General features: G+C 45.7%; 9 protein-coding genes, 1 long non-coding RNA gene, 1 other non-coding gene and 2 pseudogenes across 33 annotated transcripts; 4 read left to right on the top strand and 9 right to left on the bottom strand.

Moving 5' to 3' along the window:
* Nucleotides 1-3742: 3742 nt before the first annotated feature.
* On the bottom strand, nt 3743-6832 carry CNPY2 (canopy FGF signaling regulator 2). The gene is made up of 6 exons (XM_037133269.2): nt 6504-6832; nt 5836-5948; nt 5585-5700; nt 4517-4720; nt 4261-4357; nt 3743-3900 (listed from the first exon to the last, which is right to left on the bottom strand). Exons 2-6 carry the CDS (start codon nt 5921-5923, stop codon nt 3857-3859), a joined length of 549 nt encoding a protein of 182 aa, XP_036989164.1. The 5' UTR covers nt 5924-5948; nt 6504-6832; the 3' UTR covers nt 3743-3856.
* Nucleotides 6833-7458: 626 nt separating this feature from the next.
* Nucleotides 7459-23119, bottom strand: PAN2 (poly(A) specific ribonuclease subunit PAN2). Of its 11 annotated transcripts, none has more exons than XM_037133234.2 (26): nt 22961-23119; nt 21924-22311; nt 18592-18761; nt 18366-18486; nt 18132-18209; nt 17491-17758; nt 16727-17069; nt 16438-16534; nt 14530-14649; nt 14221-14340; nt 13821-13949; nt 13495-13694; nt 13238-13386; nt 13002-13108; nt 12469-12567; nt 12016-12089; nt 11775-11922; nt 11326-11478; nt 11142-11201; nt 10852-10942; nt 9720-9877; nt 9480-9623; nt 9173-9352; nt 8952-9045; nt 8481-8678; nt 7459-8133 (listed from the first exon to the last, which is right to left on the bottom strand). In XM_037133234.2, exons 2-26 carry the CDS (start codon nt 22203-22205, stop codon nt 8099-8101), a joined length of 3618 nt encoding a protein of 1205 aa, XP_036989129.2. In that variant the 5' UTR covers nt 22206-22311; nt 22961-23119; the 3' UTR covers nt 7459-8098. The 11 variants fall into 11 exon arrangements, with proteins under 11 accessions (XP_036989129.2, XP_053517870.1, XP_053517872.1 ...); XM_053661895.1 differs by having other exon boundaries at nt 22944-23119; XM_053661897.1 differs by having other exon boundaries at nt 22246-22311; nt 22961-23118.
* On the bottom strand, nt 19100-19222 carry LOC119040336 (small Cajal body-specific RNA 24). Its single transcript, XR_005080833.2, has one exon. It is a non-coding gene; the product is annotated as a small Cajal body-specific RNA 24 (non-coding RNA).
* On the top strand, nt 22569-28281 carry IL23A (interleukin 23 subunit alpha). The gene is made up of 5 exons (XM_037133241.2): nt 22569-22623; nt 26200-26766; nt 26976-27086; nt 27592-27738; nt 27846-28281. The coding sequence occupies exons 2-5, from the start codon at nt 26593-26595 to the stop codon at nt 28005-28007; spliced, it is 594 nt and encodes a 197-aa protein (XP_036989136.2). The 5' UTR covers nt 22569-22623; nt 26200-26592; the 3' UTR covers nt 28008-28281.
* Nucleotides 28282-29563: 1282 nt separating this feature from the next.
* Nucleotides 29564-43683, bottom strand: STAT2 (signal transducer and activator of transcription 2). Its single transcript, XM_037133224.2, has 24 exons — nt 43451-43683; nt 41545-41688; nt 41229-41382; nt 40832-40927; nt 40567-40656; nt 40400-40475; nt 39886-39971; nt 39563-39723; nt 36466-36624; nt 36267-36359; nt 35981-36040; nt 35516-35536; nt 35193-35286; nt 34995-35042; nt 34831-34914; nt 34568-34666; nt 34327-34462; nt 34171-34223; nt 33958-34052; nt 33229-33365; nt 32885-33067; nt 32620-32677; nt 31332-31636; nt 29564-31057 (listed from the first exon to the last, which is right to left on the bottom strand). Exons 2-24 carry the CDS (start codon nt 41673-41675, stop codon nt 30915-30917), a joined length of 2562 nt encoding a protein of 853 aa, XP_036989119.2. The 5' UTR covers nt 41676-41688; nt 43451-43683; the 3' UTR covers nt 29564-30914.
* Nucleotides 43684-44059: 376 nt separating this feature from the next.
* Nucleotides 44060-47303, bottom strand: APOF (apolipoprotein F). Of its 2 annotated transcripts, none has more exons than XM_037133259.2 (2): nt 47199-47303; nt 44060-45250 (listed from the first exon to the last, which is right to left on the bottom strand). In XM_037133259.2, the coding sequence occupies exon 2, from the start codon at nt 45231-45233 to the stop codon at nt 44355-44357; it is 879 nt and encodes a 292-aa protein (XP_036989154.2). In that variant the 5' UTR covers nt 45234-45250; nt 47199-47303; the 3' UTR covers nt 44060-44354. The 2 variants fall into 2 exon arrangements, with proteins under 2 accessions (XP_036989154.2, XP_036989153.2); XM_037133258.2 differs by having other exon boundaries at nt 44064-45250; nt 47122-47296.
* Nucleotides 47304-47939: 636 nt separating this feature from the next.
* On the top strand, nt 47940-49132 carry LOC119040329 (centromere protein L-like; annotated as a pseudogene).
* Nucleotides 49133-52215: 3083 nt separating this feature from the next.
* LOC119040305 (keratin, type I cytoskeletal 18-like) lies at nt 52216-53479 on the bottom strand (annotated as a pseudogene).
* Nucleotides 53480-53671: 192 nt separating this feature from the next.
* On the bottom strand, nt 53672-89460 carry TIMELESS (timeless circadian regulator). Of its 5 annotated transcripts, XM_053662002.1 has the most exons (30): nt 75190-75283; nt 74817-74985; nt 74202-74368; nt 73902-74055; nt 73664-73778; nt 73507-73569; nt 72107-72208; nt 71791-71946; nt 71424-71557; nt 71112-71199; nt 70646-70822; nt 70065-70282; nt 69526-69629; nt 67140-67309; nt 65200-65325; nt 64947-65098; nt 60733-60830; nt 60530-60650; nt 60227-60428; nt 59832-59977; nt 59161-59246; nt 58959-59073; nt 58787-58869; nt 58433-58575; nt 58045-58225; nt 57890-57958; nt 57654-57772; nt 56579-56786; nt 56332-56445; nt 53672-56193 (listed from the first exon to the last, which is right to left on the bottom strand). In XM_053662002.1, exons 3-30 carry the CDS (start codon nt 74296-74298, stop codon nt 56120-56122), a joined length of 3615 nt encoding a protein of 1204 aa, XP_053517977.1. In that variant the 5' UTR covers nt 74299-74368; nt 74817-74985; nt 75190-75283; the 3' UTR covers nt 53672-56119. The 5 variants fall into 5 exon arrangements, with proteins under 5 accessions (XP_053517977.1, XP_036989148.2, XP_053517976.1 ...); XM_037133253.2 differs by lacking the exons at nt 74817-74985; nt 75190-75283 and adding an exon at nt 89178-89460; XM_053662001.1 differs by lacking the exon at nt 74817-74985 and having other exon boundaries at nt 75190-75290.
* On the top strand, nt 57115-59838 carry LOC119040321 (uncharacterized). The gene is made up of 4 exons (XR_005080828.2): nt 57115-57294; nt 57744-57797; nt 58475-58685; nt 59730-59838. It is a non-coding gene; the product is annotated as an uncharacterized LOC119040321 (long non-coding RNA).
* Nucleotides 89461-89536: 76 nt separating the features above from the next.
* On the bottom strand, nt 89537-94400 carry MIP (major intrinsic protein of lens fiber). 2 transcript variants are annotated; one of them, XM_037133257.2, is made up of 5 exons: nt 93978-94400; nt 93324-93488; nt 92827-92907; nt 90945-91152; nt 89537-89670 (listed from the first exon to the last, which is right to left on the bottom strand). In XM_037133257.2, the coding sequence occupies exons 1-4, from the start codon at nt 94335-94337 to the stop codon at nt 90967-90969; spliced, it is 792 nt and encodes a 263-aa protein (XP_036989152.1). In that variant the 5' UTR covers nt 94338-94400; the 3' UTR covers nt 89537-89670; nt 90945-90966. The 2 variants fall into 2 exon arrangements, with proteins under 2 accessions (XP_036989152.1, XP_053517979.1); XM_053662004.1 differs by lacking the exon at nt 89537-89670 and having other exon boundaries at nt 90797-91152.
* A 10009-nt stretch (nt 94401-104409) lies between these two features.
* SPRYD4 (SPRY domain containing 4) lies at nt 104410-106356 on the top strand. Of its 2 annotated transcripts, XM_053661915.1 has the most exons (3): nt 104410-104528; nt 104879-105243; nt 106166-106356. In XM_053661915.1, exons 1-3 carry the CDS (start codon nt 104444-104446, stop codon nt 106301-106303), a joined length of 588 nt encoding a protein of 195 aa, XP_053517890.1. In that variant the 5' UTR covers nt 104410-104443; the 3' UTR covers nt 106304-106356. The 2 variants fall into 2 exon arrangements, with proteins under 2 accessions (XP_053517890.1, XP_036989127.2); XM_037133232.2 differs by having other exon boundaries at nt 104411-104528; nt 104879-106356.
* An 88-nt stretch (nt 106357-106444) lies between these two features.
* GLS2 (glutaminase 2) lies at nt 106445-120886 on the bottom strand. Of its 6 annotated transcripts, none has more exons than XM_037133230.2 (19): nt 120403-120507; nt 116991-117105; nt 115672-115771; nt 115116-115237; nt 114205-114334; nt 113329-113408; nt 113084-113247; nt 112808-112866; nt 111486-111518; nt 111140-111198; nt 110597-110663; nt 110394-110444; nt 110020-110196; nt 109019-109150; nt 108392-108484; nt 108161-108222; nt 107580-107656; nt 107218-107281; nt 106445-107099 (listed from the first exon to the last, which is right to left on the bottom strand). In XM_037133230.2, the coding sequence occupies exons 3-19, from the start codon at nt 115750-115752 to the stop codon at nt 106943-106945; spliced, it is 1608 nt and encodes a 535-aa protein (XP_036989125.1). In that variant the 5' UTR covers nt 115753-115771; nt 116991-117105; nt 120403-120507; the 3' UTR covers nt 106445-106942. The 6 variants fall into 6 exon arrangements, with proteins under 6 accessions (XP_036989125.1, XP_036989126.1, XP_036989120.2 ...); XM_037133231.2 differs by having other exon boundaries at nt 120421-120495; XM_037133225.2 differs by lacking the exon at nt 116991-117105 and having other exon boundaries at nt 120421-120885.
* Between the last annotated feature and the right edge of the window lie 16515 nt (nt 120887-137401).

Below are 137401 nucleotides of genomic sequence, written 5' to 3' on the forward strand. Positions count from 1 at the left end.
CACCAGGCAGGACCTGGATGTACTTTTCAAAGAAAAGTAGTACTACTTCACAGCCACTGGGGGACTGTGTGGAGACTCCACTACCACTGCCGAGTGGGATTTAGCAGAAAGACCACTAGTCAGTCTAGGGATAAGAAGATCACTACTAGGGTTGAAGCTGGCTTCCTGCTGACTAGCAAGTCACAACCTCTCTAAGCTTAGTTTCTTCATCTGTAAACTGGGAGTAACATCCATTTCTTAAGAGTTGTAAAGTTAATTCAGAACACAACTTTGAACTGCATGAATCCACTTACATGTGGATTTTTTTCAACTAACTATACAGTCGGCTCTTAATATCCCCAGGTTTCACATCCATAGTCTCAACCAACCACAGATCAAACACAGTATTTTTCATCTGCATTTGGGAACTGTAGACACAGAGGACCAAGTGTACGTACTGCTTGATGCCATTTTATCTGAGACTTGAACATCTGCATATTTTGTTGTTCAAGGGGGTCCAGCAATCAGTCCCCCAAGAACACCAAGAGACAACTGTAGTTAAATTTTTAGGGAGTCCAAAGTTGTACATAGATTTTTAACCATGTAGGGATTGGTGCCCCTGACCCCCACATTGTTCAAGGGTCAACTGTAATAGTTCGCTTTTCCTTGCTGTTTATCCCAGTTCTCCATTTAATATGTTTTAGAGGGGGTGAGAAAGAAAGAGAGGGAGAGAAACATCAACAGTTGCTACATCGACTGGTTGCCTCTCACTCGCCCCCAGCTGGGGACTTGGCCCACAACCCCAGCATGAGCCCTTACCAGGAATCCAACTGGCAAACTTTCCATCCACAGGCTGGCATTCAGTCCACTGAGCCACACCGGCCAGGGCCCAGTTCTCTATTTAAGGGAACCTTGTCCCTGTTGATATTTATTTTTAAAGGACTACATTTTCACATAATAAAGTTTCCTAGTCACTCCTGGATCTCACTTAACAGAGGTTTGGGGAATGTTTTAAGTTTCATCATTTTAGTCATAGATTCATTTAGAAGGTATCTAAATCTTCAAGTGTAACCAGATATGTAAGGTTGAGTAAATGCCTTGCTACAGGGGTCCCCAATCCCATGCCACTGACCAGTATCAGTTAGTGGCGTGTTAGAAACCCCAGATGGCACAGCAGGAGGTGAGCTGCAGGCGGGAGGACAAGGGAAGCTTCATCTGTACTTACAGTCTCTCTCCATAGCTCCCCATTGCTCTCATTACGGCTTGAGTTATACCTCCCATCAGATCAGCTGCAGCATTAGACTCTCATAGGAGCCAGAGCCCTACTGTGAACTACGCATGCGAGGGATCTAGGCTGCACACTCCTTATGAGAAGGGAATCTACTGTCTGATGATCTGAGGTGGAGCTGAGGCAGTGATGCTAGTGCTGCGGAGCAGCTGCAAATATAGATTATCATTAGCAGAGAGGTTTGGCTGCACAGAGGCCATAATAAACCAATTACTTACTTGCAGACTCATATATCAAAACTATCAGATCCTGGCTAGTGTGGCTCAGTGGATTGAGTGCCGGCCTGTGAACCAAAGGATCACTGGTTTGATTCCCAGTCAGGGCACATGCCTCGGTTGTGGGCCAGGTCCCCAATAGGAAGTATGTGAGAAGCAGCCACACAATGATGCTTCTCTTTCTCCTTCCCTTCCCCTCTCTCTAAAAATAAATAATTTTTTTTAAAAAGGGACTTTATCAGCAAATGGCAAGTGACAATTAAGCCGCATCTAGTCACAGACTATAAAGGTCCCCTGTCCCCCTGCAGAAAAATTGTCTTCCATGAGATCAGTCCCTGGTGCCAAAAAGGTCAGAGACCACTGCTCTATCAAATACTGGACTAGAATAATCTGTTATGGTGAGCCTCCAGAAGGGTTTATTATTTTTGTTAGAAGACTTCATTTCTTTCTTTTCAGAGAGAGTGGAAGGAGGAAGAGAGGGAGAGAAAAATCAGTGTGTGGTTGCCTCTCACACTGCCCTGGCTGGGAATCGAACCTGGTGACCCTTTCGTTTGCAGGCCAGTACTCAATCCACTGAGCCACACTAGCCAGGGCTAGAAGGGTTCAGATAAATCCATGGATCCTTGTGGTAACCTGTGATATGAATCAAAGATATGCAAAGTATACCTTCCTAACCTTCTGAGGACCAAGTCAAAGATGATAACATCCGCCCTTCCCTATGCAGAGCACATTTCTCTGTACCAAGGGCAAAGACTTGGGCTGGAGAGTTCTGAACAGTTGTACTTTGACAAACTAGTGAGGTGCATCACAAGTAATTTGTTACTGGTTAACATTAAATTCATTTTATTTATTCAAACTTGTGAATAACTTACTTGGTAAATTAAAAGTTTCAAATTCCCTATATGTGAGTACTTCTGATAAGCTTTCTGATGGAAGACTTAAGACACCAACAGGCAACGGGCAGAACCCTGGGTCTACTCACAGGGGTATGAAGCATGCGCACATTATTCACGGGCACCGCAGAGGACCAACGGCTCAGTAACAGCTGCTCTGGGAACTGACTTGATAGGATTTAGTGGTTCATATGAATGATGAGAGGAGAGGAAATTAACACTGGACCTTGAGCTTAGTTGTCAACTATTACCAGGGTACTTGCTCTGAGTTCTGTATTAGACTTCACAGGGATTTGTGGTATAAGAAGCTCTGTTAAACACATTCATTCTGTGTGCGAGATAATAAGAGGAAAAAGGACTTAAAACAGAAGGTAGTTCACAGCTCGATCAGATTAAGTCTTGGAACTATTCATTTATAGATACAATTTTGCCACTAAATACATAACTTCAGGACCTGTGGTTTCTCTGGGCCTCACTTTCTTCATATGTAAAATGGACAGAGGTGAACTAGATGACCTCCAAGGTCCCTTTGGATCTCAAGGGTGGAATTTTAAGTCTTTAAAATGTTTCTTCAGCTGTTCTCTCCCTGAGGCGTTCCTGGGACAGAAATGTTCCATTCCAAACCCTAAGACAGCCACACTTCAGAGTAAAGGCATTTACCACACTCCTCAGAGAAGCCATCCTTTGTTTTCATCCTTATGCCACAGTGCAGAATCTCTACGTACAGAAAGCGAGAGCAGACTTACAGCCTAGATTGACAATAGCCAGTGATGAAGATGAAAAGGGTATACTTTAGTGTTGCTGTTGGCATCAAATCTTAAAAACTTAGGCCATCAAATAAGGCCTTTCATTAAACAACATTCCTTACCTAATTTCTCCCTATCTGAAAAAGCCCTCACTTCTCAGCTGAGTTGCTCACATCCATCTCCCCTTTCCTGTTTGATCCTGCTGATCCCTCCATCTGGAAGGGCGGGGGGGGGGGGGGAGAATAACGCATGTCCATTATTTCCTTCAAGACCAAGCTCTGTCGTACTTTGTTTCCTCAGTATGAATACATGCAATTTTTAGATTCCTATACTACCATACTTCCATTCTCTTACTAATTCATAGAGGGCCATCTCCTCTCCACCATTACATTTTTAAACACACTGTTTTGAGTAGGCACTGAATAAATGTGCATCTAGTTTTGTCAGTGCAGCGGGAAACTCAGATGGCAAAAAAAACGGAAGCTTCAGCCTCCTCCTCCCTCTCTGCACTACCATTCCCAAAGCTCTTCCTTCCATTCCTTTTCCTTTCCCGTCTGGAATCCCCTGCCTTCCAACCTAATCTAAGGGCCAGTTCTGAGCATGAAAAGACAACACAGTTCGTACTTTTGGTTTCTTTTTTTTTTTCAGTTCATTTCAGTAAAAACAGAATATAAAAGGCATCGCCACCTTTTCCCCTCCTGGGGGTGATCCCTCAGTCCTGGCCGCTCCAGTGCCTCACAGCTCATCGTGCGATATGTGCAGGGCATGGTCACACAGATCTGCAAACAGCATGTAATAGTTGGAGGGAAACCGCCATTCTTATATTGATATATGCCACTACCAGGAAAACACCTGAAAGGCAAACTGATATACATAACAACCACCATTTTTTAGAGCATATGCTTTTAAATGACAAAACATTCCCATTTTCCTCTCACCTGTTCCTCAGATGAGGGAGCCACACATTCTGGAAGCTGACAGGAAGAGAATGGATAGGAACAAGTCCCTAAGCCACAGGTAACAGAGGACAACTCTTGAGCCCACATCAGGGGACTGAAGGAGTGGGGGGGGGGGGTGCTAAGGAATGTGCCAGATTCCACAGAGTTATGAGCACAGAGGGTAGAGTGGGAGCAGCTTACCTGTTCTCTTACTACAAAGTTTGTCTTTAACATTGTCAGCCTCTCGGGAAAAGAATTCAATGAGTTCATCCTCGTATTCCTCCACAATGCTCTCACACTGCCAACCCAAGAGAGAAGCGAGTGAGAGAAGGCAGCAAGAAGAGGCTTCTTGCTTCTGACTCCAGAGAGAACAAGGATATTAACCCAAGTTTCCACTTGGTTCTCCAATAACCACCCCCTAATTTCTAAGACCCAGCTACCCATCCCCGTAGCTCACCACAAATTTGAGGGTGCCACTGATGTCTGAATCAATTCGGATGCCCTGTAGATCGAGTTTACTCGGTTCTCCATTTCGGCTCACTACACGTATGTAATTCTTGCGGTGGGTGGAAGGGTCGATCTGTTCTCCGTACTCCTTCATCCGGTCACATACTTCCTCTAGCAGCTCTGTGAGGTGGGCCTCTGAGCGAGCATAAGGCACCTAGAAATGTCCTCAGCCTTGGGTTACACTCTTCTACCTCTGTTCATCAGTAATTTACATCCTTGCTTTCCCTTCCAAATCTAGCTCAATCAACCTATTCTAAAAAGCCTGCCCTATTTAAAAACAGTATGGTTTATTTGTGTAATCCCAAAGTGCTTTCAAATACCATATATGGCCTTTTTTTCCCACCTCATTATACATCCCTAAGAAATAAAACAGATGGTGTTATTAGGTCCAAATTATAAACAAGAGACTTCTTTGATTAACCCTAGTGAACTATGTGTTCTTTTTCTTGAGCTCTCTTAATTTTTATGGATGTAACAATTATTATTTTTTAATTAAAATGAGACTAAAACCTTCCTTCAAGAGGAGGGCACTGGAAAGGGAGTGTAAACTTTGAGGATAACAACTACTAAATCATTTCACAAGCATTAGAACATTTACATTTCTTTATTTATTGTTCACTAAGTGCAGCTTTGTTATATGTGTTATGTTTTCAACTAAAATAAATTTCCCAAATACAAGGATGAGAACTTCTATTTGTTTTTTGAACGAGTTTGTGTGAATATTGCCATAGTGAAAACGTGAGTCACGTGGATTAAGAATGTGGAGGAAAAGGCCATCAGGGTTCCCATCTGCTGACAACTTCTACAGCAGAAACAAAGTATCAAGGTTTGGAGCCAGGAAGCCAGCGCGTAGGGTTTGAGTCTCCAGCCTCTTCCAAATGAGACAGCCCTATCTTTTAGACATCTCTCTGGGTCAATGTTTTCTTCAGTTCTATTAAACCAAGCTCCTTCTTAATTAGCTGAGTCCTTATTCAAAGTCAGAGTGAACTACTTTACTTGATGTAACAGTAGCAGTTACCTCCACCACTGACTGGCTGCCATCTGGATTGATTCGGAAAGAGCCCATCTGAATGGTCTTCTTGGGATCCACCTGGGCAATTTCCCACTCCAGTTCATCCACCAGAGCCCTGCAAGCTAGTGCAAGGGGAGAGAAGGTGGGGGACGAGGGGAGAATCAACCCAGGGATTTCCATTCATTCTTACCCAGGCTGTCCTCCCAAGGTTCTGCATTTCCCACCCTCCTTCCTCCCGCTTTTCTTTGTGTCTTTACCTCCACAATGTAGATCCTGGCTCCTTCGAGCCCAAGCAGTTCCCAGCAGGGCCCCCAGAAGCAGGGCCAGCCAACCCCAGCCTTTCATCTTTAATGTAATGGGGTTGCTCCACCTGGGTTAGGATTGGAATAAAGCATAAGTATGAGGAGCCGGCTCCATTCCCCCACCCATCCCTCCTCCCAAGGCCTACAAAGGCCTCAGTGGGATTCTGGTTCTACTTTCCAGGAAATGGCCGGGATGCAAAGGGGTTCCTCTGTTTCGGTGCTTGAGGACCTGGATTCCCCCAGGCAGTAGGTTAGAGCGCGAGGTCAGGACTTGGGGCTCAGCCCCAGACACTACCGGTCGACAGGTGAGGCCCTAGATATTGGTACTTCAGCGTCCACCAAAGGGCTCACGGGGCTATGTGGCAGCTAGGGAACGGAAGTCGGCGATTAAGCGCGGACAAGAGGCAGAGAGGAGCTGTCGGCTAGGTGGCAGCAAGGGGGCTGGCCCGCGAGGAGCGCACTCAGCAACTAGGGTCTATTTGGTCCCAACACCAAAGACTACTGAATCCCCACCTCCAGCCTATAAACTGTTTCCCCTGCAGACCAGCCCCCTTTTAAGGACCCCGCCATTGCCTTCACTCCAGTCTGTCCCAGACCCTAAGCGCCAATTGCAGCTGTCCCACCTCTGCTCCCAGGGCCGCCGCGGTGGCCCAGGCACTGGAAGTCGATCGGTCTCTCCCTTAGCTCCAGACCCTAGCGCCTGGCTGCGGGCGAGAAGGGCCGTCCGGCTTCTCCACGGCTCTCCGGCGCTTTTCAGGCACGGGGTGTCCCGGCGACCGCCTGAACGGCTTCAGGCGCCCTAAGAGTGTGCCTAAGCAGGGCTCCGATTCACTGCGGTTCAAGCCCCTCTCCAGAGACTGACTCTAAACCCGGCCATCTACTCTCGCGCGAACAGGCTGCTTAGGAATGACACCAGGCAACAAGGACCCCGTTGGATCGCAGAAGGACCCAGATTTGCGTGGCGAACAGCTCCACGTAACCACTAGGGGTCAGCCGAAGAGTAGGAGTGGCCTGAAGCAAGGACAGATCCTGGAGTGGTGTGTGGAGGCGGTCAGGTGTATGCATGTGTGTTATTCAACGTGGGCTAGGATCTTCAAAAACAAAGGTGCGCTAGTAGCCAAAAAGCTGTAGTTTCAACACAGGAAACTACTTTTTCCTGAACTGCTTTTTCAGTCAGGAAACTACCTCTCCCGGGAAGCAACGCAGCACCGACCAGAGCCTTCGTTTGTAGGTATAGGTTTTAAGATGTTCTGGGACCTGTCAGAACATCTGTCTGTGGGTCTGTCAGCTTCCCCACTCCCCTTCTACAGTTAAGGAGTAAACCCTACTGTGCGTCTTAAAGGAATCCCACGTGATGGTACTAGACAGCCATGGCAAAGACCTAACATTGTCCGTACAGACATTATACTCCTTCAATATCCGTACCTTTGGAATTCACGCTTTACCTTCATTTCTAGGTAAGAATTTAGAAGCCTTAGGCTTTCCCAGTTGTTAATAGAAAGCCAACACAAAAAAGGAAAGACCAAAGTCAGAAAACCCCACACTCTCAGGTACCCAAGGAGATAGATGACAATCCAATAATATTTTTGTTTTTATTTTATAAAACATGCAGTTTAAAACAAAACTTTTTATAAAAATCAAGAAAACAACACTTGGAACAGGAGAGTGGAGTGGATGGAAGACAGATGCTTCTCAGCTGTCAGCAGGAGTGAAGCCAGCAGCCAAGCTTGGTCTTGGACCCAAAGGCCCTTTTGGCAATGATGGTGTTGGCAACACCGGTGTGCTAGGGCCACCAGTCCTCTACCTGTTGCCTTCCTGGCAGGCCTCAAGCAGTCAGAGACTTGAGCTGTGTCTTGAACTACTGTTGTACCCGATCGCTGTTCAGTACTTCAGTCCTGAGCCAACTAGGACAAGTTTTGGTTCTAGGATCTTCTTCATGTGGATATTAACCACCCAGAATATTTATTAAGAATTTCTTTACATCTGGGTCAAATCTAGACCTTGTTTCTGTCCCACTGTTTTTGCAAAGGATGAAAAAGGAATCTGGCTGCTAGACCCTTTGCAAATTTCTGCTGCATTCCGGTCCTATTAATAGCACCATCTGTAAACCCTGAGCAGGTTCAATTCTGGAAGTAGAGCCAACTTAGGAAGCCATCTCCCAGTTCTGGGACCACAGAACACCAAAGGGAGAGACAGCAGTTTGCTGGGAAGGGGGAGGTCAGAGCGCCAGTACTGAGGGAAAAACAGCTGCATCTGTCAGAGACAAAACCAAGAACATTGAATCTTACAGTGAGTGGAGAAAAAGCACCTAGGATTCTTCTTAGGAAGGAAAAATACAACAAAAAGAGGGCATGGGCCTGCCCCAAACACTTTAGAATTGGGCAAGAGGAGGTTAGGACCAATGCAGAGTTTCAGTAAAATCTGTTTCACTGATTGTTGGGGAGGATTAAATGCTTTGTAAACTTTTAAGTGCTTTGCAAGTTTAAGGTAGAGTTAGTACCGTTAACATTACCATCATCATCATTATGGTGGGTATCATCTTCACATATGCAGTTAAAACCCACCCAGTCCAGTTTCCCTTGTTCCATCCCAGGCCTTACTTTTGGGACTTGTCTGGCCCTCAGGCTCAGGCACCTTCCAGTCCAACTTTCGGCCCTTCTCGTAAAGACCCTTGAGCACTTTGTGGAAGGACTCAGGCTCAGTGCCATTTTTGCTTAGCTCCAGATACTTTCGGTAGAGCTGAAGGGCTGTGCGAGCATCCTCAATACTGTCATGGGTCTCCCCTTGAATCTTCAGGTCTGTGGAAGTAGAGGTGGAATAGTTTGGGACCTCGCAAAGGAGGTAAGAACATGTCGCCCACTCCAACTCCCAATAAATAAGAAAGAACCTGACTGCCCTTAAAGGAAGAAGCCAAACACCATCCCTGGTGCACGGGAGGGATACTGAAGCCAATTAAATCCATTAATAAATTCACCACTAACTCAGGATCCTCCCTATTCTCCTTGGCCCCTCCAAAACTTTTTCCTGCTCTTAACGAATATCACAAGGGCTGTCAAGGCAGAGCAACTCACCCAGAAAATACCAAGCAAGGAATCGCAGGGAAATCATTCGTTTCCGGGGCATGTGAAACAGATACACAGTGTCAAGGACTTGGTCCTTGGGCACCTGGAGGAATAAAAGAATGGGAGATTGAAGGTAGGGGATCCATAATTTCCCATTCACCAGAAGCATAATGTACATACCCTAAGGGGCCCACACTCAGAGAAGACTCTTAAAAAAGCCCTGCACAAACCATGAGGTTGATGACCCGGAAGTCCTTCTGCAGACCATGACCCACAAACTTGACTCCAATGTCTATGAGAAAACGAAGCTTTAAGTATGTAGACTTGAGAGTTGTGAGGTGCTTAGAGGAAATCTTAGCATCGAGATCTCCTGGTTTTATCCCTGAGTATTGAGTCAAGTAATCCACCACCTAGGGATAGAGAAGGCAAGTTTTCCAGGAAGCAAGGTACAGTCTCCCCCCACCACTCTTCCCTGGGTTCTAGAGTACTCCACATAAGCACTGGATCTGTCTCATTTGCACTTTCATATCCTAATACCTGCTCCTGGGTAGAGATGTAGTCATCAATGAAGGGGATACCCTCATTGGGCCCCTGGCCCCGAACACAGGTAATCCTAGCGACGGACATCTGGCTTGGTTTGATGGTCGACTTGGTGCCATCACTGCGCAACTCTGCTTCCTCCTACACGGAAGAGTTAATAAGGAAATTAGAGAAGCTTATGACTCCAAATGTCCCCAGAGTTCTGTTCCGATGCTCTACACTTTTGGTCTTGCTTACCTCATTAAGGGTGACAAACTCAGCATCCAGGCCCACCAGGTCCCCAACCTGTGGCATCTCATTCAGCATCAGTGGAATGAAGGTAGTATGTGTTTTCCGCTGCTTCCGTGCCAGCGAGGCTTCAGCCATCAGGACACTTGCCTCAATAGGGTTCTTGACTGGAAGGGAGAATCCAGAAGACACACTGTTGGGGACAGGGAAGTGACCAAGGGAGGGAAGCCCAGGGAAGCTCACCAGAGACTGGGGTCCACAATGTGACCCTCAATAGTTAAAGCATGTAAGTAAAAAGATCATGCTTGATGAACAGAGCAGGTAGGTGGAATAGGTAAATAAAATAATTATCAAGAAATGTGGTAAGGAAAAAAACCTCTTCACTTTGGATTTTAGCTTAGAAAATCCACAAAAATGAAGTTACAGAGAAACTATGGTTTAAAGGCACCAAAAAGGGACTTAATGAGGAGTTCATCTCTGAAAGAAGAGATCTTTACTTGGGGATAAGAATAATTAGACTCAAAATCCTAACTGAGCCGCTTCGATCAGACTTTTCCCCACTTCTTTTTCACTATACCCTCAGGATCTTTGGCTTCTAAATTTAAGGTCTTATGAGCAGGAATCTGTGTAGTATCCCTAGAAATATTAACACTGGTTATACATTCTAATATTTATGGTTTTTTATTGATTTTAATCCTCACCTGAGGATATGGTTATTGATTTTGGAGCTAAAGGGAAAGAGAAAAACATCAGTTGCCTGCCATATGTGCCCTGACTGAACCCACAACCTTTTGGTATACGGAATGATACTTCAACCAACTGAGCCACCAGCCAGGGCCTAATCTTTTTGTTTTTTAAAGCATGCGCCCATTTTTTAAAATTATTTTTTTAGAGGGAGGAGGGAAAGAGAGAGAGGAAAATCAATTTGTTGTTCCAATGATTTCTGCATTCGTTGGTTGCTTCTTGCATGTGTCCTGACCAGAGACTGAACCCACAACCTCGGTGTATCAGGATGATGGTGTAACCAACTGAACTACCGATCCAGGACATAGATCCTAATCTTAACAAGCTACTTCCGAGGTCTCTTCCTGAAGACCAATCTAAACTGCCCACACCTTGGGTCTATTCTTGTACCACTTACTGTTCAGGTTGTATTTGGAATTGAGATTCCTTTTGATGTAATAAAGGATAGCAGGCACTTTCCAATTCATGTCAAACTGCACAGCTTCATGCTATAAAAGAAGAAGCACTTAATGGGCAACATATAGGACCCTTCTTCCTTTTTCCCAAGTCAGACAAATGATAAGACTCAGATGCTAATACTTTTTATTCTTGAGAACCTATCCCTCCCTCCTGAATTTGTCTGGCATTCTGTAGGAAAATAAGGATGAGGATGCTGGGGAAGGCAGGAATCAATGTGTTACAACTAACCTTATCAATAGGTTCAATAAGAAAGTCATTGAAGAGGTACCACTGCTGGTGCGTAACACCCTATGGAGATACAGAGGAAGACTGATGCCAGTGATGGCTGGACCACTTGGGCTCAGACTGAAGATAAGGACAGATCCGGGATTCTATTCTGGCCCCCACCTGGAGGAGCTCCGCCCTGTATTACCTCACTCACCTCCTTGCGTTGGTGGTAGGTCTCTCCAACTCTGATGTGAGCCACCAGGCTGCCCCCTGTGCGCGAGTCCAGGATGTGCACCACAGTAGCCATCAGGTCATACACATAGACACCACGTTCCTCCTCTGCCCTGGCTGGGCCCCACTGTGAGGGGGGTACCCAGGCTGCTAAGCTAAGTTTAAGGATAGGGAAGGAAGGGGAGTGGGGATAGAGGACAGGGAGTTTGGGGTATGGAATGGGGCACCAGGGTGGGTTATCTCCATCCTAGCCCATCAATGACTCCCAACGGTAAAGTTAGTGACTCTGGAAAAGCCCACTACAGGTAAACATTCGGCCTTATTCCCTTTATTTTCCCTACACTAAGTTCCGTTTCCCCCTACCTGCTTCTGCCCTATCCCTCTCTCCCTTATAGACCCTCCTCTTCCCAATTTTCCAACAACCTGCATATCATCCCCATCAGTCCAATTGCAAACATCCAGTCCTTTGTTCTTGGTCATCTTCATGCGAATGGAGAACGGAAGCCAGACATTCTTCAATTCCTCAATGGAAGAACACATCAGCATGCCCTCTGGGCTCCCTAGTTCCTTCCTGTCAGAACAGGAGAGTTGGAAATATGTTCTGAGATCTAACCAGCCACTAGAGGTAGTTCAATACTTTGATCACTCCTAAGATAGTACCTACCAATCAGCCAAAGCAAATTCCTTGTTCTTGGATATTTCCCCACCGTATTTCTTTATTGCCATCTTGAAGGCAAACTAAACACAAAGAAGAAATGATGGTTCCTCAGGAATAGTAATCACATATGAAGGTCAACCAAGAGAGGGAGAAAACAAAAAAGTATTCTTAAAAAAAAAAAAAAAAAGAGCCCTGGCTGGTGTGGCTCAGTAGATTGAGCGCTGGCCTACAAACCAAAGGGTCTGTTCAATTACCAGTTCAATTACCAGTTGAACAACCCAGGCACATGCCTGGGTTGTGGGCCAGGTCCCCAGTTGGGGGCGAGGGTGAGACAACCACACACTTGATGCTTCTCTCCCTCTTTCTCCCTCCCTTCCCCTCTCTAAAAAATAAATAAATAAAATCTTAAAAAAAAAAGAAAGAAAGAAAAACTTCTAAGACCCTTTTTCAAGCCCTTACCTCAGCCTGCATCCTCCAGAAATCAGCTTCTTTGGAGCTGTTCACTTCACAATTGATGACAAGAATATCTGGCAGGTGGCGGATGTTGCGTGTCTGAATCTGAGAGGATAAAACAAACAAGGAGTGGAAATTGCCCTGGCTGGTGTGGCTCACTGGATTGAGTGCCAGCCTGTGAACAGAAAGGTAAACAGTTCGATTCCCAGTCAGGGCACATGCCTGGGTTGTGGGCCAGGTCCCCAGTTGGGGGCGTGCGAGAGACAACCAATCAATGTATCTCTCTCACATCAATGTTTCTCTTCCTCTCTTTCTCTCTCCCTTCCCCTCTCTAAAAACAAACAAGGAATGGAAGGGAGCCTACAGGGAAAGAAACTTGGACAGGAGTAGTGAAACCTGCATCTGCACCCTCAAACTGGGGTTCTCCTCACTCCCTACAGATCCCTGCATGGCAGTGCTCACCCTGCCAGCCCCAGATGAGACCATGACTTGAGTCCCCAGCATGGCAGGATTCTAGTCCAATGCAACAGCCCACTCACCGTGGGCTGGTACTTTTCGCAGTTGTCACACCACGCCTGTGTATTCTGCTCCAGGCAGATGCTTCGCTTTAGTACCTGGGCAAAGTCATAGTTCTTCCCAGTTTTATCTGTGGGGAAACTAGATACTTCACTCCAAGTTCTCCCTTCTATTCACTGTTAGTGTTAGCCCCCCAACACCCTCTCCTTGATGTTACGGGACACTGGGGAAGCCTTCCCAACCCAGCTGCAGGGTATACCACTGTTGCTACCCTCAGGGTAGGAGAGCGTGAAGAGCAGGGTAGATGAGGCTCGCACGGTCTCACTGCCACAGCGGCAGAGGCTGCAGTTCTCCATCTCACAGCTGAACAGCTGCCCAATGACAGAGTCCCCCGATGAGCAAAAGCTGCTAAGAGTGGGGGGGGGTGATATATGCGCAGTGAGGGAGTTATGAGACCCTGTAAGTCATAGAGGGGCCTGTCGTGGCAGCTTTAACTATTCTTGTCCCAATCCATACCTGCCTCCAGCGCCTCGATAAGCCTGGGGTACTTCCAGCTCCTGCATATCCTGATGCAGCTGAGTGAGAATGAAGCGATTCCACCGCTGGATGAGCCTGGCCAGATTGCCCTTGCCCGAAGCCTCATCCGAGTCAGCCAGGATCAGACCAAGGGCTGAGGCCTCAGGAATGGTGCGGAACGCCCGAAGAAAATTACTGCCCTGGAATCCAGGAAGTGTATTGGGGGAAAGAGGTTATTTCTCTTTAGTGGCCACTTGCACAGAAATATCTCTGCCTACTATCCACCTGCCTTCCTCTTTTATTGTCCTAGGTCTCCAGGCACTGACCTGACAAGGGTCACCTCGGGAGAGGTCCAACATGTGGAAGAGGAAGCCCAGCTCACATGCCAGGCAGAACTCTTTCTGGCAAAGGTGGTTCTGGATTAGGCAGCGAACAGGCTCCAGGAAATACAGTACCTGGAAGGAAGAGCAGGAAGAATGACAAGGTCACTGCTACAAGAAGGAAGAGGGATTAGAAGACCGAGTGAGCTAGCAGAGTCTAAAAGAGAAGTCCACTGAAGAAGCAGAGCTCACACAGGAGACATGAAGGCTGTGGGACAAAAAAGAATGGTGGACGGGCCATGGCAAAGTGGGCCTGGCTGGGGAAACGTGGAGAAGAGCAGGAGCTGGGGGGCACCGAGAAGAAAGGCAGCAGGCACGTTCAAGTCACGGGAGGACCCACCCTTACCTGGATCATGCAGTTACAGTAGGCATTGGGGATGTGGGGCTCTAATCCAGCAAAGAGGGTCTTATTGTAGTGTTTGAAGTCGAAGTCCTCCAGCCCTAGCTTGGAGTATTTGATGGTTACCTGAGGTAGAAACAGTCTAAGCAAGATAAAGAAATCCTCAAAGTCCCCTAGCCATAACCTCTTCCAAACCTCCCTCCTGGGTCAGGTAGGGTAGGTGAAAGCTTCCTGAATGAGTCCTTTAGTCTTTTCTTATATGACCCCACCCCCCGGGAACTTTTCTCTACATCCTTCCTTGGTATTCCCCAGTACCTTGCGGTATTTCTTAGAGACCATGTGGCGATGTGGCTCTTCTTCCCGCCCTACTGGTGACTCAGTGACCTGGCTGAAGCTGTCAAATTCACTGTCTGACTCCTTGAGTCGGTAAGGAATCTAAAATTTGTAAAAAAAAGGTACCTTGGTTGGATGTCTTAATCATCTTTGTTCCCCCAACACTGAACAAGTCACCAAGTCCTCAGCCTAGTTTCACCAGGTTTTCACCATTCACTTTAGTCCCACTGCATCAACCGGCCTCATCACAGCTGGACGACTGTGACGGCCTCCACACTGGGCTCCCCACATCCACTCCGTCCAGCACGCAGCCACCCAACCAAAACTCACAGAGGGCGCCTTCCAGTGCATCCCTTCTTCCACTATACACTGGCTTTCAAGGCCTCACAAACAGGCCCTCTCCCACCTCAGTCTCTCACTGCTTCCCAGTGGACCAGCCACTCCAGCCAGATTGGTTGGTATAGTCATTGTCCCCACTAGGTGCCCATTTTGCAGTTATACCTCTTGAGACCTTTACAAACATTTATCTCTCCTCTTTAACATATGCTGCTGTTATTGCCTACTTACTCATCTCTCACCTCTCTGGCGTATGGTATCTACCTCTTTCAGTATGCACACCCTGAGCACTCTGGCCCAGAATAAAATTTTCCCTCCAAACAGCTCTGGTGACGAATGCTTACCACATTCCTCTAGCCCTTAACAACACAACATAAATAATTTCTGTTATGAATAGATACTATTTTCACCAACTGAATACTCAGCTTCTTAAGACCAAGGACCCTATCTTTTACATCTCTGAATCCTCCCTAACACCTAACATAGTATCTTCAATTTAACAAGCTTCAAAAAACCTTTACTGGGCCCACTGCCACGGTGGCTGTGTACGTAGCCCAGCTGCTGCACCTGGTTTTCTGTCACAGCAGTTGCAGTGGTCGCCTCACTATGGGAGGGCTGCTGCCTCCAGCACGGTGACTGATGGACCCACACGTGGAGATTCAGGCCCCCTCTGACTTCCAACCATGACCGCCACCACCAACCACCACCTCTTGAGCACCTCTCCGTGCTGGGTGCTGTTCTGGACATTGGGGAGGGATTCAAATAGAGGCACAGTCCTTTCCCTCAAGAAACTTGTCATTTAATTTGGGAACTTAAACCCATTAAAATGAGATGGCATAAGAACAACAAGCATTATTTCACTAGAATGAGTACTAGGGAAAAAGTTCATGCATCTGTCCATGTCAAATCCACCAATGACTTTGCTCATGAAATGATCAGAGACAGAGATGACAACAGAACCATTGATATTCCCTTAAAAAACAGACACCAGCCCTAGCTGGTGGGGCTCAGTGGACTGAGCACTGGCCTGTGAACCGAAAGGTCACCAGTTTGATTCCTGGTAGGGGCGCATGCCTGGGTTGCAGGCCAGGTCTCCAACTGGGGACCTGCAAAAGGCAACCGATACTTCTCTCCCTCTCTTTCTCTCTCCCTTCCCCCTTCTCTGAAAATAAACAAATAATGTATTTTTTTAAAAAGATACTAGGAGAGGAGTTGTCAATAGCCAGCACACAGACTGCTCATTCAAGCTGGATGAAGCTCTCCGTTATGCCTCCCAAGACCTGGTTTACGAACAGTCACAAAGGATGTGGTTTCTCAGGCCCTTGATGGCTATAGTGGTAATTAGTTAATTAACTACTTTTCTTAAGAACCTATGGAACCCCCCATGGAGGAAGAGATATTGTATTGTATTGTATTACACAGTAAATAAAATATAACCTCAAAAAAAAAATGTACTGACTAAAAACAAAAGCTACTGAGAACCAGCAAAGGAAAAAGGAGAAATGTCAGTGGGCTAGGCAGGGGGAGGGTTGGCCCTCTCCCCTCTGAACAGACCTGATTACGTAGCCTGGTGCGTGGGTTGGGTGCGTAGCCGATGAAGCCCACCTTCTTCATAGTGCGCAGAATCTCTGCATCCACAGGGGGTGCTCGCCTACAATGTAGTATAGTTCTAAAGCTTGAAGGTTGTAGTGTCTGCCTATCTAATCCCCAACTCCCAAGGGGCCAGATAAAAAGAAAATACTGAAGGTAGACAAAAATCAGAAAAGAAGTAGAGTAATAACAGAGAATCCCAGTATCTCAGCCCTTTTCCTGCCCGCCTTTTGGCCCAGATGTGAGGTACAACCTGGGAGCTGGAGCAGAGTTGGCAGCAGGCCAATCAGAGAGAAGCGTGTCCGTGGTGAGTGGGACAGGGATGAGGGAAAGAGGCAGCAGATCCTGGCTCCAGTCCAGAGGAGGCAGTGAGTCCACAAGACAGGGCAAAGCAAACTCAGTCTCCCGGGAGTAGGGGTTGAAGGAAGGCTCAGGGGAATCAGTCCAGAGGTGCACACAGCCCTCGGAATCTCCAAAGGCCAGGGCCTGCTTGCTGGCTGACACATCAAACGTCATTAACAGAGGCCCCACAGGATTCACATGAAAGATGTCTGCTGGGTTGGCCAAGCCTGTGGGTTCACAAAACTGGCACTGCCCTAGGAGGGAGGAGGAAACCCACTGAGCGAGCCCTGGAAGGTGAAGGGAGCCATTCTTTTATGCCCTTCCTATCCTCTTCCCCGTTATCAAGGCAAGATGGGCCCCAAATCCATGCCTAGAGCTACAGAGAATACCATCTGATGCCTTCCCATAAACCACAGGGAAGTATGCTATGCAGCAAAGGGAATTTCTCAAGTTGTTTTGCCTGTTCCACCTTTTATCTTTTTCTGTGTTCTTTACACCAAGGGAGACAACAAAAGCTTTCATCTCTGACCAAACCCAAGCAAGACCCAGAGACCCCACTGAAAGGTTACTTTTTTCTCCAACAAAGAGGTTCCTGGAAGTATACTCCCTCTGGCACCCAGTTCCCCTTTGCTCATCAACCTCTCTTACACAGACCATCTCATACCCGATTCATACCTGACTGGGAGATGATAGCCAGACGAGAAGTGTACGTAGGAATGAAACGCAAGAAGGCAGGATCCACGTGGACTTGAAGTGGTGTGATGGCACGCATCATGCGCAGATCATACACCTTGAGGAAACGGTCACAGGCAAGGCCGGTGAGGCGGCTGGAGAAGCCACAAGTGGCCAGCAGGTTGCCATGCACGTCAAAGTCCGACAGACTCCCCGAGAAAGCATCGAACTCGTGCTCCACCTTAAAAGTACGAAGGTCTCGAAGGGAAATCTGAAGAAGAGATAAGCTGGTTATCTGCCAAAGCTGTTATCAGGAAGAATACCGGCCACCTCCCTAATACTGTGAGACCCCCACTAAGCCTCTAGATAGGGGCAATTAAAGCACACAGAAGGCAAAAAGAGAAGCTAAGAGCTGAAAGGGATCCCAAGGAGAAAGGTTACCCTTTTGCCCCCGGGGTACCTACTTACAACAGAAAACATGAGGCTGAAAGATTAATTTTACAGTATAACAAGGCTGGATGGGGACTCAGCTGGCCACTCTCTCCCCTCCAGCTACAGGCATAGCATTGAAGGCAAGGCTGGACCTAGCCACCCATCTGGTGAAATGGGGCCCGGTGCTGGGAGGAAAAATGGCACTCAGCCACCTTGCCAGATGTGTGGCCACAGAAGAAGAAGCGGTTTGTCTGTCTCATGATGGTGACTCCAGGTGTCTCAACTGCATACTGGGGAAGGAAGAAGGAAAAAGCAGTGAGAACAAACCAAAAGAACAGAAAGGTCACACACACACATTTTAGGCATGTCCCCAGCTCAGGTGTTACCCACTGTCCCGCCACAGTAACTCAGACCCTGCTTGGGTCTCTCCTGCCCCAGGCTTATACCTTCTGCGTCTCCTGGACAGTGTTAAGGTCGATCTCCAGTATGTGGTTCTGCAGCCCACCAACCAGCAGTGTGCTGCTATCAGTCAGCAGAAGGCTGTGCATATCTTCGCTCTCATCCAGCCTGGGGGAGAGGAAAGGCTAAGGGGTCAGTGTCTCTAAAGTTCCCAGTGCCATAGTCTTCCCCTTCTATGAGGGACTTTCAGTCCAGAGCTGAGAAGTTACTTACAGATAATCAAATATAATGAGGCCCCCACGGGCCATGTACTTGAGGTTGTTCTTGGTGAGAAAAAGGACACCATTCTCCAGGCTCTGGATCTGCCGAATGTCATCACTGCCATTGACCTGAAAGGATGAGTAGCGCTCCAAGGTTGGGCCGAAAAATGAAGTGGCATGACCCTGGAGCAGACAAAAAAGATGAGACACCCTGAGTAGAAGGGCAGGGCCACCCCAGATAGAATTCAGGAACAAGCCTTTGCTCAGCTTGTTTCCATTCTTGCTTCCTGGCCTTTCTGGCTTGCAGCAATCAAGACGTAAGTCTACACACCAACCTTGGTGATAAACAGGCTGAAAATACCATCTTATGTTTAATGCTTTACAAAGGACTTCTGTAAACTGCTATCATCCTCGCAACAACCCTGCTGAGTGGGTAGTGGCTCAGTTGGTTAGAACGCTGTTCCGAAGGTCAGCCACATGGGGTCTGACCCTCCACTGGCCGCCTGGGTTTCTTTCTTTCTTAATGTCAGTAGTGGGACGATCCCTTTTTACTTGCAAAAGGTGAACAGAAGGCTACTGTGTTTCTCTAGGACATTTACAGTTTTCTTCACCTTAAGAAGAAACTGAATAAAAGTAGATGTCCACCCACCTGGGTTTCTTACGTTCCACAGTCAAGTCTTAATCTTTACCAGCCATGAGGGAAACGTGTGCTGTGGGTCACAGGCTGGAACAGAGAATGTGAAACTCATTCCTCTCATTCCTGTGTCACTCACTGCTGGCTTCTCTCCTCTTAGCTCACACCCTCTTCCTGTGCTCTCCTGACCGACCACTCTTGAAATATGGCTACTCCCAGCACACTGTCTTCTCACTCTACTGTCTTCCTAGGTAATCCCATCCACTGTCAAGGTTTCGATCGTCCATTTTTAAGCTGATGAATCCCAACTCCTTCCTAATCCAGATCACTGCCTCAAGCTTCAGACTTTTACATCCAAATACTGACTAAACATCTTTTTTTGATATCCCACGAGAAGTTCAAACTCATTACAGCCTCAATTAAATTCACCACTTTTATCCCATTTCAATTCTTAACTGTATTCCCTATGGTACCGCGATCTGCCTAGTGGACCAAGTCACTGGTAGTCAAATCTTATTTTACTCCCTAAATATTTCCCAAATCTGTTTTCATGTATACATCTCTACAGTGCTTCATTCAGGCCTGAATGACAACCTGAAAAGTGATCTCAGATGGCCCTACCTCATCCCCCTTAAATCAAACTCTACGCTGCTACCTCAGTAATCCACCTAAACTGCAAATCAGACCTTGTCATTCTGGATAAAAATCTTTGATGGCCTGAAGGATGAAGTCCAAGCACCTTTAAGATAACATATGGGGTTTTCCAGAATGTTTTTCCCCCAGATATCTGCATGGCTCCCTCTCTCCCTTCCACATGGCTTAAAATAGGCATCCTGGCCTGCACCCAGGTCTCTGCTCAAATGCAACTTTATCAGAGAGACCTTCCCCAACCAACTATCTAAAATAGAAGTACCTCCCACCCTTCATTACCTTAACACCCTTACTGTTTTTCTTAAAAATACTAAGCAACACTTGATATACTAATGGGAACCCCCGGAAAAATGGAATTACCTTCTGGAGGGGAGGCCCTTTGTAGTAAATAAAGGCTTCCCCTGCTAGGTGAGTGTTCTGAGAACCTATCTGTATCAATATACCAGCTGGTGGTGTTGTGAGAGGCCACGTTCAGCTTCAGTGAATTTTTTGGGAAGACTTTCAATGCGTTTGCCCATTTCACGATGGCCGATTTATAAGCCCACCTACCCACAATGCACTGAGTGAGTGTTCAGCAGTTTTTGATAAAAAATGGGGTGACCCTCATGCCCCACCCTCCCTGTTTACATGATCTCACCCCAAGAGACTTTTTTGTTTTCATGGATAAAAAAAGTCCTCCAAGGGAAACATTTTGACAATGTGGAAGAGGTGAAACAAAAAACAGCAAAAGCACTAAAAGGCATCAAAATTGACAGGCTCAAAAACTGTTTTGAGCAGTGGAAAAAAGTCTCGATAGGTGTATTGCATCAAATGGGAAGTACTTTGAAGGAGAGTGAAGTTTACACATGTAAAAATAAATACACAGTTTTTTATAAATAAAAATCCAGGTTCTCTTCGATCCTCCCTTGTACTAGAAATTATTTTTGTTCCCTTTTAAAGTGCTTATTCCAAACTTAGACCCCAGAGCAAGATCTGGCACCTAGTAGGTGCTCAAAAAATACTGGTTGAATGAAGAAATGTCTAATTCTTCAGCTTCATATTCTAGTCCAGTAAACCCTAATTGTTTTTAGTTCCTGCATTCTGCAGTCACTATGCTGTGTTATGCACTGGGAATTTTTGTTTATCCCACTGCTTGTGCCAAAAGAGCATTCTCCTCTTTTCTTCACCTGATTTCTGCTTATCTCTTAGCACTCAGTTCTTGTGTCACTTCCTTTTGGAGGTGCTCTGACTCTCCTCTTGCCTCTCCAGCACCTGGTACATATTTTTACACTGGCATTTAGTAGTTTATATCCTAGGTTCATTATTAAGTCAAGCAGTTTAGTTTCTTCTAAAGTACCATGAATCATCTGCTTATATGTCTTTTCCCCTTATTGTCCTGTAAACTCCTTGAAGGCAAAGATTATGTTTTATTCAGCTTAATTATCTGGGCCTAGTATAGCGGTAGATATTGCCCACTGAAAAGAATTCATCGCCAAAAAAATTTGTTTTCATTCCAGATTTCTAATGGAAAAACAATTTATACTCTATGTATGATAAATTAGTAAACCAAGGCTAGCATGTTATTCTCTTCCAAAATCTTTGGGCTCACAAGCATATTGGCAGTATAGATACACATTTAAAAAAATCAACATTGATTAACCACTCTCAGAGATATTAAATCAGCCAGAGAAGATAGAATGATGCCATGCCAGATATAAAGAAACGTGCATTAATCATTGTATAATGATAAAAATGGAAAAGAGAGGAGAGGAATTGGAAATTGGATTTGGATGGCTACAGACTAACAGCTATCAAGATTAATCAAAGCAAATTGATTTGACAAGGTGAGTGAAGTTTACACAATGGCAGATTGTGGTAGAAGTTGAGTGGCTTCTGAAAAAGAGCACCTATGTGACATCCCTGGGTGCCAGGACTCCCCTTCTCTACTCTCTTCCTCTTGGCCTGACTCAGAGACCCAGCTATCTCTCATTACGTCAATTATGGCTACTTGCGAAGCAGCTAAAACCAGATACAACATCCAACATCTCCTTTCAGCTCTTACAAAGGGGTCCGGTTCTTACCCCGTGGCTTCCCACCCACAGAATCTCCTCGTGCAAGTCAAAGTGGGAGACGGAGACAGGCACACCCACTTCAGCCACCACACTGTGCAGTTCAGAGTAGACACCTTCCATTATGTGCACTGACTCCTGGACAGGAAGAGCCTCCAAGGCCACTCCCTCTGGGTCCAGCTCTACATTCTGTAGCAGACTTGGGTTCAGGTGGGCATCCAGGACAGGGTCCAAGGCAGAATGTATGGCCGGGGCATACTCTGCCAGTCCAGGGTCCAGACCCTCGAAGTTCATGATGATGGCTGCAGCAGATTAGACCCGTTTCACACCCTACCTTGCCACAGCCCCTTTAGATGCCTGACCCAACCTTCAGCAGGACGGCACCAGTGGGCATCCTAGCCTGTAAAGGGAAAGAGGTAACTAAGTCAGGGGTACACCCAGATACTTGTATTTAGTGTGTTACATGTTATCTAGAAAGGAGGAAGACACGGCAGGCAAGGGATGCGGTAGGCAGGGGATGAAGGTCGGGGACAGTGGGGCAGAGGTGGGAGAAGTATCCTCCCTTCCTCTTTCCCACTATGCTCTCTGTACACTCCCCACCCCGACCCAACCATCTAACATAGTCCTCGACTTCCTTTTCACTTCCCTTCAGGCCTGCTCACTTGCCCGGTTCACCCCTGAACCATTAGTGGAAGGAGCAGGAATTGAAGAGGTAGGAATTAGATTGGGGGGGGGGGGGGGGGTAAGGTGCTAATTCCCCAGAATTAGGGTTGGGGGTGGAGAGTTGCGAGATGAGAACAAAAGAAGCTAGTTTCCCACAATCTTCTGTAATGTTACCCAGGATTCTCTAAGAGAAAATAAGAATGGCCAGTTACCCACAATTGGGGCGGGGGGTAGGAGGACGTGATAGAAATGGCTAGTTACCCAGAATTCCCTGGGGGAACCACTGAAATCAACTACCCAGAATTCTCCCCCGGCGGTAGGGAAGGGAGGGTTTAGGGCAAGGGTCAGATGTGTTCCTAGGATGCTTACGGGGATTGGGTCATTACCAAGATTTCTCCATGGCGGATATTTTGGAGCGCGTGGAATTAAAACGAGTAGGGGGAGAACAAGCGCCGTCAGCTACGCGGGAAATTCCAGTTTCCCCAATTCTTCCCCGCGCCTCAGGGTCAACCGAACTCCACCACAGAAAAAAGGCGGACTCCCAGTCGTAGTTTCCAATCAGGAAGGATTTGGGGCTCATCTAAACCAATCAGAAGGAGCCAGGTTCAGAAGGCTCCGCGAGGAGACTGGTGCAAAGAGCTAGGCAAAAACAAGGCTTACGGCACGCCGATGGGGACAAATGTAGTCATCGCCGGACTCTAGGATGCTGCGGAAAAGTCATCCCTTGTCTTTCCAGCCTTCTTTGAGCAAAATTAGAGAACGTCAGTTCCGAAGCAGAACTTCCATGTTCCTGTAGCTTAAGAAACTAATCAGGGACGCTCAAGGCAAAGCCCTGGGGATCGACTGCTGGGTATTCCCACTGTAGCCGGTCCATCCCCTCTTTCCCAGTGCTCTTGTGAGCTATTCCACTTTTGACTCTGTTGCCCCCGAAACTTTCTGGCATTTCCTATCACTTCCAGATAGGCGAGAGAAAAAAGGAAGCGGGAGTCAGGCCCCTAACAGGGCCCAAGAGGCTGCATCTTCTGAGATTCTAAGGGCATCTATCTGAAACTCCCATCTGTGATTATAACCTCCCCCAGAGGCCCTGGTAATATTCCTAGGGAATAGGACTCCCCAGCTATCAAATTCCCCTAGCTCTTGGAGCTGGACATTACCCCTCAGTGGGGCACGAGCACGGTAAATTGTGATATTTGCCTTCCCGAAACTCTTACAGATTTAGCATCAACAGTCATTCAGAGGGATTCTTGGGTCCCAACCCTGAGCTTTAACTGCTTTGAAATAGATCCGGGTTGTGAGGTGTCTTCAAGGCGCTTAAGCTCAGTTTGTAAAGGCCACATAGAGGGCGTCTTTGGTGGAAAAAATTCCTCATAGAGAATACTATTTTAAAACATTTCTCACCCTCAGTAAAGGCTGGTACACAGGCCTTTCTTTATATAAGGACCCCAGAATTTAGACTTCAGGACTCAGCATGGTCCTAGACTTAGTCAGAGGTCATAGACCAAGAGAAAAATACCTCAACTCAGAGGGTCTCTCAAATTAAACTGACTTCACATGTCTTTAGACTTAAAATCTTGTCAAGAGATGGATGCTGAAAGACCTAGATAACTTCTACACTTAGAGAGATTTCCATACTGAGGTTTCAAATTGAGAAAGACTTTACAGTCCCAAGAGAAATACAGGATCTGAGATACCCAGAGATACCTGGGCTAAGTGAGCTACTTTATCCAATGCTCTTTATCTCTTCACAGTGTCTACTATAATAGAATGGTTGGAAATGCAGGCTCTGAAGCCAGATCATCTGCACTGGAATTTGGCTATTTAATAGCTTTGTGATCTTGGGCAAGTTACTAATCTCTGTGCCTCAGTTTCCTCTTTTGTTATATGGGGATAATAATAGTACCTACCTCATTAGTTTGTCATGAGAATTAAATGGGTTAATACATGAAAAGTGCTTAGATCAAGTACTTGGCGTAAAGTGAGAGTTGGATATACAGGATGGGGCGAAAGTAAGTTTACGGTGGTGAGTACACAAAATAGTTTTTTCTTGTACTGTGTATTAATTATTGTATTATTTTCCATATGAACAACTGCAAAGCTACTTTGGCCCCACCCTGTATATTAGCCATCATTATTAACCACCTGGGGGGACTTCAACTGGATTTGGAGCCTAGGCGTCTAACTGGAAAGGTCTGCTTACAAATGTCTTGTGAATGAGATTTGCATAATGGCTAAAGCTCTGCTGACGTCAAAGTCTCCTTGCAGCTCCAGGTCATATCTAGTCCTGGAAGTAATTCCTGTCACACGACAGTCCCACAGTCGCCCCACCAACCTTGCTTCCTACCCAGCTCCCGAAGCATCAGGAAGTGAAACAAAGCTGCAGAACCCCATGCCTCCAGCTCACCCTTGTGCCTGTCATCTCATCCCCTAGGGCTCCACTTCCTCCTCCTCCTTTTCACCTTTCATCTACTAACCTTTAGGGCTCCCAGAATGGGGATCAGAGGTGGGAAAAGCACAGGACACATTATGCAAAAGTGAGGTGAGCTCCCTTACTTCCACTGGCCACCACCAATTTCCTTATTCCATGTGTATCCACAGTATGTGGGCAGAAGCAAACTACTTCTCACTCAAACTGAGATTAACATCTCTGATGCTGGAAATGTTTTATTCAAAGGGTGGATTTACCAGGGAGTCATATTTGAATCAGAAGTTTCACTGGGCAGCTTTGAGTAGTTCTAAGGGAAGGGAGACCTCTGATGAGGGTAAATTTCTCAGAGGAAAAGGGTCAACCTCTTGGGGAGGCTTTGGGAGCTATCTGTGTGGTCACTCATGGCTCATTCTCACGTCCAAATTGTCCTGGGACCCTCCACTAGGTTTGGGGCAGCCCCAGATTTGGACCACCCTCCTCTCCCACGCCTAACCTCACACTCTCAGCTGTTTCACTGACGTTGCATCAGAGAGGGTGATGAAATCAGTGTCAGCGGATTTTACCCATGGATGCAACAGGCTGAAGGAATGGCCAGGGTCACTGACACTGTACACCTTCAGCTATTCAGAACTCCTGGACTTTTTAGCCATGGTGTAGGGGCCGGAATGCCTAAATTGGACGTCTAGCCCTTGTTTACACTGGTGTCCCCCCAGCAAAAAAATTACTAGTATCCTACAGTTCCCATGAAACTTTGGGCCACTGAGGTTGAACAATCAGCTGGGTGTTGGCAACAAGTGCCCCCTCCAAGGGCTCCTCTACCCTACACAGTGAGGCCTGAAGTGGAGAAGCAGTAACACTTCATACAGCATTTATATGGCTTCCTAGTTCTCAAAGTGCCTTCAAGTCCATTCTGTCCCAGTGAAAATAACACTGTTTTCAATGGAGAAAAAGAGCCCTCTTATTTCTGGAGGGCATCTAGTGGGAACCAAACTTCATTCTAAACTGAGCTTGCCCTCTTATTGGGAAATAAATGAATGCTTCTGTTTTGGTTTTTCTGTAAGCAGGGGGAGGTAAGGAAATTAGTTGGAGGGACATATCTCTGAGAGGCAAAAAAAAAAAAGAGAAAAAGGTTAAACAGGAAAGAACTTGAAACTAGGCTCATTTGAATATTTGTTACTCTCACCCCACCCCCTTCTACAGCCATTTCAATTCCTGGAGAGCATTACACATATGTCTCATCCCAGGCTTCCAGACACGGCAACCAAACGAGTCATTTCCCCTGGAACTGGGGCTGCATACCTGGGCTCTCCATGGAGGGGGATGATGCAGGGAGGGGAATCCCACCTGCTGTGAGTCACCTGCTAGTATAAAGGGCGGGTGTTACAATGCAGGGACCTTAAAAAGGGACGCAGAGACAAGGGGAGAAAATTAAAGGAAGCAGCTCAGAACTTCAGTGAACAGAGGAAACCAACACAGAGACGCAGGGAACAGAGAGAATCGGGCTCTCTGTTCAGAGAGCAAAGGGAAGTGGGCAGATTCCACAGGGACTGGTGCAAGGCACAGAGCCAGCTGGATTTGAGAAGCAGGACCAAGATGCTGGGAAGCAGAGTTGTGGTGCTGCTGCTGCTGCTGCTGGTGCTACTACCCTGGGCTGCTCGGGGCCGGGCTGTGCCTGAAGGCAGCAGCCCCTCTTGGGCTCGGTGCCAGCAGCTCTCACAGAAGCTCTGCACACTGGCCTGGAGTGCACATCCAGCCCTGGGACGTGTGGTGAGTGGCAGCCTCGGGGACGAAAGAGAAGCCTCTCCAGACTCTCCAAGGCTGCATGGAAGACTCTGTGGCCTTGGGTGGAAGCTGGAGGGTTGAAGGCCATTAGGGAGGGAGAGAGGACAGGGGAATGGGGCTCCTGGGAAAGTCATGGGCCTCAGAGTCCATGTGGGGTTCAAAAGTATTCATTTTATGCTTCTGCTCCTTTCTAGGATCTTCCAAGAGAAGTGGGAGAAAAGGAAGATGATGAGACTACAGATGATGTGCCCCATATCCAGTGTGAGGATGGCTGTGATCCCCAAGGACTCAGGGACAACAGTCAGGTACTAAGATAAGGCTGGGCCACAAGGAAGAAGGGAATGGGGACATATCTGGGCACCACGGTGAATTAGTAAAAGTTGTATCTGTCCTTGTCCATTCGGGCTGCTATAACAACGTACCATAGACTGGGTAGTTTATAAACAGAAATTTCTCACAGTTCTGGAGGCTGTGAAAAACAAATTTCTCCAGGCTCATGCCCAGGGAGGTCAGGGTTCCAGCATGGTTGGGTGAGGGCCCTCTTCCAAGTTGTGTCCTCAGAAGGGGCTAGGGGGCTCCATGGGTCTCCTTTATAAACTCTAATCCCATTCACGAGGGCCTTCCCTCCCATTCCTCCCAAAGGCCCCACCTCCTAACATCACGCTGGGGGCTAGGGTCTCAGTGGGAACGTTTGGGGGACATGAGCATTCTGCCCTTAACTGTGTCTGGGAAAGGCAAAGACCCAGATCGGTCTTGTTGAGTGGAGCAGAAAGAGGGTGTTAGTTTTCTTTCACTGTTTTCTCCTCCTAGTCCTGCTTGCAAAGGATCCACCAGGGCCTGGTTTTTTATGAGAAGCTGCTGGGTTCAGACATTTTCACAGGGGAGCCTTCCCTGCTCCCCGGTGGCCCCGTGAGCCAGCTGCACGCGTCCTTACTGGGTCTCAGGCAACTTTTGCAGGTATGAGCGAGGGGGGCCTGGAATACGGTGGCTTGGAATCTGTGACAGACTAGGGGTGGGGGTGAAGGGTCTAGAGTCCTCTCTAATTGTGTCTTGTGTCCTTTCAGCCCGAGGGGCACCACTGGGAGACTGAGCAGACTCCAAGCCTGGGTCCCAGTCAACCATGGCAGCGTCTCCTGCTCCGCCCCAAGATCCTTCGCAGCCTCCAGGCCTTTATGGCCGTAGCTGCCCGGGTCTTTGCCCATGGAGCTGTGACTCTGAGCCCCTAAAGCCAACAGCCAAAGGATGGCATCCAGACCTTCATGGCTCAGCAAAGCCAAGATGTGAACCGGCAAGTCAATCAGCCCATTAATTCTAACGGGACCTGTGTGTTGAAAAGTTACTCACACTGGCAGACTTCTGATGATGCTGACCTAGTTCTTGCTATTTATTAGATGGGAAGGGAAATTTTGGGATTATTTATCCTCTTGGCAGCAGTTTAAGGGGGAGAATTATTTATTGTATTTATACTGAATTATGTACTTTTTCAATAAACTTATTTATGTGGTACCTGAGTCTCATTTCTAGGTTTGGATGGGAAAAAGCAAATGAAAAAATAGGGACAAGGGACTACAATACGCATACTTCTGCTCTGCAGCAGTATGGCAGTGTCCCTTTGGCCCCTGGAGTACAGCTGGAGTAACTGGGATCTTTTCCATCTTAATCTCTATGGCTAAACAAGATGAAAGATATGACAAGGGATTGAGATTAGGAAATGGGGCACCTCCCTTGCTCCCCTACCCAGTGCCTCCTTCCTGGCTTTCTGGGCCAAGAGTGTATTTGGCCAAAGACAAATACACCCATCACTGCAGGACCAAAATCAGAGTTGTTGGAGCAGGAAGCACATTCCAGGAAGATAAAGGCAAATCCCCAAAACCAATGGGATTCTCCCTCAATGGATTTCTGTGGGCCCTTCAGAAGGGAGTTTGCTTATAAACTGCCTAGAGCCCTGGCTGGTGTAGCTCAGTAGATTTGAATGCCTGTGAACCAAAGTGTTGCTGGTTCAGTTCTCAGTCAGGGCACATGCCTGGGTTGCAGGCCAGGTCCCCAGTAGGGGAGCGCTCAAGAGGCAACCACACATTGATGTTTCTCTCTTTCTCTTTCTCCCTCCTTTCCCCTTTCTAAAATTAAATAAATAAAATCTTAAAAAATAAATAAATCGTCTTAGAAAGAGTATGGGAAATAGCTGGTGATTACTTCCCTTCCTTTTCTCCACCTTCACAACATCAAAAAGAGACATGGGCTTCGGGGTCAGACAGATCCAGGTTTAAAATTGGGCTTTGGCACCAACCAGTTGAGGAACGATGGGTAGTTATGTAACCATCCCCCCAAATATAGCTCACTGCACCCTTGGAGACTCTGTGGGTCAGGAAAGACTGCTGTAAACAGGGAGGTAAGAAGAAGAAACGTAACAAAAGGGGTATGCTGAGGTAGGTGAAAAACAGGCCGTGATTTGCTGACCTTGATCCTGCATGGCCTGCTGATGTCTTCAAGAACATTAGTCTTTGCCCTGGCTGGTGTAGCTCAGTGAATTGAGCGCGGGCCTGGGAACCAGAGGATCGTGGTTTGATTTCCAGTCAGGGCATATGTCTGGGTTGCAGGCCAGTTCCCAGCAGGGGACACATGAGAAGCAACCATACACTGATATTCCTTTCCCTCTCTCTTTTCCTTACCTTCTAAAGATAAATAAAATCTTTAAAAAAAATTTAAAAAAAGAACGTTAGTCTTTGTGAGCAGTAAGAAGAAGCTTCTTTGTGAGAAGTAAAGAAGTTCAAAGAGTAAACACTTGTAGGTCAGCACAAAGTTTATTACCCAATTCTGCTCAGACAGGCCTCTTTTTGAACAGTACTGTTCCTTCAACATAGTGGTTTGCAACTGGTGTGCCACAAGAATTTACAAAACAATGACAACAGCCAACACAACAACAGCCATCTGTCTGGTGTGAATGAATCAAAATTATACCTGTTTTGTTTTTTTTTTTGTCAGATCAGAAGACAATTTGTTTTTCTGGTGTGGCACAAAATTTCAGTAATTAGTTTATGTACACCATAAGATGCACAGGTTGAAAATGACTGTAACATACCAGGCAGGAACCACCACATGTACAACCCTGGCTTTGCTCACATCTCAAGTTTTACTAGAAGCGCACAGTAAATCAACAGCGGTCATCCCGGGGCTCCCTGGGAATGGCCAGCCCTTCATGATGAACCTTCGAGGTTCTAAGTTCCAGGGACTTCCGGGTCCATGCCCAAAAAACAGAAACCATCTTTTCAGGTAAATAATATATTGTACAAAAGAAAGGGATGATATCTCAATACAGAAATATACAAGACCCAGGGCTTCTCTTCCTCTGTAAAAATACCAAATTCTATCTGTACTATAAAAAGCAATTCCTGAATTCCCAGCAACCGTACCATCCCTGGCCTCCAGGAGTGATCTGCCTCCTAAGCACTGGGAAAGTAGAAACCGGGCAGAGCAAGTTACTGTGCAAAGCCTCACAGGCACGTGAGGCCGGCGGGATAGTTTTCCGAGGGAGGAATGGGTGTGGCCAGCTTGCAGGGCAGAGGAGGAGACTGGTAGGAAAAGGAGCTCTACCTCTTACTTCCTTCCTCAGAGGGGGAGTTGCACATGGTGGCTGAGGCAGAAAGCTCTCAGTCCCTGCAGGAAAAGAGGATTTAGGACTTGAGTCGGGAGCGAGGGGAAGAAGAAAGGAAAAGGTTCACCTAGACACGAGGGGAAGATGGAGTCCTGTCCTGTGGCAGTTCCCCACCATGGGCCAGTGCTATCCATACTATAAAAAGTGTGGGCACCGGGTTGGTCTTACCAGCTATCAAAATTCTGAAATCCCTCCAACTGGAAAGAAGCAACTCTGACCTCTCCACACACCTGCAAACCATCCTGGCCTGCTCCTAAAACTACTATACTTCCCGGCACAGCTGGCAGCCCCCAGGGTCCTAGTCAGAGCGATGCCCAACGTCGGCCCGCTCTATGCTTGTACCTTTGACCCCAAGTCACAAGGTTCAACCAGCTTAGAAGGGGCACACGCCTGGTTTCCCATCCTTGGAGAACGACATCACATCATGATGTGGGGGATGGTGGGGGTAAAAGACATGGGAAGAACAGAGGAAACACAGTTCCTAGTAGTCAGAAGGAATCAGGGGCCCATCTGTGTAGAAATGGCTGGGGTGGAAGACGTAAGCCTCATCCGCAGTGTTCTGGCCAGCTAATAGTGGGTCTCCGTTTGGCATGATATCTTCAATCTTCATGCTGTTCCTGAAGACTGGGTAGTCCAGAGAAAGAAGTCAGGCCCTGATCTTAGGCAAGGAATTCCTAACCCAACAAGGAAAGTGAGGGCTGGAAGGGCCTGAGGGGACACTTGGGTGGGGCAGCACTTGGTGTGTGCGTTTCCTAATGAAAGGAATTACAAAGAAATAAGCCTCCTCTCCAAGCAGGAGCTTAGATCTGGGCCTTTTCTGTAATGGGTAAGGGAGAGGAATTGGGAAAGGAAAGGTACCCCCCCCCCACCGTTTCCCTAGCCCCATCTCATCACTTACTTTCCATTTCCTCAGTGTTCAAGTGTCTCAAGTCATGGGGCAAATCTGGTTCCAGCTCTGGTGCCGACTGTGAAATAGGCTCCAGAATAGGTTCCAGCCTCAGTTCTGGTCCCAGGTTTGGCTCTTGCACCACACCTAGTATGGGCTCCAGTGACGGCCCCAGGTCCAGCCCTGCCTCTAGCAGTGGCTCTAACCCCAGGCCTAGTTCTGGCTCTGGCCCTGGTGCCAGCCCTGGGGACAGATCTAGTGACTCCACTTCTGGCTCCAGATTAGGCTCCAGCGGCTGTTGCAGCTCATCCACCTGCCTGGATATTCCAATATAGGCAAAGGGAGAAGGCTCAGTTGTTTAGGTGAAGTGGGGGATGGTAGGGCAAACAGAGGCTACCTCTCCAGTGTAAGAAGGTAACAGAGAAGAGGGCTTAAGAGTACGAGCCTCCCCGCTCTGCCCTGGCCAGGTAGCTCAGCTGGTTAGAGCATTGTCCTGAAACACCAAGGTTGTAGACTCGATCCCCAGTCAGGGCACATACAAGAATCAGCCAAAAGATGGATAAAGAAGTGGAAAAATAGATTGATCTCTCCCTCCCTCCCTCCCCTCTCTGCAAAATCAATAAATACAAATTAAAATGAAAAAAAAAAAAAAAAAAAAGCACAGGCTTTGCCAGAGTTTGAATCCTATCGTTTACAAGCTGGGTGACCTTAGGCAAGTTAATTAACTTCTCTGAGCCTCAGATTTATCATCTGTAAAATGGGAACAATACATAATAATGCTTAAGAGGCAGGAATATGGCTAAAAGCAGGGCATGGAAATCTGACAGCAGCCACGCATCTTAAACATGGCCCTTCACTCTGCTAACCCTCAGTTTCCTTAGCCAAACACAGCAATAACAGCGTCTGCCTCACAGGACCACCGTGAAGACAGTGAAGGAGAGAATGAACACACAGGTTTCACACTGTGCCTGGTACTTAATAAACATTCATTAAATGTTCCTGCTCACATGAATTCTTGTAAGGATTCCATTTTTAAAAATGTTCTAAAAGTATCTAGCATCAAGCAGATGCCCGTTAACATCAGTGATTATGAGCACTGTGATCAGGGAGCCCAGGGAGAGAACGGAAGCACAGCAGCAGGGTAACAGAGGAGAAAGAGACTAGAAGAGCAGGAGGAAACCTAGAGGCCTGGAGAGCGCAAGTGAGGAGCAGAGAAGGCCAGGGAGGCAGGGGTGGGCAGGTCCGGGTCCCTGTGCCAGCCAGACGGGGTGAGGCGAGGGCCGGGGAGTCCCCAGCTCACCTGTTAGAGACCACAATGAGCTTGTGTTTCAGGTATTTTTTTCGTTCCTGGAGATTAACTGTGGGGGACATACACAAGGGGTGTCGAGGTCAGTGGACTGGACACAGACCAATGGTCGTGACAGTCATATCTCCTTATTAACTAGCAGTGTCCCATAAACAAATCCCTTAACTTCTCTGGTTATTGGTTTTCCCATGTTTGTAAGGAAGGAGTTGGAATTTTGGATGCCTGCAATCTACCAGTGAAGTATGTCACTGACTCTCACCTTTGTCCTCATAGTAGCACCCGAAAGCCTCATCCCGGGGGATGCGCGGGTAGAGGAAGCGCAGCGGGTTCTCGGGTATGTTCTCCTCAGTCAACAGCTGGTAGTGATGGATGATTTTGGTCAGTGGGAGTGACTGCAGCACCTCCTTGGTGAAGGGCTTCACAGAGTAGATGACCACCTTATCTGGAGAGTGGACACGGGAAAAGAGGCTGGGCCTGGGAGCTGCCCACCACGCCTGCCCAGTCCCAGAGCTGCTGAGGGATTCGGTATGGAGCCGGGGAAGCCAAGGACAAGCAGAGGGCAGGAAGGAGAGGTTGTGGGAACAGCAAGGCAGAGCAGCTGACCATCATCCTGGTGTTCCACCCAGGAGCAGGTGATGCCCCCTTCCAATGTTTCACTGAAGCGCAGCAGGAAGGTACCAGACATGGTCTTCTTCAGCAGCTTGCGCTCCTGGCTCCGGCTTACAAAGCCCATGATGCGCCTGGAGCAGAGAAAGCAGCTGAGAGACCTGCCTGCCTCCCTGATTCCTTGGATGGGGAGAGAGTGCCAGGTTTTGGCCCTAGCTGTGTGCTCCTTATAAGCTGTTCCATTGTGGCCAAGTCACTTCGCTTCACTGAGGATATCGACTTCCCAGGGTCAGAAGAGGTATGAGGATTCAGTGAGGCCGCATGAATCCAAAGCACCTTATTAAAGGCAAAGTGCTGTGCACATGGACAGGTGGTGGAATGAGCACACACAGGCTTGGGGGCAGGCAAGCCTGGGTTTAAATCCCAACTTGGCCCCTTGGATAAGTTCTTTAATTTCCTCTCTTGAAATTAAAGTGAGGCAACACCCACCACGCAGCATGGTTTTAAGGATTATGTGACAGAATTCAGGAAAGCACCCAGCAGGCCCTGGAGCACAAAGATGCTTGACAAATACTGGCTCTGACTATGATTTGCACTTGGGAGGGGGTGTGACCTTGAACCAGTTTTTTGTTCCCGCTCCCTATTTACCACATGAGGGCGCACAGGGTCCATTCTCAAACCCCAAAAGGCAGCTGGGCCAGGGGAGAGGGAGGCTGCGGATCTTACCCATCTTTCCAAAGATCCTTCAGGTGGTCATGTACCAGGTCCAGAATTTTGTCTAGCCATGTCCAGAATGGTAGCTTCCCAGGGGGGCTCTCTCGCTGAAGGAGGAACAGAAAGGCAGGAAGAGATGTGGAGTTGCCCCCGACCTGGGGAAGGTGTGGTGGGGGCGGGGCGGGAGTCTGGACTGGGGACTAAGATCTAGCTGCCCAGCATTACCTTAGTGAATTCAGCCCAGGACAACACTGCACCCTCATTCCCAGAGTTCTGTCCTGTGGCAGACAGACAGACAGACAGATAATGAAAGGAGGCAAGTCGGGGCTCCTGGGACAGAAAGGACAGAGCGCTGGGGCTGAGAGAAAAAGAGGTCTGTACCGAACAGCTTGTCCCTCAGCATGCTCAGCTGGTCCGGGTCGAGGCCTCGGCCAACATAGGATGAGAACTGCCAACTGAGAGCAGGGCCCAGCAAGTTCCAAGGGGCTTTGGGGGGGCTGGAGAAGAACTGCTGATTCTGCAGGAGTGTGGGGAGGACAGCACGCTCAGAGCAGCACCCTCACACCAGCCCGCCACACCCCTCCTCACCAGCCATCCTCTGCCTGGTGGCCCTGCCTCCTACCTGGGGGTTTGAGCTGAGCAGACTGAACCAGAGAACTGAGGCCCAGGCAATTGAGAGCTGGTTTGTGTTCGAGATAATCACCACAGGGAGGGTGTCTGTCTGGAGAGAAGACAGGAATCACAGAGGTGGCTGTGATGATTTTAGCTGCAGACACTCGGTAGGGAAAAGGGGTGATCTTCCCCCACGAGAGGTTTCTGTTTAACCCCGCCTTATGCCTTCTCCCAAACCTGTTTCATCTCTCCCTGCCCTCCATCTTTACTCACTTTCAGTTCCTGCTTCAGACCCTGGTAGGTGTATTTGACCGTGAAGCTGATAATGTGCAGTTCCTCTGTCACACCCAGCAGACTCTGGGACAGCCAAAGACACAGTGATCAGAGGGTCCTTCAGCACGTTCCTCCTACTCTCCAACCCCCTGTCTGGGCCTCACCTTATTGCTGCCCTTTCCTGAACCACCTGAACGCTGCTCCGTCAGAGTCTGTGAAGAGAAGGGAAAGAGAGAGGAGGCCAGAGGAAGGACCTCAGTGTCCCTGGGACCCCTGTTTTGCCCTCAAGGCTTCCCAAGGCCTGGGAACTTGCCCCAGCCTGTTCCACTGGACTAGAAACTTAAGCCACCAGCCCTTCTTACCAGGTAACGGAAATCCCAAATTAGGCCCTGACTCTGCCCTTTCTCGGGGGTCAAAGTTTTCTTGTTTGAGGTCAGAATGTTGAACTTCCGGAAGCTGTTCCAGGAGGAAGAAGAGGCATGAGGGACAGGAACAGAGTTATTCTAAAGTTCAGCAGGAAAGCAACAGAAGTTCCACTGCATTTCAGACCTCTGCACCTCCCTCTGCTTATTATATGCCACCCAATCAGCCTCCTCCTCGTCCATGCCCCCATCATGGCGGCCACACGTGGCTGTGCGGGTCATGCAGTGCACACATGTCCGCAGCGTTCCTGTCAGGTACCTACCCTTGTGATTGAGGAGGATTCCTGAAAAGAAATACAAAACAGATAAACAGACAAATAAACAAATATATATATATGTGTGTGTGTATAATATATATAATATATTATATAATATATATATTATATATATATATAAATTAGGAAGGAAAACAGTGTAGAAATTAGGAGTTTGGTCTCTGGGAGGAGACAGACCTCAGTTCACACCCAAAGCTGCAGCCCACTAGCTATGCGGACTTCCACGAGAGATGCCGTCTCTCTGGCCTTGTTCCCTGATTTGAATGGTGCATCGATAGTATCTAACTCATGGGGTTCCTAGACAATTAAATGAGTATTTGACCAGGTGCATGTCACATACTAAGTGCCCCCAAAAGGGATGAGTTATTATTTCTATGAGGTAGGTGTCTCCCCTGCCCTATCAGCCCATGTCCTGCCCACTCCGTGGTCCTGCTCTTCACCGGCCCCACTCACCTGTCAATAAAGACTTCTGCGGTCAGTGACTCACTGCCTTCCTGGAGTCTTACCAGCAGCCTGGGGAGAAGAGAGGTGGATGAGAGAAATAGTCAACCTCCATTCCCTGGAGAGACCAGATATCTGGAGAGGAGAAGGGAAGAGATTAGAAGAGGCAGGTTAATTGAGGGGGAAAAAGAGAAGAAACAGCCAAGGGCGGAAAGATCTGTAAACAGATCTTTTGATCTGGAAGCAAAGTGAGAGGGTCTGGAAAAAGGAAATCAGGAGTAAGCTCTGAAACGCCAACCTTGTACGGACAGTGAACTTGCTCCCAGTCCTGAGGATGAGGGGTCGATGGACAGTCTGAGGCATATAGGGCTGGGTTTCTACCACAAAGGCTCTGGGAAGAGAGACGCAGAGAGAAGATATAGCTCGGCATCTGTAGGAACGGCTCCCCTTGTTCCTTCCCTCTGCCCTCCCGAGAAGTCCCTCCTTGGCCTCTCAACCTGTGGAGCAGACGCTGCAGCAGCTCCATAACCTGGGCCTCCTGCATATCTACTCCTTTGGTCAGAGGGTCATTTTCATAGGTAACCAAGAGACTCAATTCCTTCAGCTCCTTCAGCAGCTGCCGCAGATGAAACAGGAGCTTCGCTCCTTCGGTGAACCTGAGTGACAGAATCCAAGGAGAGAGAATCCACGGGCCGCCTGGAGCCCCCCAACAGGCTCTAAGAGCTGCCCTTTAACACTGTGGTGATTTAGAAACTGATTGGGACAAAAAAAAAAGAACATGATTCATAATCCAAGAAATGAAAATCAAAGCTACTTTCACATTAAAACTGGTAAAAGGTTAACATAATAAAGCTAACTTTCATATGATGCTTGACATGTACTATTTATTCTAAGTGCTTTACATGTGTTAAAGCATTTAATCCTTACAAAAACCCTATGAAGTTGGCACTGGTATTTTCCCTATTTTACAGATGATAAAACTGAAGCACTGAAAAGTTAAACAACTTGCTCATAGGTCATAGGGCTGGGAAAGAATGAAGCTGGATCAAGCCCAGGCAGTCTGGCTGCACAACGCAGACTTCTGCCTTCTACACTTTCTGTTGAAAGAAAGTATAAAAAGAAAAGTGTAATAGGCAATGTGACAGGAAAATGACCCTATACCACATATAAGCAAATAAGTTGGGATAGCAGCTTGAAACTATTTTTTAAAAGCCTCAAAAAACATGCATACACTTTACAGCATTCCATTTCTGAAATATATCCTAAGAAAATAATCAGACACATACACAAAGACAAATGTACCAGGAAGGGCATAGTTTTGTTATTTGTAGTAGAAAAATTAGCAACAATTGGTAACAGGTATATAAATTATGGCACAGTCACATCATGAAATACTATGCAACCATTAAAAATGATACCGGCTCAAATATTTAACATGGAAAGATATCCAAAAATATTAAAAAAAATTTTTTTTAACTTTTTAAAAATTTATTTATTTATCTTTAGAGTGGAAGGGAAGGAGAAAGGGAGAGAAACATCAATGTATGGTTGCCCTTTGCGCATCCCCTGCTGGGAACTGGCCTGCAGGGAACCAGCCTGCAACCCAGGCATGTGCCCTGACTGGGAATCGAACTGCGATTGTCTGGTTCACAGGCCCGAGCTCAATCCACTGAGCTACACCAGCCAGGGCCCCAAAAATATTAAATTAAAAAAAATTGTAAGACAGTACAGATACATGATTTTTAAAAAGATTTTATTTATTTAGTTTTGGAGACATGGGGATGGAGGGAGAAGAAGAGGGAGAGTAACATCGATGTGAGAAAGAAGAACCAACTGGCCACCTTTTGCCCATGCCCTGACCGTGGACCGAACCCGCGGCGGAGGCATGTGCCCCCACCAGCAACTGAACCAGCAACCTTTTGCTTTGCAGTTGACCGCAGCCAACTGAACCACACCAGTGAGGGCCAGATATTATATGATTCGATTTATGTTTAAAATAGATGTTATTTTTGTATATATGCATAGGAAAAATCTGGAAAAAGTATGCAAAAGCATTACAGAGGGTACCTACCTCTGTGTGATTAGATTATACAGATGGGTGATTGTCACTTTCTTTTTTATGTTGTCTGAAATTTTTTCAATTGGTATACATTACATTTATAATGACAGAAAGCAATAAAGCTCTTTTTTATTAAAAACAATGACAGAAGGCGAGGCGTGCTCTCACTCCTGTGAGCACACCCGCACCCTTGCCTTAACTTGCCTCTAAACTCTAAGGGACCCATGAGACCTGCAACCAGGGGAGCAATGGACAGCGGCAGCTTGTCCGATGCTTAACCCCCTGAGCCTGCCTCCAAGGCCGAGTTTTCTCTGACTCCCCAGCGACCTGAAAGCAGCCCCACCTGGGCCCACTTTTCTCCTATAAGGTTCCCAGAGAGCCAAAGCAGCCCCGCCGGGGCTCTCTCCTGGTACTTCTGCTGTCTTAAGCCCTTCCTTGTTTCACTGTCCCCAGCTGTAATAAACATACTCTCAAACAAAACAAAAATTTTTAAAAATCAACACAATAACACCATCATCACCAGTGAGGAAAGGTACATACTAGAACCCAGAAATACCACTTCTGGCAACTTATGTTACAGAGATAATTAGGAATGTAAATAAAGATGTAGTTTTGAGGTTATTTAAATAATTTAAATACTGTTCATGTATGTGAAGCCCTATATACCTGTTTTTAATTTACCTGTATATTTTTAATGGTTTAAATTATAATGAATTTCCTCATGGGAAAATACTTAAAACAGTAGGTATTTTTCAAGTATGTTGAAGGACACATTCCTTTTTTCTTACGTCACAATAAAATTAATCTAAAGAAAAAAGTTTACTGGAAGAATAGCCAGAAATTAAAAACAACCTTAATGTCCCAAAATAAAGAGTCCCTTAGTTACACTGTTACCTCCACAGAAGGAACTAATGCAACCATTGCAAGTAACAGGGGCAAATAAACTGCCAAGTGAAAACAAGGCAAAGAAGCAACATGTCTCAAAACAGGATGAACAGTATGATTCAATTTTTGTTTAATAATGTTACAGCAGCTACATCTGGGTAGAAAAGCAGTGAGTAAATTTTTGTGTGTGTGTGTGTGCATTATACTCATTGCACACAAAAAAGTAGAAGATACCTACTTCTCAGGTAATTAAAAAAGAAAGGCTCTGGCCCTGGCCGGGTGGGTCAGTGGCTTATATTATCGTGCAGGTTCGATCCTCCGTCAGGGCACATCCACGAAGCCACCAGTGAATGCATAAATAAGTGGAACAACAAATCGATGTTCCTTTTCTCTCTCTCTCAAAAATCAATAAATAAAACAAAAAGAAAGAAAGAGAGAGAGACAGGGAAAGGGCCCTGGGCTTCCCGGGTAGTGAGAATGAAGAGCAGAGTGCAGTCGTAGTCAGGTGAGGAAGCTGGGATCATTCTGGGGAGCAGAGATTCAGGAGAGCAATACCTCTTGCCATATATAGGGTATTACGACTTAAAAAGCACAGGGCAGTGGCTAGGACAAGGGCTGGATCAGCATGAAGGCAGGGAGATGCCTCTTACCACTTCTCTAGCTGGAGAAGGAGAAGTTCTAACCTCCCATTTGTGGGAGCTCCGATGCAGGCTTTCTGTTGCTGGGCCTTCCACTCCTCCAGCTCAGGCAGCAGTAGCTCAATTAGGGTAGTTAATCGGCCTAGCAGTGCTCTGGAGTCATCCAGCACCTCCTAAGAAAGACATAGTAAGTGCTGAGCACCTCTCACCACCCCCTTCCACCATTCGACTGGGGATAAAGGGACAAAGAAGTCAAGGCTAAGAGGCCAGGGCTCCCAGGTCCTTCATTTTCCCCAGCTCCCTGCTGCCCACTCCCTCTGTCCTTTGCCTCCCACCTTTCTCTTTTTGTCCAGTTCATTGAGAGTTTCCTGAAGAAGCTGCTTCTGTTTGGTATGATGGGGGTCCAAAGAAGCTGTCCTCACTGGATGCAGGAGCAGGAAGTGAGACAAATGCTTAGGCCTAGGGCTCCTTCCCCTCACCTTCCTGGCCCAGACCTCAGTCAGAGTCAGGGAGGGGGAATTCTGATGGGAGAAGGGAACCAAAGCAAAGCGCGGCACCTCTGCGCCCTCAGGCAAATTCTGAATTGTCCTGCTTGAAACAGGAGCCCACTTTATCTGCTCAGGCAGTTTCCCATGCATCTACTTTAACATTCACTAGCCGTCCCTCAGCCATACCTGCAGCCTGACCTCCACAACATACCCTGGCACTTCTAGCTTTGCACGGCAGCAGGACTGCAGCCAGTGGGGTGTAGCCAAAGGTGATTACTGTTTATTGGGCTTTTTGCTCTTGTCCACCCTTGGCTTTCCAGCAAGAGCCTGTCTTTCTCCCACCCTTCAATGTGCTTCCTACCTGGAGCTTGGGTCTTATATCGGAAGCAGAAGACATCTTGCTGGTCTTTCAGTTGGCTGAGGGATTTTACCAGCTTCTGTAGCAGGGATGAGACCCAAATAAGGCTGTTTCTGTGGGAGGAGGCAGGCCGAGTGCTGCCCATCCTGGCTCCCGCCACATCTACCAACCTCCATCATAGCCCTCAATTCCAGGACCCGGGATTCAATCTCATGCTGCTGGCTCTCTACAGGTGCGTGGAGGTCTGGCTCCTCTTGCTCCTGAAATAAAGAGGCTCTGAGCACATTCAAGTCTACCATTTCATCCCTCAAATCCAGGCCTGAAATTATACAATAGGCTATTAGGGAATCTTATTCTGATACAAATTTTCTGAGTCCTTTCTGTGATCCCTCTCTACTCCAGGAGGTTTCAATATCACCAGTAAATTGTTCTCACCACTTGAGCCCTCTGAGCCTGGATCAGAATTCTTTTTTCTTCTAGAAGGAGATTAAAGATCATCTCAGCCAACTGGATAGGACCTCCAGGAAAGGCCTGCAGGAGACAGAGTATTGACTGAAAGCAACTGCTTTCAGTGAACCTTCCCCCCAGCAAAGCGGTGCTTTCCCCTCCTTCAGGGTCCCGAGGCCTTCCCCTTTCCACCACTGGTCCCCAAACCCTAGCCTCTTCCAAACAACGGCCTTCTCTCTACCAGTGACCCCCAAGTCCAGGCTCTGTTCCCCTTTCCCCAAATCTGCACCTGCCCCTTTGCATCTCCAGGTCCTGTTCCACACCCCAAACTATACTCCTCTATAGCTGCCACTCCTACCTTGTTATTCCCCGTTCCTCCAAGTACCTGAATGTCCCGACAAAATTTTCGCAAGTTATGCTGCAGCAACAAGCACTCAGGGTCCTGGCTGCAGCGGGCGCACTCATAGTTTAGTTGGTCCGAGAAGTGGAGGAATAGCATGTTAGCCTGGTAACTATTGTTTCCCAATGCAGCTTCTTGCCTGGGGGCCAGAAATGACAAAAGATTAGTAAGTCTCTCTGCAGGATGGCTACTGGCTTGAGGCTTTGTAACCCCTTCCTGCCATTTGTGTCTCCAGGATCCTGGGGGCTCAGAAGAAACCACTTTCCTCATCCTCCACCCCCCAACTTCCTGAGGACCTCACCAGTTCTGGTCTTCAATCCAGACAGCCAAGTACTGTCGAATGTCCATTGGCAGGAGGCTATTTGTGTAGAGCTGGTGCAGCTGATCCTGAAATGGGCTGTCGAGATTCTGCAGCATCTCCCATTGCGCCATTTGGGATCTGAGTCTGGATTCAAGTTCCCAAATGTAAATTTTGCTGGACTAAACCATCCACAGTCTCACGATACTTTATTATTACAAACTGAAAATTTGTAATTATACAGGTAAGAATAAAAAGGGGTATTTAGCTGACCCCACTTCCAATCTTCACCCCCTACCCTCTTCTCCAGAAATCAGTATTATTAATTTCGTACATATTCTTTCAAGGAGTACTACTTAAGAGCTCCAATATGTGGACCTTTTGTTTTAATAGTAATTTTTGAATACACACCAAAGTCAAGTGAATAGTAGAAGGATCATCCATGCACTCATCCTTCATCTTCAACAAACACTGATGATATTTCTACCATTTTTATCTATCTTCCCCAATAAATTTATTTTAAATTTGTATGTGTATACATTTGTTTATACTGCAGTGTTTAGAGGTGGTGTGGGTGGTAAGTATCTATTTCAGCATGACTCCTCCCAGTCCCAAAGCTTTATCAGGGGCTGGACCCCCCTTGGAGATGAGGCACACTCCGTACACAGCTCTCCACGTAGGAAGGCAGAGCTCCATTCCAAATGTTTAAATGCTGTGCAAGGGGTCACTCAATCCCTAAGGTGGTGTCACCTCTTACAACTTCTGTTGATCTCTAATTCTTCATGTGGATTATCAACTTTGTCAGAGACCCAGAAAATTCATTCAAAACTGGTTTTTGCAAGTAGACTGAGCAGAGACTTTCTCCCTAGCTTGCTCCACCCACTGCCATTTGTCTGTTTAGGAAATTAAAACTTCTTGTTGCAGCCTCAGCCTAACAGAAAAGAACAAACATGCACATCAGTGGTCTAAAAATGTCACATGGTTTTATTACAAATCAAAGAAGAAGGTTGGGGTGGGAGAAACTTTTTTTTCCCTCCAGAATGAATAGTTATGAGCTCCCTCGCTACCTCTAGGAATTAGGAACAGGGGAAGGAAAGGACTGGGCAGGGTTTCTTATTTTTCATCTTAACCCTTTTAGTAGTGCTTGACTTTTTAAACTATGTACACTTGTATTGCTTTTTAAAAAACAAATAAGCCCCAGTTCTCAAGGACCTAGTTGTTGATATTAATAAAGTAGAATAAGAAACGAAAGAGGAAAAACAGCAAAAACAAAAAAAACAAGAAATGAAAACAAAGAGTAAGGCAGCAAGTAAATCCTGAGGTTTAAATATGAAAACAAACAAACCTGTTGTTTTTTTTTTTTTCCAAATGGATTGCAAACACTGAAGGTTAAGGGCTGTGACATTTATGTACTTACTTCTCCAGTTCTCTCTCTCTCTCAGGTACATACTGTGTTCAATAAGCGTTTCTGAAATGAACTTCTTTTGTATGTGATCTTAGGACAATAATTTCACCTTTCTGTATCTTATGTTTAACATAACAAATAAGTATGATAAATCGTATCTACCCTTAGACATTGACCTTTTTTTTGGGGGGGTGTAGGGTGGGGGTGAGGATCAAAAATATCACAGACCGGGTTAAAAGCGTTGGCTAAGACACTAAACAAATGCCACAACGCCACGTTTCGGGTCTCGAAGGCTACAGAGGAATTTTGGGAAGGGGGCATTAGGTCTGGGGAGCTAGGCCGGACAAGAAAGGGTTGATCAGGATGCAGCCAGGAGACAGCTCCTATTCTAATGTAGGGACAGAGGCTGACCCCTTCAGGACACAGCCCCCGGGGCCTGCCGCACTTCTCAGAAGGAAGTCGCGCCTCCCCTCCCAGTTCAGCGCGCTTTCTCAGGGTCCGTACCTGGTTAGGGTCTCAGTCCCTGATCCTGGTTAGGGTCTCAGTCCTCGCTCCCTCCAGGGGCTCTGATCAGGGTTTCCGTTTTCCAGAGGGAGCTCGGTCACCAAAGCCTCACTCCCCGACCTCAGTTTCGTCCCGCTTCTTGAACCCGTCCACCGGGTAGCAGGTTTGAGCAAGCAGCTGAACCTTAGAGCTCGCAGTTCCCAGCCCCACACCCCAACATTGGCCAAGCCCTTCCCCAGGCTGAGTTCATTGGCACTGCTACAGCCCCGCCTACTCCCCGGAGCGGGACAAGCAGCACGGAAACCAGACCTCCAGCCCCAGCGATTGGTGAGAAACCTCAAGTAAGCACCGCCCCATATCTGCGAAGGGAGGAGTCCAATCAATGTAATATCGCAGAACTGAAACTGCTGCTTTCCGAGAACTTGCTCAGTCGCTACGGAACCGATATTGCTCGAACCGTGAAACGCTTTGGACTCCATAAGAAGAGGCGGGACCGGAATTTCAACACTTTGAGATAGGAAGGGGAGGGCTGAAGTAGTAACAAAACAAAACAACTCTCAACTGTGTACCGAGGTACTGAAGTACGTGCTATGTACTTTAGGTTTATTACATCGTTTTTAACTTCCACAAAACCCATTGAGGCGAAAATCATCCCCCACCTTAGAAAGTTTTAAAACTGAGTTTGGAGAAAGAAGTTACTAGTCAACGATCAATGAGGCTCAAACAAGTGGAGGCTGGATTGAAAACCAAACCCTTTGACTCCAAACTTTAAAATTCCTAGCTTTTACAGCCCTCCCTTCCCAGTGCTATAAAAGAAATCAGAGATTTGGATTCTGAACACAGCTTGTCAGAATACTAAGTTTATTTATTTATTGTGTTTACCACTTTTTATATTTCAAAACTCTCATTCCCAGGATCTGAAGGGCCACCCCCAGAAAGGAAATGAATTTACTGCTTGGGACAGCAAAGGGGCCATGGTAGTTGTTTCTGCCATGTCACTCACATGAGGGGTGCCTGTGCTGGCCTCTTTCTCATAGTAATATTGGATCAACTGTTGAGCCCTAGCCTTCACTGCAGGTTTAAGTGTACTGCTGATCACTAGTTCCATGGGCCCCCCTGACAGTCCAGCCATGGTCATTAGAAGGTCAAAACCCAGATCTATGACCCCATCTTGGCCTCGTTCCTTGGCCTTGTCCAAGCAGTTCTGAGTAGCATAATACCAAGCTGTGCCCAGGTTGTAGAAGGTTCCCACTTTTGGCAACCACTGGATTATACTGTGCATATCCTGCTCCTGTTTGTAATCACAGTCCTCAGCGGTGAAGGAGCGTCGGGCTCTCCCTGGGCCCAGCTGCTCCCTGGCCAACAGCTGCAGAGCAGAAGCCAGGGTATCCACTGACACTGCCCTCTCTGTGCTCCTGACTTTCTCCAGCCCTTGAAGATGTTGGGTAAGGATCTGTGTAGCATTTATACCCCCCTGGCGGTAGAGGTGAAGCTGCAGGGCCTGGACATCAGCATGGCAGCCAGCTTCCTTCAGGGCAATCATCAGTGACAGGCCTACCAAGAACTTGTGTAAAGGGGCCATATGGGTAAAGCCAGGCAGGGACTTTGGGAGTAGGGCCTGGCAGAGTGAGGGGCCTGAGGAGGGTGGCCAGGATTCCAAGGATGAGGGAAGATGCATCAGGATATTTGTCTGGTTTCCATATGAAATGGCATCAACAGGGTGCAGCAGGAGGTAGCAAAGAAGCAGCTCAAGTGGTATCGTGATGAGTCTGAAGCCACTCATGTCTGGATTAGAGTATGCTGAAGAGAGAAAAAAAACATAAATATACAGTTTCTATAAGATATGTGGTCTGAAAGAGTCCAGGACTCGGAGCACACCTCATCCAACAGCTTTAAGCTTCTCTTCTTTTCAGGTAAAGGCCTAGGAAACAGGAAATGCAACTCAGTTGTTCACACTTGGCCTTCTCCATCTTCAGGTTACCAGGGACTTCCTCTACTTTATTGCCACCCGCTTATAGGGGGCCCTAAGTGACCAGACAGTCCGGTCACAGAGAAGTGAGACTGCCTTGGTAAGTTTGGCAGCTACTTGCTTCCATGCTGCCCACTTCTCTAGTAACACTCCATGAGTAAAGGAGCTATTTGCTTTACCCTATGATCAGTAAAACATGCAATCTCTGCAAATACCTGTCCATTTGTACTGGCTGCTCAAAGCTTGTCCCCTTGTCACACACTTGACCTCAATACCTAAGACCTCGTTCTTTGGCATCTCCTACAGGTCCCTGCCATGTTCCCACTCTGGCTCATGACAGAAGCCAGGAGACCCAGAATCAGAAGAGATTAGATGTACATCTATAGACTATTTGCTCTTTTTAAAATTTCCCTTTTCAGTTTAAAAATTATATTAGCAAGCTACAACAGCATCTATTTGGGGGTTTGGGACAGGGTAAATGAATGAGAAATGGTTAAAATACCACTCATACTTAAAACATATTACATAGCCAGTATATGAGGACAGAAAGAAAGAAAAGGGAAGAGGGAATAGAAAGGGAGTGAGAACTGCTAAGTGGAGAGAGGCAAGGCTCACACCAGTCACATGGGTTTTAACACTGGGATAAACAGCATACTTCTGTCCCAATTGCTCTCCAAAATCTTTAACTACCTACCATATCCCATCCTTGAACACAGTCCAAGGAAGAGACTTGTTAGCTAAGTGGCATTGAATAGCTGAAGTAAACCTGGACAAATTCTGGAATCAGTTGGCCCATAAGGTACCTCAGAATAACCCTGGACCATTGGATAAATTATATTGTCATCATCTATAGACACTGAGAGATCTTAACTTGGAGGTTTCTTCAGCTTATTGCCTACTTCTTCAATATGTTCCTAAGACTCATACTTGCAGTTCTACGGATGACAGCAAAAGCTGTGACTTGTGTCACCAGCAACATGGGGTGCAGCCTCTTAGCAAACTCAGTTACCATCTGAACTAACTGCAGGACCAGTGACCCCAGTGCGCATGTTCATCAGCATTGATACGTCCCTCAGGATGAGTATCTGCATGTTGGATTTATCCGAGCTTCGTGGGGATCCCCCAGATCCCTCAGAATGACCTTAGCATTGCCAATCCCTTGCTCTCATTGCTTTTTTACTCTCATGAATGAGGGTTTCAGTGGTATCATTTCCTTCCACCCCAACACGCTGAAGCAGCAGAAATGTGAGCCTCAGCTGGGCAGCCAGCCTCCTCCAGGGCTCTCTCCAGAGCTAAGCAGGATAGACTCCCTGGCAGAAGGGCTAAGCAGAGGGCCGTGTACAAGAGATCCTGGCAGGTCCTGGGATCTGGGAGAGGGATCTGGTTGGAGAGCATGTTCAGAAGATGCCTGTTTCTGCAAAAGGCAGCGGGAGGTCAGGGCCCCTTTCTGGGCATTTCTGGCAAAGGCAGCCACTGGGGACAGGAAGATACAGCAAAGGAGCAGCACAGCCTTGGTTATGGTGGGTCAGCAGAAACAGCTCTGCTTCAAGGAAGCAATGCTCAGGTTGGAAAGTAGGGAAAGGCTTAAGATAAAGAGACACGAAAACTGGTCAGAGCTAGGAAGTGTCTTAGCCCTTGGAAACCTCAGTTACCCTGGATATAGCTTCACCTGACCCTTAAAAAGGCTTCCCATGATCCTCACCTGCTCCACAAGGAATTAAGCCAGAGGAATGAGTTCCTCCAAACATATCCGTTGTCTCGGTGCTTTCTAGATCTTACCTTCTCTTTCACCCCAGCCAAAAATGTTGCCCCCTCTGAAAACAGTGACGACGTAACATTCCCAAATATTTATCCACCTCTTCCAGGCTCAGGCTTTGTCCTCTTCACCTTTACCCAATGCTGACAAAACACTTTTCCCTTTCAGGATACTGCTTCTCCTGACCCATGCCCCTGCCACCCAAAGGGTTTCTCTAGACCTAAACTTTGATCAGGAAAAATTCCCCTGTATCTTCTGGGGGAAGCAAGGGAGTGAAAAGCAGGTTTGCCAATGATTTCTGGGGAGGAGATCCCAAAATAGTTTTTTCAATGGACTTATCAGATAAAGGAATGGGAAAATAGCACCTACTGGCAAGTCAGGCCAAATCAGAGCAATTTTTTAGTTTTTACCTTTTTAATTCCAATGCCATTCCCTGATTAAACCATTCATTACCATAATTACCTCTTTCTAAGCCTGCATTAAAACCATAGGAATAGAGGTTTCATTTCTCATTAAAAGGTCTATTAATAGAGGAGAAACTGCAGTCTGGAAAATAGGGACCAATGTCATGTGGTGCCTCTAAAACTGATAGGCGAGTCCACATATTGTGTCATAGCCGTTCCTCTCCCGTGCTATAACCCACCTCCCGCAGGCAGCCAAAGCTGTCCTGGGTCCTTCCTCCCATGTTCCTCACTCCTCCCAGCGCCAGGGCTGGCCCATCACAAGCAAGAATAAACCGGGGGGAAACGGCACTTAGTAAAATGATGACTCCAGTTGCTTTACTCTCTTGGAATTGGCACCAGGGAAGCTTCCTGCATCTGGTCACAGAGCAAGTCGGCAATTTTAAACTGCAGCAGCGGCAGGGGGCTAAATGGCAGCTTCTCCAAGGCGGCATTTCGCAGCAGGCCCTGGCAGGGGGGGCCAGTCTGTGCATAGTTATGAATCCAGACTGAAGAATGAATCGTGGAGCCAGAATGGGCGATAGCGTCATCACAGCATTTAATGGAGCACAGATTCTTGTGATACACCAGAATTGACTCCCATACACAGTGCAATCTCAAGGCTTAAAGACTGCTTTATAGGGGCCACTCCTGTGCAAAGACAATTAGAATCTCTGAGTTCATTTGTCCCGACTTCACCTGAAAGGAGAATTCCCTAGTTTGCAGTTGCCATAAGATGTTGCTCCTCAAAAGGATGCATTCCTTCTGTGTAAACAATGGACTTCATATAGTTTATCTCCCCTGTATAAATTTGCCTACACTAATCTCAAAGAGTATTCTAAACTTCTGAGCTCATTTATTGCTGCTGAAAAGCTAGAAGGACTTGCTGTGGAAGTGGGAAAAGACTTCAACATAGAAGTGATTTTTCTCTACTCTCCTAGGAATGAAAGGAACGCAGAGAGACCCTGAAGCCATTTCTTGTTTAGATTCTATCAAATCTTGGAGACAGTCTTCCGGAGAGTGTTTCAGAAGATTTTGCCTGTCTATCCTTATTCCTCGCAAATGGAGCAGAGACTAATGCAGCCATAATTGGAACCTGGTTTCATAAAACTTTTGACTTATTTCAGTCCCTTAGCAATCAAACACAAAAAGATGCATTTCATCTTTTCTGGATGGCTCTTCTGTGGACTGCATGCAAAACAGACTGTTATGGACTACACTGAATTTCTTTGGTCTATACCCCGTAGCCCTCAAGGTCTGTACATTTCTGATGTCATGCATCCAGAGGATGCAAGAGCTTTGTGGGACATTCTCTACAAGACACCTGGGGAATTTACCCAGGAGGAAGTTGACTGCCTTTATTCGTATGTCCATAGGATTTCAACTCAATCAGCCACAAGATTGGTTCGTGTATCAACATCTGTAGCTTCAGCACATACTGACAGAAAGTAAAGATTCTATGTCATAAATACCTTATTGGAATGTTGGCATATTTGACAGAACTGGCAACTTTTCTTTTTCAATATTTTACTTATTTTTAGAGAGGCGAAGGGAGAGAGGGAAACATCAGCGTGCAAGAGATACATTGATTATTTGCCGCTCACATGCCCCTAACTGGCACCTGGCCTGCAACCTAGGCATGTTCCCTGACTGGGAATCAAACAGGTGACCTTTCAGTTCGCAAGCCAGCACTCAATCCAGAGCCACACCAGCCAGGGCTGTTTTTATTTAGTTTTTCAAATTGGGTGAAGCCTTGTGGGGACTATAAGGTATGGGTTATATGCATTTTTCTCACTATTTGCCTAATTGCTCCGTTGAGAGGGACCACAGGAGAAATGGGCACCCATCTCTGCATCTCTTTTCCTCGCGGCGCCTTTAGTGTTCCCCAGATGGAAACTAAGAAGCATTTAGAACAAAGAAGGTGGTGGTGGATGAACCACAGCCAGATGCTCATGATGATCTAGGATGGCAATCTCTAGGAAATGCTGATTTGTTAATTTCTCAGCCATTTTTCTAAGAAATATGTAATGTTTATGATGTCAGTCTTTTAGGATTCAAATGAAATGTTGATAATATTGAGTTATTTCGATTTGGGTCTTTAAAAAACCTTTAATCCCTTTGAAGCATTTTAGACTTACATTCAGAGAGAACTGTCTTCTAAAACATTTTCCTAGCATCATTTTGCTGTTGAGAACTAGCAAGCAAAAATCTGCTTCAAACTAAACATTAGCATGCATTCTTAAGCCACTAATGTACTTGTTTTTAATGTTGTTCAATCCTTACAGCAATATTGAATTAAAATGTCAACTTTAATGTTTAAAAAAGCCCAGATTTATTTTTTAGTTTTAAAGATTTTATTTACTGATTTTAGACAGAGAATAAGAGAAACATCAGTGTGGTTGCCTCTCACATGCTACTGGAGACTGGACCTGGACTGCAACCCAGGCATGTGCCCTGACTAGAAATGGACCCTGCAATCCTTTGTTTCACAGGCCTGCACTCAATCCACTGAGCCACACCAGTCAGGGCAAAATGAATGAATGAATGAATGAATGAATAAATAAATAAATAAATAAGTCGATAGGCCAGATTTCATTCTAGGAGTAATTCAGAGCACAGAAATTAAGTTTACATGGCGGGGAAACAGAAAGACATTATCTACAAAAGCACTCAGCTTCAGCAGCAATTTAAAATACTGGTTACTGTTATCATAAATGAGAACTTACTTCTTGTCCTTACTTACTTCTTACTTTGGCACCCTAGTCCTACCACAAGAAAAAAAGTGCTAGGCAAAATGTGGGAGCAGAAACAGGCAAAGATTTAAAAAAAATTTTTAGTTATTTTTCAAGTACAGTTTTTTCTCTATTTCTCCCATCCCAGCCCCTCCTGCCCCCTGCTCCCCATCTCCCTCCCATTTCTACCCCCCCTTAGTTCTCGTCCCTGTGTCCTTCCTATTTGTTCCTCCAAATCCCTCCCCCTTTTCCCCCTTAAATTCCCTTCCCTCTCCCCTCTGGTCACTGTCCCCTTGTTCTCTATTTCAGTGTCTTTGTTTTTTTTCTGCTTGCTTGTTTGTTTTGTTGTTTAGCTTCCTGTTAAAGGTGAGATCATATGGTATTTGTCTTTCAATACCTGGCCTATTAGGCAAAGATTTTTAAGTGTTCTTTTAGAGCAGTGCTGGGCTTGCACCTTTGACTCTGTACTGACTGTACTATTTTACAACTCCACTGGGGCAGGTTGATTTGTGAATTTTCTTTGTCTGGTATAGATGCATATAATTTCTGCCCAGTGGAAAAGAGAATGCCACGGTCACAGTTGATGGCTTTGCAGGCATGAGCTTATTTTATGTTTGCAAGATAGTCAAGATCTTACCTTTCTGCAATTTACTTCAGCTCTTTCAAAGGTCAAGATGTCCACAAGGACTTACCTGACAGAGCCAATTAAACTGCCTTGCTGTGGGTTGCTTAAGCCCAGACATGTCTTTCTTGGCTTCCAAAGTGATTCTCAAGCACTGATAAAACTTAACTGTGTATTCCAGTGGGGCTTTATTTTCTGATTTCATGGTTTTGTCTTTGTTTCTGGTTTATGCAAGGCCAATCAATTATTCACCATTAATGGTAGCAATGAGAAAATTTGCTGATGTTACCTGATGATCTGGGGATCTCTGTTGGATGGATGAAAGAGACATTTCCTATTTGATGACAAAGAATCTATTTTGTTGTTTTGGTTGTTTGCCTGTTTGCTTCTTTGTGAGCTCAATTCAATCAACCAGGTATCTGATGCCCACTGTGAAGGCAGTGTTTGAGATCAGGATAGGTGAGCCTTTGTTTATTTTGATCCATGGCTGAAGTCACACAACTGAAGCTATAAGGTCTCTGTGTTTATGCCTAGAATTTAAAACAGCCTTTACCTCTTTTGTGCAACTGTGAAATATTATTTCCCTGCATCTAGAGATTGTTAATAATTACCTCTCAAGTTAAAGGAGCTTGACTCTTGAAGGTTTATAAACAGGTGCCTAAACAAATCAAATATTCACAAAATATACAGAAAAGTGTACCTTTAATATTTTAAATGTGTTTAACTTGCAGGGAAGAATTATTACTTTTTAAAAAAGATTTTATTTATTTATATTTAGAGGGGAAGGGAAGAGGGAGAGAAATATCAATGTGTGGTTGCCTCTCATGCATCCCCTGCTGGGAACTGGCCTGTAACCCGGACATGTGCCCTGACTGGGAATCAAACCATGATCCTCTGGTTCACAGGCCCACACTCAATCAACTGAGCTATACCAGGGCCTATTATTACTTTTAACGCTCAATGAACCCTGAACTTTTTTTAAAAAATATTTAATTTATTTATTATTTGAGAGATGTCTCAGGAAGGGGAGGAAGAGTGGGAAACATCAATGTGTGGTTTGCCTCTTATGTGTCCCCTACTGAGGACCTGGCCCACAACCCAGGCATGTGCCCCGAATGGGAATAGGACCAGTCACCCTTTGCTTCACAAGCCCGTGCTCACTCCACTGAGCCACACCAGCCAGGGCTGAACTCTGAACTTTTAATTGGCCTCCTGCCCCCTCCAAGGTGCTCCACTTCTGCTGCCTTTAATGTTTCAGAACTTTGGTGTCATTGAGCTCAGACACTATTCTGCTGTCCACAGTCCTGTGGGTTGGTCTTTCAGATGGTTTGTAAGGAAGGGCTCTTGTCCAGGGCGTCAAACAAGATTGAAGTCCTCCCCTTCTTCCAGTAGGCTGCGGTAGGTGGCACTCTCAGCCTCCAGCTTGACCTTGATGTTCAGCAGAGCCTCATACTCCTGGGCCTGGCACTGCCCCCTCTGCCCGGGTTGGGCCAGCTCTGACTCCAGGTGTAGCAGGATCCTGTTGAGTTGCTCCATTTGCATGAGTAGCACGTCTCCACCTCCCTAAGGCTGTTCTCCAAACTAACTTTCAGATTCCTTGTTGAGTCCAGGTTGATCTCCAATGACTGGACCGTAAGTCTCAACTGTGTCATCTCAGCAGTGCCTATCTCAGCGGTCTGGGAGGTGACCACTGTGGTGCTCTCTTCAATCTGATGGGACCAGTACTCATTCAGCTCCTCTTGGTTCTTCCGAGCCAGCTTGTGATACTGGGCCCTGATGTCTGCCATGATTCTGCCAAGGTCCTGAGATTTGAGGGCATCCAATTCCACGGTCAACCCAGAGTTGGCAGACCTGGTTTTGTAGACCATTTACTTCCTCCTCATGGTTCTTCTTCATGAAGAGCAGCTCCTCCTTGAGAGCCTCTATCTGTCTCCAGATGCAGCTGGGTAATATTGGTGTCAATGACCTGTCGGAGCTCACTGATGTTATTCTCCACAGACTGGCACATGGCCAGCTCCCCCTCATACTTGACTCTGAAGTCATCAGCAACAAGATGGGCATTGTCAATCTGCAGAACAATGCAGGCATTGTCCACAGAATTTGCAAAGATCTGAGTCCTCAGGCCCTTGATGGTCTTGAAATTCTCCAAGTCTCTGACCTGGGGTCCCTTCTTCTCTACGTGTTCCCCAATTTTGATCTCCAGTCTCCAATCATCAGCTTCTAGGCTTTTCACCCTCTCCAGGTAGGTGGCCAGGCAGTCATTCAGGCATTGATTGCATAGTCTCCTTCTCACTTTAGATGCCCCCAGCCATCCCTGCAGCCAGGCCCCTGGATCCCCAGCTACCCCGCAAGCTAGTGGAGCAGGATGTGGAGATCCAGGAGCCCGAGCTCCTGGCACCTGCATAGACACTGGCTGTGCTGCTGGTTGGCCGGACCCGGTAGCTGGGCAACTGCACGGAGCCCAGAGTCTGGTCGCTTGTGGAGAAGCTGGAGTGTGTGCTGAAGCTCATGTTGTTCAGAGAGGAAGGTGAGAAGCTGACTCAGGTTGAATGAAGCTCAGGGAAGAATTATTCTTTAAAAAAATATATTTTATTTATTTATTTTTTAGAGAGGGGGAAGGGAAGGAGAAAGAGTGGGAGAGAAACATCAATGTGTGGTTGTCTCTCATGTGTCCCCCGCAGGGAACTAGCCTGCAACCCAGGCATGCGCCCTGACTGGGAATTGAACATCGATCCTTTGTTTCACAGGCCTGCACTGAATCCACTGAGCCACACCAGCCAGGGCAGAATTATTCTTATAGAAAATGCTAGCTCAGAAACATTTAAAAAATCCAAATCAGACTAATTTGACAACTTTAAGAAAATTTTATATTAAAAAAATCAGGAGGAAGAACTGGATGCAGAGGCATCTCACATTGTTGCCTGAAATTCCTGGATCCTTCACATTCTCCCACTTCTGACTTGAGTCCACCATGCACAACTGGGCCCATCTCCATCTCCAGTTCTTAATGTCCTTATCCTCCATACAAAAATGCCTTGTTGAAATTCCTTCAATTTCCAACTCGGGTGCATTGGAAATGACAAGGAAGACTGTGTAACTACGGTAGGGGGACGGGAAAATGGTGGGGTTTGTCTCCAAGGCTGAGAATGACGGAGGCCTGAAGACAAATGCATGTCCCCTCACTTAAACGGCCCATTTTTGCCCCACCCTCATCTTCCACCTGTTCCTCATCAATTCACATTAGTTGTCACTTCTTGGGTGTTGGATCTTTTAGGGGTTTTATTTTTTCAATTACCATTGACATTGATATTAGATTAGTCTTGGTGGTACAGCATAGTGGTTAGACATTTATGTAATGTACGAAGTGATGCCCCGGTTAAGTCTAGTACCCAACTGGCAGCATATGTAGGTGTATTGCTGTGTTCCCCATGCTGTACTTTACACCTTGTGACTATTCTGTCTGCCAATTTGTACCCCTTAATCCCTTCACCTTTGTCTCCCAGCCCCTCAACCCCCTCTTATCTGGCAACCAACAGTTTGTTCCCTGTATCCATGAGTTTGTTTCTGTTTTGTTTATGGGTTTTATTTTAATTAGTGGCATTTATTTTTTAGAGTAGTTTTAGGTTTATAAAACTGAGCAGAAAGTATAGATTGTCCCCAAATATTCCCTTCATCAATCCCTCAGTTTCCCCCATTACATCTTATGTTGGTGTGGTATATTAGTTACAATTATCTTAAAATTTTATTATTTGAGTATTATGTATTATTAACTATTATTACCTAAGTCCATGGTTTACAGTAGGGTGCACATGTTTAATTCAATACCAGACACAAACCAAACACATTCATTCTATCGTTAGAGGCTACGGAAGAAAAAAAAAACCAAGTGAGAGAAACAAGTCTAGACCCATCCCTTATCTTGGGTTCTCCCTGATCTGAACGGCTGTCTCCTGAAGCCCACACCTACCTTACCTTAGCTGGGAGCACAAGAGGGCCAGAAAGCTGATGGTTTCCAAGGACAGGGACCGGAATGATAATCACGGTATTTACCCTGCTTGCCTAGACTTTGTCTTTCCCTCTGCCCTGCCCCGCGCAGACCAACTGGCTTTTTCTCCCTTCGCGGCTCCTGTTTCTTCCTGCTGCAAACTCCTGTCACCCCAAAGACTTATTCTAGAGAAAGAATCTTGAGGTGAGAATACTTTTCTGTGTCTTCTGTAGGGAAAACAAGAGAAAAGGGAAGGCTCATGGTCTGTTTTAACCTGATAGTTAAAAGTCCACCTGAGAACACAGCAGGGTACTTAGGCAGATCGGAAGTCAGACCAACACTGGCAACTTTTGAATTTTACATGGTGATTTCAATACCAAACACAAACCAAGCACATGCTTCATCTGGGGAGTACTGCATCCCAACCCCACATCAACTGCAGGAACTGAGCTCAGTCTGGTGTGTGTGTGTGGGGGGGGGGTTGGTGACCAGCGGAGAGAACATGAGGATGGGAGCATTCGGTGCTGCCCAAATGGTACAACGCTCCCTACCCATCACATCACAAAGCTCCCCAACTGGTGCCAGGACCGCCTTCAGCAGACAGCCAAAAGGAACATTTCACTGAGAAGGACCCAAGTTGTCTTCTATATTTCATTCACTCCTTTCATTTGCTAAAGGAGCTAATAGCCCAAGGAAATGGTGCCAAGAAGTCAGTAAGAGAGCTACTGAGTCATATTGACAAAAATGGGAGAAGTGAATGCAGAGAAGCGAAACACCATGGTTTGAACTTCCCGGACCCTAAATCCCCGGGAAGCCCAGGGCTATACTGCCCAGGGAGAGGAGCTTCTGGTCCTTCATGACCTTTCCAACTCTTGTATAAACTCACCACCTAAATGTGGGTCTATCTCTAGCCTTTGGCTTCTGGTTCTTTAAAAAAAAGTATTTTAAAAATATTTTATTTATTTATTTTTAGAAAGAAGGAAAGGGAGGGAGAAAAAGAAGGAGAGAAACATCACTGTGTGGTTGCCTCTTGTGTATCCCCTACTGGTGACATGGCCTGCAACCCAAGCATGTGCCCTGACTGAGAACTGAACTGGTGACCCTTTGGTTCACAGGCCAGCACTCAATCCACTGAGCCAAACCAGCCAGGACAGCTTCTGGCTCTTTAGTCGCTGTCATCTTCATCCTCAATCTGAAATCGTTTCTTCTTTTGGATTCCTGGAGTGCCCGGCTCTGGTGCTATGGGAATCACGGGTAAAAAAAGAGGAAATATCTGAATATGTTAAAGGGGAAGGAGTGGGTAGCATTTATCTTCAGGGTTAAAGAGAAGAGTGCCAGAGGTGAGAAGAAAGAGCATGTCCCAATCAGACTCCCTACCATGGCTCCTGCCCTCATCTCCCTCCTGCTCCTCATCACTGTCCAATAGTTGTCGCTTCTTGGGTGCCACTTTCAGCTGCTCTTTCCCACCAGCAGTCTCTGCATCTGAAATGACTGTAAGAGGCATAAAATTAGGCAACTGGGCCCTCGAATTCTCAAAAGACTCTATCAGCCTCCACATCACCAGGGCTGGCACATGGTAAGTACTCAATAAGTGGTCCTGCTGTTACCCACTGGGTCACCAGACCTGCTTTCTTTTTTCGGGCTAACACGAGGGCCCTCAGGGCTTGTGCTTGGTGTCCCTTTTGGTGCTCTTCCTCAGCGCCTTGCTGTCCAGGGGCATTAGGGTCCAGCCCTGGCTGAAGCTCTTCCTCTTTCTCCAGCTGACTCAAAGAAGCTGCTATCCTCCGGAGCTGGATGGGACTCAGCTTGGCTGGAATTCGCCAGAAGGTTTCCTACAGGGGCAAAGACATTGAAAACAAAAGCAATGGGAAAGGACCAGCTTCTAGTTCACCAGATTTTGATATTCGTTGAATAAATATGACCCCGCACTGGTGAAAATCCACAAGGGTTATGAACTTACTGCTTATTTACTCAATAAATGCTCAATGTCTGGCATGGTGCCTGCTACAAGAAGCAGTGCCCAGTAAATATAGCCATTAGTTGAATAAATGAATCCTGGGGATCTAAAAAGGTAAATCAGTTATGATCCCTGCCCTCAAGAAACTTACAATCTAACAGGAGAAAAAAAATCAATAGTCTGCCACCATAGGATTGGGGTGATATCAAGGAAATGAACAAACCTCAGTTGTTCATTTACCAAAGTGATTGCTTTTGCTTCAGGGGCTGTCAGCAACAGGGCCAGTTTCTCTGAGCAGCTGGCAGCTACACTGACTCTCCAGTTTGGATGTGTGGTTGGAGACTTCCAGTATAGGGGCTGCTGCCATGACCCAGTGTTTGGAGGTATGAAAAAGCCTACTATTTGAAGGATGACTGTGATGTAAGGTAGGTAGGTATGTGGGTGGCGTGCCCGTGAGGCTACAAAAATTTGCCAAAGCCAGGCATGCCACTTGGAAGCTCTAGAATCTGTCCTGCAAACAGCAGGGAACCATCAAGTGCTCTGGACAGAGAAGTAATATAATAAAAATTTATCTTAGAAAGATAACTTGGGGGGCAGCATGGAATATGGACTTGAGGGAAGGGGGAAATTGGAGACAGGAAGGCTGGCAGGACAGCTGCCACAGGAGTCCCGGTCAGCGGAACGAGACGTATTCTGAAACAGCAACAATGCAGCTTGGCTGCATCGCAATTGGTGTATTTACCTGCCCAGAGGCAGGAGGTCGAACCCCTAGCTTGCGCAACAGCTGCTGAAACTGTTCATTTTCCATTGCTTCCTCATTTTCTTCTGACAGCGGCACCAATGGAACTGCCTGGGAACAGCCTAGAACAGGGTCAACAGTCATAAGGTAAAGATGTAAAGAAAAGAACTGGTCCTTTATCCCACAAGCAGCAGCTTCCAGCGCCCCAGGCCTCCTGAAACCATCATTTATCCACTCACCATCCTCTTCCCGATCACCTGCTACCTGAAGCAGGCAGTTCTGCAGCCACAGGAGAGGACCAGAAAAGCCTAAGGGAAGGAGGGAAACTTATCATTGGCCCATATGACAACCCCCCTCGCCCACCCAAGACACCACTCCCAGCCCAAGCCCTCACCTTCCTGATGCAGGCTTTGCCCAAGGTTTTCGGATGAAAGAACTGAGTTCCCCTGGGGGGTTTGTTCTGCTTCTGAGCCCTCCTCTTTCTCTTCATTCTCTTCACTCTCTTCCTCTGGCAGGCCTTCCTCTTCTTCCAGATCTTCTGGGCAAAACTCTTCTAGGGACTCCTCTCCATTAGGCTAAAATTCAGTGGGGGTGGGAAATGAAAAAGGAGACAAGATGAGGAACTGAGTGGAGCCTCCTGGTTCTGGGTGGACCTCGTCAGAGCAGCCCGAAACAGGAAGATCCGGGGTGGGCTACTTCAAGCAGTACCCCTACTACTCAAAGTAGTGTGGCTACTTCAGGGGCATGGTCCCATGCCAGCAGAGCCAGGGGAAGATTATTACCAGGCCCGAGGGCACCAACTTCTTCCGGCGTTTCTTGTACAGCTCCCTCCGCTCAGCCACCAGCCCCAGAGCCAGCAGTTTATCCACTATTCGGGCCCGGGAGCGTTTGGCTGTGATATTCTTCATGATATGACCCAGGACATCTACGAAGAAGGAGACTGTAAACTCCCAAGAGCAATAGAGAAAACAGAAGTAAAGGAAATCAGAGGACAGAGGCTGGCGTAATTCACTCACGAGTGACAGCACAAATACAGTAAGTGGACGGAAGGGATGGGATAAGCCTTACTCGGGAACAGGAGGGGAAGACACAGCGTGGCTCTCCTATCAGATTCTCTGAGCTCCTACCTCCCTTACCGTCTGAGTCCCGGAACTCCTCAAACAGCCGCTGCAGCTCCAGCTCCTGATCTTCTGTCCACAGGACGATACGGGTTCCTTTCCTGTTCGGGAGGGTGTCAGTGGCAGAGTGGGCCGAGGCAGTAAACAGAGGATGGCCCATCTCAATTCCTTCCAGAACGTGTGCCTCTACCTTTGAAAGTCCTTGACACTGTCAGCCAGTCCTAGCCGTACCAAATGGTGGATGACCTGCTTACGTGTCCGAGGCATATTCAGGTGTGCCAAGATGGTGTCCACCACATCCTGACCTGAGATGGAGGAGGAAGGCAGTGAAGAGGGGTGTGGGAGCCCAGGCAGCCCTCCTCATAGGCTCTTCAGACCTCAAGGCCACGTACCTTCCACATCCTTATGGGCAAGGTACAGTTCCTGAAGCCGAGCCTCCTCCTCTGGGCTCCACACAGGAGGTTTGCGACTAGAAGATCTAAATGAGAAAAGGAGGGGGAAAGCACGTAGGCTGTTGGCCCCAAAAGAGACCCAAGGTCTTCTCTGGTCAGCTCTCAAAGAACCAGGAGGACAGCGGAGCTACCCCAAGGGAGCCAGCCAGCAGAGGCCTCAGATGTGCTTCCTTCCCCTCACGCTCCTCCCACTTAAGAATCCAAAAGTTAAACTAAGACATTTTCCAGGTTAGGCCTATGGAACCTGACACTGCAGGGACCGAGAGCATTATGAGAAAAAAGTGTGAAAGGAGAGGAGCTGAGACACTAAGGAACAGCCAAACATTTCTATGAATCCTTTTGGTTGCCTAGCACATTCTGGGACTGGGGGGCCACCCCATTGCCAACTGACCCCTCCCCCTCCCCCTGGAGAAGGAAACTAGAGTAGACAGCAGACTTAGGCTCCAGTCCCATTCCTCACTTGGGTGACCTTAAGTAAAACATTTTACCTTTGTGATCTGTTTTCTCAGCTACGAAAGGGAAAAAACGGTTACGTCAACTCATCAGTCAGCTCTTCCAGCTTATACTCTGTGACCGTGCCACGCACCCCTACTGCCCATGCTCGAGCTCACCCGCCGTCCAGGGAGCCATAGCCCTCAGTCATCTCTCGAACCACAGATGTGTTCTTCCAGAACAGCAGCTCCACAAAGGCTTTTTGGTTGACTGCAGCCAGTGCAAAGAACTTGCCCAGGATGTATTTGGCAAAAGTCACCAGCTCCTGTGAGAGAGGGAGGCTGCCTGAGGCCTCTGGCCTAAATCTATACAGAAACTGGGCCCTCTATGCATTTTTGCTACAGACATTCCCAGCTGCCCCCTCCTCACTTGGACTCTCTCCTGTCCTTCCCCACCCAGCCCCCTCAGCCAGACGACCCTGACACTCCTCAGTGCCCTCTACCTCCTGAAGACTATCCTTTTACCCCATGACTCCCCTAAACCCCAAGGCTCCCATTCCTTGGTATCCCCTCACTTTGTAGGCCCCAGCGGCAGGATCACTTAGCAGACGATTAAAGAGGCAGAAGAGAGAGAGCTGGAAAAGAAGAGCTTCCATTTTGAGGTCATGGGCCAGTCGGTGCAGCATCTTGACAATGCAGTGGTTAGTGTGGGCACTATTCCGCTGGTAGCTCCGCAGCAGCAGAACATAGGCTCGGATGACAGTGGAGGTGGCAAAGCTGCAGCAAGACAGGAAGGGAGAGGATGTCAGCATGGCACTGCTCATCCTCACAGCCCCACCATCTCTGTCCTGGGACCAGCTCAGTCCTCTTGGCCGTACCGTTTCAGGTAGTCCAGAAAATTAAATTCTTTCTCTGACACCTGGACGACTTGTAATTCCTCCTCCTCCTCCTCTTCTTCCTCTTCCTCCTCTGCCCCCCGTTCCTCTGGCCCCTGCTGTCCTAAAAGAAGAGTGAGGATTATTGGGCATCTGGTGCTAGAGAAAGCTAGAAGCAGAGAGATGTGAAGGAAATGGAGACTCACTGGGAAACGGGGCACAGAGGACTTGTTTCAGCAGCTGGATCTCCTCCTCTGGGGAAATGTCTTGAGAGCCAAACACATCTCCTTCTGGCCATACCTCCCTGAAACACACAGAGAAAAACAAGGCTTTAACCAGAGAAAATCTGACTCACAATTTACTTATTTTACATTTAATTTATTTTTTAAATATGTTTTGCCACGCCCTCTTCCAACCATGTTGTTTGACAAGGTCCAGGCATGGAGGATTTGAGTTCAAGGAATTCGTCTCCCTGGAGGAGAATGTGGCATCCAAAACGGGTTAACAATGGGCTGTTTTATTTTAATTATTTTACTCTTGCTACTGAATATAGACATTGAACTGTACTTACTTATTCCTGTGAAAATCACCCAAGAGGAGGGAACAGTTTAGGGGAAAACATTAGTATTCCCCACGAAACTGCCTGAAAGGATGGAAAAAATCTCCATAGATTCCCCTCTCCCTTATACAGGGGAATACGACAGCCAGGGCAATGTAATTATTAACCATAAGGGAAAACATGTCAAGTCGTATAAATTACCCTGGTTTGAGCAACTTAAAGCGATCAGGACCGCCATAGTGTACCAGAAATAAGTAAAACAAGTTACATGTTTGTTTGGGTAATCAAAAAGTAGTGGAATTGTTAGACATTTATATTTCAGGTTCATTGATTTGCATAATTCCAGTGAAGTTGTACAAAGTAATTTCTTGATCAGAGAACAAAGTTCCCTCTAATGAAATAGTCCCTGAATGTTCAGAAGTTGTTGAAGTAACAGCCCCTCCTTTACCTTGAATAAGAATATATATCAATTAGACAGGCAAAGAAATTAACTATTACAAACTAAACACGTAGAATCAGTTACTAGAGAGTCAGTTTATAGTACACAGAGAAACATTTTAGACAGAAAGAATAGCTAAGTCAGACATCACAAAAGCCTTATAATAAATTTCCTATTACCTCTACTCAATCTAGCATATCCTTTTGCCCCATGACAAATTCTGAGAAACCTTAATATACAATTAAGACATTCAAACTCTGTACACAGAGCTATTTCAAATTGTCTGATTATTGGTTCTCCTGGTCAAAACAATTTTTGTTTAATATAACGGAAACTATGGAAATTCTTGTGCTTTTCCTGGTTACTTTTGTATTGATTTTTTCTGCTTAACTGATCATGCTATACACCTGCAAATGTTAATCACTACCTTAAATGAAAATATAAAATCCTGCTTGTACTTGCAATAAACGGAACAGAGCTTCACTGTTCTTTGAGGCGTGTTGTCATGTTACCCATTGCCGATGCCTTACCCACCTTCGGGATCTCTGGACCCTTGCCGAGGCTGGACCCCGGCAATGTTTTATTGATTATGCCATTACAGTTGTTCTATTCCCCCCTTCATTCCCCTCCACCCTGCACACCCCCTCCCCCACCATTCCCCCCTTTAGTTTATGACCATGTGTCTCAAGTTCTTTAGATTCTATATTTCCCCTACTATTCTTGCCCTCCCCCCATCTATTTTCTACTTACTGTCTATGCTACTTATTTTCTTTCTTTTTTTTTTTTAAAGATTTTATTTATTTATCTTTAGAGGGGAAGGGAAGGAGAGAGGGAGAGAAACATCAATGTATGGGTTGCCTTTCGTGCGTCCCCTGCTGGGAATTGGCCTGCAGGGAACCTGCCTGCAACCCTGGCATGTGCCCTGACTGGGAATCTAACCGCAATTGTCTGGTTCGCAGGCCCGTGCTCAATCCACTGAGCTACACCAGCCAGGGCTATGCTACTTATTTTCTGTACCTTCTCCCCCCTTCTCCTCCTCCCATTCCCCTGTTGCTAACCCTCCATGTGATCTTTCACTTCTATGGTTCTGCTCCTGATCTAGCTGTCCTTAGTTTGTTTTTGTTTTAGGTGTGGTTGTTAATAACTGTGAGTTTGCTGTCCTTTCACTGTTCATCTTTTTTATCTTCTTTTTCTTAGATAAGTCCCTTTAACATTTCATATAATAAGGGCTTGGTGAGGATGAACTCCTTGAATTTGATCTTATCTGAGAAGCACTTTATCTGCCCTTCCATTCTAAATGAAAGTTTTGCTGGATAGAGCAATCTTGGTTGTAGGTCTTTGGTTTTCATGACTTGGAATACCTCTTTCCAGCCCCTTCTTGCCTCTAAGGTCTCTTTTGAGAAATCCGCTGACAGTCTGATGGGAACTCCTTTGTAGGTGACAGTCCCCTTATCTCTTGCTGCTTCTAGGATTCTCTCCTTCATTTTAATCTTGGCTAATGTAATGATGATGTGCCTTGGTGTGTTCCTTCTTGGGTCCAACTTCTTTGGGACTCTCTGAGCTTCCTGGATTTCCTGGAAGTCTATTTCCTTTGCCAGATTGGGGAAATTCTCCTTTATTATTTGTTCAAATAAGTTTTCCACTGATGGCTGTGCCTTTCCCCCTTCTGGTACCCCTATAATTCAGATGTTGGAGTGTTTAAAGATGTCCTGGAGGTTCCTAAGCCTTTCCTCAATTTTTTGAATTCTTGTTTCTTCATAGTTTTCTGTTTGGTTGTTTTTTTCTTCCTTCTGGTCTACTCCCTTGAGTCCCAGTTTCCTTTCCATCACTATTGGTTTCCTGTGCATTTCCCTTCATTTCAATTAGTTTAGCCTTCACTTGTTCCTCTAATTTGTGACTAAAATCAACCAGTTCTGTGAGCATCCTGATCACCAGTGTTTTGAAGGGTGCATCTGAAAGTTTGGCTATTTCTTCGTTGCTTAGAGTTATGGGCTCTGGGGCTTTGAGTTCTTCTTGAGCCATGTTTTGGTCTGTTTGAACCTGTTACGTATGAGGAGCGGAGCCTTAGGTGTTCACCAGGGAGGGGCCACCCAGGTCGCTGGGTTGTGACACTGTATGTGGGGGTGGGGTCAAAGGGGCGCAATGGCGGTCCCCTCTGCTGCTTCCCACCGCTGGGGCCTCACTGCTCGCTCTTTTGCTGGTTTATCTGCACGCGAATGTGTGACCGCGGTCAGCCTGCGGCCTTGCTCCCTCTGTAGGTTCGCCCACTGCTACTCCACACCTGGAATCTGCCCTCGGCTGCTTGCTCACCTGGGTCGCACATCTGGGTTGGTCCGGTGGATCTTTCCTGCCCAACTCCGCTCTGCTGCTGGCTTCACCCCTCTTACCAGTCTCGTTGAAAGGTTTGTTGTTGTCAGACTTCTGTATAGGTCAATTTTCTGTGGTTTGGTTGTGTTTTTGTTGCTAAACTTTATTATTTTTAAACTTGGTTGTGCGAGAAAGCACAATGTTTCCACCTAGGCCTCTATCTTGGCTGAAGTCTTAATTTATTTTTTTAAAGGTTTTATTTATTTATCTTTAGCGGGGAAGGGAGGGAGAGAGGGAAACATCAATGTGTGGTTGCCTCTTGTGCCCCCTCTACTGAGGATCTGGCCTGCAACCCAGACATGTGCCCTGACTGGGAATTGAACTGGCGACCCTTTGGTTCGCAGGCTGGCACTCAATCTACTGAGCTACACCAGCCAGGGTGGAATCTGAGGTATAATTTAAAGCGGGAGGAGGAATTTTGACTTATTTGTCAGCCAAAAAGGAATGCAAACTATTTGTCAGCCAGAAAGAGAATACAAACTATTACCTCAAAGATGTAACAACAACTCTAGGGAAATTTTCCCCCATAAGCCACAGTGCAATGAACATCACGTAAGAACAAATGCAAACAATCTAAATGTTTGACATGTGGTTGGACAAATGTACATATTCATGCAATGGTGTTTTAAAGCCATTAACAATTATGGGAATATATCTAATGAGAAATGGTGTTCATGATCTACTGAGAAATGAAAAAATACTATAAATCAGGATGTACAATATTTCATTTTTGTAAAAGAAGGTATATATGTCTAATACAGAAAAAAAACTCTGGATGATAACTCATCAAAATGTTAATGATGACTATCTTTGGCACTTAGAATTATGTTTATTTTTTCCTCTAATTAATGGTGCTTTCTGTTCTTGTTTTATCAAACAACAAAGCCCACCAACAGACCAATCAAAACTCCCCAGAACTCAGTACTCAGTGTAGAGCCCTAGTGGTTCCAATGGGACTTCTCTCTTTTGAAGACTGAGAGTCTTACAACACAGTGAAAGCCTCCCTTTGCTCCCAAAAGCTGGATCCAGGAGAATGGGTGGGCAGGCATCCTTACCGGGCAGACCTAAGGAGGGCCAGGGCCTGTGGGGCCTGGCCAGCCAGCAGACAGTCTTGGATCCGCACCATGGCTTCTGCCCGCTGCTCTTCCACTGGCACCTCTGAGGCCGCATCAAAGGGAACCATGGAGTCCAGACTGAGCTCAGGACCCTAGAGAGGGATTAAAGCTCTGGGAATGGAGAAGAGGGAAACCCAGACAGCCAACCCACAGCACTACCCTCGAAAAAGACTAGGTTTCTGCAACTACCTACTTGGGCACAGCACTGCAGCTGCTCAGCCAGGGATGGCCACAGGGCCTCCAGGTCCCCTGGGCTGTATGGGACATTATCAGAAGCAACGGGCTTCTTCTTCTTCTTTCTTTTCTTCTTTTGTTTATTCTATGAAAAAAGAACTATCTTAGAATGGCAGGAGAGGCCCTGACCAGTGTGGCTCAGTTGGGTGAGCGTCATTCTGCAAGGCGAAAGGTCGCAGGTCTGGTTCCCAGTTGGGTGTGTGCAAGAGGCAACTGATTGCTGTTTCTCTCTCACTTTGATGTTTCTTTCCCTCTCTTTCTCCCTCCCTTCCCCTTTCTCTCTTAAAAAAAAAAAAAAGGCAAGAGAGCTAAGAAGGCCTTTCCCCATCCGTGTCTTTTCTATTATTGATTCACTAGATGTCTGAATTAGACATTTACAGAGTGCCTGCCACGTGCTACTCAAAGGCAGTGGAGAAGCAGCAGTGAACAGCGTATTTGCTTGCCCTTGAGGAGCTTCCAGTCCAGTGGGGCAGACAGGTAAATTACATTTCAGTGTGGACAGGACCTAAAATGTAGCTGAGCAGAAAATGCCATGGCAAAACACAGGAACAGCAAAACACAGTCATTCCATTGACTCATTTCTTGGGGTTAGGTTTCCCAAAAGCAGTGACATCTTAAACAGAAGTCTATGGAATGAACAGATTTTCTATGAGGATAGGAAATTCTACACAAAAAGGCTTTGTAAAATGCAAAGCACTTTGTAAATATAGCCTACAATTTTTTCTCCTGGACAGAAAGAGAGAGTCAATACCCTGCCCGCACCCCCAAGTCTTTGGTACAGGCTAATCAGGTGAACTACGCAGCCCTCAAGGTTCATGCTCTATTCAAAGACCTTAAAATTACATAGTCCAAAGGTTAAGAGCTCGAGCTTTGGAGTCAGCAGACCTGGACTGAGCACAGACGCTAGCCATTTACCAGTAAACCTTGAACAACCTGCGTAACCACCGTGTGCACATGTTCTAGTAGTGGTGCATGCCCAGGAAACTCCAGCACAATGTGCGACACACGGTGAACACCCAGTAAATGACATTGCCTACTGTTGCTGATAATACCATGGAGCCCTGAGTGTAAAAATGCCTTTTAGGAAAGTCTCTCTGATACTGCTGCCCTTTTACGTCCAGTTCTGGATGAAGTTTAAGCTACAGCAAAAAAGGCAACCCCTAGGCAAAACTTTACAAAGCGGAGTCCCTGTGTCTGGGAAACAAATTTCTTGAGGTTTTCTTCTTATGCCAGACTTTTCATTTATATGTCACTTTGGGCTGGTGGATAGGTATTACAAACAGCTTTAGGACTATGGAGACTGACATGAGCAACTAAGTTATTCTAACAGCAACAGATATAGTAAGAGATCCCAGACCTTCTGACTTTCAATTAAAGGCTCTTCCCATCTCACTATAGTGCTTCAGAAGTACAACCAGGAAATATCACCACATAATTACTGAACTCTGCCCTGGTTGGTATGGCTCAGTGGATTAAATGCCAGCCTGCAAACCAAAGGGTCGCTGCTTCAATTCCCAGTCAGGGAACATGCCTGGGTTGTAGGCCTGGTGACTAGTAGGGAGTGCGGTAGAGGCAATCACACACAGATGTTTCTTTCCCTCTCTTCATCCCTTCTCCTCTCTCTAAAAATAAATAAAATCTTTTATAAAAAAATTTTTAAATTACTAAACTATAATATGAACCCCCAGAATTAGCACATAATAAGTTTCCTGAATTATCAGAGATTAATCTAATAAAAGAAGAAAACTAAAGTAGACTCACATCAGCAACATCTCTTGTCCTCTTAGTGCAGAGTAGCTCTAACGAATCAGCTTCAGCTACAGAAAATGGGAGGAGACAGAGCTCCTGCCCTCCACCTTTCTTCCCTGTTTCTTTCTACATCCCGACACTGCCCCGTACCTGCACCACCAGGTTCCCTCGGCTCCGACAGAACCGTTCCAACATTCTGAGGAAGAGGTGGGTGGTTTCCACCAGGTCAACAAGGAAAGAGCGGGGCTGGTATCTCTCATCAAACTTTCGAAAGAGTGCCAAGAACAGTTCTCGATACTCCATCACATAGAAAATGTTGTCTAGAAATGGAAAGAGAAGCATTGGAAGGACTAGTCTGGAAAGTTTAGGAAAAGGAGATGGGTGATGTTGGGACTGGGAAGAGTAAAATGCTGGTCAAGAGATGGGGAAGGCCAACAGCGATCAGGCAGGAAAAGGAAATAAAAGGCATCCAAATAGGAAAGGAGGAAACAAAACTGTCACTGTTTGCAGATGACATGATAGTGTACATGGAAAATCCTATAGACTCTATGAAAAACTGCTCGAACTAATTAATGAATTTGGCAAAACAGCAGGATACAAAGTCAATATCCAGAAATCAAAGGCATTTTTGTATACCAACAATGAATCAGCAGAAGCAGAAATCAAGGAAAAAACCCCATTTGATATAGCAAAAAGAAAAATAAAATATCTGGGAATAAACCTAACCAAGGAGGTAAAAGACCTGTATGCAGAAAACTACACAGCCCTGAAGAAAGAAATCAGGGAAGACACAAACAAATGGAAACATATACCGTGTTCATGGATTGGAAGAACATCATCAAAATGTCCATACTACCCAAAGCAATATACAGATTCAATGCAATACCTATTAAAGTACCAATGGCGTATTTCACAGACATAGAACAAACACTTCAAAAATTTATATGGAACCATAAATGACCTCGAATAGCAGCTGCTCTTTTGAGAAAGAAGAACAAAGTAGGAGGGATCACAATACCTGATATCAAACTGTATTACAAGGCCACTGTAATCAAAACAGCCTGGTACTGGCATAAAAACAGGCACATAGACCAATGGAACAGAACAGAGAGCCCAGAAATCAACCCAACTCTCTACAGTCAATTAATATTCGACAAAGGGGGCAGTAACATAAAATGGGGTAAAGATAGCCTCTTCAACAAATGATGTTGGGAGAACTGGACAGCTACGTGCAAAAAAATGAAACTTGAACACAAACTTACACCATACACCAAAATAAATTCAAGGTGGATAAAAGACTTAAATATAAGCTGCGACACCATTAAAGTCCTAGAGGAGAACATTGGCAAGAAAATCTCAGATATTCCACGCAGCAACATTTTTACCGATATGTCCCCTAGAGCAAGGAATATAAAGGAAAGAATAAACAAATGGGATCTCATCAAAATAAAAAGCTTCTGCGTGGCTAAAGAAAACAGTTCTAAATTAAAAAGACAACCAACTGTATGGGAAAACATATTTGCCAATGATACCTCAGACAAAGGTTTAATCTCCAAAATATACAAAGAACTTACACGACTCCACTCTAGGAAGACATCTAACCCAATTAAAAAATGGGAAAAGGACTTGAACAGACACTTCTCCAAGGAGGACATACAGACTATCCAGAGACACATGAAGAAATGCTCAATATCGCTAGCTATCAGAGAGATGCAAATTAAAACCACAGTGAGATACCACTTCACAACGGTCAGGATGGCTATCATAAACAAAGCAACAAACAACAAATGTTGGAGAGGTTGTGGGGAAAAGGGGTCCTTAGTTCACTGTTGGTGGGATTGCAGACTGGTACAACCATTATGGAAAACAGTATGGAATTTTCTCAGAAAAATAAAAATCGACCTGCCTTTTGACCCAACAATTCCACTGCTAGGATTATATCCTAAGAATCCTAAAACATCAATATCAAAGAACCTATGCACCACAATGTTCATAGCAGCAAAATTTACAATAGCCAAGAGATGGAAGCAACCTAGGTGCTCATCAGTAAATGAATGGATCAAAAAATTGTCGTATATATACACAATGGAATTCTATGCAGCAGAGAGAAAGAAGGAGCTACTACCCTTTGCAACAACATGGATGGAACTGGAAAGCATTATGCTGAGTGAAATAGGCCAGGTGTGGAAAGACAAATACCATATGATCTCACCTTTAACAGGAAGCTAAACAACAAAACAAACAAGCAAGCAGAATAAAAACAAAGACACTGAAATAGAGAACAAGGGGACAGTGACCAGAGGGGGGAGGGAAGGGAATTTAAGGGGGAAAAAGGGGAGGGATTTGGAGGAACAAGTATGAAGGACACAGGGATGAGGACTGGGGGGGGAGGAAATGAGAGGGAGGTGGGGAGCACGGGGGGGGGGGGCTGGGATGGGAGAAATAGACAAAAAACTGTACTTAAAAAATAACTAAATAATAATAAAAAAAAAAGAGATAGGGAAGGCCAGAATCAGGCACTGTGCCAGGACCTCACTTTTGATGATGCGGCTGCTCTCCCGCACAGCCTCATCTGGCGACATGTCCATCTCATTTACTGTGGCCAGCAGCTCCTGATAGGCCTTCAGAGCCAGGTGCATCCTGTGAGTTGAGGGAAAGAGAAGGACAACTTACAGGGGCCACCAACCTGCGGCCCTCGGGCTGCATGCAACCCAGAACAGCTGCTGAATGCAGCCTAACACGAAATCATAAATTTACTTAAAACCTTATGAGATTTTTTTGAGATTATGTGTTGCAGTGTATTTAATGTGTGGCCCCAAACAACTCTTCTTCCAGTGAGGCACAGGGATGCCGGAAGGTTGGACACTCCAAAGTCTTAGGACATAGGCTCATGGAAACAGTACCACTCCCCCCAAAACAGTGCCATTAAAACCCAAATGGCCAGCCAGTCCTTGCTCCCCAGCCTGACCACCTTAATCCTGAAACAGAAAAGAAAGCACCATCCAGAACTCAGGCCCTCAGATTCCTATCCTGGCCAAGAAGTCTGTTCGCGCATTCCAATTCTCACCCACTCACCGGCGTGCCCAGGAGGCAGCTTCCCTGCGGTCAGTCAGCATCATCTCATAGTAGTTAGTGAGGTTCTGCTCAATGAAGTGGAAGGTACGGACACTGAGGGTCTCAGAGACCAGGCCTGGCTGGAAGGAGGCAGCCCGGTTGAAGGCCATGAAGAAAGCCAAGGCCCACATGTAATAGGTCTCATCATGCTGTTGAGCTTTCTCCCGAAGCAGGTTATCCTAACATCCAGGGAAAAAGACCATTCTGTGACCTCAGGGCTTCCAGTGTCCTCCTGTCCCGCGATAACTGGGAGGACCCTGGACACCACGATGACAATATTCTAGGACCCATGATTTCAAGCCTTTCTTCTTCTTCCTGGTGTCTCCACATTCATTCTCCCCTCCCCTGGAGGGATGTTTCTTGAGAGACTTTTAACCTGCTACCCTTCTGACATCATCACCATTTCTCAGGGGCACCTTATATCCTTCCCACCTACTAGTCCACACTCCAGGGTCAGCTGCCCACAGGATCCTCCCCAGGTGGCCCTTCTTGCCCACCACTGGCCCAGTGACCTCTCTACTCCATCCTTCCGAGGCTCTCACCTTCACGAAGCCCATGAGCCGGTTGTAACAGTTCTCCAGGAACTCAGAGCAGAAGTCTCTGAGGAAGAGTCTCACATTGAGGGCAGAGCGGCGCTGAATGGACAGCTCCCGGGCAGCCTGGCGACGTTTAGGCACCCTTCGTGGCTGCTTTCCCAAGTCTGAACTGTAGTTTCGGAGCTGGTGGGATGGGTCAGGGATTAAAATCACTCCTAACAACTGCCCTCCACTTGCAGCTCTTCCCACGTCCCTGGTTCTGCAGTTTTCTCAAAAGAAACTCTTAGAAAGCTCTCCCTCTCTGGAACTAAGCGAAGGCAGCGGTGAAGACAATAATGCCAGAAGCCCTATTTTTCCTGCAGTCTCCTGCTCTGAGTCTCCTAACTGAGAAGCTTTACCTCCAGAGACGTTTATCCTTAGGCTCCCTGACTCCCCGAGACGGAGCTCCCACCCCGGATGGGAGCACACTCACATTGTGGAGGCCTTTGTGGAAGATGAGGTCCCTCTCTCCAATAGATTTCAACCCCTGAACAATGTAAGAACCCCCAAATCGAGAATGCCTGCAGTGAAAACACAAAACAAAAACATAAACATAAACATTCAGGGTGAGCCCACAATTCCCTGGAAGTTTTAGCCCCATTCTCTGTCATTAGCATGTCAGAGCATGTTCTAACTGCAAAAATGCTATCTGGTCACCACTGGCTTAAAAGTTAAGCATTTCCCAGGCCCTAGCATTCCACAGCGAAGCAACGGGAACACGGCCAGAGCAGCTCCCGACACTCACCTGTTGCCTCGCTGAAGGGCTCGACTCTTCTTCTCCGCCACCTCTCGCTGGCGCAGCACCTCCAGCTCGGCCACATCTGTGCTCCGCTCCTGCGCTAAGCGCCCCTGTCCTACTCTTGCCAGCTGCTCCGGGTTCTAGATTTGGAACATGGAGGGAAGAGTCAGAAGGATGGTCCTTCCTTACTTGGAGTCCATTCCTACTGGGGACAGTGAACGAAATGGGATCACTGATGGGACCCTACACTCAACAGGTGACTCTTCTGTCGTCCCTCTCCCCGCAGAGTTCAGCCACTATTGTAAGAGTAATTGTGGCTGCACAGCAGAAAAGTACATGCATGAAGAAACGGGGCAATGGGCCAGGGTCTCACCTGGTCACGAAACATAAGGGAGATGATCTCGAGAACATGTAGGCTCCACTGCTGCTCAGTGGGCGAGCTGGCCAGGAAGAGGAGGAGGTCGTCCAGGCCACTGAGGTGAATTGCCCAGAGAAGCTGGTCATGGACGCTGGCATCGTCATCGATCCTCTGAGCAGTGAGTGGTGAGGGGAGACGGGAGTCAGTCAGTCCCACGGCCCTGCCTCAACCGAGGTTCCCCGCCCAGACTTGTCGGAGGACAAAAAAGCCAAAAAGGGCAGCACAACCTAACCAAGCACAAGAACTCAGACAACCTGGGACCCTTTCCCACCTTCTCCTGATCAAGGTCGGCTGGGACATGGAGAATATTTCTGACCAGGAGCAGGATCCGCTCTATCAGCAAGTTGTCTTCCTCCTGCCGTTCTTCCCAGCCCTAGTCAGAAGCAGAGTTGGAGGAAGAGGCTTGCTGGGGGCCGCTGTGCGTGGTTTCGAAGACTGTCAGCCCCACGAGAGCATGGTCTGAAAGGGGCTGGTAAGTCTCCCTGGAAAACCAGGTCATAACGCAAGGGGCAGGCATGACTTGAGTCTAATACCGAAGGTCCCGTGGGAATCAGGCCTGAAATGTACATTTTTGTCCTCTGGAGCTGGCTCTGCTCAGCGATAAGCCCCGTTAGTATAACCCAGATGCTTGAGTTCAAGGCATAAGAAGTGAAACTCCCTACTTCACGAAATGTGCCTTTACAGCCATCAGGCACCTGCATGTCTCGCAGACCCCAACCTGAAAAGATTTCTGTGTTTAATTATCATCTATAGATAGTGTTAGTTTTTTATGACTACAGCCTGTTGGACAGTGATTAATAAGCTATGCGCAGCACTGTGTGCTATCTCCCCCTGCATTTCCCAACCCTAAGAAAAGCCATGTCAGAGAAGGGCTGGGGGCATTCTCCACTGGAGGAGACTGCGACCCCTTTTCCTGCCGGAGCAGTAAGACTGCATCCAGGACAACTCTTTATTTTATCTGCAGCGGCTCTGGGGAACCTCGTGGAAGGCAGGCAACACCCACCCTGGCTGGGAGACCAAGACACAGAGGAAAATCAGAATTTAAAAGAAAGAAAAAAGCTCCCTCTCTCCTTTCTTCCTCCCTCCTTTTGCCTCTGTAACTTGTTTCCTGAGCCCATGTAGTCCAGCTGGCTCACTTTTTCTACCTCTGTGATTTTCTTTATAACATCATATATTTCTTAGAGATTTTATTTATTTATTTTTAGAGAGAGGGGAAGGGAGAGAGAAAGAGAAGGAGAGAAACAACAATGTGTGGTTGCTTCTCACGTGCCCCCTACTGGGGACCTGGCCTGCAACCCAGGCATGTGCCCTGACTAGGAATCAAATCCACAACCCTTTGGACTGCAGGCCGGTGCTCAATCCACTGAGCCACACCAGCCAGGGCCTCTGTGACTCTCTAAATAAAATTTTGCTTGTATTTGGGGGTTGGGGGGAGGAATAAATGAAGGGATGGGAAGGGGAAGGGGAAGGGGAAGGGGAAGGGAAAGGGAAAGAAGGAAGAAAGAAAGAAAAGGAGGACTTCAAGCAGCCCCGAGGTAGCCAGAGACAATGAGACCGGGACCGTATCTCCAAACTCAGGCTGTCCTGACAATGCTGAACCCAGTGCTCTACCCAGAGGAGGAGCAAGGTGCTAACTGTCCTTGGGATCTCGGAAGGTGGAGACTCACTCACCAGCTGTAGCAGCTCATACAAGGTTTCACTGAGGACCCCAAAAGCCTTCTCACTGGCAAAAGCCTACAAAACAAAGGAATGGACCTTAAGTAGCTCCCACCCTCTCCTTCCACAATGCCCCCAATTCTGCCCCAGGGACTCTGAAGGAGAACCTCACCTCTTTGTAGGCCTGCAAGTAAACGAGCACCTGTAGAAAATGGTGCCGGAAGTTAGGCTCCTTGGGCACACTACCAAAACAGAGCAAGGCTGGCTGGGTCAAGTTCACCATCAGCCTGGGGAAACAATGAAGGAGGGACAAGTTATTATGTTTTCCCACCAGGCGCAAACACCAAAATCTGTCAGCTGAAACACCCAACTCAGGCACGTGGTAAAAGTGGAAAAGCTGGGAAAACAACCTGATAACAGCATCAAAGAGAGGCTTGTCCCGGTGGTGCTGGGTAAGGATGGGAAGAAGGTCACTCTGCAAGATCTGGGCTGCCCCCAGCTGCTGCCGCACATCTCGCGTCTCATCCTCATGCCTCAAGTAGCGGATCAGGTCCTTCACACTCTCTTCAGGGACAGAACACATGTTTATACGGACCCCTGGAAGGAGCCCCACCTAGCCCAAGTGCTTTTCATACACAAGGCTTCAGAAATTCAACAGTCCTCCGCAACACAAGCAAATTTTTTACCTGTTCCCTCAAATAGGTACTCACCTATGCAATCTGGTTCCTTGTGGTAAGTGTCTCCCTCCAAGTACCCAAGGGCACTACACGTGGCTAGAAGTTCGCAATTCATCTGGTACAAGTTCATATATCAGTGGAGCAGCCAGTGGAGATATAAGTAAGGCAGGTGGATGCAGGGGAGACAACAGTGATGAGGCCTGCAGAGATGAGGGAAAATAACAGTTGTAGGACCCTCTCCCTTTCAGGAGAGGGAACTACAGGACAGGGCCCTAATGCTCAGAGTATCCTCCACAAGATCCTCAAACGCTTCACTTTTGTCAGAACCAAGTGCTGTTCCCAGTCCCAGGGAAAGCTTTTAGTGAATGCTCCTACCTAACCAAAACGGCAGAGGCCAAGCCTAGGAGTTAGGCACCTGCCCTGTGCTCTGCCCCGTGGATCGGAAACCTTAGAAACAGTCTGGTTCAGAGTCGAGGTGACCTTGGTGACCTTGGTTAGAGAGAGGCACCAAACATGGAGACTTTTCCCCTTAGAGAACTCTGCAGCCTTCTGGAGGAAGGGGAGAACAAACTTCCTTCTCCCTTAAAGTCACCAGACCCAGTCCCCTTCCACAGCCTTTCCACATCCACGGTTACAGCTCTTACATACCATAAGAATTAAGAAAGCCCAGCCCTCACCACAGTGATTCCTCTTCGGATCTGATCTGTCGCAGGAGCCTAGAGGCTTCCGAGGCCCTGAAAATGTGTAGGTGACGTTCCTTCATTCTCCCCCCCAGAGTTACTCTTTAAGTTTTGGTAATCTTCCTAGAAGCCAGTATCTAACAGAACAGGGGAGGATAGGAACCAGTGAAATTTCCTGTCACTTTCCCCAGGAGAACCATCTTCCTTTTCCAAAGCATGCTACCTTTTAACTAAGATCCCTAAACCTTCATCAGACAATCAAGGAAGCACAGACGCAAAACTCCAGATATTTCGGTAGCTGACACTAATAACACAGACCCACACAAACGCATTGCATTTACCACCCTGCTTCTGTGGAAGCAGGAAATATCCATCACTCCTGTCCCCTTGGCACGATCAGCCATGCTGCTCTTAGCTGTGGCGGCTTCCTCTAAAAAAGCCTTTCTCTCTCCCACACCTCCCTCCAGGCCAACCCCTCCCAAGTGCCCCTGCAGGAAACGTGCAGTATCCTGAGACCTAAGGTTTAATGCCTGATGTTATCTCCCAGCTTTTATGTAACTGGTCCACTTCTCCAGCTGCCTGCTACCCCTCTACCCTTACCCAGTGCTGACCTACTTCCTGACTGCTCAACCCTGCAAGAGTGAGCCAGTAAAACACTCAACGATAAGACCAGAAAGACTGAAGGGAGACTTCCCCTGGCTGCCCTTTCTCATGGGATTTGTGTACCCTGAGCCTGGGGCAATCTCTGACTCTTCTCAAAGACATATCCAACTTTTTCAGACAGACCACTGGAATGTACAGATAGGTGCTCGCATGCATGCACTCGCTCTCTGACACACACACACACACACACACACACACACACACGCGCGCGCGCTCTGATGGCTTCCCTGTCTGTACTTTCCAAGTAGCAGCCTAGGAAGCTGACAAGAAGACAGAGCTGGTTAGAAAGATGCTGAGTCAGCACATCCTCCTCAAAATAAGACACACCACCACACACTGTGGCACTGAAAGGGTGAAATGATAGACTTCTGACAGCAGAGACAAAGCCATGTGAGAAAGGCTCCCTCACACATAACCTCACACATCCTCTCGGCTTCCCTCCCCCATAGTAGACCAATTAATTCTAAGTATAGATTAAATATTTTAAAAGTTGGTCCCAGCAGAGAACTCCAACCTGAAAGGCCAACGTAACAGAGGTAGTAACAGCCACCTGTTACCTGGCTACCAAAATAAGGGGCAGGGTGGGGGTGGAGAGCAAAGCAGACAGGGAGGGAGCCACCCTTGTAGACAGAAGGGGAGAGGTTCTGTCGGAGAACCAGGACTTCGGGTTCTAATGCCCTGCAGGGCTTGTTTTTCCTTTTTTATTTACTCACTTTTAAAGTGAGACGAAGGGAGAGAGCATGAAAAGGAGAGAAACACTGCTCAGTTGTCTCAGTTGCACACCAGGGACCTGGTCCGCAACTCAGGCACGTGCCCTGACTGGGACTCGAACTGCCGGCCTTTCGGTTTGTGGGAGTACGCCCAACTCCTGAGCCACACCAGTCCGAACTAATCTTGTGCAGTTTTGTTTTGTTTTTAAGATTTTATTTATTTATTTTTAGAGAGATGGGAAGGTAGGAAGAAAGAGAGGGAGAGAAACATCAGTGTGTGTTTGCCTCTCACATGCCCAGGCATGTGTCCTGACTGGGAATCGAACTGGTGATCCTTTGCTTCACAGTCCAGTGCTCAATCCCACGAGCCACACCAGACAAGGCCCCATGCGGTTTTGACAAAACCAGAGAGCAACAGGAAAAGTAACAAAAGAAATGGGCCAAGTGACCTAAAGTAAAGCTCCCAGGCTAGGTAGGAGTCATGAGACCAGCTGGCAGTCTTGGGCCTATTCATTAGAACTGAAATAAAATACGCTCCACAGCAGTTTCAGCCCTCCCTGGTGAAAACACTATTAATACAGTAAAAAGCAGCCAGGGAGCTGCTGATATGGCTCAGTTGGTTGGAGCATCGTCCCACAGACCCAAGGTCATGGGTTCTTGGTCAGGGCACATACCCAGGTAGTGGATTTGATCCCCATTCGGGGTACGTGGGAGAAGGCAACCAAGTTGATGAGATGTCTCTCTCTCTCCCTCTTCCTCTCTCTTTATAAGCAATGAAAAAATATCGTCAGGGGCTTGTTTTTTCTTTTTTAAATGACTTTATTGGGAGGATTAAAAAATGAAAAATAATAAATGAATAAAAATAAAAATAAAAATAAAAAGCAGCCAGGGACAGAAAACTTACAGGTCATTCCTTTTTCATACAGTTAACCAGAAGCTACTCACCTAGTTTCTCTTGCCTCATCTTCCTCTCCTAGATCACTGGTAGTCTGACTATCTTATATCTGCATCACACATACCCATCCAACCCACCACTTCTTAGATCCACGGCTTGGCTGCCTCTTCTGACCGACTATTCCTCACTCTCCAGAAGTTTACACACACATATTCCAAGACAGAAAGCCCCACCACGCTCTCCAGACCTTTGCTCAGTTTTTTTCCTTCTTCTGAAGGTCCATCCTCCTTTCTTAACTCCAAGAGTTGTAAACCTCTCTGACCCTCAAGATCAGCTCAAATGCCACTCCTGATTCCCTGAAGGTTTCCCAGACAGCCTACAGCAGGACGAGGCGAGGGCATATGTATGTGCTTCCTCCTCCAGCACTACACTACTCTTTTACACCATAATTACCCAGAATACATTTTTCTCCTCTGCTAAAGATTGCCTTGTGCATTTCTGCACGTACTGAATTTCTCTCCCATGGGAAACATTCAAGAAAAACTCGTACATGCTTCCTGGTGCAACAGAAAAACAGTAACAATGGTCAGAAAGTGGGGTCAGCGTCCTGGCTTCACTGTCTACCTGTTTGTTTTTCAGCAAGTTAGGCTTGGCTTGCTCATCTGAAAAATTTCTGAAAAATCTGAAAAAAGTGTGGCAGCCATGGAGGCTGCCACTCAGATTTTAAGGGCTTGCCATTCACCTGCAAAGCACGAGGCTAATGGGCAGCACCTCTGGGACTCCCTTGGCCCTGCTCTTTCCCAGCAGCCCCCAGTTAACGATGAAGCTCAGAGGACACAGGCGACTTCTGTCTGACAGGGACTCTAGGTAATCCTTGCTTCAGAGTCTCCCACTGACCGGGCTGAGATGGTCACATCTGCCTTGTGGTCTGAGGTTTTCCCTGCCCCCATCTGCTCCCCTCTTTTACGCTTATTGTGCTGTAAGAATCCAATTAAGTTACATTAAAGAACATTGTAAATTGTGATGAATAAAAAACTAAATTAAAAATTAGTCCTTCCATGCTTTATGACTTCATGTACCAGTATATATTCCCCCCAAAGTGGGAAAACCATCTTAACTTGACTGGTAATGGGGATATTAAAAATACAAACACTTTTTATTTTTTTTAATATTTTATTTATTTATCTTTAGAGGGAAAGGGAAGGAGAGAGGGAGAGAAACATCAATGTATGGTTGCCTTTCGTGCATCCCCTGCTGGGAACCGGCCTGCAGGGAACCGGCCTGCAACCCAGGAATGTGCCCTGACTGGGAATCGAACCTCAATTGTCTGGTTCGCAGGCCCGCGCTCAATCCACTGAGCTACACCAGCCAGGTTAAAAATACAAACACTTTTTAAAACCCCCCCACCGTTGCTCTGGCTGGCGTAGTTCAGTGGATTGAGCACAGGCCTGCAAACCAGAGGATTGCGGTTTGACTCCCAGTCAGGGCACATGCCTGGGTTGCAGGCCAGTTCCCAGCAGGGGGCACACAAGAGGCAACCATACATTGATATTTCTCTCCCTCTTTCCCTTCCCCTCTATAGATTAAAAAAAAAAAAACCAGCCATGGAATGGTGTGATTCAGTGGATTGAACCACCAGCCTGCAAACCGAAAGGTCTCTGGTTAGAGTGCCTGTCAGGTCACATGCCTGGAACCTGCCCTGTTGGCAGGTCCCCAGTAGAGGGCGTGCAAGAGGCAACAAATAGATGTTTCTCTCCCTCTCCCTCCCCTATCTCTAGAAATGAATTAAAAAAACCCCACTAACATCTCATAACACCATTATTTCACATAAAAATATGTATGCTATGATCTCATCCATGTCCTTCCTTTAAGGTGTACAATAACCAAATCTTCATGAAAAACTCCCTAAATTGCCTTTATTTCTCTCAATTTCCCTCAGGATGATAGAAATGTTATTACAGACTAGTACTGTGCCTGTCTGGCACTTAGACATTATTCTTTGTATATGTATATTCTATTTACAGAATAAAAGTCATAAACCAGCCCAATAAAAGGAAGGCTCCACAAGGACTAGGTTTCATATTTTTCTGTTTATTGCTGCGTTTCTTGAAGCCTAGAACAGAGTTGGGCATACACAGGGCATGTGATACTTCTTTTCTCTTTTTTTAAAAAAAAATTTTAAAGTAAATTTTAAAAATTGATTATGCCATTACATTTGTTCTATTTCCCCCCTCCGTTCCCCTCCACCCTGCACCCCTCCCCCACCATTCCCCCCTTTAGTTCATGAACACATGTCTCAAGTTCTTTAGATTCTATATTTCCCCTACTATTTTTACCCTCCCCCTATCTATTTTCTATCTACTGTCTATGCTACTTATTTTCTGTACCTTCTCCCCCCTTCTCCTTCTCCCACTCCCCTGTTGCTAACCCTCCATGTGATCTTCATTTCTATGGTTCACTCCTGATCTAGCTGTCCTTTCAGTTTGCTTTTGTTTTAGGTGTGGTTGTTGATAACTGAGTTTGCTGTCCTTTCATTGTTCATCTTTTTTATCTTCTCTTTCTTAGGTAAGTCCCTTTAACATTTCATATAATAAGGGCTTGGTGATGATGAATTCCTTGAATTTGATCTGATCTGAGAAGCACTTTATCTGCCCTTCCATTCTAAATGAAAGTTTTGCTAGATGGAGCAATCTTGGTTGTAGGTCTTTGGTTTACATGACTTGGAATACCTCTTTCCAGCCCCTTCTTGCCTCTAAGGTCTCTTTTGAGAAATCCGCTGACAGTCTGATGGGAACTCCTTTGTAGGTGACAGTCCCCTTATCTCTTGCTGCTTCTAGGATTCTCTCCTTCATTTTAATCTTGGCTAATGTAATGATGATGTGCCTTGGTGTGTTCCTTCTTGGGTCCAACTTCTTTGGGACTCTCTGAGCTTCCTGGATTTCCTGGAAGTCTATTATTGCCTTTGCCAGGTTGGGGAAGTTCTCTTTTATTACTTGTTCAAATAAGTTTTCCACTCGTGGCTGTTCCTCTTCCCCTTCTGGTACCCCTATAATTCGGATGTTAGAACGTTTAAAGATGTCCTGGAGGTTCCTAAGCCTCTCCTCATTTTTTAAAATTCTTGATTCTTCATATTTTTCTCTTTGGTCATTTTTTCCTTCTTTCTGGTCTACTCCCTTGATTTGAGTCCCAGTTTCCTTTCCATTACTATTGGTTTCCTGTGCATTTTCCTTCATTTCAATTAGTTTAGCCTTCATATGTTCCTCTAATTTGTGACTAAAATCAACCAGTTCTGTGAGCATCCTGATCACCAGTGTTTTGAACTGTGCATCTGAAAGTCTGGCTATTTCTTGGTCGCTTAGATTTATTGGCTCTGGGGCTCTGAATTCTTCTTGAGCCATGTTTTTATCTGTTTGTGCCTGTTACCTATGAGGAGCAAGGCCTTAGTTGTTTACCAGGGAGGGGCCACCCAGGTCGCTGGTTTGTGATGCTGTATGTGGGGGCGTGGTCAGAGAGGGAGCAATGGCGGTCCTCTCCGCTTGCCCAGTCCACCTCACTGCTCACCCCCACCTGTATATCTGAGTGCAAATGTGCAAGCCCGCTGCCCTGCGCTGCATGGTCTCAATGCTCACCTCTTCACTGGTTTATCTGCGTGCAAACATGCGACTGACTGCAGCCAGACAGCCGCACCTCTTCCCTGTGTCCGCCCGTAGCTAGCCTGCACCTGGGATCCGCGTCCCTGGCTGCCTGCGCACCACCCCGGTCAGGGATCTTTTTTGCCCAACCTGCTCTGCTGCTGGCTTCGCCCCTCTCACTGCTTTAGCTGAGCATTTCGTTGTTTTCGGACTCCGTATTGTTGATTTTCTGTGTGGTTTGGTTGCATTTATTGTTGTTAAAACTTTGTTGTTTTTAGATTTGGTTGTGTGAGGACGCAAAGTATTTCCACCTACACCTCCATCTTGGCAGAAGTCCTTTGTGATACTTATTTTCTGAATGACTTTATTTTGTATCAACATATTATCTCGAGCCACATACCCTTTGGGACCAGTGAGACCATATGAGGAAATATAACCCCCCAAAATAATCCAAAATAAGATAAATCATTTCAACAAAAACAAAAACGAAACCACTTCCTAGTCCACTCTAGTTTACAGAATGCTTCCACAGCATCACTGCACTTTGATCTCAACCCCACAACGGTCCGAGTGATGGATACAAAGTATCTCCATTTTACAAATGAAGAAACAGGCTCAGAGAGAGAATAAACACCCCATAAGATATTTATTATAGATGGGTCATCTTTAATGATAAAGCCTTGGAGACAACCTGGATATCCCAAACTTGGGGAAGAGCTAGGAAAACTTTGGAATATTAATAAACTATGTATCACATAAAAACCATGCAAACAAAAATTCAAAAGCTATATTAAAAAGGGTGCAGAGTAGAATATTCACAATAACCACATAAATACATAAATGATCTGAAGCAGATGAGGGATCTCAGAAACTACTAATAAAGATAGTGCTTCTATTTTTGAAATCCAGGTAATTCATTGTTTTTAATTCTTTTTGGTAACTTCAACAAAAACAGCAAAGGTAGCCACGGCTGTTCTCCCAGGCTTTCTCTCCCATCCCCCTTTCCTAGCCCAAAGGTGGGCTGGCAGACTGAGTTACTGCTGTTCACTGTTTCCACCCACAGAGATGCGGAAACCTCTTCTGCTTCACTAAGTATACGGTCTCCTTTGGTCTCCCTCCCCAGCCTTTCATCTCGTGTTTTTTCCATCTCCCACTGTGAGTTTTGAAACAGCCCAGACTCTTGTATTTTTGTGAACATCAACAGCTAACCCTGCTGCAGAGACAAAAGAGCGGGGTCCCACTGTAGTTACCTCCACCAAATCCTTTCCTCCTACTGAAGAGGAAAAGGAGAAGCCACATGTGCTGTTTCCAGACAACCGAACAGAACAGATACACTAAAGCCTATCATTTCTCTGTTCCAATCAAAGCACTTTGCTCCACTTCCTGAGTTTTCTACTTTGAAAAGAATTTCCCCCCAGGACACCTCTTTACCCGTCAGAGGCAAAACAGAACCGGCCATTCCAGCTTGCCAAAGAGCCGATAGAAAAAGGAAATTCTCCTGGACATTTCATTTAAGGGGATTTTGTTTCATTTTGTTTTACTGTTGTTCAAGTACGGTTGTCTCCATTTCTTGCCCAATGCTTTGTTTTGTTTAAATACAGACGTATACCGTAGTGGTTCCAATACTCCTGGATTTTTATAGATGAGACTTTTATCTTTTTTTTTTAATTTAGGAAGACTAACATAAGGTTGCCAACTTTAAATTGTGTAACTTACGGACATGCACAGTGACAAGAACAAGAGCCAAGCATGTACTACTGGTATGACTGTCGAAGGCGAGGCTGCCGTGAAAAATGTTGGGCAGTTCCTCAAAACGAGTTACATGTGACGTGTCACCCACAACCCCACTTCTAGGCATGTATCTGAAAGAAATGACAAGTATGTCTACACAACTTATAGTACATGCACGTTCCCAGCAGCACTATTTATACTCATCAAAATGTGGAAAAACCCAAATGGCAATCGACTGATGAGCAAACAAAAAGTGGTATATCCATACAATGGAATGTTGCTCGACAATAAAAAGAAATGAAGTCCTTGCTGGTGCGGCTCAGTGGACTGAGTGCTGGCCTGCAAACTCAATTTGATTCCCAGTCTAGGGCACGTGCCTAAATTGTTGGCCAGGTCCCCAGTAGGGGGTGCACGAGAGGCAACCATACATTGATGTTTCTCTCCCTCTCCCTCCCTTCCGGTCTCAAAAAAACTTAAAAAAACCCTGAAAACTAAAAAAATGAAAGAAAAAAAAACCAAATAAACCCTGAACAAAAGAAAAAAATGAAAAAACAAAACTTGTAAACACTGCATTCAGTGAAAGAAGCCAGACACAAAAGGCCACATACTGCGTGATTCCATTTACATGAAATGTCCAGAACAGGCAACTCCATGAGGACAGAAAGTAAATTAGTGGTTGCCAGGGACTGGAGTGAGGAGGGGTGGGGTGTCACTGCTCAGTAGGTGTGTACAGGGTTCTTCTGGGGGTAATGAAAATATTCTAAAATCAGATAATGAGTAATGGTTGAGAAACTCTGAATTATATACTGTAAAAGGGTAAATTTTATGGTATGTGAATTATACCTCACCACAGATGTTACTAAAAAAACACCCCACACAACTGCTGTATATTCTATTTTCACTACTTAAATGTTGGGAACCTCCCTGCCTGGTTTCAGAAGCTGTAACCCTCCCATGGCTAAGGCTGAGTGAGAGACCTTTGGACCATAAGCCACTAAGGAGACAAAGCTTATCTCCCTGGCAGAGGTGCTGCCTCTGCCCCTTTTACTTCACTCTGCCTGGCCCCCAGTGCTTAATCGGTTAGCCAGTGATGGTTAAGATTCCCCAAGGGAGGAATGACCTAAGACAGGCATGATCACAGGGAGCCCCCAGGGAAGGACTTGGGGTGCTACAGCAAAAGGGGGTGATGGACCGTCATCCCTTGGCTTTGAATTAGCCTGAGTTCTCATTCTGTCTTCCAGAAGTCTCCTCATCTCTTGGCTGCCTTACTTCCCCTGCCTGACTTAAGCCTGAAACAATGACAGAGGGCGGTGCAGCCCTGTGCTGGAAAGGGCAGGTTCCCCAGGGTGATCAGGCCTAAGAAAGAATATATAAAATCCTGTGAAACCTGCTTTGCTAAGAATGTCCTCAATTAAATGATAAGGGTCCGAGCAGGAAATGAGTTTGTTTCCCAAAGTTTTGTAGCCCTTTAGCTAACAGACCCTGACTCAGAATAAGCCCTAGTAGTTCTTTGTACTAATCTATAGTTTGATCCTTACTGCCTGACAAGGGTTACCATGATTAATCAGCTTTACCTGTATTCCTGTGCAAAATGAAGGGGGGGGGGGAGCGTGAGAGCCTGCAAGCAGGGCCCTCCCATGCATAAACACTCCCAAAACTAAGGACAAAATCTCAGGATAAAGTAGTCTTTTAATCTGATAAATTTGATTTTATGAAAACACTAATAGTACACTGTATTTCACATTGTCATGGACAGACAAGAACTCTGTCAAACATCTTAGACCCAGCAGAGGTGGACATGTAAAAGTGGTGTTACATAGTTACTTTCCCCCTTAGTACTGAAATATAAGTACTAAGTAGCTCAGATGAAGCAATATTCTTTTGAAACTAATACTCATAAGGCCTCAAAATGTAAGAATTAAAGGAAAACAAGATAAACTATTAAATACACTTGCCATTCAAAAGAGAAAATTAACTCATTTCTTGAAAATGAAATAAAGCTGAAGAAGAAACAGCCCCAAACCAACCCTGTTTGAAGAACTAGTTTTGAGAATCACTAATATGAAGAGAATTGAGGCAGGATGGCAAGAAGCTAGGAAAATCCCTTGACAAGTGGAGTGGGGAAACTGAGATGGAGAATTGAACAAATTGGCAGAGCAAAGTACAGGCTGATACAGGTCACCGGGTGCGTAGCAACAGGCAAAACCAGTGTTGGAGGACACGCCCAGGGTGGCCTGTCCTCCCCTGGCAAATCTCCGATGCTGATGGTGTAGTTTAGACCCCCCCAACCTTTCCTCCCTAGGGATAACATCTAAGCCTCAGCTGTATTTTAGCTCCAGGCCCAGAAAAGCAGCAAAACCATGCAGGTGATGTCAGGACCAGCTGCCATATTTAATGAGCCCCTGAAAGGGGCCCTGGAAAAGCTGATGGGCATTCTGTTGAGATCTTCCCTGAGATACCCCTACAGTCCCCCACCTTTGGAAAGGAGACAAAACCCCATGAGACAAAGAAGTCAGCATACCCTCCTTGAAGCACGACCACTTGATTCTCCTTTTCAAGTAAATTTTCTTTCTACTAAACTCTAAGGGTCCCCACAAAGCTTGTAACCAGGGGAGCAATGAGCAGCAGCAGGCAACTAGTTCAGAGCTAACCCTCTGACCCTGTCTCTAAGGCCCCCTTTTCTCTGACTTCCCGGAGAGCTGACAGCAGCCCTGCCTTGGTTCCTTTCATTTTCAGAGAGCCAAAGCAATCCCACCTAGGCTCTCCTGTGGATTCTACAATCCTAGGCCTGCCTGCCCTTGTTTCACTGTCCCCAGCTTTAATAAACACACTCATGAGATGAGCTGGTTTCATCTCATGAAATCTCTCCTGCATGAAGTCAAGAACCTGCATATTCCTGGCTGGCCCAAGGCAGACTCGCTCTGGGCTCAGTTCTGTTCGGTAACAGTGACATTTGGCATTTGAATTCCAGTACTAAGCTGGTGATCTTTGAGCGTGTGGTTTAATCTAAACCTCAGTTTCCTTATCAGTATGCTGAGAAAATAAGTGGGGAAGTTTAAATGAGTTCATGGCAAGCAGTGCTCCTTAAAGTACAGTCTGCAGACCATTATTGATGCACACTGTTCGAGGTCTGCATCAAGTTAAGTATAAAAACAAAGCATAAGCGTGTAGAACATCTCACTGAAGTTTAAGTTAGTTTTGTTGAATCGAATAATAAAGACTATATTTTGCATGGTTTTTTCATACAGAAAATGAGAAAAGTTCTTCCAGTAGTAGTTCTAGCATTTTACAAAAGTGCTTTTATGTCAATCATATCTCAATAAAGCTAGAGGCAAAAAAAAAGTACTGATCTGCAAAAATTTGGCAGTGGGGTGGGGGGCACCCTACCTGGTCCTTCATCAGAATAGTTTCAGAAGCACTGGTATCCATCCAGTGCTTTACTGAGTGGGAAGCACAAAGGAAGAGCTCTCAAAACATTAACATCCTCGCTCCAGCTTCTGGGCTCCAGCCAGTCACTAAATGCTCACAGAACAGCCTTCTCGGCAAAGATGATGTTGTGCAAGTGCAGTGGTGGCACCAAAAAATTCTACTGCAGAAATAAAACCCACATAATACAGAACATACAATATAAAGGACAGTAGAAACTCTAAATAAGTGATAGTGAAAAAGAAATTCTGGAAAACTAGGGCTCTTTTCAGGATACAGTGGCCACAAAGGTTTTGTCCAAGGAAGTGTAATCAGAACTGGACTTTAGAAGGCTGCATAGGATCGGGCAGCCGGGAGGAGGCACATTTAGGCAGAAAACTGCCAGAGCAAAAGCAGAGACAGAGCCGCTATGAATAGGTGAGTCTAGCAGGAAAGCAACAGAAAGGAAGCTGGAGTCTGCTTTATGAAAAACCTTGTCTTTGTCTATCAATTAAGGATTTAGAACACAGACCAGGGAGTCAATGAAGATTTCTGAGCTGAATGATCAAATCGGGGTGGCACACAGCAAGACCACAGACCCCACCATTCTATCACTACACACACACCACTCTCTCTGTGGTTTGTCTTTTTCCGTTTCACTGCACTCACCCCCAAGAGATCCCAACCTCAGATCAATGGAACCATCTGCTTTCTAGAATCTTAAATCTTGACTCAGATTTGCTAGAAAAAAACAAACAATCCTGCATAGTGATACACAACTAACGAGCAGTTTCCAACCTGAACGGGGCTCTCAGCCTGGCCCAGCAAATCTTTTCAGTGTTCCTGGTCCACTCCCTCTTCTTTTTCCCCCGAGGACAGCTGTTTGTACTTTACACCATTATCCTCCAGCCCCTCTTCTCCACTACTTCCCACACACCTCCCACCTGGTCTCCCTGCCTCCTTCCTCTTAGGAACTGAGGTCATCAGGCATGAGCTCCCTCCACCAAAGTCTAAAAACATACATATTTCAAATGCCCACCCTGGCTTCTTTGCTTCTAATATAAGCCCTCTGTAACACTGACAATCACTTTCTGTCCCTTAGTTGGTTATTTCTCATTTGTTTCCAATCATCTCTTTATACAGACCCCGCCCCCATGATTTGCTCAAAGCTCTTCCATCTTAGGGACTGAACGCCTAACAAAAAACGATACCTTTCCGTATTAGCTGCTCTTCCTCTCCTTTAATGCCGATGCTCTGGAAGCCTGCACCTTTACTCCTCTTCTTCACTTTACACAGACTCCTTGCACAAATTCACCCACACCCCCATCTTCAACTACCATCTCTGAACCAATGGCAAGCGGGGGGAGGGGGGGGGCAGAGTCTACATCAGGAGAAATATTTACCTCTCACTTTAGTACTGTTTGAATTATCTACCATGAGCATGCACAACCATACAAAACTGGCTCAGTGGCCACGAATGCTTACAATACAAAGTCCTTCAAGATCTATCCCTTCTCCCTCAAAACACCCCTCCGTCTGGCCCTGGAGTCACCTACTCATCTTTTAAGACTGACCAAATGGCACTCCCTCCTGCCTTCTCCAGACAGAACAGACCTCTCCTTCATGCCATTTAGTAAAGTTCTGTAATGGCATTTACAGCTCCTGTTGTACATAACACTTAAAGAGATTATTTAAAATGTCTGTCTCCCTCCATTAGCCTTAGATTCCCTAAAAGCCGAAATAGTTTCTTATTCACCTTTGAATATTCAGTCTAGTTCCTGAATCACAGTTGGGGGGATGGGCAGGGATGAAGGGAAGGCCTGGATAAGAGTGCGCTGGCAATGCTCATCAGGTGATTCCAATTCAACGCCTGTTAACAACTGCACTGTTATATAAACTCCCTGAGATCAGGAATCACTGTGTTCACCACAATGTAGATGCTTAATGTATGGTTTCTAAACTGAACCCAAGCAGACAAGTTTCAAAGTTGAGGAAGGAAAAGTTAGGGCTGAAGAAGTGGCGGCATCAGGATATGTCAGAATAGTATGTGAAGTTGTGGAAGTAGACAAGCTTACCAAACAGTTTGGAGTGCAGAGGAAGGAAGCCAAGGCAGACTTTATTGTCACCCTGTAACTGCAAAGGACTCATTTACATGTGTTCTTCTTTCCAGACTGAGCTCCTCAAGGGCAGGAACTCTATCCAGTTCATCTCTAGCCACTTGACACTGAGTACAGTACAGTGCAAGATATATGTTAGGAGCTCAGGAACCTTTGACTGAGTTGTACCAGTGCCACTGATAATAAAGGGAGGTACAGTACTTTAAGGACACAAAGAAGTGACTACTTTGGCCCAGGAAAGCTGGAAATAGAGGTTTTCCGATGGACAACTGAGCTCAGTCCTGAAAGAGAAGTTTATCTGGCAGAGAAGTGGTCAGAACTTCAAGTAGAGGGAACTTCAGGAGCATAGGTACCAAGGCATGAAAGAGCACAATGCAGATACACCCTTTCCATGGGGCTAGGAGTCAAGTACACGAAACGGGTGACACGTTAGGGAGCTTTAGAAAATGAAGCCGACAAGGTCAGGGCCAGACTGTGAAAAGCCATAGACACCCATTTAAGGATTTAAGCCAGATTGTGGATGGCCTAACAGGAGTTTTGAATCTAATCTGGAAATGGCCAGACTGACTTTGCATAAAGGTAACTCCTGGCCGCATGAAGAGCAAAGAACTGAGAGACTCAAGGAAGGTGCTAATAATCTGATGTTCCAGAGGCCTGCACCTCTGATGGTGACTGACAGTCCAGTTAATAAACCCACACAGAGGCTGTAACGTCCTTAAGTTTTATACCCCAGGGAAAGCAGAGAAGGGAATAAGACTTCCATACTATACAAACCCCAGATTTAAGTCAAAAAGACCTGTGAGTTCCGGCTCCCACAAGACTGCACATCTATTTTTTTTCGGGTCTGAACTGGGTGGGGCGTTCCGACGTGGACTTTCTGTTCTACCCTTGGGGTTCAGAACCCCTTCCCATCACAACCCCACCTCCGCACGAGGACCAAGCAGTGGGCCGACGCGTGGAGAAAGAAGAAACGTCCCTGCAGAGTGAGGAACGCCACCGCGTCCCCCAACTTAGGACGCTGGGTGGGAAACTGCGCGTGCGCACCTAAAGCGCGCGCCCCGCCCTTTGCCTTTAAACCCGGTGGCGGGAACGAGAACTCAGCACCTTCCAAGACTGTCCCTTTGCTTCGCAGGGGCACAGTTCTCTTAGAGCCATCTCATCCACACATTCACTCACCCGCTCCCCGCCGGTCCTCGGGATCCCCGGGGAGTCAGCGGCTCCCAGGTGCGGGGCCGCAGGGTTTCCCGCCACCAAGCTCAGTGGGACGGGTCCCGCTTCCGTACGGAATGGCGGTGGGCGGGCCGGACTAGTTCAAGTGACCCGAGCGGGTAGGGGGCGTGGTGAAAAAGTAAGGAAAGGGAAGTGAGTACACGAACTGTTTCATCTGGGTCGGTCTCCTACGTTGAGCCTAAAGTCACAGTGCAGTGAATTTTCTTTTGACTTAAAAATAATAGGAATCAAAATCCGACTAGATGTGAATTTACAAACGTTCTTCCCCTTCTCCTTGTCAAGTGGATTATCCCAAAGTCTTAAGGTTAGTTAGAAAAGTAAGGCTTTATTTCGGAGGAAATGTGGAATTGAGTTACTGGGAACGGTGGTCTTTTGCGTGGCTGGGTGTCTGTCTTACTGGAGGTATAGGTTTAGAGTTTGCGAAGTATGCTGGAGGCTCCTAAAAGGAAGAGATCAACAATAAATATTCATTGGTCCGTTAAGAGTCTCCTCTGGCCTCAGCTGAGATGAGCGTATTTTGCCAACAACGAAAGATAGGGCTCAAAAGACTACTTAAGTCCTTAATTATTAAGTATTTGAATAGAAGGAATCAGTTTCTGGGATATAAGAAAAGTTAAAAGAGATTTGATGAAGGGCAAAGGGCAGTTGAGAGGGAAGTGAAAAGAAGCATACACACACACAAAAAGGAAGAAGACTATAAAACTAGTGATAAAAGCAGAAAGATGCCATTTGAAGAGTCTTTTGATCTGCTCTAAATAAAAACTCTGAGGGTCAAAGCCTCTCCCTTCTATCATGTCTCCACATTTCCCTTTGCTCCAGGCATCAAATTGCCTGCTTTTACCCTGGAGCTCTTCTGGGACTTAAGCACCATCTGTCTGGAGGCCCTGCTGGGAATATCCAGCAGAACAGTTCAGCTACTGGATTTATCTAGATTCTAGGCTCACCCACCCCTTGGTTGGTGAGCTCACTGGCCCAGGGCCTCCAAAGAGATCCATCATGCCAGAATGAAGACAGAACCCCACCAGTGGATGTAGACAGGTTTATGTGGCTCTACAGAACAGTTCAAGCCCCAGCATTCACTTTTCTCAGAGCTACTTCCCCAACCAAGCCCCTGGGGCAAGCATCCCTGAGACAAATAAGCCTACACTTTCCCACAACTTTTTGATACAATTACATCCTGAACTGGGGCTAATACAGGCATTTCTTCTCTTCATGTTTCAGCCCCTTCTCCCAACCTTGGAACACCCTGTGTCCTCCACGTCTTTATATCTGCCTCCTGTGAGGAGTACTCCCTGCTTCCCTGCTCCCTCAGAAACCTAGAACTATGCACTTGACTGGAATAAGGGTAAAGGCCAGGAACTTAAGATCTTGGTTTCCTGAGCTCATCACACTGGGTTGGGAGAGGAAGGTAAATAATGATACCTCTTTTCCTTTCCCTACTTCTCCCACTGTGCCCAAAACTCAGACACAGCCACATCTGCTCACATTCACACACACAATCATGCACAAACAACAGCGGAGAGAGGTGGGGTGGGGAGGAAGGGAAGTTTGTACCAACCAGCTCATGAATGCAACTTGAAAGATTTCACACAGAAAAAAAAATAACCCTCACACATAAATTAAAAAATAAAGAAGTACATGCCCCTCCCCACAATCTCCTTCTTCATCCAGGGGCTAGCTCAGCCCCTCAGTGTAAACCCAGAAGGTTCCTACTCCTTCTATCTGACTGCAGCTTCTACAGGGCCTGGGTCTTCAGTTCAACAGGTTCCCCTGTGCCCTCTGGTTGTCCATTGGAGTCACTGGGCCTGGTACCCTTGAGGACAGACAGTCTTTCAGAAACGCTTTTGAGCCGGGGGAAGAGGAGAAAGTCGTAGAGGAGACTTCCCAGGCCCGCTCCAATGATCGGGCCCACCCAGTACACCTGCGGGGAGAGGAAAGGCACCATCAGGTTTGGGGAGAGCGCCAAGAGCAAGGCTGCTGTTTTCCCACCTCCATCAGCAGGAAACAGACATACTTGGCTACATGCTTTGGCACCACTAAAGCAGAAATCGGTGTGTGTGTGTGTGTGTGTGTGTGTGTGTGTGCGCGCGCGTGCGCACACGTGTTTTAAAACTCTAAACTGTTCCACTGTCTGCACCTTAAACTTCACCATTTCTTCTCTGACTCATCAAGTTGTCCCTTCACCCCACACCCCACAGCACATGTGCATTCTAGTTGTTGTTACTGGTTGGCACCAGTTCACATATTATGAAAAAATGTTTAGTTGTGACAAAATGCACAGAATATAAAATGTACCATATTAACTATTTCTATTATTATTATTATTATTGATTTGAGAGAGAGAGGAAGGGAGAGAGAAACACTGTTTTGTTGTTCTACTTGTTCATGCATTCATTGGTTGCTTCTTGTATGCACCCTGACTGGGGATCGAACCCATAACCTTGGCACCAGCGACTTTGGCGTATTGGAGCAACACTCTCACCCCTGAACTACACGGCCAGAGCCCTTCACCATTTGTAAGTGTGCCTCCAGCCGTGCTGAGTACGTTCATGTTGCTAGCAACAAGTCTCCAGGATCTTGTCATCTTACAGAACGGAAACTCTACACCCAGTAAACAACTCCCCATTTCCTCTCTCCCCAGTCCCTGTCAACTACCATTTTGCTTTGTTTCAATGAATTTGACTAATCTAGATACCACATATAAATGGGATTATACAGCATTTGTCTTTTTGTGACTGGTTTACTTCATTAACTATAATATCCTCAAGGTTCATCTGTGTTGTGACATATGACAGGATTTCTTTCTTTTTTAAGGCCAAATACTATTCCATTATATGTATATACTAAATTTTATTTATTAACTCGTCTGTGAAGGACACTTGAGTTTCTTCCACTGTCTGGCTATTGTGAATAATGTGGCCGTGAAAATGGGTGTAGTTAAAAAAGGGTTTTTTTTTTAGAGTTTAAAGTGAATGCACTTATTAGTGAAGCAGTGAGACGGAGAGTGGGCTACACCACAGACAGAAAAGCCTGAAAATGTTTTGAGTTATTTTCATATGTTTTGTCTGGCACATGGCTAAACAATACAGACAGCCGATTTTTATCAAGGCATTCTTCCACACCGGATTCTGGGCTAAATATTTCTCACGTGACTTTCACACTTACTTCTCCTAACAGCTCACTTTCTAGTGAGGAAGCTGAGGTGCAGAATGATTGCATTCTTGCCACGGTCACACGTGGGGCTAGTAAAGTGCAAGGACTGGATGGGGCCCGGCCCGTTTGCGCTCATTCACATCCTGACCGCCGAGAGTAGACGTTTTTGCCTTCCTGTTCTGCCATCTTTCCTGACAGTGCTAGTTTTGGAATTCAGTGGATAATTAGTAAAATTCCCTGATTAACCAGCAAAGGAACAACATGAGCAAGAGCCTTTCTTTCTAGCAGAATATTGACTCCTGCTCCTACGGGCCTCCCCACTTTGCTGGGCACTGGTACCACACTCAGCACATCCAGATGGAAAGCAGGAACCCAACCTGGAACCTGTGGTCCACACCCCTCCAGGAGGGCTTCAGCATCTTGCTCCTCTCCCCTCACTCACCCAGTGGTTGGCGAAGTTTCTAGTCAGAATGGCAGGAGCAAAGGAGCGGGCAGGGTTCATGCCTGCGCCAGTATAATACATCTGCAAAAGACACATTTGTAACTGAGACACTTTCCTCCACTCCACCCAGCTTCTCTCCATGAGTTCTGGCACCTTGCCTCCAGCCAGCAGCAAGAAGGGAAGGACAACTGCATGGGAGTCCCATACTGGAGTGAAGGCACTGGTGCTCCATCTGGGGACAGACTATGGATCCACAGGCTAAGCCCACATCCATCCACGATGCATGCATTTCCACCTTGGATTCGAGAAGGACCCAGTTACAGCAGTCACAGGAGGGAGTAATAACAAGGGTTGATTCCTCTGTGCTGAGTGATATGGGGGAGGTGGGTAATGTTCATGTTTGATAGTCAGGTGGATGGGAGGAAGCCTTAAAAGTTGGGAAAGGTTTGGGGCCCCTGGAATCCTTAAATGAGAAGTGGCTCCCCTCTCCTGCTTACCCCAAAGAGGTGCCCCAGGGTGAGGGAGAAGCCAACAGCCAGGGCCACGGAGCCCAGGCGGCCGTTCCGCCTCTCATCGTAGGTGGCAAAGATGCAGAGCACAAACTGCAGCGTCAGGAAGATCTCGACCGTGGTGGCCTGGCCCACACTCACTCCAGGGTGCAGCTAGGCAAAGGAAGAAGAAGAGAGGCAGCTCATTCAGGCTGTCACAGTGTTACCTTCTCAAGATTCCCCCGGGGCAGGATGCCCCCCTCCTCCACCCACCTTATGGCATCAGTTTCCTGGAGGCGAAGAATAATACAACCCTTTTCATAGTAAATGTATTTGTTTCTAACTTCTCCTAATGTTGGAAATAACTGCACCCAGTTTTGCAGATGCAGAAACTGAGGTCCCATAGGTAAAAGAAGTTTCCTCAAGAACCTGCAAGGATTGGAAGGAAAGCTGGGACCAGAGCTCAGGTTTCTTGATTTGCAGTCTGGGGCTCTATGCCTTCCTTATCCCTCCAAAGCATCTGCTGATCTACCCCACCGTGAAACACACACATGCAGACACACAAAATGTCCTTGACCCCTGGGGTACCGAGGTACCAAGCCACCTGCACCAGGCAGGTGTCAGGGCACCAGGCTCCCTCAGCCCCACTCAGCTGGTCGTTACCGTGTTAAGTGCTAAGTTCCCTCGGACGGCAGGTGGGGTGACACCATACAGCACAGCGGCCCCAGCCACGGCTCCCAGGAGTTGGGCTGCCATATAGCAGAAGGCACGGAGCAGGGACATCTGGGAGCCCACAAGGAAGGCAAAAGTGACAGCAGGATTGACATGAGCTCCACTGATGTGGCCCACAGACTGCACCAGAGTAGCCAGAGCCAGGCCAAAGGCCAGAGCCACCTGCAGGACGTGCAGGGGCCCAGGGGCCCAGCGCAGTGAGGCCCCCAGCCCGAAGAAGACATAGAAGAGGGTGGCAAAGAACTCAGCAAATATGGCCCTCCAGAAGGAGGCTGAGCGCAGTTCCCACATGGCAGGGGGGAAGGGCACAATGCCTGGGTCCCTGACACCCCCCGGCCTGATCTGGGTGGGCAGCTCCCTTTATAGAGGACTCTTAATCCCTGGGAGGGGCGGGCTGAGGTGGCCGGCCCAGCCTTTTAACCCCTTCACAGCTGCAGAGGGCAGGGCCCTCCTATGCACCTGCTAGAGCCGCTGGATTTCCCTCTCCCTCCTCTTCTGGGAGGTGGGCGGAGTCATGAGTGTAAAGGTAGGGGCTCTAGAAGGAAGGGACCAAGAAGAGGGGGACTGAAAGAGTCCCTTTCTTGTCATGTCAAAGCTGGGGTTCATAGTCCTGACTGACCTCTGTTAGAACATTCCTCAACTCTGCTTGGAAGGTCAGTCAAGAGGAGTTCACTTTATGGAGTGTGAGACTGTGCTCCGGGGGCCTCGGGGCTCCTCCAAGCAGCCAGGGGGTGGGGATGGGGGTAGGAGTGGGGTCCAGCAGGGATGTTGGATAACTGAAGGGAATTCTTTAGTTCTCTGGGATTAGATGGCCTTCTCCTATTGGCTGGTTTGGGCTGGAATCTGTGGACCCTGCAGCTCTGGGACGAGAATAGTTCTGCTGTGTCTGGCTTTCTCTGAGCCCGGGTTCCCTACCCCCAATCTATGCCAGCACCTCCCTTTCCCAACCCTCAGCCTGGCCTTTAAGCAACAGAGACAGATAGGGGGAAAACTATCTTTTTTTAAAAAAGATTTTATTTATTTCTCTTTAGAGGGGAAGGGAAGGAGAGAGGGAGAGAAATATCAATGTACGGTTGCCTCTCATGCGTCCCCTGCTGGGAACTGACCTGCAACCCAGGCATGTGCTCTGACTGGGAATTGAACCACAATCCTATGGTTTGCAGGCCCACGCTCAATCCACTGAGCTACACCAGCCAGGGTGGGAAGAACTGTCTTTCATGGATAGGCTGGGAGTGGGGTTAGAGGGCTAGTGAGGGGGAAAGGGTCAAATCCCAGAATCAGCTTGCACTTCATCTCCCTGACCTGCAGGGTCCTAACAGGAGAACTGAAAGGAAACAAACTGATTCGTGGCTGTGGAGCAACGGGAGGGCTTAATGCCTCCTACCATGGCTGCAATCAGGACGCTGCAGCCCTACACCTTGACCCATTGGGAAGGGTTGGGGTGGGGGTGTCTGGGAAAGCAGGCTGGTCAGGAGACACAAGGGGACAAGATGGGAAAGGAAGGCTCACACAAACAGGTGCCACTCCCTCAGCTCGGTGAGAGCCTTGGAACTCAGAAGTGGGGGCAGTGTGACAGTGGAGAAGGCAAAACAGGACACACCGGGGGGCTCTGCTCTCTCCGCACTGTGGCAAGTCATAAAGGCCACAAGCTTTTCTCGTAAAGGAGAACAAAGTTTAAAAGATAGGCCGGCAGCCCTGGCTGGTGTGGCTCAGTGGATTGAGCGCGGGCCTGCGAGCCAGATAATCGCGGTTTGATTCCCAGTCAGGGCACATGCCTGGGTTGCAGGCCGGTTCCCTGCAGGCCAGTTCCCAGCAGGGGACACACGAAAGGCAACCATACATTGATGTTTCTCTCCCTCTCTCCTTCCCTTCCCCTCTAAATATAAATAAAATCTTAAAAAAAAAAAAAAAAGATAGGCCAGCAATACCGGTGCCCCGGATCGGTCCCATCCAGCACACTGCGGGTTGAGAGGAGGAACAGAGCCTGTCTGTGCTCCTCTCCTCCGATACCCAGCTTGGGGAGGGACAGGAAGAGTTACAGCCAAGGCGACGGGCCATAGAACTCAGCCACCCGCAGGAGTTGTTGTAGAGAACAGGTCAGAGGGCACCCAAGGGGACAGGACCTTCCAATTTCATGAGAGAGGAGCAACCCATCAGAGGTCCTTGGAGTCTCCTGTGTTTTGGAAGCCAATCTCTGGCCCTGTAACCCTTGCTGCATCTCACCTAGTGGCTCCCGGATGCCAGTCATCGCTGCTGCACCCAGGGGGTGCACGGGGTTCACGTTGCTTCTGAAAAGGACCCCTGGATGGGGGTGACATAGTACATCACGTGTTAGCAGCAGAGACGTTAGCAGCAGATACTTTGGTTCAGGTATGGCAGGGGACGCAAGGGGACAGAACTAGCTGGGACTGCTGGTGGGAGTGTAAATTGGGATGGTCACTTGGAACACAGTATCACACCATTTTACAAAGATAAACATACCTTTTGACCCAGGGATTTCACTTACTTATATACCCAAGAGAAACTTTTCTATACCTCTTCCAGGAGACATGCATGGGAATGTTTAGAGTAACGCAGTAGCAAAAAACTTGAAGCAACCCAAATGCCCAATGACAAGAGAATAGATGAATGAAGAGCGGTATGCTCACACAGTGAAAAATTACTCAGCAGTCAAAGTCAGTGAACCACCACAGTGATACTCAATAAGAGGGATGAATCTTAACAATAGAATATCAAGAGAAAAATAGTCCCAGAAGACTATACATGGCACAATAACCATTTTGTAAAGTTAAAAATATATCTACATAAAAAATATGCTTTTCAGAATACTATAGATGAGATGAAACTACACACAAAAAAACCCCAAAACTGATGAAAACGGGATTCAGGATGGGTTTTATGTTGGGTTTGGGGGGCAAGAGGATGGAGTGGGACATTTATGTACATATCTGTACATTTCTGTAAGTGACTGCTGAGGTTCCAGTTTCTCATATGGGTGAATGGTTAATAATTATGATTATTATGTTTTTTTGAAGCTTTTATTTATTTATTTTTAGAGAGGGGGAAGGAAAGGAGAAAGAGAGGGAGAGAAACATCATCGTGTGGTTGTCTCCCCCATTCCCCTTGTTGGGAACCTGGCCCACAACCCAGGCATGTACTCTGACTGGGAATCAAACCCGTAACCCTTTGGTTCACAGGCCAGCACTCAATCCACTGAGCCACACCAGCCAGGGCTATGATTATTATTTGAAAAAAACCCAAGTAAGTGGGAGCCAGATATAGGCCAAGGAGAAGGGGATGTCATGGACAAAGATCTATTCTGTGTTCCTGAAATCCATTAAGATCCTTGACCAGTGTGGCTTGGTTGGCTGGGCATCATCCCACAAAGTGAAAGGTTTCTGGTTTGATTCCCAGTCAATCCCTGGTTGTGGTGTGTAGGAGAGGCAACCAATTAATATTTCTCTTTCACACTGATATTTCTCCCTCTCTTTTTCTCTCCCTTTCCATCTCTCTAAAAATAAATAAATAGCACTGGCTGGTGTGGCTCAGTGGACTGAGTGCCAGCCTGCACACCAAAAGGTCACCGGTTTGATTTGCAATCAGAGCACATGCCTGGGTTGCAGGCCAGGTCCCCAGTAGTGGGCATGTGAGAGGGAACCACACACTGATGTTTCTTTCCCTCTCTTTCTCCTTCCTTTCCCCTCTCTTTAAAAATAAATAAATAAGATATTTAAATATATATGTAATATATATTACATATATTACATAATAAATATTATATATATATACATATCTACCATGTAGATTTTAAAGGACTGTATGAGGATTAAGTGATATATACCCAAGCAATATACATGTTAAGCTAGCTGCCCTAAATCAAAATATAAATGAACCGATTCATGAATTAATCAGATAAAAACATAATTTATGATTACTGTATTGAACATCCTCTATAGCAATTACAATGTAGTTGCATGGAGATACGGTCCTGAGGGGCCAAGTGATCATGCATCCGTTTCTACTGTGTGAAAGCTCTATCGCAGCCCCATTCTCAGAACGCCAGGTCAGCATGGAACCCAGCTCCATTGTGTGGACAGTTTAAGTAGGACAAAGGCCCCAGCATAGCACAAGCAAGCCTAGCAGCCTCTTTGGCTAGTTCCTGGGCCCCCTCCCCTTCTCTCTCTTTCTCTGTTTATGCTTTGCTGACTGCTGACTCCTGGCAAAGTCTAGAACAATCGCCAAGCTCTGAGTGCATCATCCATAACTAAGGGCTGCAGTTAGCACTTGGATCGGGCCAGGGGCCCCACAGGTTAGAAATGGGGTAACCCAAGAAATGGAGTAAAAACAAACTGGCCCATCCTGTTCTTGCCTCCTCCCCTTCCTTTCCTAGGAAGTCAGATACAACCCTAAGCCAGGCAGACCAATGCTCACAATGGGTCAGGTCCTGTTCTAAGCACTAAGCACTTTATATGAGTTATCTCAGTTACTGGTATTCCCTAAGATTCCGCCTTCATTTTTTCCCCACATTATTTTAAAATCTTTTTAAAATCCTCACCTGAGGATATATTTTCACTGCATTTAGGGAGAAAGGGGTGAGGGAAGAGAGAAACATCAATTGGTTGCCTCTCACATGCATCCGACTGGGGACCAGACCCACAACCTAGGCATGTACCCTGACCGGAAATAGAACCTGTGAACTTTTGGTCTACAGGATGCACTGCAACCAACTGAGCCATCCTGGCCAGGGCTCCCACTTAGTTTACTTTATACCCTACCCTTGAATGACTTCACCTAAGGCCACCTCTTCTTTGAAATATTTTTTAAAAATTTATTGATTGATTTAAAAAATATTTTATTTAATTATTTTTTTAGAGAGAGGGGAAGGGAGGGAAGAGAGGAAGAAAAACATCAATGTGAGATAAGATCATCAATCAGATGACTCATATGTACCACAATAAGACCCAAAACCCAGGTGTGTGCCCTGATGGGGAATCGAACCAGTGCTTTGTGGGTTGATGCCCAAAAAACTGAGCTACACTGGTCAGGGCTATTTATTGATTTTGAGAGAGAGAGAGAGTGGGTGGAGAGAGAGAGAGAGAGAGAAACATCGATTTGTTGTTCCATCTACCCATGCATTTATTGGTTGATTCTTGTATGTGCCCTGAGTGGGGATCAAACCCACAACCTTGGCACATTGGAAATGCTCTAAATGACTGTGCTACCTGGCCAGGGCTCCCTTGAAATTTATATCCATATATCTACAAAATGGTTTCCCCTGGATGTCCCATAGACACCTCAGATTCAGCCTATCCAAAACTCAATTAATTATCTTTCCCCTATCCATGTTGCTTCTAGCTTTATCTTTATAAAAGTACTTTGTCATTTCCCTGCATTCCCTTCAACAGCTCATGAATGCCTGATTCTTTTATTTTCTTCTCCATTTATTAGTATGTATTTCCTTCTGAGTTTACTCCCAGGTCATAAGGTTTTGTCTCTTCAGTTTCTTCTAGGACACCTTTTACTTCTGTGCAACCTCCTCAGTGTTTCAGGCAGAGCTCTTGTATGGGATAATCAGCCCAGGAGTTCTGTAAGTTCTGTGCTGCATCTCAGGAGCTTGGTTCACCCGGATGTGCTCAATGCCCAGAGAATCTACATCTAAACCCCTAAGTTCAGTATTACACTCTGCACTTTTAAGCACGTGCAGCAAAAACTCAGCACTCACTTTGGGCACTGACCCTGCATCCAGCCCTGCTGTCTGGCCCGGGCGCACCTGACTCCACCACCTTAACAACGGAATGGCGGAATGGTGCACATTGCTTCTGCAACATGACATTCTTCAGATTCTTGGTGGCATCACTGATATGCAAACCCTTGATGGCCTGGGAAGTTTTACAAGTGTTCTTGAAATGAACATGCAGATTTAAATCTCTTGATTTGCATTATTTTGGTGGGATTTTTCTGGGTCAAGTGAATAGCAAACCATTTTCAAGGGTCACCTTTGGCCACTTTCAAGAAGAATTGAAACGTTATCAGGGCACACATAACTATTCAATCCAGTCTCAACTTTTCTAACTGCTCTCCTTATCTCCCCAGCATGAAACTCTGACAACATCCAGCTTCTGTTGTCAACATGGCATTTGAGGGACTTCCGCCAAGATGGAGGTATAGGTGGATGTGCTGTGCCTTCTCACACAACCAAGTTTAGGGACAACTAAATATTAGCATCAGAAAACACAACCAGAACACGGAAAATTGAACTTTTCGGAAGTCCGTTAACAACAAATTCTTCAGCCTGACCAGTAAGGGGCGAAACCGGCGTCTGGTGAGGGATTGCACAGGAGGGCTCGGTCGGACCCGGGTGCGGAATCCAGACGCGCGAATCCAGACGCACGGGTTCCAAACGCAGGATTGGACCTATTGAGCGACCGAGCAACCCACCGGGTGAGTGACTGCAGAGGAGACAGTGGGGAGGCGGTGCAGCGTGTTGACTGCGCGCCAGCGGACAGGCGAGGGAGTGGGCGGTTGGACCGGCCGGCCTCGGCCGCGGCGATAGAGGGCGCCGCCATTTCCCCGCTCTGACCACACCCCCACATACAGCGTCACAACCCAGCGGCCTGGGAGTCCAAGGTGCCGCTTCTCACATTTAAAGGACCAGAACAGACCAAAAATGTCGCAGGAAGACCTCAAAGCCCCAGAGATAAATCTAAGCGACGAAGAAATAGCAAAACTCTCAGACGCACAGTTTAAAACACTGGTCATCAGGGTCCTCACAGATCTGGTTGATTATAGCCACAAATTAGAGAAACATATGAAGGCTAAACTAATGGAAATGAATGGAATTCCACAGGAAACCCATAGTGATGAAAAGGAAACTGGGACTCAAATCAATGGAGTGGACCAGAAGAAAGCAAATAATGGCCAAACAGAAAAGAGTCAAGGAGCAAGAATTCAAAGAAATGAGGAGTCTTAGGAACCTCCAGGACATCTTTAAATGCTCCAATATCCGAATTATAGGGGTACCAGAAGGGGGAAAGGCACAACCACCAGTGAAAAACTTATTTGAACAAATAATAAAAGAAAATTTCCCCAATCTGGCAAAGGAAATAGACTTCCAAGAAATCCAAGAAGCTCAGAGAGTACCAAAAAAGTTGGACTCAAGAAGAAACACACCAAGGCACATCATAATTACATTAGCCAAAATTAAAATGAAGGAGAGAATCCTAGAAGCAGCAAGAGCTAAGGGGACAATCACCTACAAAGGAGTTCCCATCAGACTGTCAGCAGATTTCTCAAAAGAGACCTTACAGGCAAGAAGGGGCTGGAAAGAAATATTCCAAGTCATGAAATCTAAAGACCTACAACCAAGATTGCTCTATCCAGCAAAACTTTCATTTAGAATGGAAGGACAGATAAGGTGCTTCTCAGATAAGATCAAATTCAAGGAGTTCATCATCACCAAGCCCTTATTATATGAAATGTTAAAGGGACTTATCTAAGAAAAAGAAGTTAAAGAAATATGAACAGTGAAAGGACAACAAGCTCACAGTTATTAACAACCACACCTAAAACGAAAGCAAACTAAAAGGACAGCTAGATCAGGAGTGGAAACATAGAAATGAAGATCTCAAGGAGGGTTAGCAACAGGGGGAGTGGGAGGAGGAGATGGGGGGAGAAGGTACAGAAAATAAGTAGCATAGACAGTAGATAGAAAATAGATGGGGGGCAAGAATAGCATGGGAAATATAGAACCTAAAGGACTTGAGACACATGGACATAAACTAAAGGGGGGTAATGGTGGAGATGGGGGGCAGGGTGGAGGGGAATGAAGGGGGGAATAGAACAACTGTAACAGCATAATCAATTTAAAAAATTTTAAAAAAGAGAGAGAAAAAAAGAAAAAAAACATGGCATTTGACATGCCATGACAATGGCATGTCAAACATGCCATTTTGTTTCCTAATCCAGACCTAACCTGCCCCTGTACCTGAAATGTCTTCCCCCTTCTGTTCGTCAATAAAATTTCTATCATTTCCTAATTGTTATCATGTAAATGCTAAGAATTAATTACTCGTTCACTAGAAATTAAGCAGGTAAATCCTCTGAGTGACGAAAGTGAGTCGATCAGATGGACAGTCCATCTGTACAAGTGAAATGATGCAAGAGATGACAGGTAAGAAATGATTTGCTTCAGCTCTCACAACCAGGATAGGACCAAAGGAGAAATCCTACGGAAACACAGTCCTGAAACTTCCCTCTCATTATTACCAAAATGCAGAAAGAACTGATTGAGGAGGACTTTCCTGAAGGAAATCTCTCCTCTACCTCTGTGCTCCTGGGCTTAAAAGGAATAGAAACCTCTCTTCTCCTGCATTAAACTAGACAGAAAGACTGGACCAGGTTGTCCCCTGGTGGACAGAATGAGTCACTGCACTCCAGGAATGTGGGCACAAAACATCTCTTTATATTCACTTATTCATTAAAAAAACAATGGACACTTTCTCTGTATTACTGGGAATAATGAGAACCCGGGGCACAGAGAACAAAGAACTTTATTCCTATTCTTAATAATTCACAACCTAATGGATGAAATAAGTAGCTGCCTCTTTAAATGTTCTCTAGACAGCATTGAGGAGAATGGGAGACCAGTTGACAAAGACTAATGCGGTACTCCAGGGTAGAAATAATGTGATATTCAACGACAACCAAATATGTGAGGAGACAAAGGTCATGGACTTCCAGGTTTCTGGGCTGGAAAACTGGCTGGTTCTGGGTTGAAGCTCAGGGTCAGGGAATTTAGGAAGAGTAAGTTTATGTAGGAAGTCAGCTTTAGACATGTTAAGATTGAGTGGACTGAAGCACATCCAGGTACAAAGGTCCAGTAGGCTGTTGGATATATAGACAGATCTGGAACTTGGGAAAGAAGTATGGGGTGGAGTTCCTGAGAGTCCTTCTCCAGGAGGTGACAGGGGTTTCCGCCAGCATAGATGAGATACTCTAGAATATGTATATTGAGGAAGTCTTTAGCTGAGATCTTCTGAAGGCTGATGCTCCTTCACCTGCTTAACCATTTTTGCTTTTCAAGTCATAGCTGTAGCTTCTGAAAGTCCCTTCCCAACACTTCTATACAAGGAGTCAGAGGCTACTCCTTTGCTTACTGAGCATCCTGTAAGCACTTAAATAATGGCACTTAGTGCATCCTACTGCAGATGCCAATATTCTCATCCATCTCCTCACTAGACTGTAGACCTTTGAAAGAGGAACTGTTTTGTGAGGGGGGGAAAAAGAAAGACCATAGGCAGTAGTCATATCATGTAAAGCCTTATGACCATGCAAGGGAATATGATAAAGGCACATTAAAAGATTTATGCAGGGGGGTGGGACAATCAGATTTGTGGTTTAGAAATATCACTGACTGTAGTGTGGACATTAGATTAAAGCAGGCAGATGGAGGCTGGGAGACCAGCTTTGAAGCTACACTATTAACAAGAGAAAGCCCCAATTGAGGACAAAGATGACTGTGGCCTCAACTAGTGCCTTCTGCACAGGAATGGTGGTTGGATCTCTGGGGTAGGAGAATAATTTTTTTAGGCCCTTAAGGACCTAAAATTGCTTTTTTGAGGAATAGGAGAACGGAGATGGAATGTTGATATGGGGCTGGCCAGCAGAGCATTGGGAGATGCACAGGGCAGGGGGCGGGGTATAAGTGGGCTGAATGGTATTGGAAAAATATATAAATTTTTAAAAGTGCAAAAATTGAAAAATTTAGGAAGCAGGGTTACACTGCCTCAAGCAGGTGAAAATGTTAAATGTCATAATCAAGTACCTCATACCCTTTCACTCAACTAAAACAGTGTTTTTGGTTGAGAAGATCGAGTATTGAGTTAAACCCCCCATTCCTACCCTTGAAAATACAAAACCAACATATTTACAGTCTTTATGTATTTAGTATTTATTACAACAACTATCCACAGGTCGCTACTTATCAAGTTGTATTCTAGGCTTCTCTCTCATTTAATTTTTACCAAGGTGTGTCGGCTAGGTATTTTTATTTTACAAATGAGAACACTGGGGCTCACAGAAGTGATTTGTCTAAAGCTAAATAGAGCCGAATTCGAACCCAACTGTTACTTAATTCTAAAATCACTTTTAACCATCTTGCTACACCACCTCTCTAAACGTCCTCTCCAGTTAAAAAGTGAGCATTATTCCCCGCAGAAAAATTGAATAAACTGTACACACCGCCGGTGACTCACTAAAATGGCGGCCCCCTGCTGGGCTCCGGCTCTAACGTCATCACAATGCGCGACGGCCTCTCCCGCACTCACTGGAAGCGGAGCACGTGGGCCGGAAGCGGGTTCTCAGGGCAGGGGGCGTGCCCTGTTCTTTTCGGACGCAAGATGGCGCTGCCCTTTGCACGTTCGTCGTGCCTGTGCCGCTGGGGCGCCAGACGATTAGGGGTTACTGCCGTAGAAGCTCGCAGAGGTAGGATTATCTCCTTTTACTCTCTTATACCTCAGAGTAGTTTTCGTCTGTTATTCCGATTCCTCTTGGGTCATTTCTCCTCACCCAACATGTGTTCGTGTTGATTCCAAACCTATGACAGACACTGTGGTTTCTTTCAAACCCAGGGTTTCGCCCGTCCTAGCTTTTCGGCTCCTTGGGCTTTCCGTACACCCCCCACCCACCCCCGCTTTCTTGCACGCTTGACATTCTGACTGTTCCTTGCTTCTTCGGGGTCTCATGACTCCCTGTTTCAGATTGCAATATGCATATATCACTAGTTCTAGGGTTCTAGCCCCTGTCATCACCCAGTCTTTTTGCTCTTCCTGCAGGAGTCAGTTTCAAACTGGAAGAGAAAACCGCCCACAGCAGTCTGACGCTCTTCAAAGATGGCACAGGTGTCAAATACGGCCTGGTGGGATTGGAGCCCAGCAAATTGGCCCTGAATGTAGAGCGCTTCCGGGAATGGGCAGTGGTGCTGGCAGACACAGTAGTCACCAGTGGCAGGCACTACTGGGAAGTGACAGTGAAGCGCTCCCAGCAGTTCCGGGTAGGAGTGGCAGACGTGGACATTTCTCGGGACAGCTGCATCGGTGTTGACGATCGTTCCTGGGTGTTCGGCTATGCCCAGCGCAAGTGGCACTCCATGTTAGCCAAGAAGAAAGCCCCTATTGAGGGCATTGGGCAGCCAGAGAAGGTGGGACTGCTGCTGGATTATGAGGCCCAGAAGCTGAGCTTGGTGGACGTAAGCCAGGTTGCTGTGGTCCACACGCTAAAGACAGATTTCCAGGGTCCAGTGGTGCCTGCCTTTGCCCTTTGGGATGGAGAATTGCTGACGCACTCAGGGCTTGAGGTGCCTACAGGCCTCTAGAATGTTCATCACTAGAGTCCCTAATCACACTCTTGGCCAGCCTAAAAGTGTCTGAAACCTTTTAACTTTGCCTCAAGCAACCACTGGTTCCCACAATTTGATGTTGCATCCTTTGTGCATTATCTTAGTCATTTTCCTCTCTACCTGTGAAAGCTAGGCGACTGCCAATTTTCCTAGGCTACCATGAATGTGTTTTCCCTGACTTGCTTCCTTCAGTCCCTCTGCCTCCCTGTGCTCAGGCTTTCTCAGACCATATTCAGTCCTGGAGACTTAACTTTCAGCTTTGTTTGAGTTTATTCATCTCTATGAATCTCTCTCCCTTTGTGTAACTTCTGTTTGTTCTTGGGGCTGTACTGAATCCACAGTAAATCCTTTCTACCTCTGGCTGCAGTGGTGCAGTCAATGACTTGGCCCTTTCTGTACAGCACATACCGAGTCTGGGCTCTGGGTCCCTCAGGATGTGTTTACTGGCCATGTCAGAATGAGAATAGAGCCCTCCCTCAAAGCTCGACGTTCAGCCCCACACAGCTGCATCTGTCCTCCCCGTAAGTCCATCCGCCTTAATCTGCACACCTCTGACACCTGGTCAGTCCATTGTAATCATTGATATATGTGCTGCCAAAGTGAGCACTCATCATAATCATTGGGCCAGTTACAACCATGACTAAGGGAGACACTTAGGGGATATTGAGGGGATTAGTGCTGCAAACTTTATTCTTGAGAAGTTCTATCTTCATTTCTGCTACAGTTGGAACTTCCAGAGAGAGGAGAGAGACCTGAGGTCTTGCACAATACACTTTTGGGCCTGCTTGGACCCAAGCCCTCAGCCTCCCACCCCCACCTTCGAGGCAGAATATACTTCACCCAAAGCAGTATTAGGGGTTGAAGAAAGCCTGGTGGGGTGAGTATGTATGTGAATTATGTCTTTCTCTGTCTGACCCTGTGGTGCCATCTTATTCTACCTTTATAATGGTGATGAAACTGAATGCTTCTAGGGGAAAAAAAGGACTGGGTTTAGCAAAAATAATCATTTGTATAATTAAAGTTTATTTGACCATAAAATACTTTCTCTGTCTATAAAACTTTTGTTTCCTGGCCAAGGGGGGCAGATTTCTCCAGACAACTAAAGCCAGGTGCATAGCTCTGTGGATATATATACATGTGCATGGCGGCTAGAGCCTCTTCACCAGTGTCTCTCTCTCATGTGTGGTTTCTTCAGGGAGAGGAAGAGGGGACCTGGGTGAGGACCTGGGAAGGTTTTGAGTGGGCCGGGCCATTAGGCTATACCTTGAAGAAGCCCACAGTCTCCACGGAAAGCTCTAATGCAGGTATCCACTGAGGCACTTCACTATACTTTGTCTGCCAAGGGAGTGGGCTATTTTGACTCTCACAGAAAGCGCTGGTCTGCCTTGGTCTGCACTGAAGCAGTGCGGCTTTCCATCGCATGTGTTTGTTTGGTGGTTAAGGGTTACATGTGTGGCCAGTTCATGCTTTTTCTTGAGCAGGGACTGTGCGCACTCCATGCTCACACCATGCTCTCTAAGTTCTCTTTAGACAGAGCCTCAGCTGCTGTTTTAGCCTGAGTCTCAGATGGTGTGTAGGAGTCTTGGTAATCTTGAAGTAGTTTTACCACCTCCAGGTGATTGAACTGAACAGCATCATCCAGGGGAATGTTGCCCCACCTGCGGGGAACAGAGGAGACAGGAAGTGCCCTGGTCCTGCACATACCAGCAGTGGCCTGAGGGCAGGAGTACAGAAACTGCTGCCCGCCTCCAGCCCCTTTAGGTTAATCCTATTCACCTGTCCTTGACCAAAGGGTTCACTTTGCAAGCCTCGATCAGGAATTTGACAACTTCAGTGTGTCCTAGGAATACGGGCAGAAGGAAAACAAGAGGGTAAAGACCCTGAACCTTTTTGTTTTAATATTGGTACAGATCGTGGGCAGCTGGAGTTCTGAACCAATAAGCAGGGGCGGGGGGGGGGGTCTCTTCTCATTTTGTTCCCTGCAGTACCCAATAAGAGTCAGCCTGCAGACTGCAGGGCATCCGGACAAAACAAGTGGCTGCCCCCGTAACCTCGAGGGCATACCCAATGGGGGGTACTCTTGTTAGGAAAGGAAGAGTCTTAGCATCTATTTCCCCTCTTAGTGAGCCTTCAGATACCTTCAGCTGCAGCAACATGCAGGGCTGTGCGGGAGTCATAGTCCTTCTGTTCCATGTCCATGGCTGACAAGGCAAACCTGAGGGCAGTGGAAAGCAGCTGGAGCAACCCAGATCAGCCTAGAGTCACTTGGGTCCTGTCTGAACTGGGTTCACACTGGATAGGTTCCAGAACTTACGCCTAGATCTGTAGACCTTGCACAGTCCATGCTCACTACCCCCACAGATAAGACTTCCTCCCACATCAGATAAATGGGAGCGTGATGGTTCCAGAAACATCCCTGCTCACCTGTGGTAGGTACCCCTACATGTTTGTGGATGTTGGTAATACATTTAAGGCAGAGTCCTTACCTACCACCTTTGCTTTTAACGCCCAGGTTAATCATAATGGTGGCTACCATTAATTAAGGTCTTACCACAAGGCACTGTATTTTGAAAAAAAATCTCATTTAAATGCAGCGTGTGTCCATTTTATCTGACTCCAAATATGAAGCACTTAACTGTTTTGCTATTTTGCTATGATGACTCCTTGTGAGAGCTCTGCCCAGGAGTATTTTATTGTGTTTATTTGGTCACCGACGTACCTTCGAAGAGCTGAGACGTCTCCAGTATAGGCAGCAAATAACAGGTTCACCACCGTCTTGTTCTGGAAAACAGATCATACCCACTTGAGCTTAACTATAACTTTGAACCCACCCATGCCCAGCTCTGCCCTGTGACCCTCTTCCATGGATGCTTGGCCCAGGGTATTCCTGCAGTGTTAGGGAATGTCCTACTCTGAAATAGTCTTAGAAGTCCCCTGGGATTTTCCTTACCCTCACTTCTCCCCCTTCGCGCCGTGGGTCTAGCTTCCGGGCACAGTGCCTCAGGTTGTCGTAGTTGTGGAAATTGAAGAGAGACACCAACCTCTAAAATTGTAAGCCAAAGAGATTTTTTAAAAATTATTTCTTTTTAGCCCTGGCTGGTGTAGCTCAGTGGATTGAGCGCAGGCCTGCGAACCAGATGATCGTGGTTCAATTCCCAGTCAGGGCACGTGCCTGGGTTGCAGGCCAGTTCCCAGTGGGGGACACACGAGAGGCAACCACACACTGATATTTCTCTCCCACTCTCCTTCCTTTCCTCTCTAAAGAAAAATGAATAAAATCTTTTTTAAAAAAGTATTTCTTTTTAGAGAGAGGGGAAGGAGAGGGAGAGAAACATCAATGTGTGGTTGCCTCTGATGTGCCTCCACTGGGGACCTGGCCCACAACCCAGGCACGTGCCCTGATTGGGGATCAAACTGGCGACCCTTTGGTTTGCAGGCCTGTGCTCAATCCACTGAGCTACACCAGCCGGGACATAAAGAGATTATTTACATACTCCTTGCACTTATACTGCAGGAGCTAAACATTGCTTTAGTTACTTATTTAAGAATACTTAGTATTACATGCAAAGTAACTCACCTGGCAGAAACTGATGCCCCTGTGACTGTTCCCCAGCTTGTCCAGTGGAGGGGACAGACACATTATTCCCATGACATTGGGTACCACCAGGAGGATGGCTCCTGACACAGCTGACTTGGCTGGCAGGCCCACCTTGGGACGGAGTTGAAACAGGATGAGCTAGAGGTACCTCAGGCCTGGGGTGACAGTCTACCCCAAATGACAGCGTGGGCAGTGACACTCCCGTCTCAACCTTCTGGCTTGTCAGTTAGCTTTTCTGGTTCCTGTCCTCTCCTTGCCCTGCTTAAGTTCATGGCTTCAGTAGGGAAATACTTACTGAGTATCTACTCTGTGACTAAAGCTAGGATTAGGACACAGCCTCTCCTTTAACTTACATTCCTATGCTGGGAGATAGAAAATAGGTAAACAAATAGAAATAATTACCACTTATGGTAACAGAAGAACAGATGTAGGGTGCTATGACAGAGAAGGAAGTAGGAGGGGAACCACCTGAGAGAGGGTGGTCAGAAAAGCCTCTCTCTGCCCTGGCTGGTGTAGCTCAGGGATTGAGCGCGGGCCTGCGAACCAGACAATCGCAGTTCGATTCCCAGTCAGCGCACATGCCTGGGTTGCAGGCCGGTTCCCTGCAGGCCAGTTCCCAGCAGGGGATGCACGAAAGGCACTCGTACATTGATGTTTCTCTCCTTCTCTCCTTCCCTTCCCCTCTAAAGATAAATAAAATCTTTTTAAAAAGCCTCTCTTTGGAAGCGACATCTACACTGAAGCCTGCAGAGGAAGCACCAGCCACTTGGAGGGCTGCGGAAGGCTGGGTCGGAAGCCTGCACGGGTGCGTGTGTCGGAGGGGACGGTCTGGCAAACCCCTGGGGATCCTAACTTCCTGGCTGGAAGTTAGGGAATAAGAGGCGTGAATAAGCTTCTACCCCTCCACCTTCAGAGACTCAGTGTCCTCTCTTGTGGGCTATAGGCTTGTGGCAAAGGGATGGAAGGGCCAGGGCACTCACATGGAAGGCAAACTGGCCGGAGAAGTCATACATGCCACAGGAATGCATGAGACTGAGGGTGTTGCGCACGGCTTCAGCACTCAGCACGCTCTCGCCCGTGATGGGGCAGATCCCGCCATTGGCCAGGGTGGCGGCCATGACACTGCCTGATTCACAGGTCACCTCCACGGAGCACAGCTATGGAGACGAGACAGAGGTGAGGGTGTGGTGTGGGCGTGAACACTGTGTCCTTGGATGCAGAGCAACGTTCTTGGCATCCTGATCTTTCAACAGGTTTCCCTGGTTTTTCTGGAGAGGGGCATCCCGTTGGCTCAGGGCAAGGAGCACAGCCCGTCCTGTTCCCTTGGCCCCGAGTGATGCCAGCGTCTGCCTACCTGGAAGTAGAGATCGAGGGCAGCCATCATGTCCACCCCCTTAGGGAAGCACTGCGAGGAGAAAGAAGGGAGAACGTTTTTCTTTAGGCCATCAGTCATCCCGGTCACACTGGCTGGGTCTCAGCCAGAGTTCCTGACCTCAGCTGCCCTTCACCCAGCCACGGCACTCCCAGGGACTTTCTCCACCAGCCTCTCCCAGTTACCTTCTTTTCCTTTAGATAATAGCCAATGGCGTAATTCCGGTCCCCTGTTTCCTTCTCTGACTGGAATCTGAAGCAAACACGCAGTTTAGTACTTGATGTTTGAGGGATGGGTGTGAGGAGAAGGGGGGCGGAAATACCTTCCCTGAGAGAGATGGAACTGATTGCACGTGTTAAACTGAATCAGCCCCTTTGTAATTTCTTATGGTCATACTGGGACACTTCTGAACACCAGTGAGCACTGGTCAGAGTTTTACTATAAAGTGTGAAAAACAAAGCCCTCAAACTCTCTGGTCATCTAGGCTAGGAAAACTGGCAAGGTTTTTGGTTTTGAAGGGCTTGGCAAGAAACCCTCACCCTACCTGGCTCACTCACTACTAACAGAAATGGAGTGAGTTCTTTACAAAGTGAACAAAGCCAGTGAAGGAGCTCAGGGGAAGCTGGGAGGCCAAAGTTCCCCTGGGATTTCTTCCTCCTAAGAATCCCCTCCTTCGTCATCCCCATCCCCCACAATGCCTTCTGCCAATCCCGTGAACAAGGCCTTACGTGGCATTGCTGAAACCCATGTATTCATTTCCGGCCATCTTATTCAGATACTGCAACACCTAGAAGAGAAAAAGGGGCATGGAAGGCACAAGGTGGGTGAGGGTCCTACTGAACACACATAAGGTTAACTCTCCGAACTCCTCAGTCCTTATCCCAGCAGGGGCTTCAGGTGACTTTCCTCTCTGAGGCCCACAGGTCCCCAAACCTCGGGAAAGAAGGCTTCTAGTATGGGCTGGCGTACTACCAAAGTGGGGTAGAGCCAGGCACCAGGGCGGGTGGAGAGGACGACATGGGACGACATGCCGTGGAGAAAAGCAGCCAGGAACTGAGTAGCAAGGAAACTTACAAAATCAAACTTCTCTGCTTTGTTACAGTCCATCTGCAGAGAGAGAGAGGGAGGAGTCAGTATTTAAGCCTAGGAGGATGACAGAGGCGGTCTGAGGCCCTAGTCAAAGTATTCAACTGGTTTTGCTACTGGGAATATGTTACATTTTACAATGACTTTGTTCTTTTTCTTAAAAACAACGGAGACTTTTTTGTATCCATGCCCATGCAGATTTTTTATTATCAAGTAATGAATACAAATAGCCTCACCCCATCTAGAACCTCCCCATCCTGAGTCTCACTCCCACTTCCATTCTCAATTCCAACCCTCACCCCCACTCCCACTTTCATTCTCCCGATTCCAATCCTGTCCTCGAGCCCCAACCCCTGCCCTTGATCCCAGATCCCCATCCCTACCCCCGTCCTGGACCCTCACTCTATCCTTTCCCCAGCTCCCAGAGCCTTCTCCGGGACTGGAGTGGGAGGAATGGGATGAAAGTGTGTGTCGTATATATTATAATATTCCAGTATATCAATTATGTTGATAACTGGAACAAAGCTAAAGATTTTAACTAGGAGTCAAGCCCAATAGGGTCTCCTTAGATGGAAAGGGGTGAGGCAGGTCCCAGATACAGAACCGCAGGGCGAGCTATCTCAGAGCAAGGGGAGGGTCAGAGCCTGGTCCCCCCACCCCCGTTATTTCCTGCACATGTCAACTACAGTGTCAACACCACAGGGACTCTGACACCTAAGTCCCTGGGGGAAGGGTTCTCAACACCACCTTCCCCAGGAGAGGCAGTGATTGGCTCCAGAGCATTGCTGCCCACATTGCTCCCAGGTTCTTGCTCAAGCCCTGGGAGACCTACAGCTGACAGGCCAGCCTGACAGCCTTACTCAAGGCCAGCCTGCGGTTCCAGGTGACGTGAACAGCTGCCCTGGCCTGGCCATTCACCCTTCCTTCTGTGTGTCTTCACAGTTCAGGTGACGTGAACAGCTGCCCCGGCCTGGCCATTCACCCTTCCTTTCGTGTTCCCCTCACCCAGAAGTGCCCAATCAGCACCTAATAGTGCTGTCCTCCCACCTATGTCTGGCATTTGGCCCTTGGTCCTGGGCAGGGGTCAGGACCTGGTCATTCCTCTAAGGGCCGGGAAGCTCTGGGTGTTAGACTAACGGGTGGGGGCAGGGTACAGTTCCTTTTACTAACATCCTCAACACAGTATGTGCCCTCCCTGCCTCCTGGGGGTCCTCAAAGGAATCAAGGCCCCACTGGACTCCCTGGAGAGCTGGACAGATATGAGGTATATAGGAACGAAGGGGTTTAGAGAAGGCTAGGGTAGCACTGACCTTGATCAGGGAGCTCACGACAATAGCACCGGCATTGACCATGGGGTTATGGGGGATTCCTGGGGAAAGACGAACCACCCAGTATCTTATTAGCCACTGAGAAAAACCGAAGACTACCCAGTCTACTGGCTAGACGAGAAAGATTTCTTTGCTGGGAAGGATGGAATGACAGAGCTAATCAGGGAGGACAGAGAAACAAACGAAAACGGACAGAGGTGAGGGTGGGGACAGGAAGCGGGCATTTATGAGTCTGGTGTGAGCTCTGGTGGTGCTCACCTTCCTCATTGAGGGAGAGCGTGTTGTAGCGCAGGCCGCTGGGCTCCTTGCCCACAAACTTGTGCACATAGTCGGTGCCTAGGGTGCTCACGGAGATGGCATAGGTGAGGGGCTTCACACAGGACTGCAGGCAGAAGGGGATCTTCGTGTGGCCCACGGAGTGTCTGGAGGTAGACAGCTGCCATGAGAGGTGGCCCGTGTTCCGCCCTGTGCCCTGCCTCCCTCCCTCTTGACCAGGGTCTCACCGCTGACCGTCCACCGTGCACAGGGAGACACCCCACAGGTCCGGATTTGACTTGGCCAGATGAGGGATGTAGGATGCCACCTAGGGAGAGAAAACAGGGACAGAATGGAGATACAGATGTGAAGAAAGGGAACTGAGCTGAGACTGAGGGTCAGGAGAATCTTTTAGATAAAAGCTGAAGTTTGCCCTGGTTGGTATTGCTCAGTGGATTGAGTGTGGGCCTGTGAATTGAAAGGTCACCAGTTTCATTCCTGGTCATGGCACATGCCTGGGTTGTGGGCTGGGTCTCCAGCTGGGGACGTGCGAGAGACAATCAATCAATTGATGTTTCTCTGGCACATCGATGTTTCTCTCCCTCTCTTTCTCCCCTCCTTCTCCCCTCTCTAAAAACAAATAAAAATAATCTTTTTTAAGAAAAAGCTAAAATTCTTTTTTCTGCAGGGCAGCAGGGTTCCCTCTTGTCTGTTGTTCCCAGAGTTACCCGAGACTTAAGGTCCTAGAAGACCTTGTCTTTCTGTAGCTCTGCTCCCACCGAGATGGCAGTAAAGCCCATGGAAGGTAAGAAGAGAATTCCAGGATCGGCTTCCTTTTTTGGTTCTTAGGCTCAATGACCCTATAGGTCCCTTTTAAAGTCCTACTGAGTCCTAATACCAAATGTCCCCACAAAAACCTCAGACCCCCCCGACCAAAAAAACCCCCAAAACCTCAGATTCCCTCACTGTTCTAGAAATCACATGTATAGAAATACATAAAGCCCTTGTCCCTATTTTTAGAGGTTCTGGTTCTCATCCACTGGACTCCTGGCCCCGGAAACCTCCGAGAAGCAGGGCGTGTCTGGCCCAGAGCCATCCCCACCCCTCAGTCCGTGGGCCCTCACTTTGCCTCCAGCGAGCTCCTTGGTGTCCTCAAAGATGCGGTCCACATGGCCCGTGAACTCCTCAAAGTCAGGAATGACAAACTTCTTTCGGAACGCCTGGGTCAGGAGTACAATGTTGCGGCTCACACACCTGGATTCCAGACACGAGTGGGTCAGGGAGCTGGAGAGGTGCGGCTGTGACTCACTCGGGAGGCACAGAAGTTGGGAATAAATAAGGCGTGAGGAGTCATCAGGTTTGGGACCAACAGTGGCGTGACCTTGGGCACATCTCATTATCTCTCTGGGTCTTAAGTTTCTTTGCCTCTAAAATGAGGGGTTGGAATAATGTTGGAAGATATCTCAAGGAAAACAAATACCCAAATATTTTAATCCCAAATATGTATATTTTAATTAAATATTTGTATTAAAAAATCCTAAATCATACAAACATATTTACATATATTCCTATATGTATGTAAATGCATAGGACATTATCTAAAAGACACCCACTCAGCTCTGGCCGGGCAGCTCAGTAGGTTAGAGCATCATCCCGATTTGCCAGGTTGCGGGTTTGATCCCTGGTCAGGGCACACGAAAGAAGCAACCAATGAATGCCTAAATGAGTGGAACAACAAATCAGTGTTTCTCTCTAAAAAGATACAATAAAAATAAAAGCTATCCACTAGCATGTTAATGTTATTTACTTCTTGGAAATGGAACTGGGATTGGGGAGATGGGGAGAGGAGAACATGTGTCTCTTCACTGTTTGAGTCCCTACAACGAGTACATGCAGACTCGTGTGTTAACTTGTGTAACAGGCAAATAACAAAATGAGAGGTTGAACTATCCAATCCTCAAGATCCCTCCCTGCTGTTACAAGCTATGCCCAAGAACAGTTGCGAGAGAAGTGTTCTGGTTTCTGGGGTGCTCACTTTTGGAAGAGATCCCGGTCTAAGAGGCCACCACTGCTGGACTGCCGAACCATGAGGCGCATCTGGCTCAGGCAGTCCCGGAGCCGGGGATCTGACGTCTGCAGCCCGGTCGCCTTCAGTGCCTTCAGGGTAAAGAAGAGGCTGGTCAGGTCAGCTACAAGGACAGTAATTTAATCCTAATAATCCTTCCTGATGGATAACAATCAGCTCAACCCTAACTACTACATTAGGTGTAACGAATGGGTTTCCATACTAAGAAAGGAGGGAATGGAGCAGCTCTGGAGGCTAAAGGGGGTTTCCTGCCCTTTTTCATCACGGCAGCTGGTTTCTGAACTCCTTGGGTCAAAGTCCCAGACCAAGATGGGTTGGGTCAGAGGGTTTAACCTTCCTACCCTGGGGCAGGGATGGGATTGTCTCATCAGCCCAGGCATCTTCTATTTATTCATCCTCACGAAGCAGCCCAGTGTTAGCTGCCCTGCACTTGTTCTACCCTCTGTGCCCCACTTTCAAGAGATCCTAGGGGATGAGGGCTCTGAGCAGGTGGAGAAGAACTTACGGTAGTGAACTTATGGATAGGGATTCGTTCCTGTCCCTCAGCAACAGTGTAGAAGAGCAGATCACCCAAGCGGGACAGCATGCCACTCTCTGATGAGTCGCTGTTTGGGGGCAGAGATGGGGAAGAAGGCAGGAACCTGAGAACTACGGCCTGCTTCTCCTTCTGGAACACGGGTGTCCTGGCCCTAGGCCTCCTCTGAGCTATCTGACCCATCCCTGTAATTCCAGCTTTCACATCTGTCCTGAGAAGTCTTAAATTATACTCACTAGCTTTCTTTCGTTCTTGACCTTTATTTCTAGCTGCCTTCCAGACACTTCCATTTCTAGATGTCCCACATGCAACACAATCTCAACATGTCCAACGTGAGGTCATTTCGCCTCCTTCTCCCTGGTCCTCTTCTTGTGTTTCCGCCTGGGTTCAAGGTCTTAGCACTTATCCAGGTGCGAACCATTTGGATAATTCCTTCCATCCATGTTCAGTTGGGTGAGTCTACTTTCATGATGTCTCAAACCCACCCTCTTTTCTTCTCTTCCCCGGAGCCAGCATGGTATAGCAGAAAGAACCAGAGTTTACCCCTTAATAGCGATGTGATCTTAATATGGATAGTAGGGTTATTTAACACTGTTGAACTTGCTTCCCATCTATAAAATAAGGGTAGTAATATCTGCTTTGCAGGGGTGATGTGAGGCTTTATTAAAATAAATTCCACGAAAAACTGTCTTTCACAAAGTGATGCTTGGTAAATCATGCTTCCTTAACGTCAGCTCCTTATTTTCTGTTACCTAACACTACTACACTCTCTTGACTTCCAACTCATTTTCCACAACGCGTCAGGTATCTTTGTAAAATTCAAATATCATTTCTCTACTTAAAAACTTTGATAGCTGCATAGTGTCTAAAAATAAGTTCTTAGTTCCCGCTATGGCCCTGAAGGCTCTTCAGAACCTGCTAACACTCCTTCCCTACCCTCACCACGCCCCCGCCCTCCAGTTATGCCGGGTGGCTCCCCAAACAGGCCAGGCACTGTCAGGCGTCCTGGCCTTTGCTTATGCTAAAACTTCTGCATGGAACAACCTTTTTCTCCTTCATGTTGCACAATCCTGCTTATCCTTCAAGGTCCAGATCAAATGTTACTAACTCCATAAAGGCTTCCCCAAACTTCTGGATTTTGCTATGCCGCTGGTGTGACCCAACACACCATCTTACTGACAGAGGAGCCTCCCTTGTTCCACTGTTAGGTCTTTGTGTTTCATGTATTTCTGTCTTCCTAGTATTGAGCAACATCCCCAGCACATAGTGGGTCATCAGTAAAGAATTACCTAGTTACATTTGTAGAAAGTTCTGTGTTCACCGAATTCTCTCTCTAGCTGGCTTTTAACACTTAAACCTCCAAGTACTGAAGACTTTTTGGTCTTTCAGAGTTCTCCCATTAATCTGTTGACAGGTTTGGAGGAATTATTTGATCAGATCATTCCAAATATGACAGCTTTTTGAGATTAAGACCCTTCAGAACCTGCTGGCCCAACAATTTGACTTCCAGGTACTTACCCTGTAAGTGTACTCACACACCTACCGAGTAACATATTCACTGCAGAGTCGGTGACAGTAAGACTGGCAACAACCCTAATGTGCATCCACAGGGAACTGAATAGGTAAACTGTACTATATTCATATATTGGAACATGATGCAGTGTAAAAAGAAGTGAGGGTGTGCACAATATCAGGGTGATTTAATATGATGTAATATTAACTAAAGAAACAGGCTGTAAAACATTGGTTTTAGCACGGTACTATTCATGTTCAAAAGGAAAGAATATATATATATATATATATATATATATATAGAGAGAGAGAGAGAGAGAGAGACACACACACACACACCCATACACACACAAACACACACACATTTACTCTTTCAGGCACAAAATATTTCTGGAAGACTGATGTACCTCTCCCTTAGGAGATGAAGCAAGTGCTGGACCAGAGGAGTGGGAGGAAGGGATATTTCCTATTATATATCTCTTTGTAAATTTTGAATTTTGAACCATACGGATATGCATATATTATCTACTGAATATGATATATATGACTATGAATATATTAACTGCTGAAACAATGCAATGAAAATAAAAAGCCTCTCAAGAAGCTAGAGATGTGAGTGTATGTATTTTGTTCAAGGGGGACACCAAGAGAACGGGGAGTTTTCCTGTTTCCGAAGAAATCCAATGGTCACAATGAGCCCAGTGCCTGTAGGGAAGTGAGGATTCATGCGGTGACAGAGGAAGGAGTGAAAAAGATGTCTTAGGAATACCCCAAGGAGGAAAATACACAGGAGCACTTTGAGGGCAGGTCTTTCTGCCTGAAGCTGAACGAAGACAGAAAATAATGCCATTCTACTGAGTGTATTGTGAGCCTTAAAAAATCTGCACACCCTTTGACCCAGATACGGATTGATCTACAATGTAACGTTGAGGGGAAAAAAGCAAAGTGAAGAACAATGTGTATAATATGATGCCATTTGCATAAAAAAAGGGAAATAATATCAACATGTATTTGCCGATATGGGCATAAAATATCTCTAGGAGGTTATACAAGATATCAATGACACATCTCAGAAGAGCAAAATTTCCTAGCAGTTTAAGAAATAATTGAACAAATACACAAGAATATGTAGTAACTAAGTTTAAGGTTTGTTACATTATGACACTTCATACAATGGAATCTTAAAGTGGCAAAATGGCAGCCATTAAAATAATATCGTGTATATATACATTCTATGATATTAAAAGCTATTCATAAATGGAAAAGATAGGTTACCAAAGAATATGAATGCCATGATCCTATTTTTGTTAAATTTTATATATACATATACAGAATATATATAGATATATATCACAAAATCAACTGGTTACACCTAATATTGGGATCTTTATTTTTCCTCGATGTTGTATTTATCTTGTTTTTCTTTTATGATAAAAATACAATAAAGCTAAATATTAAAAAACAAACATCCCTGGCTGCTGTGACTCAGTGGATTGAGCGCCAGCCTGCAAACCAAAGGGTTACTGGTTCAATTTCCAGTCATGGCACATGCCTGGGTTGGGCCAGGTGCCCAGTTGGGGGGCATGTGAAAGGCAACTGATAGATGTATCTCTCACACATCAATGTCTCTCTCCCTTCCCCCCCTCTTTAAAGACAAATAAATAAAACTGAAAAAAAACCCAATAACTTGAATAACAGGCGTTTTCTCTTTGCAGCCCTCCTGCCCCAGCACACAAGAACCCCTCTGCCTCATGCTGTCACACTCCCAGAGCCCATCCCCTTCCAGTGCTCTCAGCTCCTTCTGCCCAAAGGAGCATCAGTCCAAAGCCCTTAGTGAGAAGTCCATGAGAGCACTGGCATCCATAAATGGGAGGATCAGGTTTCCTCAAAACACTCCCATCACCTGACTCCACCGGATAAGGAAAGGGGACAGAGGACCAGGACCTTACTCCCCATCCCACAGAAGGTGTGAGGGTGAGAGAGATTAAGCCTTTGTTCTATCCCACCAGCATTTCTCCCATGGCAATTATTTGGGGAAATTTGGAGGGGGGCAGCAGATCAGGAAAGAGAGGGCTTATCCTGTAAAGTTTAAACATTCTATGTTTCCTCGAGAAGAGGCTGATGGAAAAGTACAGCATAAAAATTATCGTTGATAAATAATACCTATTGGTCTGTTATCTGTCAGGACAGGGACTCCAGTGGAGGTGAGGTAGTGCTGTGTCTGTCTGGCTACTTTAATTATGGTGTGCATGTCTTTCTGAAAGTCATCAGTAGATGTCAATGACAGGGGAGATGGTCCATTTCCTATTCCTGTTATAACAGAGCAGGGGCTACTTGGATAGTATCTATGTTGGCTTCCAGGGAGGGCAAAATTTCCGGCTCTGCTCGGTCTGAGTCTAGGAGAAAAGAGGCTCAGCCACTAAGTGTTCTTAGGTAGTGGGGGTTAGAGGTGCAGCCTCTCAGGCAGAATAAGAGCCCAAGATGAGAGAGAGCCCTTTAGATCATTAAGGCTGAGCAGCAGAAATCATAGATCTGATGGGCTCTGGTTTGGGAAATCTGCGTCTTGTTATTCCACACACACACACACACACACACACACACACACACACACACCCTCCCCGCATTATAAAGATTTTTCCTCATTCAACAACCAATTGGAAAACCACCTTTATTCACAACTTAGGGAGCCCTAATAACGTACACACTCGACACTTACGCAAACGACACATACACGTACTTGCGTACCAATAATACAGGCGCATCACACATTACACGCTCAGGACACGCCGAAACACAGACACAACACACTGACAGACCCAAGTACCGCAAGACTCGAGGCGAGAGGCTGTTGCATATCCACGCATTCCCTAAAACGTACGCGAGGATCTGGGAAGAAAGGGAAGGTGAGGTTGGGTGGCGCATATATTGCCCTGCACTCAGACACGTGCACAGAGAAACACTTCGCGCATCTACGTTCCCAGTTAGGTACGCACCTCGGACAGGCACCATCCCGAAGACCGACCTGACCAAGCGCCCTGCCGGGGCGATGGCATTTCACCGCTTGAGCGCGGCGGACCCAAAGCCCCGAATTTAAAGGAAAAGGCATCGCAGGCTAGTGAGCGAGGAGAGGCGAGATGTGCTCCCGAGAAATGGGACTTGAGAGCTAGTGAGTGAGAGCCTGTTCCCTACCCGTCGCGCAAGCCTTACTGATCCAGGTGCTGCGGCTGGTGGTTGTGCAAGGGCTGGTGGCTGTGCTGCGTCTCCCTGCCCTGTGCTGCGGCCTCACTGAGGTGGTGCCGAACGCACCCGCCAAGGAGGGGCCTCCGGCTCAGGTGACCCCAGCCTCCCCGCCGGCAATGACTGCCGGCCCCGCTCAGAGTATTCTGCAGAGCCCTCATGGAGCGTATCCCCCTAGCGCGTCGCCCGTTCCGCCAGAGCATCCAGGGCTTCTGAACAGCGGTTGGAAAGCGGAGCGGAGGAATCGGGGTGAGAACAAGTAGGGGGAGCTCTGTGATCGAGTGCGAAGCCCAGGAGATGTAGGGTAGTTGGGGCCTGGTGGGTGGGATTGTGGCAGGAGGAGGAGCCTGCCCCTATAAGGCTAGGACCACTGTCAAGAGCACTCAGAATCCACTAGACAGAAGATGGGTCAGGTGTCCCGGGTTAGGGCGGAGGGCGCCTTAGCGAGGGGTAAGATGAGGTCGGTGCCTGAGAGTTGGGATGAATAAAGGCGAGGTCCAATCATTGAGGAAGCAGAAAACTTGGGGGCGGGGAAAAGAAGAGCCGACCCAATGAGTGCAAGGAGGTGGACCGGCCGCTTGAAGCCTGCGGATTCCAGCGGGGCTGCAAAGCGCTGGGGTCAGCTGATGGTGCGTGCAGACGCCGAGGGCAGGGAAAATGTGATTGGGACGCTGCGAAGCCCGGCGAGCCCGGCTAGGTCGCAGCCAGATCAGGACGACGGAATCCAGAGAAACGGTGATAACTCTCCACACTCGGATAAAAGTGAACCCTGTTCAAGAGGCCGACCTTCAAAGGCCAGAATTGGCCCTTAGTAACCCACCTCCTAGTGCGGCATAGAGGCCAAATACCCAGTCTCTGGCACGCTGTGTTGGTGAGGAGTCAAACGCCCAGAAAATATCCCGACCAGAAGCAGCTTTCTAGGCACTTCCATGAGGTCCTGAGACAGAAAAGATCACCTGGTGGTTGCTAGGATGTCTGGGTTCTCCTGTCTCTACCATTTATTTGGTAGCTGCTTAGGAATTGGGTGTTCTTAACGCTAAGCCCGTAAACATTCTATAAACTGTTAAATGCTCCCAAAGTTTTAGCTATTTTAATTTCTTGCTCCTGTGTTCCTCATTGAACACTCAGCACATGCAGGAATTTTATCACTTGCAGCTAGAACATTCACTTGCATCTTCACAAGGCCTAACAGCATTTTTATTTAGTAGGAACTCATGTAAATAAGAGCTATTATCTAGTGTTTATGGTGTGCCAATCCTTACATAGTCTATCCCTTCCTCCTACCAGAGACCTACAAAAGTAGTTATTCTGTTTTGAAGATGAGGAAACTGAGACTCAGAACTACGACTTCTTCGAATAAGATAACCTAGTTAATAAGTAGTGGGGACAGGAATCAGACTCCAGTCTCTGAGTACAAGCCTCTCTCCATCATTCAATTAGCTCTTCCCAAAATTAACTGTTGAATTGAATTATCCCAGGAAATGACCTCATCCCCAAAGAAAGCATTATGGCACAGTGCTGAGCCTTGTCTAGAGGCTGGCTATATCATAGAATAATCACTTTGTAATTTTGGATTAAAATGAGCTCAAAGGTAACCAGGGGGAAATAATCATCAAAACTATAGTCCTGCCCTAGCTGGTGTAGCTCAGTGGATTGAGCGCAGGCCTGTGAAGCAAAGGGTCGCTGGTTCAATTCCCAGTCAGGGCACATGCCTGGGTTGCAGGCCAGGTCCCCAGTAGGGGACATGTGGGAGGCAACCACACATTGATGTTTCTCTCCCACTCTTTCTCCTTCCCGTCCCCTCTCTGTAAAAATAAATAAATAAAATATTTTTAAAAAACCAAAAAACTATAGTCGTGGCCGGCTGGCTCAGTTGGCTGGAGCACCCTCCCCTTGCATCAAGGTTGCAGGTTTGATGCCTGATCAAGGCACATACAAGAAGCAATGAGTGATGCATCAGTAAGTGGAACAACAAATCAATTCTCTCTCCTAGATCAATTAAAAACAAAAAAGAGTCCTGGCTGGTGTAGCTCAGTGGATTGAGCACGAGCCTGCGAACCAGACAATCGTGGTTCAATTCCCAGTCAGGGCACATGCCTGGGTTGCAGGCCGTCCAGCAGGGGATTCATGAGAGGCAACCATACATTGATGTTTTTCTCCCTCGCTCTCCTTTCCCTCTAAAGATTAAAAAAAAAAAAAAAAAGACAACCCCCCCCTGCCCAGTATAGTTCAGTTGGTTGAGTGTTGTCCTGCAAAGCAAAGGGTCTCAAGTTCAGTTCCTGGTCAGGGCATATGCTTAAGTTGGAGGTTCAGTGCTAGTCAGGGAACATATGAGAGGCAACTGATCAGTGTTTCTCTCTCTCTCTCTCTCTCTCTCTCTCTCTTTCTCTCTCCCTTCTCCTCTCTCTAAAGATAAATAAATAAAATCTAACAAACAAACAAACCCATAGTCTGGTGTGTTCTGTGGAAAGGCAATTCTCCTTTGCCTTGGGTAGGGTTGGAGGGTTTATTTGGTTGGAAACAAGATGGAACGACCTTTCCTTAGTTTCTGTTTGTTTTTCCCTTGTGCAGTCATTCCCTGTCTATCTGTTGGCCTATGGGAAGGACTCTTTAATTCAGGGACTCCTGCTTGCCCTGGGCTGACTCATGCATGGTTTTGTCCGTTAAGATCTTTGGGAGAGTTCTGGGTCCTAATGCTTTGTATAAACTCAAACCAACATTAGTTTTTCCAAGTATAACAGGTTAATCTTATCATTGTTTCCTAAGAATGTTATTTCTTTGAAGCTTTTTGAACTGTCAAGAGAAAGATAACATATGTTAGGGGATTTCTAAACATTACCCAGAAGTTATTTGTTTCCTTTTACTTCCTGCTCCTGTTTTTTTGAATTAGCTTTAATTATAATCTGTAATGAGTTCCTTACTCTTTCTCCCCAGTTCTTTCTAGTAGTAGAAACTGGCTGGGCAGTGAAGACATTCTACCCATAGAAGTGGAGACTGTTTGCATAGAGAACTAGCCTCCAAAGGAACTTTGGCCTTTGGACTCTTTAAACTACAATATCGCTGCTTTTGTGTGAGGATGGAGCATGAACCAGTGACTTGGGACCAGCGTTGTGTAAAGTATAAAATATTCAAGAAGAACGAGTTTGTCATCTCAGGTGGTAAAATTTGGTAGTGTTGGGTCTTTTTTGTTGTTTCTGATTGAAAAGGACCCATCTAGTCGAATTTGTGCAAAAGTTTTGGCCAGTTCTGACATGGCCAGCTGTAAATGAGGCTTTTCATAAGTGAAAGAAAACTCGTGTATTCCCAGTAGGTTTTTAGGTCAGTCCCTGGCTGTGTCAGAGTTTGGTGAGATATGTGAAGAATTGGTCCTAATAATTTTAAATTCTTAAATCAGAAAAGCTAAATCCCTCCCAGGTGTGGCTCAGTGGGTTGGATGTTGTTCTGCAAACTGAAAGGTCACCAGTTTAATTCTGGGTCAGGACACACACCCAGGTTGCAGGCCAGGTCCCTGGTTGGGGGCATGTGGGGGCATCGATCAGTTGATCGATGTTTCTCTCACACATTAATGTTTCTCTCTCTTTCTCCTTGCCCCCCTAAAAATAAATACAAGAGTTTTTCTTGTTGTTGTTGTTATTATTTTTGTTTGTTTTTAAGCTAAGTCTTCTGTGGTACAAAATTGGAAACTTGATGTTTGTGTTTGGAGAATGTTTACTTGTTATGATTTAGAGACTCTCACTCAATTACTACAAGTGAGAGATTATTTCACCTAAGTTATTTTTTTCATTAACTTTGGTTCTGCTAATGTAACTCTTGGTGCACACTCCTTCCTGCCTTAGTTCCTCCACTTGGAAAGATAATCTATTTTACTGGGTAAATATAAGTGGTGGGGGTTCTGATATGATCATCTTCCATTCATTCAATGAATATTATTTATTGGCTGACAGTGTGACAGGCCCAGTGCTAGGGAATCCAGAAATTAAAACAAACTAACAGATAGTTTCTGACTACTGGGAAAAATGAGAAAGCCAATGTTTAAATTCCTAATGAAAAATGCCAAGATAAAGAGCTAGGGAGGGGGAAGTATAAAGAAGGCACAGTGGATTAACTCAGGGTAAGGGGCAGCTGAGGAAAAGAGGAAGGGGACTAAAGGAATGTTGGGCAATGGGAGCCAACTCTTAAAGGATGAGAGCCATTTGTAAGGAGATGAAGAGAAAGCTGTTCCAGACAGACGGCTCTGCAAGAACAAACAGCATAAGAGAAACATTTGAGGGACTTCAGATTAGTGTGGTTGGAACGAAAATTTGGTTGGGTGTGAGAATGTGTGAACCAGTGAAGCGGGAGATGTTGGTGGGGTCTACAATCTGAAGAATTTTCAACACTATGATAAGAATATTCAACTATATTCCAGAGGCAGCTCTGTAGTCAACCTTTCAAAGGTTGAAAGCTCATCAACCTTTAAGCTCATCAACCCATTGCTTCACCAAGAAGCCCTCAGTTTTCTGCCATTACCTTTGTAAGCCATATCTACCCTCCACAGAGGAATATGGAGGAACTGAGGAAGAGGAATTGTTGAAGAGGAATCCTTCCTCATGCTCAGGTTAATCTTTCCACTTAATTTGCTCTATTTTTCAGCCTTTTCCTCTCTAGTGACTCTATCCTTTAGCATTTAAATATTCTCAGGTCTCTGTCATCTTAGGCAGTCAGTATATTTTGACTCTGGGTATGAGTGTTATTAAGATGTATTCTAGGTAAGCAACTTTATGCGATTCCTATTTTTCATCAATATTGCTCTTAAAAATAAAAATTGAGATATAACCCTGACTCATGTGCCTCAGTTGGTTGGGTATGGTCCCACACAGTGAAAGGTTGCTGGTTCGATCTCCAGTCAGAGCACAAGCCTAGGTTGTGGGTTCTGTCCCAGTCGCAGGGTGTGTGTGAGAGACAACTGATTAATGTTTCTCTCTCACAGCAGTGTTTCTCTCCCTCTCTCATTTCCTTCCCCTTTCTAAAAAAATTGATAAAAACAAAAAAATTGAGATGCAATCGATATATTTTGACTCTCATCTGTATTCCTTCTACTGCCAACTTTTTTGAGTCGTTACACTTGCCACGTTTTTATTGATTTCTCATTCATTCTTCCATAATGGTGAAACTACGCTGATGCTGCCATTGTGTTGCTTTGGGTTTATGGGCTTTCAGGAGTTCATTGGAGTTGAAAGTTTAAATATATTAATCAAGGCCACCAACCATTAATATATTTAAAAACTGTTAAGACATCATTAGTAAGCAAATGTTTTGAATAGCATTTAGATTCTAGCCAGAGCACTATGGGGCTGGTGCACATGTTTTAACTTGTTATTAGACCTTCATGGAGTAAAGAAATTTCATATAACTTCAAATGTATCTATGATATATTCCAGTATGCTCTCCTAATTTTTCTTTGGTTTAGAAATACAAAACCAAATTTTTAAAAGTATAAAAAAAGTATAAACTTAAAAAGTATAAACATAAGCATGTAAAAAAGTCACAACATATCATCACACTGGTTAGATTTATGATGCCTAATACACACTTTCTATTTTACCATGTAATGTCTTCTGTAATTCATTTTCTCTGATGGCCAGAGGAATAGATTTTAGGAAATCTGAATCATTATAATATGCTAAGAGCATGGAGATTTTGCCAGAATCCCTAAAAATATTTTTAAAAATTCTTTTTAAACTAAAAGTAATTTGAAAGAATTTGAAACATCAAAAAAAAAACCTTTCAGATTGTGCTTGACACCATTTTAGTACTTAAAGAATGTGGAAGAGGTTTTAATCTTCCACATTTATATGGTTCATTGTATTACCATATAATGAACAAAATTACTCTCTAAAAGACTAGCTAAATTAATTTTTAACAACACTTACCTACTTGAACATTTCATAAGCCATAATTGCTCAAGAACTTATGTAATTTGAAATGTTTATATCAACTTTGCCTGTCAATTTACTAAAAGTTGTTGTTACAGTTTTCTGATTTTTTGGAAAGTTTTAGATAAAACAAATTTAGTTTAGTAAGTATATATATAGTGACTACTACTTACTTAGCTAAGAGATTTTCAGGGCTAAGTACATTTATTCACTTATTTGAGTTTATTTTTCCAATCCAGTTTAATTTAATTGATGAAAAATCACAGTGAAAAGTACAGAAGGTGCCAAATAAATATATAATGTATGACAGGATTACTTGCTGTTTTGTGAAAATTATTAATTATAGACATTGGAAAAAGTAATATTACCTATAAATTGTCTATGATAGTTACAATACCAGTATCTGATTTCAGATTTATCTGAACTATATCTTAGTTTTGTTTTGCACAATTCTCATTCCTCTAGAGCAAAATTTAAATAATTTAAAAACTATTTCAGGAACTCTATAGGATCAGAGTGTTTAACAGAATTTTTATTCAGCATATAAGCTCAAGCAGGGGTAAATAGGTCATAGAACTTATCAATTAGCCAACTCATTACTGAAGTCTTTTTTTTTTACAGTTTTGCTTATTCATCTGGTTCAAAATTCAAAAGGTACAAGAGAGTATGTAGTGAAGTAACTGTCCTGTTTCTGTGTCCCAGGCACCCCCTTTCCCTCCCCAGAGGCAAACATTGTTACTGGTTTTCTATATATCCTTCCAGATGTATTTGATTCACTTTAAGCAATTACATGTTTTCTCTTTTACACAATTGGTAGCACACTGCAATATAAGCACCATTTTGTATTGTTTCTTTGAAAACTTTTTCACTGTACACCTGGAGAACCTTCCAGATCACTACATACTGTGCTTCCTTTTGCAGCTATGTGGTATTCCTTTGTCGGGATGTATCGTTGTTATTTTAGACGTCTCCTATTGGTGAATATTTGCATTGTTTTCCGTCTGTTGTTGTAATTAGAGTGACCATATTTCCTGGCTTGCTTGGGACAGTCAGCTATGCTAATTTTTCCAGCTTAAATATTAATAGTGCCCTCTTTCTCTTACAAAACTGTCCCAATTTGGACAATATGTTTTATGGTTACCATAGCTATTACAATGCTTCTGCAGTGAATTAGTTTATGTATCTTGTCATTCTGCAGGTTTGCAAAGATAACTGTAGGATAAATTCCTAGAAGTAGAATTGCCGAGTCAGAAGGTATATATTTATTTTTTGTCTGTTTGTTTGCCATTCCAGTAACTGCAAAACAGTGTCTCAGTGTTGCTTTTATTTTATTTTTTTAAGAAATTATGAATATAGTTGAGCATCTTTTTATTCAAAGTCTGTCCAGAAAGTATCCAACCATGTAATATGAATAATAGAGACATTTACTGAAGAAGATACAAGATACAAGAAACATTGTACATAGGACAATGACGCCTCAGTCCCCTTCAAACTAGGCACCTTGGGACCCCAGATAGTTCTCCCAGTTGCCATCAGCTGCCCCCTCATATTTTTCTGAGTCTCATCAATGATCTCAAATGTCTTCCTTTTCAAAGGTGATTTTAGTTTTGAGAAAAGCCAGAAGTCACATGGCACCACATCTGGGTTGTAGTGGGGCTGAGTTACCTGGTAATTTCATGTTTTGCAAAAAAAACTGCAGGGCATGCATGCGTGAGCTGGTGCATTGTTGTGATGAAGCTGCCAATCACCAGTTGCCCATAGCTGCAGCTTTCTGAATCATCCAATAGTTTCTGCAGAGAAATGTTCAAGCTTAACACAAAATGTGATGCAGATTCATTGCTCTACTTGCTCATTTTGAAAGTGAGAGCCACACAGTACACATGCTCACTCACCAGCGTCTACGGCCCCCACTGACTAGGACAGTGAAGTTGTCATTGTTCACACATGCGCATTCCAGTCCACTCTCCTTCGCTGCCAGGTTACATGGTTGTTGCACAAACCGTTTGCATTATATTAACAATAGATGGACTTTTTTTTTTTTGCAAATGTCGTATGTTTAAGAACCATCATATTTCTTTTTTATGAATATTCAAATATTGGTTATTAGAGTTTTGATATTGATTTGTATGAAAAGGAACACTTCCTATATTTTGGAAATCAACCTGTTGTGAAATGAGTTTCATGCTTTTCCTTCCCCTTCCTGGTTTATACTGTGACTTTTCGTTTTCCTTTTGTGTTTTTTGTCATGTAGGAATTTTTTTTATCATTATACAGATTTCTTAATTTGACTTTCTATTCAATGAATATCATCAAAACTCATTATTCAGCTGTAAACACATTGAATCTTTTATTTCCTCATCTTTCACATCCTATGATAGGTCTCAAATTCATCTACTTTTCCCCATTTCCATTGCTACTGTCCTAGTTGAGCTTCTTAACTTAGATCTCTCTCCTATCAGTTTCATTCACTTCCGGTCTTTTCTTTTCTTTTTTTAATCCTCACCTGAGGATACAGTTTTATTAATTTGAGAGAAACATCAGGGATTGAACCTGCAACCTAAGTACGTGCCCTGACCAAGAATCGAATCCACAACTTTGTGGTGTACAGGATGACGCTCCAACCAACTGCACCATCTGGCTAGGGCCAATCTTTCCTTTACAGTGTGGCCACAGTGATCTCTCAGAAATGTATGGTATGCTTTTTTACAACCCACTACTGGTTTCCCAACTCTAACATAATTGAAAACACAGTAAAAAATGAATAGGGACAAAAACAAATGAGAGATGAAGACACTTAGTCAGCAAATGCAGATTACTCTTGACCATGAGGAACTTTAAAAAAAAAAATAAGAACTAGAGAAGAACCTAGAGTTCAGGGGAAGGATTTTTGTTTGTTTTGTGTTTATTGGGATAAAGTGTGCTTTTGTTTTGTTTTAAGATAATTATCAGCCCTGGCTGGTGTAGCTCAGTGGATTGAGCACGGGCTTATGAACCAAAGGATTGCGGTTCAATTCCCAGGCAGGGCACATGCCTGGGTTGCAGGCCAGGTCCCCAGTAGGGGACACACGAGAGGCAACCATATATTGACATTTCTCTCCCTCTCTCCTTCCCTTCCCCTATAAAGATAAATAAATAAAATCTTTTAAAAAAAGATAATTATCAACGTGCTAATGAGGGAAACCAGTGGAGAAGAAAAGGTTGAAAGATGGTAGTTGAATTTTACATGCTAAGAATTTAAGGGAGAAAGAGTGAGGTAGAACGCTGGAGAATGATAAATTTTTAGAATAGCACTTCTAGAGACTAAGAGAGAGCACTAACTAGTGTGGGAAATATCTAACAGCTTGCTAAGATTAGAAACTTTGTAGTTTAAACGTTTATACAGTAAATAATACAAATAGTTTTATGTAGGAGAGCTGTGAAATGAAACTTTCAAAGAACAGATAATCCCTAACTTAATGTACTTTGTTCCAAGAAATTAAAAAAAAGAGAAAACTTAAAAACTTGTTAAGTTAATATAAACTGTAAAACAAAAACTAGGTAAGGATAGTATAAGAAAAGTACATTATACAGACACAAAGGCAAAAGTATTTATCCCAAGGATGCTAGAGTGGATTAACATTAGAAAATATGTGTAATACAACACACGAACAGATTAAGAGAGGAAATCTATTTGATCCTTCTAATCATTGCAGAAAATTATTTGGTAAAATGAAATACATATTCATTTTCAAAGCTCTTAGCAAACTAGATAGAAGGACCATCTCAATAAACCTGATAATGATTTTTGTCAGGGATAAGGTCCTATATCACAGATTTAACATTCTGTTAAGTATTTTATTGGAGGTTTTATTGTCCAGTAAGACAAGAAAAAGAAATAAATGGTATAAGGATTACAAGAAAAGAAACAAAATTGGCATTATTTACAAATGATATTTATGGGGAAAATCTCAGTGAATCTACAATTAAATTGTTGGGACTAATAAGAGAGTAAACAAGCTTCCTAGGTAAAAGATCAGTATCCATAATTCAATAGTGTTCCTATGCTGAAGCAATAATCATGCCTATTTTTTTAAGCTACATTTGTGATAACATTAAAAGCTGAGAAGTACATATGCACAAAACTAATACAGAATGCATAAGAATTTTATGCTGAAATTATATATTTTTTATGTATACCATACATTGCAGATTTTAAGATGGTTCCCATGATCCCTGCCTGCTGCTATTCGTGCCCTTATGCAATCCTCTCCTCTTGAGTATGCACTGGACTTGTGATTTGCTTCTGACAAGTAGAAGCAAAAGTGGCTCTCCCAAAAGTGGCTCTCCCTCGTTGGCTCCACGTTGTGAGCTGCCCTGAGGAGAGGGCCACATGACCAGGAACTGCCCAGAGCAAGAAACTGAGGCCCGCAGTCCTACAGTCTGCAAGGAACTGAGTGCTGCCAAAGCTCATGTCACAGAAGTGGCTCCTTCCTACCTGGAGCCTGAGATGAGAACTCAGGCCTGGCCAGCACTTTGCAGCCTAGGTAGGCCATGCCTAGATATTTGACTCATAGAAACTGTGAGATAATAAACATGTGTTGCTTTACACCACTAAGTTTGCAGTAATATGGTTATGCAGCAATAGATAACTTACACACCATGTTAAGTGGAGGGAAAAACTCACTATCAAAAAGACAGGGGCTCTCCTTAAAGTAATTTATAAATTTAACACAATTCCATTCAAAATCTCAATAGCATTTTGTACAGAATTCACAGGAATCCTAAAATTTTTATGGAAGACAAAACAGCTGAGAGAAGCCAAGATTGGTTTGAAAAAGATTGATGAAGAGACTGGACTTCTCTATAGCATATCATCCAAACTTTATAAAGCTATGTGATAAAGATGGGCCAAGTGGTTTTCCAAAGTGGCTATACCATCTTACCTCCCACCAACAGTGTGTAGGGCTTCTGGTTTCTCCGCATCCTCCTCAGCACCTATTATTGTGATTTTTATTATAGCAATTCTAATGGATATATATTAGTATCTTACTGTGGTATAAAAATATTTTATTCATTTATTTTTAGAGAGAGGGGAAGGGAGGGAGAAAGAGGGAGAGAAACATTACTTTGAGAGAGAAACATCCATTGGGGTTGTTTCTTGCACCCTGACCCACAGGGACCAACACACAACCCTGTCATGTGCCCTGACTGGGAATCGAACCTGCAACCTTTCTTTTTGCAGAGGGTTCATGCCCAACCAACTGAGCCGCTCTTGTCAGGACTTATTGTGGTTTTAATCTGCATTTCTCTAATGTCTAATGATTCTGAGCACCTTTTCATGTGCTTTTTTTCATTTGGATGTCTTTGGTGAAATTTCTGTTCACGTCTTTCGCCCAATTTTAAATTGGGTTATTGCCTTACTATTGAGTTATAAAACTTCTTTATATATTCTTGATACAAGTCTTTTATTGATATGCAATTTCTAGCATTCCAGCCATTGGCTTGTTTTTCATTTTCTTAATGGTATCTTTTGAAAGTCAAATGTTTTAAATTTTAGCGAGATCCAATTTATCATATTTTTCTTTTATGGCTTATGCTTTTGGTGTGGTGTCTCAGAACTCTGCTAGCCTATCATGAAGAATTTCTCCTATTTTTCTTCTAAAAGACTATAGTTTTAGCTTTTACATTTAATTCTGTGATCCATTTTGAATTCATTTTTGTGAATGGCATGAGGTAAAGGCATACGTTTGGTTTTGGTTTTTGTTTTGCATGTGGATATCCAATTATCTCAGCACCATTTGTGGATAAATTCTTTCCTCATTAAATTATGTTGGCACCTTTGTTGAAAATTAACCATAAATATGAGTCTCTAAATTCTGTTCCATTGATCTACATACATTCTGTTGGTTACTCTAGGTTTGTAGTAAGTTTTGAAACCAATTCCTGTAGATCTTTCAACTTTGCTCTTTTTTTTAATTTGTTTTCATTTTCCTAGATTCTTTGCATTTCTTTTTCTTTTCTGATTTAGAAAGTTAGATTTGTAAGTGTTTTTAAATTGATTGATTTTGAGAGAGAGTAAGAAACGTTGATTGTTGTTCCACTTATTTATGCTTTCATTGGTTGATTCTTGTACGTGCCCTGACCGGATGTGCAACCTTGGCACATCCAGATGACACTCTAACCACCTGAGCCACCCTGCCAGGGAGGTCCTTTGCATTTCCATCAATTTGTGAAGTTCTGTAAAGAAGCCTGCTAAAATTTTGGTAGGGATTACATTGAAACTATATATCAATAAGCAAAATGAACTAAGAAGCAAAATAGAGACAGACTCATAGAAAGCAGGCTGACTGCTGTTGAGGAGAGGGGTTGGGGGACTGGGTAGGGGGTAGAGGAATTGAGGAAAGAAAAAGAAAGAAAAGAAGGAAGGAAGGAAGGAAGGAAGGGAGGGAGGGAGGGAGGGAGGGAGGGAGAGAGAGAAAGAAAATAATAAAAAAGAAATAAAAGAGAAGGGAGGGAGGGAAGGAGGGAGGGAGGGAGGGAAAGGAAGGAAGAAAGAAAAAAAGGGAAAGGGAAGAAAAGAAAAGAAAAGAAAAGAAAAGAAAAGAAAAGAAGAGAAAAGAAAAAAGAAAAAAGACAAGAAAAGAAAACAGAACTCACCAACACGGACCACAGTGTGGTGATTGCCAGGGAGAGGGGGGTTGGGGGAAGTGGAGAAGGTGTAGGTGGGACAAATGGTGGATGATGGAGACTTGAGGGGGGAGGTGACCACAATGCAGTGTGCAGGTGGCGTGTTGTGGAATGGTGCACCTGAAACCTGTGTAATTCTGTCAACCAGTGTCACCCCTATGAATTCAATAAAAAGGGGAAAAAAGAAACTATATATGAATTTTGGGAAATTATCATGTTAACAATTCTTTAATTTCTCTTAGCATTGTTTTATAATTTTCAGTGTATGTCTTACAGTTGTTTTGTTAAATTTATTCCTAAATATTTAATTCCTTTTGATACAATTATGAATGGAACGATTTTCTTAATTTCATTTTCATTTCTTTATTGCTACTGCAGAGAAATACAGTTGGTTTTTGTATGTTGATCTTGTATCCTATGATCTTGCTGGACTAGTGCCTTAATTCTAGTAGTTTTGTTGTGGGTTCACAGGGTTTTCTATGTAGACAATAATGTTGCTTGTTGGTAAAGACAGTTTTACTTCTTCCTTTCTGAAATGGAGGCTTTTATAGTAGTTGGTTTTGTTATTGTTTTTTTGTTTGCTTCTTCTTAGGGTATTGTCTGGGACTCCCAGCATAGATGGATAAAAATAATAAGAGAGACACCCTTGCCTTGTTCCTAATTTTAGCGGGAATGCATCCAGTCTTTCCTCATCAGGTATGATGTCAGCTGCAGGGTTTTTTCATCTGTTCTTTATTACAGGGTCCCCAACCTCCGGGCTGTGCTGAGCTCTCAGTGGCCTGTTAGGAACCCTGACCTCCGGCCTCTGCGTCCACCCTGCCCCCTCGTCCACAGCAGCAGGTGAGTGGCGGGTGAGAAGATGAGAGCCCAAGTCCCCCCCAACCCCTAACCTGCCACCCGCCCTCCGTGGAAAAGCCGTCTTCCACGAAAGCAGTCTCTGGTGCCAGAAAGGTTGGGGACCAATGCTTTATCAAATGGAGAAAATTTTCTATTAGTTCAGAGATTTTATCACGAATGGGTATTAGATACTGTCAAATGCTTGTTCTGCATTTACTGAGATGATACGGATTTTGTCCTCTATTCTAGTAATATGCCCTGTTACATTACTTGATTTTTGGATGTTTAACCAGCCTCATGTTCCAGAGATGCAGTGTAGTTGATTACAGTGTATAATCCTTTTTCTTATTTTGCTGAATTCAGTTCACTAATATTTTATATCCATATTCATAAGTGATATTTGTATACAGTTTTTTATTATACCCAGACAGCTTTTAACCTAATGGTTTCAATAACTTTTGATCATTATTGCCCAGATCAGCTGCTTCACTGGGGGCTGCAAAGTGGTGCTGTGCTGTCACTCCTTATCTCTCTAATTCTGAACTCTTCTAAAGAAGGACTTGGCTTCATCAGTCGTCTGGTTGTTCAGAGATACGTTTCATATAGAAAAGACAGGCTGTGACTTGATTCGTTTCTCTTTACTTGCTAATTTTAAGAATAAGTGAATTGTAATTTCTCTAAAGGTTACAGTTTTGAAAATTCATTATGAATTTATCAACTTTAAAAACTTTGATGTGTTTACATTCTTTGCAATTGTTACTATATTTGGCTCAGATTGTCCCATCATTGGCTATGGGAATCCCCTAAAATTGACTCTGGGACTCTTTTGACGCCACCCCAGAAGTTTTTGGGTTTTTTGATGATGGACAGATTCTTTTTTTAATAATTAAAAAAATTCACATTTCTTACAACAGGAAAATAAATGTTTTAATGACTAATTAAATGAAAACTATCTAGGAGCTTATAGAATTTTTAATGTTTATTAGGTTTGACATGTACCTTAGAAGAGTTTGCACCCTAGCTGGTGTAACTCAGTGGACTGAGCACCGGCTTGCAAACCAAAGGGTCGCCAGTTGGATTCCCAGTCAGGGCACATGCCTGGGTTGTAGGCTAGGTCCCCAGTAGGGGGTGTGCGAGAGGTAACGACACATTGATATTTCTCTTCCTCTATTTCTCCCTCCCTTCCCCTCTGTCTAAATATAAATAAATAAAAAATCTTTAAAAAAGAGAAGAGTTCACTAAAATCATTAGGTTATAACTGCAAATGAGAAACAGTAACTTTTTATTTACTGTTAAATATTTACTTAATAGCTTTTCAAAACAGTAGTCCCCCTAAAATTAAAACTGAAAGTAAAATTTAATATATTTATACCTAAGTTTAGACATGACTCACAACGTACATCGATTTTAATTTTATGATTTTGATATTAACTTTTTAAAGTACTCATTAAAAACTCAAATCTCATTTTAAGATTATTAATTTGAGCTGTGTAGTTAAACAACATAGTAGGGTGTTTTTTTTTTTTAAGATTTTATCTATTTATCTTCAGAAAGGGGGGAGGGACAGTGAAAAAGGGAGAGAAACATCAGGGTTGCCTCTTCTGCACATGGGCCCCGACCAGGGACCTAACCTGAAACCCAGGCTTTGTGCCCTGACCAGGAATCAAACATGTCACTCTCTGCTCTGTGTGATGACGCCCAACCAACCGAACCACACCTGTCAGGGCCAAGCCAGCAGTTTTTGATGGCTTCCTTGCTTTCTGATATGAATATGCCTTGTACATATGGTCTTTTGTTATTTTTACCATTGTCTCTTTGGGATATAGTTCTATAAGTAGAACTGTTAGGCTGAAGGATAAAAGCAAACACAGTTTTGCTAGATAGAGTGACAAGGAATTATGCTATTTTGCACTCCCACAAACAATATATCACAGTGGCATTTTAACACAGTTTCTCCTACAGTTTATTGTCAGGCTTTGGGATTTTTGCCAGTCTGGTAGGTGAGAAACAGTGTGTCTCTGTGTACTTTTAATTTAGCATAAACATTAACACAGTTTAATGTTATGACAGGGAGTCTACATTAACACATAAAGAAAGACATTTGCCATTAGCCATATAAAATTTAAGGAGTTGTCTCTGCCCCTCAAACTGCAGGCTATTTACTTGGATTTATAGTAAGGAATAAGAGAGAACACGCCACACTTACAACACGCTTTGTCATCAGCACAGTACTTTTGACGGTCATCATCTGACCTGACCGGCCTGGGTGGAGGTTCAGTACGGCCCTCCCCAGCCTGTGCCACTTGGGCACCTGAGCTATTTTGAGCTGAAGGCAGTCAAGCTCCTGGAAACTCACAAAAAACTTTTACTTCTTCCTTAAAGAATTTAACTTAGGGGCCTTGCCCATAATGAGAGTTGTCACGAGGAATGATGTTTTATGACCTACCTACCTAGAGGGCAGGGCAGACTTCTAATTACTGAACATCTGCTCTTCTTATCACCTTGCAATGACCTCCCTTCTGAAGCCAGAAGGCGATCCTTAGCTCAGAATGTCAAATAAACCTAATTTTCCCTGTCTGTCTTAACCTCTCATGCATGTGAGGTGTCTGACTCATGTATATGGAGTTCCCATGCATATGGATATATTCATTTTATTTTCTCTTATTAACCTAGCTCATGTTGATTTAATTATTAGAGCAGTCAGAAAACAAAGAAACCTAGGAGAGTATAGGAAAGTTTCTTCCTCTCCCACACATGATAACCCCTGAGAGATAGGACAGGTACTGTGTTCATTTTGTAGAAGAGGAAACTGATATTTTTAAAAATTGAGATTTTTTTCCAGTTTAACACAGCAAATGGTAGAGCTAGGTTTAAATTTCAAACTTCTGATCATACTACAAATTCTGTGCTTTGTGTTCGTTATTTGCTAAAGATGCAATACCTCTATTACCCAGGAGATGGCAGTGTTTTCCTAACAGTTATTGAGAATTCATTTTCCCATTGGAGACACTTAAAAGGAAGTGAAAATTGTATTCTTTCAGCTAACTTTCTTCGCATAAATTATGTTTATGTTTTATGACCTACCTATCTAGAGGGCAGGGCAGACTTCTAATTACTGAACATCTGCTCTCCTTATCACCTTGCAATGACCTTCCTTCTGAAGCCAGAAGGCGATCCTTAGCTAAGAACGTCAAGTAAACCTCATTTTCCCTGTCTGTCTTAACCTCTTAAGATAAAAAAGATAAAAAAGATTAGTAAAGTTGGTGTTTGCTTCCTAGGAGCTTATAGTCTGGGTGCAAGAAGTGGGGCAGTCAAGCAGAGTTAATGCATATAAAAATTTTGTACAAAATGCTATGGGACAACAAATTCGTCATGGACTTTTTGAGGTGGTGTCTTTTGAATATACTAATGGAATATAGTTTTATCTGACACACAGATGAGAGACACAGGTAAATTCAAGCTCTCTGACTTTCTAACGACTCAAAAATAAACAATAAAATGAAAATAATATTGTAGCCCTGGCTGGTGTAGCT

Source organism: Artibeus jamaicensis, unplaced genomic scaffold, assembly GCF_021234435.1.
Source record: "Artibeus jamaicensis isolate MK-2021 breed Jamaican fruit bat unplaced genomic scaffold, CSHL_Jam_final contig_233, whole genome shotgun sequence".
Lineage (NCBI taxonomy): Eukaryota > Metazoa > Chordata > Mammalia > Chiroptera > Phyllostomidae > Artibeus > Artibeus jamaicensis.

What these genes read in the sequence shown, in the direction of transcription:
- SPRYD4 (XM_037133232.2), top strand. Translation starts at nt 104,444, where the DNA reads ATGGCGCTGCCCTTTGCACGTTCGTCGTGCCTGTGCCGCTGGGGCGCC. An exon ending in TGCCGTAGAAGCTCGCAGAG is followed by an intron (nt 104,529 to 104,878) that starts GTAGGATTATCT and finishes CTCTTCCTGCAG; the next exon opens with GAGTCAGTTTCAAACTGGAA.
- CNPY2 (XM_037133269.2), bottom strand. Translation starts at nt 5,923, where the DNA reads ATGAAAGGCTGGGGTTGGCTGGCCCTGCTTCTGGGGGCCCTGCTGGGA. An exon ending in GCAGCCAGTCAGTGGTGGAG is followed by an intron (nt 4,721 to 5,584) that starts GTAACTGCTACT and finishes GGACATTTCTAG; the next exon opens with GTGCCTTATGCTCGCTCAGA. An exon ending in ACTTTGTAGTAAGAGAACAG is followed by an intron (nt 3,901 to 4,260) that starts GTAAGCTGCTCC and finishes TGCTGTTTGCAG; the next exon opens with ATCTGTGTGACCATGCCCTG.
- STAT2 (XM_037133224.2), bottom strand. Translation starts at nt 41,675, where the DNA reads ATGGCGCAATGGGAGATGCTGCAGAATCTCGACAGCCCATTTCAGGAT. An exon ending in AAGTTCACTGTCCGTACAAG is followed by an intron (nt 36,041 to 36,266) that starts GTTGGCGTTTCA and finishes TCTTCTCCCCAG; the next exon opens with GCTGCTGGTAAGACTCCAGG. An exon ending in CTCATTGTGGTCTCTAACAG is followed by an intron (nt 31,637 to 32,619) that starts GTGAGCTGGGGA and finishes TGGAATATCCAG; the next exon opens with GCAGGTGGATGAGCTGCAAC.
- MIP (XM_037133257.2), bottom strand. Translation starts at nt 94,337, where the DNA reads ATGTGGGAACTGCGCTCAGCCTCCTTCTGGAGGGCCATATTTGCTGAG. An exon ending in GGAACTTAGCACTTAACACG is followed by an intron (nt 93,489 to 93,977) that starts GTAACGACCAGC and finishes TCCTTTGCCTAG; the next exon opens with CTGCACCCTGGAGTGAGTGT. An exon ending in GAAACTTCGCCAACCACTGG is followed by an intron (nt 91,153 to 92,826) that starts GTGAGTGAGGGG and finishes CTCTCCCCGCAG; the next exon opens with GTGTACTGGGTGGGCCCGAT.
- PAN2 (XM_037133234.2), bottom strand. Translation starts at nt 22,205, where the DNA reads ATGAACTTCGAGGGTCTGGACCCTGGACTGGCAGAGTATGCCCCGGCC. An exon ending in GCACCAGGCTACGTAATCAG is followed by an intron (nt 14,650 to 16,437) that starts GTCTGTTCAGAG and finishes TACAAATTTTAG; the next exon opens with ATTCCTTACCGACTCAAGGA. An exon ending in AACGCAAGGAGGTGAGTGAG is followed by an intron (nt 11,202 to 11,325) that starts GTAATACAGGGC and finishes GTATCTCCATAG; the next exon opens with GGTGTTACGCACCAGCAGTG.
- IL23A (XM_037133241.2), top strand. Translation starts at nt 26,593, where the DNA reads ATGCTGGGAAGCAGAGTTGTGGTGCTGCTGCTGCTGCTGCTGGTGCTA. An exon ending in ATCCAGCCCTGGGACGTGTG is followed by an intron (nt 26,767 to 26,975) that starts GTGAGTGGCAGC and finishes GCTCCTTTCTAG; the next exon opens with GATCTTCCAAGAGAAGTGGG. An exon ending in GACTCAGGGACAACAGTCAG is followed by an intron (nt 27,087 to 27,591) that starts GTACTAAGATAA and finishes TTCTCCTCCTAG; the next exon opens with TCCTGCTTGCAAAGGATCCA.
- TIMELESS (XM_037133253.2), bottom strand. Translation starts at nt 74,298, where the DNA reads ATGAACTTGTACCAGATGAATTGCGAACTTCTAGCCACGTGTAGTGCC. An exon ending in TATGGCTCCCTGGACGGCGG is followed by an intron (nt 59,247 to 59,831) that starts GTGAGCTCGAGC and finishes TTTCTCATTTAG; the next exon opens with ATCTTCTAGTCGCAAACCTC. An exon ending in AGTTGGTGCCCTCGGGCCTG is followed by an intron (nt 58,226 to 58,432) that starts GTAATAATCTTC and finishes ACTGAATTTTAG; the next exon opens with CCTAATGGAGAGGAGTCCCT.
- APOF (XM_037133258.2), bottom strand. Translation starts at nt 47,167, where the DNA reads ATGTTTGGAGGAACTCATTCCTCTGGCTTAATTCCTTGTGGAGCAG. An exon ending in CTTAATTCCTTGTGGAGCAG is followed by an intron (nt 45,251 to 47,121) that starts GTGAGGATCATG and finishes TTCTCTCTTCAG; the next exon opens with CATACTCTAATCCAGACATG.
- GLS2 (XM_037133225.2), bottom strand. Translation starts at nt 120,653, where the DNA reads ATGCTCTGGCGGAACGGGCGACGCGCTAGGGGGATACGCTCCATGAGG. An exon ending in CTATCCATAAGTTCACTACC is followed by an intron (nt 115,238 to 115,671) that starts GTAAGTTCTTCT and finishes TTTACCCTGAAG; the next exon opens with GCACTGAAGGCGACCGGGCT. An exon ending in AAGCAGAGAAGTTTGATTTT is followed by an intron (nt 111,199 to 111,485) that starts GTAAGTTTCCTT and finishes TTTCTCTTCTAG; the next exon opens with GTGTTGCAGTATCTGAATAA.